Source organism: Mesoplodon densirostris, chromosome 3, assembly GCF_025265405.1.
Source record: "Mesoplodon densirostris isolate mMesDen1 chromosome 3, mMesDen1 primary haplotype, whole genome shotgun sequence".
In the NCBI taxonomy this organism is placed as follows: domain Eukaryota; kingdom Metazoa; phylum Chordata; class Mammalia; order Artiodactyla; family Ziphiidae; genus Mesoplodon; species Mesoplodon densirostris.
In genome coordinates this window covers 836,398-954,016 of record NC_082663.1, presented here as the reverse complement: position 1 = coordinate 954,016, position 117,619 = coordinate 836,398, and the positions used below count along the sequence as shown (strand labels likewise).

At 61.4% G+C, this 117,619-nt stretch overlaps 4 protein-coding genes across 7 annotated transcripts; 2 read left to right on the top strand and 2 right to left on the bottom strand.

Moving 5' to 3' along the window:
* The first annotated feature begins 13,126 nt into the window (after positions 1-13,126).
* On the top strand, positions 13,127-26,064 carry CLPTM1L (CLPTM1 like). 3 transcript variants are annotated; one of them, XM_060092696.1, is made up of 17 exons: positions 13,128-13,451; positions 13,839-13,939; positions 14,938-15,127; positions 16,588-16,736; positions 17,847-17,925; positions 18,212-18,329; positions 18,539-18,633; positions 19,086-19,170; positions 20,086-20,189; positions 21,098-21,163; positions 22,131-22,181; positions 22,975-23,057; positions 23,546-23,580; positions 24,050-24,105; positions 24,208-24,252; positions 24,953-25,068; positions 25,573-26,064. In XM_060092696.1, exons 1-17 carry the CDS (start codon positions 13,290-13,292, stop codon positions 25,655-25,657), a joined length of 1,620 nt encoding a protein of 539 aa, XP_059948679.1. In that variant the 5' UTR covers positions 13,128-13,289; the 3' UTR covers positions 25,658-26,064. The 3 variants fall into 3 exon arrangements, with proteins under 3 accessions (XP_059948681.1, XP_059948679.1, XP_059948680.1); XM_060092697.1 differs by having other exon boundaries at positions 13,129-13,451; positions 16,591-16,736; XM_060092698.1 differs by lacking the exon at positions 23,546-23,580 and having other exon boundaries at positions 13,127-13,451.
* A 9,328-nt stretch (positions 26,065-35,392) lies between these two features.
* On the top strand, positions 35,393-55,651 carry TERT (telomerase reverse transcriptase). Of its 2 annotated transcripts, XM_060091567.1 has the most exons (16): positions 35,393-35,611; positions 35,717-37,079; positions 40,975-41,170; positions 42,591-42,771; positions 43,593-43,772; positions 44,403-44,561; positions 47,135-47,230; positions 47,735-47,820; positions 48,599-48,712; positions 49,128-49,199; positions 50,877-51,065; positions 52,549-52,675; positions 53,327-53,388; positions 53,983-54,107; positions 54,912-55,049; positions 55,548-55,651. In XM_060091567.1, exons 1-16 carry the CDS (start codon positions 35,393-35,395, stop codon positions 55,649-55,651), a joined length of 3,411 nt encoding a protein of 1,136 aa, XP_059947550.1. The 2 variants fall into 2 exon arrangements, with proteins under 2 accessions (XP_059947550.1, XP_059947551.1); XM_060091568.1 differs by lacking the exon at positions 50,877-51,065.
* A 5,105-nt stretch (positions 55,652-60,756) lies between these two features.
* On the bottom strand, positions 60,757-76,248 carry LOC132486018 (inactive sodium-dependent neutral amino acid transporter B(0)AT3-like). The gene is given in 19 exon segments (XM_060092675.1): positions 60,757-60,930; positions 62,004-62,166; positions 63,332-63,494; positions 63,811-63,918; positions 63,921-64,008; positions 64,578-64,629; positions 64,631-64,732; positions 66,362-66,490; positions 67,128-67,240; positions 68,091-68,160; positions 68,162-68,199; positions 70,438-70,619; positions 70,869-70,990; positions 71,213-71,321; positions 71,477-71,623; positions 72,009-72,098; positions 72,101-72,145; positions 76,081-76,158; positions 76,161-76,248. Coding segments are annotated over 19 exon segments (2,061 nt in total).
* Positions 76,249-79,690: 3,442 nt separating this feature from the next.
* SLC6A19 (solute carrier family 6 member 19) lies at positions 79,691-95,654 on the bottom strand. Its single transcript, XM_060091566.1, has 12 exons — positions 95,453-95,654; positions 89,008-89,148; positions 88,506-88,643; positions 87,518-87,699; positions 87,008-87,118; positions 86,612-86,724; positions 84,443-84,571; positions 84,183-84,339; positions 82,089-82,293; positions 81,785-81,944; positions 80,047-80,209; positions 79,691-79,894 (listed from the first exon to the last, which is right to left on the bottom strand). The coding sequence occupies exons 1-12, from the start codon at positions 95,652-95,654 to the stop codon at positions 79,691-79,693; spliced, it is 1,905 nt and encodes a 634-aa protein (XP_059947549.1).
* Between the last annotated feature and the right edge of the window lie 21,965 nt (positions 95,655-117,619).

Genomic DNA, 117,619 nt, shown 5'->3' with positions numbered 1-117,619 from the left:
GGTGCAGCTGCAGGACACGCCGGAATGCCCTGTGTGGTTTTGGTCCCTTTTTATGAGTCCAAAGTCATTTCCAAACCAACAGTTAGAATGTGACCCTAAAGTAAACGACGTTCCTTTGTCCTTGGCATATACCTCACTGACATACAGTGTGAGCGCTGTGCTCGAAGGCGGTTTGGAAAAATCCTTCGATTTGTGTGGTTACGTAACCGCCGCTTTGACCCACGGCTGTGCCCGCGTGGAATGGCGCCTCCCCAAGTTCATGTCCACCCAGACCCAGAACAGGCCCTTATTTGACGTAGGGTCTCCGCAGAAGTGGGTGGCCAGGACGAGGCTGTACCGGGTGGCACGGGCCCAGTCCAGCGCAGGTGTCCCGTAAGAAGAGGGTGGGCACGCAGAGGGGAGCCGTGGGAACAGGAGGGTGGCCCCCGCCCAGGGACCCGGCCCCGAGCTGCCAGAGCGGGGCAGGTTCTCCCCGGGCCTCAGCAGGAACCACCGTCTGGCACCTGCTCCCAGACAAGAGACAATAAACCTCTGTCATTTTAGATCCTGCAGTTTGCGAGCTCGCTGGGCAGCCCCAGGCGCTTGTTCCCGTCGCCTGTTTCTTTTCTCGCACATGCGGGATCTTAGTTCCCTGGCCAGGGATCGAACCGGTGTCCCCTGCAGTCCTGCAGTGGAAGCACGCAGTCCTAACCACTGGACAGCCAGGGAATTCCCAGCGGTTGCCCGTTTCTTTGTTTCTAACGTCATGATATTATTCCATGTGTGGGAACTCCATGCCCTCAAGTGAGAAGACGAAGCCGATTCACCCGAGGTTGGCCGTCCTCAACCCCGACGGCTAGATCAGTGCTTCCATCATTATAGTGTCGTACAGAGCATCCACCGCCCTAGAAGTCCTCTGTGCTCTGTCTGTTCATCCCTCCCCACAACCCCTGGCGACCACTGATTCTTTTACTGCATCTATAGTTTTATCTTTTCCAGAATATCATACATTTGGAATCACACAGTCTGTAGCCTTTTCAGATTGGCTTCCCTCACTTGATAATATGTATTTAAGGTCCCCAGTGTCTCTTCACAGCTTGATAGCTCACTTCTTTTCAGTGTCTGATGTATCACAGTTTATTTATCCCGTAACCTACTAAAGGACACTTTGGTGGTTTCCAAGTTTTGGCAGTTATGAATAAAGCTGCTACAAACATCCATATGCACGTTTTTGTGTGGACGTAAGTTTTCACCTCCTTTGGGTAAATAGCACAAAGTGTGATTGCTGGGTCGTATGGTAAGAGTAGGCTTAAATTTGTAAAAAGCTGCCCAACTGTCTTCCGAAGTGTCTGTACCATGTTGCGCTCCCACCGGCAGTGAATGAGCATTCCTGTTGCTCCACATCCTTGTCAGCACTTGGTGCTGTCAGTGTTCTGGATGTCTGCCATCCTCATAGGTATGTGATGGTGTCTCACTGTTGCTTTAACTTGCACATAGGATGTGAAGCAGCTTTTCATATGTGACTCTGCCATCTGTGTATCCTCTTTGGCAAGGTGTATACTCAGATCTTTTCCAATTTTTTAAATGGGGTTGCTGGTTTCGTCATTACGGAGTGTACGGAGTTCTCTGTATCTGTTGGATAATTAGTCCTTCATCAGATGTGTGTTTGCAAATATTTCCTCCCCATCTGCGACTCTTTTCATTCTCTTAGCTTTCACAGACACTTCATTAGTTTCAATGAATCCCAACTTGTCAATTCTTTCTTTCATAGATCATACTTCTGGTGTTGTGTCTAAAAACTCATCTCCAAACCTGAGGTCATGTAGGTTTCTCCCGTCTTATCCTCTGGGAGTTTCATAGTTTTGCAGTTTCATTTTAGGTCCCTGATCCATTTTGAGTTGATTTTTGTGATGGGTGTGAGGTCTCGATTCATCTTCTGTGTGGACGTCAGTTGTTCCAGTACCCTTTTTTGAAGAGACTGTCTCTGCTCCGTTGCGTTGTCTTTGTCAAAGATCAGTGACCACATTTATAGGGTCTGTTTCTGCGCTCTGTTCTGTCCGTTGATCTATATGTCTATTCTGTCCCCGACACCGCACTGTCTCAGTTTCTGCAGCTTCACAGTAAGTCCTGGAGTCGGGTGACGTCCGTCCTCCAACTCAGTTCTTCTCCTTCAATGTTGCCTTGGCTGTTCTGGGTCTTTTACCTCCTCTCCATGTTAATTTGAGAATCATTTTCTTGATATTCACTTACAATAACTTGCTGGGATTTTGATTGGGTACATCTCATTTTAAATGGTTAAACTTACTGATCTTTTATTTGCTCTTCTGAATTGTAAACTGTAACTAGAAAGGCTTTTCTCCCCTGTGTTTTCCTCTAGAACTTAACATTTCATTTTTTTGTCTTTATATCTCTGGTCCTTCAGGGGTTATTCTGGTGTAGAGTATGAGCTAAGCATTCAGCTTTATCCTTGTCTAATGGCTACCCAGTTGTCCCAAGAATTTTTTTTTTTTTTTTTTTTTTTGTGGTACACGGGCCTCTCACTGTTGTGGCCTCTCCCGTTGCAGAGCACAGGCTCCGGACACGCAGGCTCAGCGGCCATGGCTCACAGGCCCAGCCGCTCCGCGGCATGTGGGATCCTCCCGGACCAGGGCACGAACCCATGTCCCCTGCATCGGCAGGCAGACTCTCAACCACTGCACCACCAGGGAAGCCCTGTCCCAAGAATATTGTTTTCAAAAGTCCATCTTCTCCCACCTTTACCATAGGCCAAATGTCTATGTGCATCTGATTCTATACCTCCTATTCTACTGGTCTGCTGTCCAAAAACTGAAATTTCAAATATTCAGACCAATAGAAGAATTTTCAAGAATGAATGACGAAAACCCTCATCTCCATCCACCTGGGCACAAGAAGGCGCCGAGAATTGCCTCCAGGGCATCCTCGGCTGCTGTCGCCCCTCGGGTGGCACACGTTCTGTGGTCACAATTCCCTCGGCTGTCGTAGAGGATGTTCACTGGCTGTCCGTGAGTCCCAGTCTTGCTGACCTTGGTGCCTGCCTTTTATAACAAACAGTTTCCCGTCCCCTCTTGCTCTGCCGAAATGAAAGTCAGGGTCAGTGTTACCTACTTGTACGTATCATTTCAGAAAAATTAATGTAACAGCCTGTCATAAAGGTGCAGGGGGTGACTAAGTTTGCACGTGCAAACAGGTACTTTGGTACCTAGATGCACAGATGCCTCTCCTGGAAGGCAAGGTATTAGAACCAGTGTCCCCATCGTGGTGCTGTGGGGCTGCAGCCGCGGTGAGGGCAGGTGACACGAGTGCCCTGTTGTCCAGAGTGACGGCCACTACCTGCTTGTTCTCTACAGAGCCAAGCGCCATCCTCCCCGACCACCTTATTGCAAATTCCTAGAAAGATCAGACTTGTTAAAATCACGCAAAAATTATGTGTTTATATGTAAATAATCAGAATCTGGGCTCAAGCTTTCCACCGGGTGTCCAGCAAGACCTTGCAAACCTCTCACACAGGGCCAGGGCCTCCTAACGACCAGGCACAAGGCGACCAGCCAAAGGCCCACAGTGTCCAGAGCAGCCCTTGGGCCTGGTCCCTCCCGGCTGGGGGCACCGGGTCACAGGTGAAGACAGAGGGAGGACAATGACAACGGCAGTGGGGGAATCTACGTAACTGGCTTCCTGGACCCATGGCCACGCGGCACCACCGTCCAGCAGCTGCCTGTGCGCGAGGCCCAGCTGCCTCCTTCAGCCCTCGGCCCCCGTCAGAGGCCGTGGTCGTCACCAACTTGCCCATCCAACACCGGCTTTGACGCTGGACAGAGGCGGAGAGAGCTGGCTGGACGTGTTAATTCCTGCCCGGGGTCTGTCTGACTCAGGCCTCTCCTCACCGAGATGACGACCCGGATGGCTGAGCAAGGCGGGCTTCCACCCTGAAGGGCGATGAACGGACCCTGCCTTCCCCTGGGTAGATAATCCCAGCCCCCACCCTGCCAGCCTCCGACCCTCCCTCCCTGACTCCCCCCCAGTCCCCTGCGGGGTGACGGGGGGTCCTGGCCGCGTTGCACCCCAGGGCAGCGGTCTCCTCGCGGCGCCGAGCGGCTGGCCTTCTCTGCCGACTCCCCGTGTCCTCCTCTTCCCTCTGCTCTCCTCCCTCTGCCTCAGGACCTTCCACATCCAGACGCTTGGTCTCGACCTCCTGTCCCCGGAGCCATCACCTTCCACCCACCTCGCCCCACGTGGCCTCCTCTCTCTGGCTGTCCTTCCAGTCCTCTGGAGTCATTCATCCCATCACTGCCACCCCAGCCATCGGTCGGGCTGGTGTCACGCCCCCTTCCCCCGATGCAGACCCCGCGTTTTGGGCCTGAGCCCCTCCTTCCATGCAGCCAGCCCTCCCTCACCTGACAGCCCAGCCACACTGCACTCAAGGCTCCAAACGCACCCAAACCCAGCAGCAACTGTGCCCCCAACGTCACCCACCTCTCAAACCCGTGAGGAGCTCCCATCCGCCCGCTCCTATTGCCACCTCAGACCGTGGGCCCCCGAGCCCCCGTGCCTGGTGAGAATGGGGTCCTGGAGGGCGCCCTGCCCTCTCCACCTGCTGCGGATGTGCGGTCCCTGCTCTGCGGAGGCCTCGGTGCCCTGTGCTCTGCAGCCCTGCTCGGCGGATCCCCAGAGCTTTGGCCTCTGCATCTCCCTCCAAGGCGGCACCCCGCCACCCCGAAGTGGCACCTGCAGTTGCCCCGCGGGCCGCCCGCCCCTCCTTGTCCGCTCCCCCATTCCCAGGACTCGCCACTGCAGGTGTCCTCCTCCTTCGGGTTTGCATGTCGGGGACTGCGCGGCAGCCTCGGGTGACAACACACCCACCGTCGTCAGGGGCCCGGGAGGATGCAGCCATGGCCAGGGCTGTGCCCCCCTCCGAGGGACTGTGAGGGTCTCCCCAGGGACCCCTGAGGCCATCCCCCCGTCCTTCTCAGCACCTCTCTCTGCAGGTGAACCCTGAGCTGCGGGTTGGCCCCCCGCAGCCACCCTGCCCCTAGGTCATGTGACATCATCCCTGTGCGGGGGAGGGGAGGGAGGGAAGGAGGCAGGAGGCACCATCTTGCTGCAAGTCCCCCCCACCGGCCCCACCCCAGGTCTGCTCTGTGTCCGGGCACCGGTGGTGCCGGGCGATGTTCTGCAGCTGCTGGCTGTGCAGTGCGAGGGTCCCAAGACCACCCTGAGGCTCACTGACTCACTAGGACCCAGCTCAGCAAAACTGACTTATGACTTATGACAGCCAAGCGTCCAGATTACAGCCAGCCAGCGGGGGAGGGGTGTGCAGGAGGGAGACACAAAGGCAGGGACCGGGGGAGCCCAGGCACCCTCCCTCCGAGGAGTCCCGGACGGTGGCAACACACCCAGGATGCCGACGGCCAGGAAGCCTGGCCTGAGCCCTTGAGTCCAGGGTTTTATTTGGTGTGACCACATGGCACGGCTGACCTGAGTCATGTGGCCAGGGAAGCAAGGATGCTCTCATCAGGCCAGACATTCCAGGGCCTTGGAGTCGGGGGGCAAAAGGCCAGACCCTGGGCAGGGCAAACCCTCCGCTGCACAGGCCGGGCCACGGACGTCGGCTGACAGCCTCAGTGTCCGCATCATGCTGGTCCTGGAGAAGCCGCACCGTGGAAATGGTGGTGTGTACGGTCCCGGGCAGATTTTTAGTTAATTCAAGTGGGGACAAGGGACTGGCCAATGGAGCTTCTGCCCTTCTGGAGAAAAGACAGCAAATTCTGAGACACTTAGCTTCACATGAGAAGGAGGGGCCTTGAGTCAGCTTAAAGGGAAGCAAAACTCGAGATCAAATTAACAGAGACGTGAAAACTGGAGGCCACCAGTGAAGAACTGGAAAACCTCAGATCTTAACTCAGGCTGGAAAGAGAGACGTTGAGCAAAGATGTGAAGGAAAAGAAAGCTAACCGTTTAGAACAAGACGACCTGGTGGCCAGAGGAGCATGACCTGGAGCTCCCTGGGGACGTGTCCAGCTGGGAGCAGCTGAAGAGAGTGGCCTCGGAAGCCCATCAGGAGATGTACGGCTGCAGACAGCAAGGACGGCTCCCTAAGTCGCGGTATCCCTCCTCACTCCCGCACCCCGGACAGAACAGGCGATTCTGGAGGCCCAGGGCCCACCTGAAGTCACACGGCTGTGCACCAGCTCGGGTGGATGCGTGACAGGGGTGACTCTCCCGGGGACAGCACCACACAGACACACTCTGTTCAGACAGAAATGTAGTTATTTCACGAGCAGATTGTCTCCTGTCCTCCAAGTCTGGACGCCGTACGGAGGGCTCGCACTTAACGTTTCTGCCCAACCCCCCACCACGGTGAACCGCACGGGGTTTGCCTGAGCAGCTGACGTCATCGGAGACATTTGGGACCCAAAGTCCATGGAGCGAGGGCTGTGCTCACTCTGTGATGAGCTGTGAATGCTGAGCTGACCAGCCCAGCCTGGAAGAAAGCCCTGCTCACAGCTCTAACGAGCTCAGCGTACACAAGGCCCAGCCCGAGACGGGCCAGCGGGAGAGGCCGGGCGGGGACACCGTGCGGGACGCCATCCGCCCCCAGGAGACCGGCCCCGGCCGTCCAGGTCTGAGCACGGGGCCCGGCCTCTCTGTGCCCACCCCACTCCCGCCTGGCCCTCGCCTGCGCTGGGGCGGCCTCTCTGGACTCAGCCCCGGCTCCCCGTGTGCACCCGGTGGTGGGTGTCAGCTGCACCTGCGGCAGGTGTGCAGAGCCTCTGTGCCCTCTCCTGGGAGGGATCCGCACCCTCGCAGCGGGGTCTCCACGTGGAAGATCCAGGGCTGTCGATTTTTCTCTCAGTCCAGGGGGTAGTTACAGCAACAGTCAGGGCCCAGGGCTGGAGCTCAGACAGAGACATCAGAGCACAAGGGAAGCAGGACAGAGGTCCAGACGTGGCCGTGTCAGATTGGCCTCTTCCTGCCATGAAGAGCTATTTCCTGAAGGTTTGTGGCCTTCAGGAGCTGTTTGGCTCCCCACATGCTCCAGAGAAGAGAATCTATTGTTTATTCAAAACCACGTTTCCAGTACTGACACGGAGTCATCTTAGAAGCTCTGCAGGAAGGCTAGCCCAGCTTTTTGTGAGACAATAACAGGGCTGAGTGCTCTAAGGCTGAAACCTGTCATCACATTGATTTTCCTCCTGGAAAGTTGGCCCGTCGATGAGGGTACAGCCGGGGTGGACCACCAGCACCTCACTGCGGGCAGAGGGATCTACGGGTCTACCTCCCGAGCCCCTCAGGACACGACCCACACCAGCCCCCAGCTCAGGCAAGGACAGCGCGTGCTGCCCCTGGGGTGGGGACTGTCCCCTGGGGCCAGGGCCAATCCAGCTGTCAGAGGATCAGAGGGCGTCCAATTCCTGTGAGGCTGAGAGCCGCTTCACCCACTTGTCTGCACCCCTCCCTCCCCGTGCCCCCACACTCCTCCTCGCCGTCTCCTCTAAGCCTCAAAACAGCAGATTTGGGTGACTTCCAGGAGGGTTCGCCATGGAGTTGGAGGACGGGCTGTACGGGATGAACTGTTTCCCTCCAAACTTACATGCTGACGCCCGAACCCCCAGGACCCCAGAATGTCACTGAATTCAGACATAAGGTCTCTAAAGAGGTAATCAAGCTGAAAGGGGTCACCAGGGAGGGCGCTAATCCAATCCGAGCGCTGTCATTGTAAGAAAAAGAGATTAGGACACAGACAGGGACAGATATGAGGGCACAGTGAGGAGATGGCCCTCAAAAAGACCTTGATCTTGGGCCCCCTGCCTCCAGAACTCAGACAAGGGATGTCAGATGCTGAAGCCGCCACGGCAAACCCACACGGGCCCAGAGCCAGACCCTTCTGACCCTCCCTCCAGGCCGGCCAATGCCTCACAGGGCAGCCGTCCAACAAACGATGGTCCGGCGGCCAGGACAACCTAGTAGGACCTGGCTGCTTCTTCGTGCTGGGCTCTGGGCCGCGGGTTTCCAACATCCGCTCTCCTCAACTCTCCGCCAATAGGCGGATTATCCCAATTTCACCAAAGGTAACTCTAGGAGGAGGTACACGTCTCACCTGAAAGCTGAGTCCAGTGTCCAGGACTGACTGGTCACGGCCAGCTTCACTCCGCTAGCTGTGACCACACCTAGGAATACGAGCCAACCCACCCCAGGGGAGAAGGGGCCCAGAGGCCGGCACCCACCCCATTCGGCGCCTCCGAACTGTTCCCGCTGTTTCCACATAGCAGCACCTCACAGTTTCTCTTCACAGGGTTTTATTTTTACTGATAAATAAAGCCTGCAGAGTCACCTCCGACGTGCCAGGATGAATGGGCTCAGGAAACACCCCAAGTTCAGCACAGAATGAGGCTCAGAAGAGCCACAGCTCTGCCCCAACACGGCCAGGTGTCGCTCGTCTTCACAGGGACACCCACGCAAACTCCCGCCATGTCCCAGCACCTCACCTGTCAGACTCTTTGACACTGGACCCCGAAGGCAGAGCGCCAGGAAAGCAGGCACGCTCACACCGGTGGTGAGGATCTGAGCAGTGTGCCGCCGGGGAGGAAACGTGGCTGCACCTGGTGAGGACCCCTGCACCCACCATCTGAATCCACGCCTCCACCTCTCAGAACCTATCTCAGACACACCGTCAAAAGCTATGAGAAATTGTGTATTCAAGGGTATGCATTACAGCCCTAGTCTTCATAACTGAAGGCTGGAAACAACCCAGTTGTCTATCAATATGGAGACCATAAAATAAACTGTGGTACATCCACAAAATAGAGACATGTGTGGCTGTAAAGAGATACAAGGAATACCGTTATTTACTATAGGGCGTTTTCTCCAGATGCAGGAAAAAAAAAAGAATAAAAGACTCAATGGAGGGGCTTCCCTGGTGGCGCAGTGGTTGAGAGTCTGCCTGCCAATGCAGGGGACGTGGGTTCGATCCCTGGTCCAGGAAGATCCCACATGCCACGGAGCAACTAAGCCCATGCACCACAGCTACTGAGCCTGTGCTCCAGAGCTCGCGAGCCACAACTACTGAAGCCCGTGTGTCACAACTACTGAAGCCCACACTCCTAGAGCCCGTGCTCCACAGCAAGAGAAGCCAACACAATGAGAAGCCCACTCACTGCAACTAGAGAAAACCCACGCACAGCAACAAAGACCCAACACAGCCAAAAATAAATAAATAAAACAAATAATTTTTTTAAACTCAGTGGAACTTCTAGAGATGAAAAACATAACATCTAAAATGAAAAATTCACAGGATAAGCTTAATAGCAGTTTGGAAACTGCAAAAATATACCAAGGAGCTTGAATACATAGCTTTAGAAAGTACTCAAACCTAAGCAAGGAGAGGAGATAAAAGCTGAAAAAGTAAACAGCCTCACTGACATTGGGAGAGCAAGCTGTCTAATATACATGTCAACATACATACCCCAAAGAAGAGGCAGACAAAAAGTATTTGAAGAAATCCTGGCTGCAACATTTTAAAGTTTGATGAAGTTCACAAATTGAATAAGTTCAACAGGCCTCACACAGCACAAACAAGGGAAACCGCTACAGCAAACTGCCGAAAACCAGTGACTTTTTATAAAAATTCTAAAAGCAGCCAGAGAAAATAGACAGCCTACATAAAGTGAAACAAAGATAATATAGCTATAACCGCTAACTTCTCATCAGAAACAATGCAGACTGGAAGATAATAAAGCAATATTCTTTAACATGTTGGAAGAAAAAATGCCCATCAACCTAGAATTATACACTTAGTGAAAATCTTTCAAAAAAGTGAAGGCAAATTAAAAAGAGTCTCATACAAGCAATAGTTGAGAGAATTTACCACCAGCAGATTGGCAGAACAAGAAATGCTAACGGAAGTTACTGAGGCTAAAGGAATAAACACCAGCTAGAAGCCAGGGTACGTACACAAGAGCCAAGAGCACAGGTGTATGTACAGAAACAAAATGTATCTTTGCTCATTTTAAATTTACTTAAAATATAGTTGACTGTTTAAAGCAAAAATAACAATGGACTTGATGGCGTACCTGGAAGTGAGGGGGTATGGAGGAGGTTTCTCCCCCCGATGGCAGCCCCCTCCCTTATCCTGGGAACCTGGGTCTGTGGCCTCCATCCAGGGCTGTCCATAGTTATTCATCCTCAGGGGCGTGGTGAGTAGTTCTTGGGCCCAAAAAATAAGATAAAAACTTGGGATCATACCAGGAGTCCGCTCGATTTGGGAATTATCATGAATGAAGTAAAGAAAGGCCTTGGGCAGTGGGGGTGCTCCCTGTGGCCCTGGGCGCAGCAGCAGCTTCCCCTTTCTCCAGGTGACCCCACCCCATGAGGAAACAGCGCAGAACACCCGGCTGTGACGGCCTGTGTGGTGTGTGTGTGAGCACTGGAGTTCTGATCTCACACAGCGCCCGGGGGATGACATTTGAGGGGCCCTGAGAACAAGCCTCACTCTGGAGGAAAGTGATTAGCATTCGAGGGACCCCAACCAAATGCCCACCCTCAACAGTAAGTTCTCCAGATATCACCTACAAACCAGCACCAGGAGGGCCGCTCAGAAACAGGAGCGCTGTTATGAGTAACTTTCCAACACTGAGTATTTTTTGTGAGTGGAAAAGAGAACCCCGTGGGAGCCACATCCTCACCGAGAGGGCTGGGCATCGGACACAGGGCGTGACCTGGAGTCTGGAAGCTGTGTGGGCCCCAAGCTCCCACACACCAAGGCCTTTTCATAGCTCCTGGACGCACAAACAGCGGGACACCCAGCTCTGCAGGACAGCGCTCCTCCCTGCAGGACAGTAACTAGCTGCACCTGGAGCAGAGTTCAAACTGGATCAAAACTCAGTCTGCGAGACTGGGAGAGGGATCTGAAGCTGCACCCCAGAGCCCCTCCCTGAAGCCCGGCTGTGTCCTGGCCTCTGGATGCCGTGAGGTGCCCTGCCCTGGGTACCCCACCCATCCCCTCGTAGGCTCACAAAACCGGAGCTGGCCTTTGTTCCCTGCAGACTAAGAGGCCTAGAGCAGGCCTTCCTCCGCTGCACAGAGTAGAACACCGAGGACAAAGCCGCGGAGCGTGGAGCAGCCCAGCCCTGTGGGTGCTCCCCAAGTGTGGCAGGAGCACAGTGCGTGACAGCTGAGGGCACAGGGCTGGTAAGCCTGCTAAGGAGGATGGATTTTATACTCAGGGTAACAGGAGTCAGCAAAGGGTTTCCAACAGGAGGGCAGGTGTGCCGAACAGGGAGCAGGCTGGAGGGGAAGGTGGAGGTGGGGGTCCAGCTACATGCTATTCCAATGGCTGAAGCCAACATGGCCACAAGATGCTACAGGGGAGGGCGAGTACATGAGGGTGCAAGAGGCAGGGAAAAGTCTCCGATGCCCCTAAGTCTCTGACCCATATACCAGGGGGGTGACCCAGAGCCACCGCTGCACTCCGCCCCGATGCCTTGCTCCTGGAAGGCCTCCATCCCTCCACCGTCTCTGCAGCAGCAAATCGCTCTCCCATCTACTCAGCGAGCCCCCACCCCCTTCTCTGACGCCCCGAGCAATTTATTGGGTCTTTAACAGCAGCTACTGTTTCTATAAATGCTTAGCAATGTTTTTGATTGTGAGACAGAAGGAAAAGAGGAGAGAAGTGGATGTGAACGCGAATGAGGATGGAGCATTCTCCATCACAGAGGGCCGGCCACTGGGCATGGGAGGCTCCAATGAATCAAAGGTCCTGATTCCACGGACTCTTTAATGCAAACAGGAAGAGCACGTGCCCTTCCAGGGGCCAACTGGGCAGCTTTCAACAGGAAAACATGAGCACCATCAAGCCTGGACAAGGGGAATGAGTTCCCTCACTCCCTGGAGCCCCAGCTGAGCTCTCCCTCTAGCGGGCGGGCGGCTGGCCCTAAGGGGAGCTACTGAGGATCCGGTCCAGTCCTCAGCAGCCTCGGCTCCTGAGAGGCACTGGAGGGTGATTTAAAAAAAAAAAACAAAAAACTCCACATATTGAGATATAGGGAAGTCGTTCTGGCTTATATATGAGTTAACTTGAATTTGATGCTAACTAAAATAGCCTGTTTGTGGCCTATCAAACATACATTGTACATCTGCTTTAATTATTAGAAAAAAAGGACACATTGACCAGAAGTAAAGAATGTCCGTGTTAAAAAGAAAAGATTAAATGGCGCTCTTCCTGGGACGCCAGTGCTGGTCCTCCTTTGATGATAAGAAGCCCTTCCTAGGCGCCCAGGCCATACTGATTCGCTGTGTACGTGCTGACCTGTTCTTTTTATTAAAACCTTGAAGAAATGTTATTTCTGATTTAATGTTCTTTGTTCTGACGAAATATAAAACTGTGCTGAAAATCATGCTTATCCGGAGAGTTTCTCACGGAAACCTGGTAAGCGGGCTTCTGGGCTAGTCCTCAGCTTGGCTCAAATAAAACTTTTCTATTATTATTATAGATTGTTTATCAATTACTTTCGTTGACAAGGGCCTCGGCCTTTCGTTTAGAAATGCTGTGTTCTTTTTCAAAGGCGCCCCTCTGGGGGTTCATATTTAAAGACGACGGAAATCAACACGAAAGGGTCGCTGACTTTAGTGAGTCTATTTCTTTTCGCTTCCATTTTTCACGTTGACATAACGCCAGACTCAGAAAGGCTGAGAACAGCGCACACCCCCGCCGCGTCTCCAGCCCGGCTCCTCCGCGTTCACACGCCGCCCCGCCGTTTGGCCCGGGGGCGAGGGTCCCTCCCGCTTCTCCGGTGGGGGCGGCGCTGGGGAGCCCTGCGCCCCGGTCCTCCCGACGCCCCCGCCCCATAGGTGCCCCCGGACCCGCCGAATTCCCAGCGCCCGGATCCCGCGGGGTACGCTGGGAGGACGGCGCAGGCGGGTGACGTCAGCGCCGCGCCACTCACGCAGGCGTGCGCGCGTGCGCGGCGGCGGCGGGACTACGCTTCCCAGGGGGCCGCGCGGCGCACCCACTTCCGGCGGGCGGCGCGGGCCCGGAAGCGGCGCACCGGCGAATCCCGCAGCGACAGGTCGGCGGTGGCGGCGGTGGCGGCGGCGGCGGCGGCGGCGGGCGCGGGAGCATGCGGGGCGGCTGGCGGCCCGCGGCGCACAGCGCGTTCTTTCTCCGGAGGTGGCGGCGGCGCGCGGCGGCTCTCCTGTGAGCGGCGGCGGCCGGAGCGCCCGGCAGGGCGCCGGACGGGCGGGCGGCGGGGCCCGCGGCTGCGAGGCGGACCGGGCCGGGCGGCGGCGGTGGCGCCATGTGGAGCGGCCGCAGCTCCTTCACCAGCCTGGTCGTGGGCGTGTTCGTGGTGTACGTGGTGCACACCTGCTGGGTCATGTATGGCATCGTCTACACCCGCCCGTGCGCCGGCGACGGCAACTGCATCCAGCCCTACCTGGCGCGGAGGCCCAAGCTGCAGGTGAGCGCGGGCCTTCGCACCTGACCTCTGATCTCGGGCTGGGCGGGGCCGGGCGCTTCGCACCTGAACCTGACCGGGTCTGAGCTGAGTCCTCTCCTCCCCGCCCCCGAATCCTAAAGCTCCTGACCCCGCACGCTGGCCCCCGTGCCCCTCTGCACCCCATCACAAGGCGCCCAGAGTCCCTGTACCCCTGCCCCGTTCATCAACCAGCCACACACTTTAACAGGTTGTTCCTTTGCAGCAGGCGCGTCCCGGAACCTCCTGTCACCGGGCGGAGTTGTGTCCCTTGGGGAGTTAAGATGCACCTTTCCCTGTGTGGCTGGTCAGGTCTCTGTGTGCTTTCTGCCAGGGGCCTTGCCCAGCTGACTTTCTTGACGTCTTTTCCAGCTCAGCGTGTACACCGCCACACGGTCCAACCTGGGTGCCGAGAACAACGTGGACCTGGTCTTGAACGTGGAGGATTTTGATGTGGAGTCCAAATTTGAAAGGTATGGTTGTGGACAGGGTGACAGGCAGGCATCATTGACGTTGAGATTGTTGACAGGTCAGCGTTCTGCACGTGAGGGGGGTACCACAGAAAAGCAGCATCACCAGCCGTCTCGGGCACGGTAGAGCGTTTTCATTGCAGGCGTGTGTGATACGCACACAAGCAAACTTTGTTTCACTTGAAAGTAGCAGACGCCGAGTTTGTCCTTTAGGAAGTAGCTTACCCAGCATCTGACAGCTGTGGGATACGTTGCGGCCCTGGGGAGCTTCCAGAGGAGTGGGGATTACGGTGGGGACTATAATCCGTTCAGAGCTTACACACGCAGTTTCCCACAGAAAACAACTTGCGTTTTCCTGGCAGAAGTGGTTCAGTTATGTCGTCTAGAAGGGAAAAGGGAAGGGGACGGAGGGAAGAATTTAGCAGAAAATCATAATTAAGTGAAATGTAACTTTACAACAGAGTAAGCAGTATAAACGTTGACATCTGTAGAGTGACTGTGTGAAGCTGTATTTAAGCTATGGTTCTAGTTTCTTAAATTCCAGCAAGTTTAATTTTAAAGATGATGTGTTTGTCACAAGTTCTCTTCTTCCCTCTTGGTTGTCTGGGAGGCGTCAGAGTGAGCACCGGGGTGCGTGGTGTCTTGCAGGATAGACATTCTCTAGCCGCCCGCCCATCGCCCCTCGGAGAGCTGCTACGGGGGCGGGGCACACACATTTGGTGTTGGCCCCCTTAGCCTGTGACCTCAGCGCCCGGAATGCAGTCCTTTCAGCTTTTGGGCAGCTGCTGTGCTTTCAGGGTGGGTGTGTTCCATAAGTGTGCGCACTCAGGACTTCAGTAACATCCAGGTAGCTGGGCTTCGTTTTTAGTATTTCTCAGCTAAAATTAGTTGGTTTTGGTTTGAAACAACATTTTTTATAGAAATATTTGCATAGTCTCCACTCTGTGTGCACACACAACATAATGTGTACATGGTTGAAATCATCACTTGTTTTGTTGCAGGACGGTCAATGTTTCTGTTCCAAAGAAAACCAGGAACAACGGGACGCTGTATGCCTACGTCTTTGTCCATCACGCCGGCATCCTGCCCTGGCACGACGGGAAGCAGGTGCACCTGGTGAGCCCGCTGACCACCTACATGGTCCCCAAACCGGAAGAGGTCAACCTGCTCACTGGGGAATCTGCCGCGCAGGTGAGTGGTGCCGGCTGAAGGAAACCTGCTGACCCCCTTGTAGTTCACACACACGTGTCTGCACGTACAGTTTGCATCTGGCGCTAGACTGCTGGGAAGTGAAGCGATCAGGTGTTGTTGTCACGTACATTTTCAGCTCAGTAACTTCTCATGCGTTTGCAGATAAATTTATGTCAAATTAGTGACGTGCAGTTTAAGTAGTTCAGTGATTTTTGTTTTTTATTTTTTCTGGCTGTTCCGTGTGGCATGTGGGATCTTAGTTCCCCAACCAGGGGTCGAACCCGTGCCCCTTGTAGTGGAAGCGTGGAGTCTTAACCACTGGATCGCCAGGGAAGCCGTTCAATGACTTTCTTTACCCAGATTCCTTCTCAGGCCACAGGACCTCTCAGCCCCCAGGGAGCGTGTGTGCACCCCAGTGGGTCCAGGGCAACCCCTTCTGCAGAGCTCAGCTGCAGTCAGAACTTAGAGTTGGGAGACACTGCACTGTGTGTAGGACAGGACAACGCTTGAATATTTATTCCAAGGATATAACTCAAAATTATGAAAAAGGTGTGAGTGCAAATTGTATCTTGTCCACCCGTAGAAAGCTGTACGTACAGGGAAAGGCTGGAGATCGCACACGCGGTCGTTACCGCAGTGGAGGGTGGGACGGAGGGCTCCTGGTGTTCGGGTCCGCGTCGAATGCAAGGGGAGTCACCCGTGCCAGGGGCGGCAGCTGTCTCCTGTGTGTCCTTGGAAAGACCCCTCACTTCTGTTTCCCTGGGGACTGCACGACGCTGCCTCATGGGCCTTTCTGGGGTGCCAGGCAGTGGTGTGGAGGGTGGAAGGAGTCTCTGGGAACTTACAGGTGCTGAATCAACGTTCGCTATCGCTACTCCTTGGAAGGCTGTTTTTAGCGTAACTGTTAGTGCTAAATTGTAGCTTTAGGGAGGAGATAAATATTAATAGAATGACACAGTTACAGAGGTTCTCAGATCTGAAATCAAGATTTCCTTGCCGGGCAGAGTTTGTTTCTGAGTTCAGTAGCTTTAGGCTTGTTCCCTAGACATGGACATGCCCCTTTCCAGACAGCAGGGTGGAGCTGGTTTAGAAGCGTCTCCCTTCAGCCTCCTTGCAGAGGGCGGGGCTCTCAGCTCCAGCACCTCCCGCAAATGTGCCGGAGGCTCGTCCTTCTCGGGATCCCTGCTCCGGACAAGGGCCCGAAACAGGAGGCAGTGAGATCCAGGACCCCATGGTGCGGAACAGCACACCCTTTGGCTTCTGTTGCGAGAAGGCAGCGCGGGTTTGAGAGTCGGGGAGCCGGCAGCCGTGCGTCCTCCCACGCTCCGCTGGCCCTGCTCACGGTTGTGCTCGTGGGCTGTGCCCAGATGCAAGTGCCAGCAGCTTGCTGCCTCAGACCCTCCCGGGCCCCTCCCGCCCCAGCCTTGGTCTTTTCCTGCTAAGTCAGTCCTTACGTGTAGCAGCAGATCGAGGCTGAGAAGAGGCCAACAAGTGCCCTGGACGAACCCGTGTCTCACTGGAGACCAAGGCTGACCCTGAACGTGATGGTGGATGACTTCGTCTTTGACGGGGCCTTCCTGCCCGCTGATGTGCATCGGTACATGAAGATGTAAGTGCTGTGGTCTGGCCGCTGAGCTGAGGCCCAGACAGTGGGAAGGCCACTGTAGTTCACGTTCACCTGCCCAGCTTTGCACATCGCTCATTCACTCCCTGAGCGGACAGCAAAGGGGTGACCTGGTGGGTGGGGGGTGGAGGGATCGTGGCCGGCCAGAATCCTAAAGCAGATGGGCCGTACCCACATTCCTGAGCCTTCTCTGTGACGAGGGGCCTGGGGTGCCTCCTGGAGCACCCCAGCCTGTCCCTCCTCCCTGGGGGTCTTGCTCATCACGGCTGCCGCCAGGATATGGAAGGGAAACGATGACGCGACAGGCAGTCATCTTGCCCTTTGCTCTTGGCAAAAGCTGGAAGGGAAAGTGGAGAGCCTTGATGAGACCCTATCCCTCTGCACCCGGCGCAGGAGGTTTTGTCCTGTCTGCGTCCTGTTAGCTCTGACTCGATTACCTTTGCTTAAAAATGGATTGTTAGGTTGTTCTGTTCCCATCACTTGCTATCGTAAGCATGACTGTTAAAATTGACTGACCTAGATGATCCCGTGTCTCTACACTTCAGGGAGCCCCCCTGTGAGATCACAGCCTGTCACTGGGTCGTCACATAGCACCTAGAAATGGCTCTGCTGAGAATTGTTTCCTTCTTCAGTTTCCAATGGGTCCTGTGGTGGTGTCATGAGGTTTTCCCTTCTGTAAAACTAAAATCTAATTTCTGAACGCGTGATCCATTCACACGGTTGAGAGTGTGAAAAGCACAGAAGGGTCATGGGGTGAAAGCCAGACGTGGAGGGTAGTTGGGTACTGGCTTCTCACCGCGCCGCGGGCTGCCCCGTGTCGGCGCACATGCGGCCCCTCGCTTCCCCTCGCGTCCTGAGTGGTGTCCCGCTGCGCACCTGGTCCCCACCTCCTCCTGGTGGCAGCTGTGCAGGGGATGAACGTAGCTCACGGCGCCGCTGCTGCCCTGGGGAGGCATGTCCTGGGGCTCCTGCGACCAGAAGCCACTGAAGACGCGGGGGGGTGAGCCCTGCGAGGTAACCCAGCGTCTTGGGGCCGCCTTCAGTCCTGGGGGCCCGGGAGCTCACTGCGGCCTTGAAACGGCTCCGATCCCCCAGGATCCAGCTGGGGAAGACGGTGCACTACCTGCCCATCCTGTTCATCGATCAGCTCAGCAGCCGGGTCAAGGACCTCACGGTGAGTAGCCAGGGCTCCGTCGGGCCTGTGCGCGGCTCAGCCTCTCGGGTGGGCCCCCAGCTCCTGCCCAGGAGGCGCCAGTGCCCGGGGCTGTGGTCGCGAGAGACACGCAGGGCCCGGGTGGTGGGTGGGAGGTCAGGGTGCCAGGGCTTCCTGGGGGAGGTGCCCTGCCGGGGCCGCGAGGACAGCTGGGGCCCCACAGGAGGAGAGGGCAGGGGAGACGCGGCCTTGGGTCCGGGCAGAGCAGCGCGCGTGGGGCTGGGCTGTCACGGCGCCCTCCCCGCAGGTCATCAACCGCTCCACCACCGAGCTGCCCCTCACCGTGTCCTACGACAAGATCTCACTGGGGCGGCTGCGCTTCTGGATCCACATGCAGGACGCCGTGTTCTCGCTGCAGCAGTTCGGTGAGGCCGCTGGGCGGGCGCCCCGGGTTCAGGGGGTCAGTCCAGCCCGGGAGCCCCGGAGCCCGGCTTCCATTCCGCCTGTGAGATCGTCCCCACTGAAAGGGCACGTTTGGCCCGCGGAGCTCTTCCTGCTGATGAGGTATAGCCCGGCCAGGGCTCTGGTGGGGGGTTGGCGTCGTCCGTTCACGCAGGGTCTCGGTCCTTTGCAGGGTTTTCAGAGAAGGACGCTGACGAAGTGAAAGGGATTTTCGTCGACACCAACTTGTACTTCTTAGCGCTGACCTTCTTCGTGGCCGCGTTCCACGTGAGTGCTCCCGGCCCTCAGCAGGGCCTGCCCCCCGCCCCGCTCAGGAGAGGGTCTGCACCTCGGGCACTGACCAGCTGAAGGACCTGGGGCTTCGTCTGCTGCCTTTGGAAGCTGTTTTGAAAACAAATCCAAAACCAGTGATACCAACGAATGACTTTGCAAAATAAGCGTTTCCTTGTGGGAGGTATGGCGCGGCAGTTCAGAGAGCGACGCATCAGCCCTGCCGGCGGAATCCCTGTTAGACACAGCGGCTGGCGGCTGCCAGGGAAAGCCAGCCCGGGGGCTCGGGGGCAGGGGGCGGGGGCCTGGGAACTGGCCGCCAGTGAAGCCAGATCTCGCCAGAGCTGTGCTGGGAGACACGGGTGTTCGTGAGAGGCCGGCATCTGAGGTCGAGCCCGGGCTCGTCTGCACAGCTTGAGGGGCGCATCACTGTCCTGTTTTCTTTCCAGCTGCTTTTTGATTTCCTGGCGTTTAAAAATGACATCAGTTTCTGGAAGAAAAAGAAGAGCATGATCGGAATGTCCACCAAAGCAGGTAGGCGCTCTCAGAACGTGCCCCCGTCCTCAGACCTCTCCCACCGCTGGCTGATGCAGGCAGGGGATAGAGCTCGTTTTGAAACCTACAGCTTGCGATCACCCATGGCCAACATGGCTCTTGTTCGGGAGGGGCTTTTCGATCCCCTGTGGTAGCACCCCGGGAGGGTGCCGTGTCCGCAGTCGTGGCGAGCGTCACGGAAGCCTGGGACCGCGGAGGGCAGGTGACACGGGTGCTGGTTCAGAGTGCCCGTCTATGACGGCTCACAGTCTTGCTCGGCTCCCAAGCTGGGTCTCCAGCAAGAGACGGTTCTTCTCCTCCTGCGGAAGTGACACCCAAGTGGGTGGTCTGGGATGCTGGGGCGGCCCCCGAGTCCAGAGTCCATGTCTCGGGGTTTTCTGTCGTGACCTCTGGCTTCCTTGGAGGGGCGGGTCCCCCGCTGAGCCCTCCTGCCCCCTCCCCTGGCCTTTTCAGCCTGTGGCATGAGCGGGGCTTGTGGGTCCCGGGGCCTGAGCTCCTGGCGGAGAGCACCCTACAGGGAGTGTTTCCACGGCTGCGGCATCTCCTAAAGCACAACCCGGAAGGACAAAGTGCAGCTTGTAAAGGACAGATGCAGGCTCCACAGGGCCAGTGTGAAAGCAGGAAAGCCTGAGATTAGAGTGCAGGATCCCTGTCAGGAACCAGTTTTCTTAGCACGCCTCGTGTGCCTTTTGTGTCTGTAAGTGTAACTTATGCATGTTCACCTGCTGAGGTTGCCTTCTGTTGGGTCCGTAGCCTTTTGTAATCATTTCGCGTTTCCCGTCGCCGCCTGTGGTCCGCAGGTCCTTTTTAGTGGACAGAGGGGCAGAAGCGGTTAGGGTGCTGGTGCGCGGGGGGGCCGTTCCCCAGGCCTCAGCACAGCCCGTTTCTCCCCAGTGCTCTGGCGCTGCTTCAGCACCGTGGTCATCTTCCTGTTCCTGCTGGACGAGCGGACGAGCCTGCTGGTGCTGGTTCCTGCGGGCATCGGAGCTGCCATCGAGGTGAGCTGCCCGCTGGGGCGCTGGTCGGAGCGCCGTGCCTGTGGTTCCGGGGCCCAGGCGCTCGGCGCGGTCGGTCGGGACCCGCGTCACTGCCGAAGGAGTGGCCACCGGCGCTGCAGCAGGGCGAGAGCGCGGCTTCTCGGGCGGAGCTGCCGACGCCTCCGCGTTTCTCGTGGCCCAGAAGCTTCAGCTTGTCCCCTCCGTCCGTGGGAGGTGTTGACCCGGTGGCTGAAGCCTGTGCAGCTCTCGCTGCGCTAGATGCCGTGCGAAGCAGAACGTGTGACGCAGGGGCAGTGGAGGGGCGGCAGGCCTCTGGCACCACCCTGATCGGGACCCTCAGCTGTGGTCGTATTCCAGGGCCCCCGCCAGCGGGCACTGGCTCACACGGCTGTCGGGCTGGGGGCTGCGTTGGCACCGCCCATCAAGGACGTGCTGGCGACCCCCCCCCACGGGCACCAGGCACCACGCGGAACCGACCTCACGGCCGGGGTGCCGGCCCCACCTTAGGGAGGGTCCTGGAGAGACCCAGCCACAGCAGGGCGTGGGGCTTGGGGTCCCCCGGGGAGCAGAAAGAAGGTGCCAGGGTGAATCTGGGGACCGGCGGGGTGGGGCATCCGTGCAGGTGGGCTGGGCGGGGGGACGGCCCGACCGGCGCCACCTCGGTGGTCCCAGGGAGGTGGTCGGGTCCACGTGGGCGCACAGGCTGGGTGGGTGTGGGCAGGAGACTGGGGGCCGTCCTGGGGTGTCCCCGCCGGCAAGGCGAGGAACAGCGGGGAGCTGAAGGGTCGGGCTGGGCTGGGGCGCGCGGGGCCTGAGCGGCCGGTGCGCTGGTCAGTGGCCGTCCGAGGAGCGGGTCCTGGCTTTTTCCTGGTCCTGGAGCCTGAAGTGTGGACTTTTCAACTTCTCAGCTGTGGAAAGTGAAAAAGGCCTTGAAGATGACCGTCACCTGGAGAGGCCTGAGGCCCGCATTTCAGGTAGGGACCCAACCGCACCCTCCCGGGGATCCGTCACTTCCTCCGGCCTCTCCCAGCCCACCTTCTTCGTGTTTCGGCCGGTCCGCTCGTGCAGGCTGACTGCTGATGTGTTTCCTAGCTGCGTCCCGGAGAGATGCAGGTCACCGTGAGGGCAGGTGATCGTCACGTGGTCACATTGCTGACCTTCCGACCCCAAGAGCAGCTTGTCACCTGCAGACCAGCAGGGAGATGCAGGGGCGTCTCGGGGCGAGTGGGCGGGTCACCGCACCTCTGCAGCTCTCCCCACGAGCCTCCGGGGCTCTGATGCACCCGGGGTCCCCAGCCGTGGACCCAGCACCGAGCACGCTGAGCAGCACCTCCGCCTCCGTGACCAGACAGGATGCTGGTCGGCCAGGCTCAGGGGTGGTACTCCCCACTCCCGCGGGGGTGTGATGCCACCACACGACAGCACAGTTCCTCGCTTCCCAAAGAGCCGCCCTTTGGTGTGGAGTCTCCTGGGCAGATTCGGGCGGGGGCCTGGGCGTCAGTGTGAGCTTTATGGTCGGGCAGCTCACTCTGCTTTCCGGGCCGTGGGGTTTATGACAGTCCAGGTTTCCAGGTCAAGGGCAGGTCACTTGGAGACGGGACGCAGCTTCTCTTGATCTAAGTCAGCCCGGTGAATCCACTTTGACTGAAGAGCAGTGTCTTCACTGCAAAACTCAGTGGAACTGGGAGCAGGAAGCAGCGCGAGGAGGGCCGCACAGGCTCACGGGCTGCTTCCGCCTCGCGTCCCACACACTGTGGCTCGCGGGCTGGGGCCATCGGGTCCGCTGCACCCCCGGCTCTGAAGCGGGGGCGCTGCCACGCCTGGGCTGAGGGTTCCCGCCTCTCAGCCTGCAGCCCTGTCCCTCCTTCCGTGGTAGCCGAGCTGAGCCCAGATGCCTGCCTGGCCCGCGATTTAACGTGGTTGTATTGAATTTCGTTGCAGTTTGGCACTTACAGTGAATCTGAAAGGAAAACGGAGGAGTATGACACTCAGGTGAGCGGTGATCCGGGGCGTGCATGCCTACCTGGAGGTGGTGTCCTGGCTGTGACCGTCCCCATGGAGAAGCTGTGTCCTGGAGCCAAGACCCCCAGGGAGCCTGCCTGCCTGCCTGGGGTTTCTGACCCAGGAGGGAGGCCGGGGGCTCCTGTGTTTCCCAGCCCCTGCGGGCGCCCGTGCTGCGTCCTGTACCACCGGGAGATGTCTTATTCCCGGTGGGCAGCTGTGGGACTGCGAGCTGAGCCTCTGTCCCTGAGACGTGGTGACCCCACAGGCTCTGCGTCCTAGGCCATCGGACTCCCCTTGCCGAGGGGAGCCGTGGTTTTCAGTTTGATTTAATACACGTTTCCCAAGCAGGGATGATTTTATTTTCTGGTTTAATGGGCATCGACTGCATCCCAGTTTTTATTGGGTTTTTGATAAAGTTCAAGTCAGAATTAAGGGTGATAACGCTGCGTTGGTTGGAAGGCAGCCCTGCACCCGGGGTTCTGGGAGCGTTTCTGCAGGGTTCTTTCCGAGACGTTTAGTCATTTCTCTGCCATGCGTCGGTCTGTCAGTTTGGCTGTTTTTCACGGGCCGGTATTGTTGCTGTTCTCTCTGCTGTGCGGTCTTCATGGTGGACGTTCTGTGGGGTTTGCACAAATGCCCACTGATACGCGTCCTCCACACAGACTAGCTTCGCTGCCCTAAACGTCCTGGGTGTTTTCCCCTTTTTGTTTATGGGTTCCATCAAGAAAGTTTCCGCAGGTTTGATGGTGGACTCTCACTGGACGTTTTCTGTTCCCCGTAGGCCATGAAGTACTTGTCGTATCTCCTTTACCCTCTATGCATCGGGGGCGCCGTCTATTCTCTGCTGAATGTCAGATATAAGAGGTAGGACGTCACCTTTGCTACTCTTCAGCTGGAGACCACGGTCACTGACTGGGCCAGCAGCGGGGCTGGCACTGGGACGCCCCTTGGCCGCAGTCCTGGGCCTGCCCGCCGCTGCTGGCTCTGCGCGGCCCTCTCTGGTCCTCGCGGGGTCGGGGACGCTCACGGGAGCAGGCCTCGGGCTGGAACACACTGCCCGGAGCCAGAGGGGCCGAGGCGTCCACAGGCGTCCATGGTTTCCCATCTCCCTGGAAGTCGTGAAGGAAAGTCCGTAGGTGCTGAGTCTCTGTCCTCACCTCGGTGAGGGCTCCGGGGAAGCCGCTCCCCGTGCAGGTCGCCCCCGGCCAGCCCACAGGGTCCTGGGGCTGGAGAGCAGAGCCCAGCCCTGGTGCTGGCGCTGCAGAGTGTGAGGGCGTGTGTGGGGCTTGGCGGTTAGCAGAGACGAGCGCCGGGGCCCACGGCCTCCGCCATCACCCGCCCCTCCCTTCCAGCTGGTACTCCTGGTTGGTCAGCAGCTTCGTCAACGGTGAGTCCTGGTCTCCCGTCTCAGAGACACAGCGTTTACGGCGGGTCACTTTGTCCCGCTGCTGTGGGGCCCGGAGTGGTGAGAGGTCCCCGCCAGGCCCCGCCCTGCCCCGCCCCATGTTCTCCTCGCTGGGCCCTGTGTTGCCTGCTGGGCCTGCGGGACTGGCCATGGGCGGTGTGCTCTCCATGGAATGGCTGGGTGCGGGCAGTGAACCCCTGTCTTAGGGCACGCCGGAGCCCCGGCCCCCAGCCCTGTGTCCTGGGAGCATTGCCCACCCACTAGGCTCGTCCTGACCGCGGGCCGCCGCGTTCCCCGGGTGTGGGCAGGGCGCCGTCTCACAGCCCCGCGGGCGGAAGGGGGGGTTCAGCCCAGGACCGTGCTGTCGGGCGTGGGGGGTCAGGTGGTCCTGAAGCCTGGGGGGCGGCCGCAGGCCCGAGCGCGGCCCGTCCACGCGCGTCCGTCTCCTCAGGTGTCTACGCCTTTGGCTTCCTCTTCATGTTGCCCCAGCTCTTCGTGAACTACAAGGTAAGACGCGTCCCCGCGTCCCTGCGCTGCCCCCCCGCGTCCCTGCACTGCCCCCCCGCGTCCCTGTGCCGCCCCTGACGTGCTCCGTCTCCCTGTCCGCAGATGAAGTCGGTGGCTCACCTGCCCTGGAAGGCCTTCACCTACAAGGTCAGTGCCTCGCCTGCACAGGGCCCTCAGGGACTTGCCGTCAGGCTGGGCCATGCATCCAGGCGGCCCTTCTGTGGAAGAGCGTCGGGGGCTCCTTTAGACATAGGGTGCCCTGCGGCGACTCTGAAAGGCCAGGCTTGTCTGTCACAGCGGCACCAGGTGTTCTCTGAGTTAGAGCCGTGCTGCTGCTTGCCAACGTGAATCAAAGAGCAGGCAGATGCCCTTGACCCGGTGGCCAGGGTCTAGGGTGCTGGGTCCGTGTCCACCCAGATGGCGCGTCCAGTTTCCTGGGGCCGGGCTGGCCGAGGGCTGTCTTGGTGCATCATGGCCTGTCCCACACACACAGGCGGGGACCACGCGGCCCTCTGGTGCTGTTGGCTGTGAACTAGCGCGAGCGGCATTGGGGTGGGGGAATGGTTAGAACATCCTTCTGTCTTCGAAACCGGTTGGCCGTTCTCGGGCAGGCCGGCACCGTGATAGCCAGGCTCCCAGGTGGTGCTCCTGGGTCCCACGTGCGGAGAGCAGGTGGGACGCTGGGCCTTGGGGTCTGTGCAAGGGGGGTACCCTGGGCGTCAGCCCCCCCGCCCCCCCAGCTGGCTCCTGCTTCGTGGGGTGGCCGTGAGGTCACTGGGCGGCGCGAGTGCAGGGACGTGACCGCGTGCCTGGGTGGTCCGGGTCCCACGGCCTCGCCCGCCCGCAGGCCTTCAACACGTTCATCGACGACGTGTTCGCCTTCGTCATCACCATGCCCACCTCCCACCGGCTGGCCTGCTTCAGGGACGACGTGGTGTTCCTTGTGTACCTTTACCAGCGATGGTGAGTGCCGGCCGGAGGCGCTCCTGCCCCAGTGGACTCGCTCGGGCCGCAGACCCGCGCCTGGTCCTGCGGGGAGAGATTGGTGGGTGGCGGGTGGTGCCTGGCGCCTGGGTGCCGGAGCGCTGCTTTCTGTCTGATTTGATCGCCCCTCGAGCACATGGCTCTCCTGCGGCGTGAGGGTCGCTCGCAGCTGCTGTTTAGCGGAGCCTGACGGAGGAGCTGCCTCAGCCCCTGTGCTGCACAGCGGGGGCCCGGGGTCAGGTCCCCTGTGGACGTGTCCCAGCCCTGCCTCTCCTTGGGCATCACTGTCCTCGTCCTCTCATCGGCCTCGAGAGCAGACCTCTGGCCTGACCATCACAAGAACGTCGGGAGGGCACGAGGCAAACCCACACGCACATCTCCCGTGGTGAACCGACCGTCCGGGTCTTGGCCGTCGAGCACCCAGCACACGCGCATGCGTCTGTCCAAACCAGGTGGCGTGACGCACACGTGGTCTCGTTGCAGGCTTTATCCCGTGGATAAGAGCAGAGTGAACGAGTTCGGGGAGTCCTACGAGGGGAATCCCCAGCGGAAACCCCACGCAGAATGAGCCCGACCCTGGCTGCTCACAGCCTCGCGGAGGCTTTGGGGGAACTTCCTGACATCACGCCCCCTGCGTTGCCGGGACCCCGAATGTCCCTCACGTCCCGGGTTCCGTCGCGCTGTGTCCGACGGGAGCTGGCAGCGCTCCCGCTCGCGTGGGCGTCCGTCCGGTCACCGTGGCTGCGGGAGCGTCCGGGGCCGGCGGGGCGCACGGTCACTGCCCTGCCCCCCCCCGGGGGGGTTCGTCTCGGGGTCTGTGGACAGTCCTTGAGGGGATATCAGACATCTCTTTGAATCCATTCCGTGCAGACTCTGGGATCAAATGGCTTTTCTCCTTTTTGTTTAAAATTTGACTATTTTAAGGCTTAATGTATGTCTGTTTCTATTTTAAAATAAATTTCTCTGGCTGAAACACTTTTTTTGATCTGGTATAATATGTAAGGTTTCAGATGCTGGCATTTACCCCATTCCCAGAAATGAACGTGTGATGTGGTTTTTCTCTCTGTTTGTTAAAAGGAGCAAATTTAAAGAATCTCTCGGGCCAGGACTGTTCTTAAAATGCCTGCGTCTGGTATTGAAGCCTAAGTCCTCGCAGTCCTGAGGGGTTAGGTGGATGGGGTTTTGTTAGAGAAACGCCCTGGGTAGCGCAGAGGGAGAAACGGGGCAGGAAGGCGTCTTCGCTGACGGGACAGGGAAGGGCGAGATCTGGAGGGTGACGGGGTCGAGTCACGATCAGTGAGGTTAGCTCCGCGGAGCCAGTCCTCACCGTGTGTGGGCACACGAGCACACACGGGAGGCGTGTACGTACGTCAGCGTCTCGGCCCCTGTGCCTGGCTCTGAATCCAGTCGTCCTCATCGATGGGGTCATTCCTTGGTGATGTCTACACTGGCAGCCTGTGGCCTCCAGAAGTTCATCAAAGGGCCCCTCCCTGGGCAGAACATGGAGCCGAGGCGGCTGGGCACTGGCTGGTGTCTGGAGGCGGCTCTCGGTCAGGGTTGTGTGTCCTTCCCACGAGTCCTCGCAAAGCCAGACTGAGAACTGCATCCAGAGGTCAGCGGCCAGCATGCACCACCCATGTTTTAGAAGAGAACCTGCTGGCTTAGAATTCTTTACCCACTGAAGGTATGTCTCAGGATACATTTTAAAATGGGATTTACAGACATCCAAAAGCTGGAAGAATTCATCACAGCAAATCTCTGTGAGAAGTTACAGGGAGTTCTTCCATCAGGGATGAGGGCAGCAGGTACAAATCTGATCTGCCCAAAGTAGGGGAAACCCCGGAAACAGCAACCACATGGGCAAGTGCAGACTTATTTTCTTATTTAAATGATCTAAAAAATAACAAACCACTTAAAGCTAAAATAATAACAATGTTTTGTGAGGTTCATGTCATGTAGCAGTAAAATGTGTGACAGCACAAAGGCCCGCAGGGAGGTTCTTGCACTGGGTGTGAGGATGTGACGGGACTCCAGGTGGGTGGGGGTGGGTTAGAGGCAAGTGGCCTCTGAAACAAAACAGCCAATAAGGAAAACAGAAACACTCAGCGCAGGAGAAGGCAGGGCAATGTGGAAAGGAGCGAGAACAGTTGGGATGCGTTGAAACCAGTAGCAAAACTACACTTAAACCCAGCTTGTTAATAATCACATTAAATGTAAATGGTTCAGACACCCCAACTAAAAGGCAGAGATTACCAGACCAAATAAAAAAGCAGAACCCAAGAACACAGACAGGTTAAAGTCAAACACTGAGAGAAGATCCACCATGTTAACATCAGGAAAAGTATATTTTAGAGAAATAATATCACCAAGAAATAAAGTCTTTTCATAAAAATAAAGGTATCAGTTCATCAAAAGGACAAAACAATCCTAAGTGTTTATGTACCCAATAACAGAGCTTGAGAATATATTAAGCAAAAATGTTTAGAAATGCAAGGAGAAATAGTGGAGTCCACAGTTATAAGAGATTTCAATGCCATCTCAGTAATTGATAGAACAAGTATTAGGAAATCTCTGTAAGAACAGAGGAGACTTGAACACTTTCACTCTACGTGACCTATTTACAGACACTCCACCCAACATCAGAAGTGTACACATTCTTTTCAAGAGCATACAGAGCATTTACCAAGAAAGAATATTCTGGGCCATAAAACCAGCCTAAACAACATTTAAAATGCTTCAAGTCATACAAATTATGTTCTTTAGCCCCAGTAGAATTAAGTCAGAAATCAATAACAGAAAGATCTGGGAAAATCTCCAAATATTTGGAAATTAAATATCACCACTTTGAAATAAGCCATGAATCAAAGAAGAAACCAAAAGGGAAATAAGAAAGTATTTTGAAGTGAATGAAAATGAAAACACGAAATATCCACATTTGCCGTACTTGATGGGGAGATGGAAGCCCAGCTGAAGCCATGCATAAGAGGGGTTTAGGGCACTAAAAACCTATAGCAGGAAAAGGTTTCCACAACCTCAGCTTCCACCTTAGGAAACTAAGAGCAGATTAAACCCAAAGGAAGTAGGAGAACATAACATGTATCAGAGCAGAAATCAGTGACACAGGAAAAAGACAATACTGGGACTTCCCCGGCGGTCCAGTGGTTAAGACTTCGCCTTCCAATGCAGGGGGTGCGGGCTCGATCCCTGGTCAGGGATCTAAGATCCCACACGCCTCAGGGCCAAACAATCAAAACATAAAACAGAAGCAATATTGTAACAAATCCAATAAAGACTTTTAAAATGGTCCACATCAAAAAAAATCTTTAGGAAAAGACAATACGGAATATTAATGAGCTCGAAATCTTGTTCTTTGAGAAGATCAATAAAATGAATAAACCTCCAGCCAGACTAATTAGGAGGAAAAGAGGGAAAACGCAATCACAGCATCAGTTATGAGGGAGGTCACATCACCAGATTCTACACATGTTTAAAGAATAGTAAAGAACATCGGGGCAGCTTTGTGCCGATACAGCCAAAAACATGGACAAATGGACAAATCCCTGGAGAGACCCAAACCACCCAAGCTCTCACAGGAAGAAACCTGAAGAGCCCTGTCTCTTCTGAAAATTCAATTTGAAGTTAAGCCTTTCCCACAAAGAACCTTAGAAGGAGAAGGCTTCTCGGCGCGTCCACCTGACATTTAGGGAAGAAGTGGTCCCCGAGCTATGGTCTTCCAGAAGTCTGAGCAGGATGGGACGCCCCCCGACGCCCAAGCAGCATCACCGCACATCCAGGCCAGACAGGCCTCGCGGGAAGAACGTTTCAGGACGTTTCACTCTGAGCCCACCTCAGGGCCGCTCCCGCGGGGTCCTGGCCGTTTCTCCCCGAGCCTCGCAAGTGAAGCCTCCTCCCCTCACATGTGCTCCCATTCCCTGGCCCACGTCTCTTAGACCAGACCTTCCTTCCTGCAGCACATCCTTTAGGAATCCGGCTACTGGTAAGACCCTTCCAGGTTTCTTCTGCACACAGGGCTTCACTTCACCCTTATCCTGAAAGGTGCTCCCGGTGGATGGCGGTGCTTCTCCCGCTGCCTGCAGTCTTTGCAGAGCCGCTGTGGCCTCTCCCGTCTGAGTCCGCGATGCTCCACCACGTGTGGCATCCTTGCCGTCTCCCTTTCCACGTGTGATGCACTGATTCCAACAGCGTGCTCGAGTCTACCATCGACAGTGGGAGAGCCTCGGCCACTTTTCCCAGAAGCGCCTCCTCCACACGTTTCTTCTCTGCTGAGATCTGTTCTGTCCACCCTCCTTGCTGTCAGCCCCCTTGCCCCTCTGTGCCGAAGGCAGTGTTGTTTCCAGAGAGATCTGTGTTTCCACGGTGCTAATTTTCTCGACTTTGGTACTTAGTTCATTTACTGAATTGTTCATTATTCAGTCATCTGTATGGTTCCGGACGTTCTATTTGATTTTAATTTTACTTATTAAACCTCCTGGTCTGTCTGAAGGGTCTTCTCCTCTGCCTGCTTTCCCGCCTCTGGGTTTGGATAGAGGTCGGGTCAGCACTGGGGGTGAATGTCCTCCGGTGGCTGCAGAGTCTGCAGGCCTGATCCTGCTGCTTTGCTTTTGTTGGGGTCCATCTGCCCTCACTCACGGTCCTCCTGTGTGTCCAGGGGTTTTTGGTTCTGAGCTCATATTTGGTTAAGACTGATCTGTGGGAATTCTGAGGCCAAATGTATGGGTGATTCCTTCCAGGAAGCATTAGAGCTCGTGTCCCGTCTGCCAGGTCCCGGGCTCTGTGGGCAGAAACACCTTGAGACTCTCCGAGGCCCTGTGAGCCCAGGGTCCAGGGTGACGCGTCTGGGTTTTATTCCAGGAGCCGTGGAAGGCTCTGGTGGCTGTGATACGCTCTCACTCGGGCTTTTCTGAAATCATTCTGGCGCTTCCTGGAGCGTGGCTGGCGGCCTGGAAGGAGCTAGAACCCAGCCACCCCCTGCCTACCCACCTCCCCCCGCGAGCTGCACCACTGACCCCCCCGAGCTGCACCACTGCCCTGCATCCTGACCGGTGGCTCGGTGTGTCTGTGAGGAAGACCCTGCCCACTCCTCTCAGCAAAGCTCGGACCCTGGCCCCTTTTCTCCCACTCCCCCCTCGCTCTTGTGACGGGCGGGGCAGAGTGACCCCATGGCTCACTGCTTCTCAGTGACCCTGGTGAGGACCCCCTCCGCTGCAGGACTTTGTGGGCCGTGCCCACTGGGGAACTGGGACACGGCTGGGCCGGGAGTGATTAAAGGGCTTAATTCTGTAAGTAAATTCCACCATTCAGCATCCAAGTGGGTAATTTTATCTTACCGCTTCCTTAAATTTCATCAAATAACTTTCAAGTGTGCAGAAAGCCAAAGGTGTGTGTATAACAGGAACTGAACTGTGTTTGCCAAAGTGCGAGGACGAAATGCCCCATGTGGAAGGATTTTTAGTGCTAAGCACTTTTTATTGGTTTTCATGAGGTGGTTTAAGGTGTGAGAGAAAGTACACAAAGGCGTGGAAGCGGGTCAGACGGATATGAGGCCAAGCTGCCGCCGGCGGAGATCAAAGGCCTCGTCCACTGAGAAACCGGGGAAAGATGATTGTATTCCCCGGAGTCGCCCTCCGGGCAGGCAGTGAGCCTGTGGGCTGTGTCCCTGGGTCCCCCACCCAACTTGCTGCCTCTTCTCCTGGCTACGCTGTGTCGCCCCAGCGCCAGCTGGCTGTGCGGCGGGACACCGTCCTGGCTTTGCCCCACGGTCTTGGGGGCTCTCAGGAAGCCGCCACGCGGACCTGCAGGGCGGGATGAGGACACATGCCCACCTCCTCCGGGGCCGCTAGGAGCTGCTGTGTGGGAAGTCGCTGTGTAAAGTGCCACGAAAACAAAGACCGTTCTTCATGTTATTTATCTTTACCTCTAAGAATTAAACAACCATTCCAGTAAACTTGAAGCAGGACAAACCTCCACAAAATAGGGGCATAAAAACACCCACTGCATGAGTCGGCTCCCGGAGACCCACCCAGGCGCCTGACCCATGAACCCCATGAGATAATAAAACGGTGGCTCTGAGCCCGCACGTTGGAACAACGGGATCCTTGGATTCAGAGAACCTGGGAGACGGGACAGAGGCCGAGGTCCTGGAGGGCAGCGCTCCACCCAGGGTGGCTCAGGGCAGGACGGCTGCCGCCTCCTGCCCGCATGGTCCCCGCCGCCAGGACCGTCCTCCTCGTCCTCTGTTCCGTCCCCTTCCCAGCAGGCCCCTTGGCTCTCCCTCTGGTGCCCAGAGGAGGTCCGGCCCCCCTGACCCTCTGCTTCTCCAGAAAACACCTCCTAAATGCCGGTCCCTAAAGCTGCCTCGGCGATGTCCCCCCGCCCCCCGGCGCCTTGGTGTCCAGCAGGAAGGACAGTGCCCTGCCCGTCATTTGTCTTCTCTGTTCCCTGAGCCAGACTCACCTCGGCCCACGCGCAGCCCTGCTGTGGCATCAGCGCCCCCTCCCGGGTGTCTCTAGCGCTGCTGGAGTCCAGGCCTCTCAGGACCCGTCTGTCCCTGCGGGAAAAATCAGCGACACCACCAAGTGCAGGCGAGGGACCTCTCATATGGCACCGGTTGGGATGCAAAACAGAAAACTAGACATATACTTAGGACGTGACCCAGCGACCGGACCCCTGGGCGTTTGTCCCCGAGCGAGGAAAAGTCATGTAACTGTGTACATTACGTACAACAAACACCCTGTCTGCAGTCACTCATGGCAGCTGTATTTGTAATGGTTCCAAAGTGGGAAAAACCCAAATGCCCCTCAGCAGGCCGCGTGGTTACATTAGCTGCCCATCCAGGCCCGGAACGCTGCTCCAGGATCAAAGGGGCAGACGACTGCCACACACAGGAATTATGCCGAGTGGAAAAGCCCCCGTGGGGTGACGTGTAATATGGTTCCATTTACGTAAGTGTCTTGAAAGGACACGGCTCAGCACAGAGTAGGCGAGTGGTCACCAGGGGTCACGGCGTCCGTGTGTGCGTGTAGGGGGAACTCGGGGGCCCAGCCCGGAGGTGGCGGGCCACTTCTGTATCCTGATGGCAGTGCTGGGCACGCGAGTCTACACAGGTGACAAAATGACACCGACTTCTACCCACACGCTGCACCAGGGTCAGTGTCCCGGTCCTGGCTTGGTGTCCACTGCGTCACAGGGGATTAGCCACCAGGGGCGCTGGGAGAGGAGCCCAGAGGTAGAGCCTCTGCCCTTGACCAGCTGCACGCTCTGCTGCATCGAGTGTCGCGGGCCGAAGGGTGGCTCAAGGATGCCCCTTCCTAGGGGCTTTGAGGCCGGGACCCAGCCCTGGACTAGCTGGACCCTGAGTCAGTCGCAGGCTCCTTGTCAGGGTCAGGGAGGGGGACGCAGCCACAGAGGCAGAGGTTGGGGTCAGAGAGCTTGGTGGGTCCGCAGGCCACCCCCCTCTCTCTCCCTCTCTCCCCCACCCCCCTCTCTCTCCCTCTCTCCCTCTCTCCCTCTCTCTCTCTCTCTCTCCCCCACCCCCTCCCTCTCCCTCTCTCCCTGCCTCTCTCTCTCCATCTCTCCCCCACCCCCCCTCCCTCTCTCCCTCTCTCTCTCCCTCTCTCTCTCTCTCTCCCCCACCCCCCTCTCTCTCCCTCTCTCTCTCTCTCCCTCTCTCCCTCTCTCTCTCTCCCTCTCTCCCCTACCCCCTCTCCCTCTCTCCCTCCCTCTCCCTCTCTCCCTCCCTCTCTCTCTCCCTCTATCCCCCACCCCCCTCTCTCCCTCTCTCCCTCTCTCTCTCTCTCTCTCTCTCTCCCCTCCCAGAATCTGGTCCTCAGGCCCCAGCACTGGGCTCGGGGCTGCGCTGCTGGCCTGCTTTGTTTTTACCCCGCTGTGTTCAGAAGTCTGCATGTGTCCCTACATTGCACTGCATCTGTTTCAGCCGCCAACCTCCTCAGCTGAGACCCTTTTGGGTCCTGGTGGTGCCGTCCCACGTCTTGGCTGCAGATCCAAGGGTGCCTGGGTCGGGGGACGGGCACGTGCATCAGGTGTGCCAGCCCGTGGGCATCGGGTGGTGCCAGACCCATCACTGTGGCCTGTCCCCCTCCCTGGGCTGCCCTCCAGAGCCGGCCCTCCTGCGCCCGCGGGGCTGCGGTGTCCCGAGGCCAGTGGCAGCGAACACAGGAAGCAACCGCTGCCCCTCGGACAGCCCTGCTCGGGAACCGATGGCTTAATCGTTTATTTCAACACTGGCCAGGGCTCCAGTCACGCCCACTGGTTGGAGTCTCTGGGGCTCTCTTTCCTCCCGTTGCTGGGCTTCTCCCTCTCACGCCTTGCGGTGACTCCTCGCAGACGGGGGGCGATGGTCCACTGCCAGCCCTGCAGGCCCCCCACCAGCTCTCCAGGAGCAGCCCCGCTGTCCAATCACTGCACACGCTGTAGGACACCTCAGTCGGGCTACTGTGTAAGTGGGGGGCAGGGGGCCCTGTTTGCCCCCTTCAGTGACAAACGACACGGCAGTATTTGGCTCCTGGCACGGAATCCACTGTTTAGCAATTTCCGGGTATGAAGTGTGAAACCCATCCATTACCTTCCAGACGTTCTAGAATCGGATTTTGCTGTATTTTGTCATAAGCCAACAATATGAAATTTTTTCTGGGAACATCTTCATGTTTTATGGCGCAGTGACTTAAGACAACCCCTAGATTTCCAGAGACAAATTAACCGCGCGTGTAATAGTGCACAGGGTATTCGGGAGATGAACGATTTCCATTCTCTCTAGGAAAAGTTTCCTCACTTCAACATGGTATTATTCATACTGCTTCTGTTTCTTCTTTTAAAAAAAATTGTTTTCCATGCTGGTTTCTCCAGTTTCTAGTTGTTGGAAAAGAACAAATTCCCCAAAGCCGCCCCAAATCCTCTACTGGCAGAAACAAGCAAGTCTCAGAGACCTTGCGGCGCTCACGCAGTGGACTTCCAGGAGAGCCACCCTTAGTCCCCAGGGTTACGAGCCGGGCAAAGCAGAGCAAGCGGGATGAACGTGAGACGGCGTCGTCGACGGAGGGGTAGCGGAAGCCTGTTTACGCCATGAAGACAAGCAATTTGTGACCACGCTTCTTAACGTTGTGAAAGGTTAACATTTGTTCAGCCGCTTAGTGTTTGCCAAACTCAGGTGCATCATCCCCGCAAGCCTCCCAAGATCCAGAAGCTTCCCATTTCTTACGACTCAACCTTGAACAATCTGCAGCGTCTGGCTTTGGGTGGAAGGTCATTAGGGTGACTGCTCTGAATTGTCTGGCTCACATGACCAGCCTTTGTTGTCAGAACGGTGCCCCAGGCCTGGGAAGGGTCTGCGGCTGGGCTGGAAGGCGGGGCTCCTGCTCTCCCTAGGGCTGCGAGCCTGGGGGCAGGCCCTTGACCTGTCCAGCCTCACCTTCCTCCTGGTGCTTGTGGAGGGAACGGCAACTCTGGGTATGGAGGGAGGCCATGGGCAGGTGCCAGGAGCCTGCAGGTGGTGCCCCAGGGGGCCTACGGCTCCACTTCTCCCCCTCCTTTGCCCAACCCATCAGGTGGGTGATTAGTAGGGAACTGCTTTGAGGATTTTTGGTTTTGGTGGGGATCACAGAAGAACTCAAAAAGAGAAACTACAGCCTGGGGTCAGGGAGACCAAGCCAGTGGGGGAAGTGCCGCTGTTGCCGGCTGACCACTGCCCGCCGCCCGCTGCCGGCTGACCACTGCCCACCGCCGGAGCCGGGAAAGAGCTCCAGGAGCCCCACCGCGTGCCGGTCCAGGTTCAGGGTGTGCCTGCTGCCTTGGTTTCCCCAGGCCCGCCGGGCAGGGGCGGTGGTCCATTCTCTTCTTTGCACATCATTACACGTTCGCTGCCAGGAGCCCCTGCTGGACCCCAAAGCATGCCTCACTGCCCGGTCACGGCCCACGTGAGGAAGTAACACACCAGCAGGACCCGCTCCGCGGGGGCGCAGAATGCACCGGGTCCCCCAGGGACCCCACGTTATGGCCCCCTCCCTCGGTACCATAGAGCCTCTCCTCTGTGCGACCCTCGCAAGACCCCTGCGCCCTGGGAAGGGTCACGGCGTGTGGGTGGGGACACTGCCCGGAGCAGCTGCGCTGTCGGAGCAGGTTCTCGTGGCACCTGGGCGCAAACACCTCTGGGGCCACACCCGCGGCCCGCAGGGTGAACCAAGGGCGGGGCGGCGGGGCTCCCGCGACCCCGCCCCTTCCTCCTCCCGACCCCGCCCCTTCCTCCGCGCGGACCACCCTGGCTCCAACGATGCCGCGCGCGCCCAGGTGCCGGTCGGTGCGCGCCCTGCTGCGGGACCGCTACCGGCAGGTCCTGCCGCTGGCCACCTTCGTGCGGCGCCTGGGGCCCGAGGACCGGCGGCTCGTGCGGCGTGGGGACCCGGTGGCCTTCCGCGCGCTCGTGGCCCAGTGCCTGGTGTGCGTGCCCTGGGATGCGCAGCCGCCCCCTGCCGCCCCGTCCTTCCGCCAGGTGGGCTGCCTCCGGGGACTCCGGTCGGGCCCGCCGCGGTGGTGGTGGAGGGGGTGGGGAAGGACGTACCTGCGTCCCCAGCGACTCAGGAGCCCTCCCCGGCAGGTGTCCTGCCTGAAGGAGCTGGTGGCCAGGGTCGTGCAGAGGCTCTGTGAGCGCGGCGCGAGGAACGTGCTGGCCTTCGGCTTCGCGCTGCTGGACGGGGCCCGCGGCGGGCCGCCCGTGGCCTTCACGACCAGCGTGCGCAGCTACCTGCCCAACACGGTGACGGACACGCTGCGCGGCAGCGGCGCGTGGGGGCTGCTGCTGCGCCGCGTGGGCGATGACGTGCTCACCCACCTGCTGGCGCGCTGCGCACTCTACCTGCTGGTGCCCCCCAGCTGCGCCTACCAGGTGTGCGGGCCGCCGCTCTATGACCTCTGCACCGCCGCCGCGGCGCGGCCCACGCGAATCGCGGGCGGAACCCGGATTGGCCTCGGACTCACGCGCCAGGCCGGGAATGGCGGCGACGGTGAGGCGGGGGGACCCCGGGAGCTGCCGGCCAAGGGCGCGAGGCGGCGTCGGGGCGGCGCGGGGGGCCGTCCGCCTCCAGCCAAGAAGCCCAGGCATGGCCTGGAGCCCGAGCAGGGTACCGAAGGGCAGGCGCCCGGGGCCCACCTGGGCAGGGCGCCTGGGCGGAGCGACAGCGACCCCCGCGTGATGACACCCACCAGAGCCGCTGCGGAAGCCAAGTCTCGGGAGGGCAACGTGCCCAGGACCCGTCGCCCCTTCCCGCTGGGGGGCGGCGAGAGGGGTGTTCGCTCCCCATCCCGGCGGCCGTCACATCCCCAGGGCGAGCCCGGTCCCGGAGCGTGGGCTGAGACCAAGCAGTTCCTCTACTGCTCGGGTAGCAGAGAACGGCTGCGCCGCTCCTTCCTGCTCTGCTGCCTGCCTCCCAGCCTGGCGGGGGCCCAGAGACTCGTGGAGGCCATCTTTCTGGGCTCTAAGCCCCGGCCACCAGGGGTTCCCCGCAGGATGCACCGCCTGCCCGCGCGCTACTGGCGGATGAGGCCCCTGTTTCGGGAGCTGCTTGAGAACCACGCGCGGTGCCCCTACGGCGCACTCCTCAGGGCGCACTGCCCACTGCCGGCCTCCGCCACCCCGGCGGGGCCAGGCGATCAGGAGAGCCCTGGAGTGGGCGCCCGCCCCGGGGGGAGGCCGGCCGCTACCCCCGAGGGGGACGAGGGCTCGCGCCGCCTGGTCCAGCTGCTGCGCCAGCACAGCAGCCCCTGGCAGGTGTACGGCCTCCTGCGGGCCTGCCTTCGCCGGCTGGTGCCCGCCGGCCTCTGGGGCTCCCGGCACAACCAGCGCCGCTTCTTGAGGAACGTGAAGAAGCTCCTCTCTCTGGGGAAGCACGGCAAGCTCTCGCCGCAGGAGCTGACCTGGAAGATGAAGGTGCAGGACTGCGCCTGGCTGCGCGGGAGCCCAGGTGAGGAACCCGACCTCAGGACCTCGAGTGCGGCAGGGCCTTCTCCGTACCTCGCTCGGGGGGGGGGGGGGGCAGGGGGCTCCTTGGTGGCTGTCGGGTGGCTCCCTCTGAGTTCTCTGCCTCTGTCCCCCTCTCCCATCCGGTTTGCATAAATCTCCCGACGTGTTCATGGGCTCAGGCAGGTTCTGGGCGCCGGGGAGGGGCGGTGAGCAGGCAGGACACGTGGTCTAGGGCTGCACCAACAGACCGGGGTCAACAGGAGGTCCTGTGAGCGTGTCTGCGGGTCATTCATAACCCTTTTTGATGTCAAGGTTTATCGCCTTGGCGTGGTGCCCCGCTGATAGAAATGGGGGCTGGGCCCAGAACCCCATTTATGGGGTTGGGAGGTGAGGCACCTGGGTCCCCCGCTGGATCTGGTCAGCCCACACGCGGATCCGGATGTGAGTTCTAATTGTGCCTCCGCTAGGCTGGGGCCAGGCAGGCGGGAGAGTGAAAAGACCGTGTCCTTGAACAAGGCCCCAGCGTCACCAGGGGTCAAAGGGGAGCATCAGGACGCCGTCCGCTGTCTCCGGGCAGTGGGCAGCCGCGGTGGGTGCTGGCAGGATGTTTTCTGTGAAGCTGAGCCTGCGGTGTCCCTCCCACTGTGGTGTTCTGGGTTTGATATTGGGCTTCCTCCGGCCCAGCCACTGTCAGCCCCGCCTCGGTCAGCACCCTCCGTGGCAGGGCGGAGCCAGGAGTGAAAGGCCCAGCACCCTCCCTGCTCTCCCTGTGTTTGACCACCCCACACTCCTGAGATGGTCAGGACTTCTAGAAGGAAGTCGTCTGTGAGAGCCAGGTTTGCCCCCCGCCTCTCCCGTGCGTGTGACAGTCCCCGGGGCTGGGGTCCCCGAAGATCGCGACTGTGGTGGCCTCAGGTGCAGCCGGGGCACGCCCTTTCTGGCTCCCCAAGAGACCCAGGGGCAGGTGACGCGGACAGTCAGGGTGACCTTCAGCAACTTGGTTTAAAAAAATTTTTTTTAATTGTGGGGACGTAACATGAGACCTACCCTCTTAAACAACGCTGAAGTGGACAGCGCGGTATTGCGCAGTGTACGCTCGGTGTCCTACAGCAGATCTCCAGAAACTTTGCATCTGGCGTGACGTTTACACCCCCTGACCAGCAGCTCCCTGCACGTGGGACGCCGTGGATGAGTCTCCAGGAGGCGGGCTCAGGAGACCAGGCCCTCACCTGACGCCTCTGTGCTCGTGGGGCCCCAGCCCACTTTGTGGAAGGAGGATCTGAGTTCTGTGCTCTGGCCCCGATTTCAGATGGGCCCCCGTGCCCCTCGAGCTGCAGGCACTGAGGAGGTGGTGTTTTCCCAGGCGACTGGGCCCCAGTCCCTGGACCTCCCGGAACCTTGCTCACCTGAGCTGTGCCCCTGGCCATTTGCTCCTTTCCATTGCCTCGGCCACACCTTCTGCCCGCTGGCTGAATGAATGCTGCTCTGAGCCGCGGCTGTCCGTCTCTCCGAGGTCACCTCTTCCACCCTCTCCTGCCGGAATGCTGCCCCTTCCTCCGTGCCGGCCAGGCACTCCGTCCACAGCACAGGCCATTGTCCTGCCTGCCATGCTGCCCACTGATCCCTGTCAGCTCCCTGATCCCCAGCCCCGGAGGCCAGACAACTGGTCTGTCCACATCTGGAGCCACGTGTCACTAGAGACATCACCAGAAGGATTCCTGCTCGCTGCCTTAGCCTCTGGTTGGCCCGTCCTGTCCGCCTACATCCGACCACGGTTGCTTTTCCTGAGCTGCGGGTGGGAGCGCTCCCCGCTCCCGCCCCTGAGCCCCATGGACCTGAGGCGTGGCTCTGACGTCTCAGCGGCGCGTCGGCCTCTCTTCACTTCCCCACCTCTCTCCTCCTCAGTCAGCTGCCGCCCCTCCGACTCCCTCCCGGGCTGTGCGGTTCCCCAGCCCCGCAGTAGCTGCCCCGTGTTTATATCAGCCGCTTTTCGGTGTTCTCTGTTTCTACTGCGATTTCTCCATTGATCTTGGAGTTATTTTGGACGATTACTTTTTATTTTCCGAATGTGTGGCAGTTTTAAATTGCCTTTTACTGTTGATTTCTGACTCAGCCATGTGCGGGTCCGTAGGACCGCGGTGGCCTGGAGCCCGTGGAGAATGGCTTGGTCTCGTGTGTGGCGTTTGCACTAATGGTTCCTGTGTGTTTGCAGGCCGGGCTTGGTGCTGTGGTCACCATGTCAGGTGCCATGCAAAACATGTGTCCTTCCAGATGCTGTGATGCTGAGGGTACACGGCCCCAGGGGGTGGGTGTGTCCTTTCCTTCTTGCCCCGATGATCTGAACGATGGGTGTGTTAGCTGCAGGCACGTTTTAGACTTAATCTTCCTCATGAATGTTTAGTGGCTCTTTTTACCATAAAGTGTGTTTACCTGCTTTCCCGTTGGTTAGTACTTCCCGCTTGTGTCGTTTTTCATTATTTTTTATCTTCAACCTGTTCATATCCTATGAGGATACGGGGTTTAAGTGTCTTAACGACAGCACTGAGCTGATGTGTTTTGTTTTGTTTTGTTTTGTTTGCGGTAAGTGGGCCTCTCACTGTTGTGGCCTCTCCCGCTGTGGAGCACAGGCTCCGGACGTGCAGGCTCAGCGGCCATGGCTCACGGGCCCAGCTGCTCCGCGGCACGTGGGATCTTACCGGACCGGGGCACGAACCCGTGTCCCCTGCATCGGCAGGCGGACTCTCAACCGCTGCGCCACCAGGGAAGCCCTGAGCTGACGTTTTACGTTTATTTTCAATCCATTCTGACAGTCTTTACCACTTACCTGGAGTAATTTTTTTTCATTTTCTGTGATGATAGGCGAGTGTGGATGCATTTTTTCACCTTGCAATTTGTCTCCCTCTTCCGTGTTGTTATTCCTTGTTTCCTGATGTGCATATTCTCACGTGCATGTGCGTGCGTTGGTTTTGCTTCCAGCGTTAGCTTTGTATTCTCCACTTACTCTCTCTGGGTGGTTGGTTACCTTGGGAACCGTGTAAAGGACTTGCGTGTTGGAACCGGATCACACTTGAGCTGTTCCCTCCACTAACCCAGTTGTGTCCCAAGTTAGATGCTGCTGGTACTGTTTCTACAGTCGATGTTTATGTAGCTTCATCCCCCCTTCTCTTCTCCTTGCTCACCGTTCATTGTCCTGCCCCAGACCTGCCTCTGGGGCCCCTTTTTTCTCCTCTGTGTTTCTTTCATGCCAGTTACGGGTGGTAAAGCCCTGGCTCTGTCTGCACTGAGGCCCCCCTGGCAGCCTGGTGATGGCTCTCTAGATGCACCTCTGCTGGAGATGTGTCCGAGTGCACAGAATAAAATGCAGAGGACCGCAGGGGAGAGCGCTCACCTTGGCCCGTGGCTGGGTCCAGAGCCCCGCGGCATGTGGCCGCGTCTGCTCGCCCGCGGCGTTCAGCCTGGAAAACTCCAGGCGTTTCTGGCTCTTGCCACCCAGGCGCGAGGCCTGAGACTGCACACCAGCCTCAACCACCCGTCCCCCGTGTGGAGAGCAGTGTCTGCTTCCTCCAGCCTGTGTGTAAAGGGGACAGATGTTCCACGTCATCACTGCCCAGTAGAAACATAACGTGAGCTACGTACAACATTTCAGGTTTTCCGTAGCCCCAATAAGAAAGTAAAGAAGGAAAGGTGAAACTAACTTAAAGACATTTTTTATCAAAGCCCAGTGATCCAACATCATCACTTTAACGTGCAATGGGGGAAGCGTCGTTGCTGAGGTACCCGCGTTCTCCTCTGCCCGAGGCTCCGAGTCACGGCACGTGGGCCGCATGTGCAGCCGTCCAGGCCCGAGGGGCCACTCAGGCAGCACGTGGGGTGAGCACCGGCCTCTCTCCTCCCAGGGGCTCGCTGCATCCCGGCCGCCGAGCACCGTCTGCGCGAGGCCGTCCTGGCCAGGTTCCTGTGCTGGCTGATGGGTGCGTACGTGGTCGAGCTGCTCAAGGCATTCTTCTATGTCACGGAGACCACGTTCCAGAAGAACCGGCTCTTCTTCTTCCGGAAGCGCGTCTGGAGCCAGCTACAGAGCGTCGGCATCAGGTACGGCCATCGGGAGCCACGGCCTCTCCCTGCCCCGGGCTCCTCCCCCAGCTCCCCCAGGGACCCCGCCCTCGTCACGGACTCCTGCAAGCCCCTTCTTAGCTGAAAGCCGGGGGCTTGGGCTAGATGGTCTGTGGGGTCTAGGAGTCTGTCTGGACTGAAACAGTACGGGCGGGCTGCTTACTTCCCCCTGGCACGTGGGCCTGGTGCTGTTTAATCCGCACGGAACAGATAGGATGACACGAGATGACAAACCCGCCTATTTGACGCCATGCAGTGGGGTGCGTCTGGGGCAGAGGCGTTGCCGTGAAGCAGGCCTCCTCGGGGCTGAATGGCCGTGGGGTGGCCATGAGATTTGTCTCAGTTGCTCACTGACTGTCATGTCTTTTTTTTTTTTTTTTTTTTTTTTTTCCGGTACACGGGCCTCTCACTGTTGTGGCCTCTCCCATTGCGGAGCACAGGCTCCGGACGCGCAGGCTTAGTGGCCATGGCTCACGGGCCCAGCCGCTCCGCGGCATGTGGGATCTTCCCGGACCGGGGCACGAACCCGTGTCCCCTGCATTGGCAGGTGGACTCTTAACCACTGCACCACCAGGGAAGCCCTGTCTTATGTCCATTTTGAAAGACTGGGCAGGTGTCAGCTGGATTGGGATCCAGCCAGGATGGATGGGGTGACAGCCCGACAGACACGGGCTGGGCCTGGCCGAGGCACCCAGTGTGAGGGCTCAGCTGTGCATTTGCGCCAGAGCCGTGCCCTGCGTTACGTCTGTGGAGGGAGCCGGGCCGGGGTCCCTGAGTGCACGTGCTGGGGCCCATGTCCTCCTGTGTCTGGTGCGGGAGGCTCTGGACGCCTTTATCGTGGTCTTGAGTGAAGGCGCCCCATTTAAGTATTTCACGCTATGTGATCCAAAGCGGCTGTTTAGGCTCTCCTTGTGGGGCCCATGGGGCCCAACCCCTGCCTGGTGGGTGTTTGAATCCCATGATGGGCTGTGCTTGGAACCACGCTTCACTCCTGGGGCCACCAGCCCAGGGAGCATCCTCACCCCAGCGGTCAGGAGGCAGGGGCCACCTGGGCCCTTCCCTGTGGGTGGTTTTGGGGTAAAGGCTGAAGGTCATAGGTAACAGGGAGCTGGCAGGCCCATAGGGAGACAATTCTGTTCTTCGGGGGGCTACGCCGAGCACTCCCTGCCCATTCTGTGTAGAGGAGGGTGGGCTCTCTGGCCCACGGGTCCTGGCCTGCACCAGCCAGGGCTCTGTCCACCGGGAACCGGGTGTCCTGGCCCTGCCAAGGAGGGGCCTCCAGCAGATGCCCGGCCGCCCCGCAAGTCTGGGGTGCTGGGCATGGGTTCTGCCGACTTCATGGGCGCCGGTGGCTGCCATGCTTGCCCGCCCCGGCTTCCCACGGGCACCTCTGTTTCAGACAACACTTAGAGCGCGTGCAGCTCCGAGAACTATCCGAGGCAGAGGTCAGGCGACGCCAGGAGGCCAAGCCGGCTCTGCCGACGTCCAGGCTCCGCTTCGTCCCCAAGCCCAGCGGGCTGCGGCCCATCGTGAACATGGGCGACGCCGTGGGAGCCGGGAAGCCGCACAGAGACAGGAAGGTCACCGCTTGTGCCGCTTTTAGGCAAAGTGCATTTGAACCCCAGGCCTGGTGGGTGTAGTCAGAGTCTCGGGGGGCCGGCAGCCCCAGTGAGGCCGTGGAATGGTGGGGTGCCGTGGATGGGGGTTCCCGGGCCCAGAGAAGGAGCTCCTGGGAAGGCCAGTCCTGTGAGGTGCTGGATGGGCTCCAGGAACCCCCTGCGCCCCTGGCCCCTGGAATCCTCCGGGGCAGAGGGGCCACGCGATAGCTGTCACCAGCCTGCCAGGGTCCCGAGGACCCCCGGAGGACGTCACCCCCGTGGTTAGCGCCCCCGTGACTGCTCTCCCCGCCACAGCACCCTGCCTCACCAGCAGCTCTGACCCCTTCCATGCGCCTCCCTGTAGGACTTGGGGGTGATTCGGGGTGATTCCACCGTTAGTGAGAAAGAGAAGCTGTCGCGCTGCTGATGTGGGTTTGGTCCATGAGCGAAGACAAAGTGCTCTCCCAGTGGGCTGGGGTCCCCCGGGAGGTGGTGCCCCTCTTCGCTGGGTGGGGGGACCGGGTAAGTGGAGGGGACCAAGGGTGTAGCTAGTTGCATTTTTCCACACGTGGTGTCCGTGATCCCAGGACGGGTCCCTGGGGAGACCCTGGGGTCTGGGGTGGGCGTCGGGGGGGCAGCCATCTGGCCCTTCTGCGGTCGGAGGGAGGCGGGGTAGGCGGGGATGGCGGCGGCGGCGGCACAGAGCGGGGGCCTGGCTCTCGTCCCTGGGGGCCGTCTGACCCCACATCCCCTTGGTCTGGGGCCCCTCTGGTGACACTGGCCGTCCTGGGCTGGGCCTGCAGGTCCAGCATCTTACCTCCCAGGTCAAGACCCTGTTTGCTGTGCTGAACTATGAGCGGCTGAGGCGCCCCGGCCTCCTGGGGGCCTCCGTGCTGGGCATGGACGACATTTACAGGGCCTGGCAGGCCTTTGTGCTGCCCCTGCGGGCCCGGGGCCCGGTGCCCCCACTCTACTTCGTCAAGGTGGGCGCCCGATTCCCACCCCCCGGCCCTGCAGGTGACCCCTCGCATCAGGTCCCCGCCGGTGTGGGGAGTGGCCAGCCTTTTGCAGTCCCGTGTTTGCCGGAACGAGTCACCCCTTGGTGGAGCCGCGTCCATGTCCCACAGATTCTCCTGTGAGCGGGAGGGCAGGGGACCCCGTCTCCATTTGGGGGTGTCTGGCTCCCAGGGGCAGAGGCTTTGTGCCTTCCCCTCTGGAGTGGACTCCGTGACTGCACCCCAACTCCACGGGAGCTCCTGCCCTCGGGATCCCCTTCAGGGAAGGAAACACCTGCTCAGACCCCAGCGCCGGGTGCCCTGGTACCCTGGTCATCCGCCAGGGGCCTCCTGGTCACCAGCTTGCAGCTCAGAGAGAGGGGCGAAGACCCGCCCTGAGGGTGCTTAGAGTCCGGGGGAAGTGGGTATCTCAGCGAGAGGCCCGTCGGGGGCGGGCGTGGGGGACGGGGACGGGACAGTGTGAGGGGGGTGCAGGGTCTCCCCAGTCCCCTGGTGTACGATTCACCCCAGGGTTTGCTGACCGCAGGTCAGAACCAGCAGGACCGGGAACTCGGGGCCCAGGTGAGCGCATCCTCAGGCACTTCGGTTCCCACGTAGGTGGACGTGGCGGGGGCGTATGACGCGCTCCCCCAGGACAGGCTGGCGGAGGTGATAGCCAACGTGATCCGGCCCCATGAGAACTCGTACTGCGTGCGCCAGTATGCCGTGGTCCAGAGGACTGCCCGCGGACACGTGCGGAAGTCCTTCAAGAGACACGTAAGCCCCACCGGGGGTGTGTTCGGTGCTGGGGAGCGCGCTCTGCGGGAGGCGTGCGTTGGGTGGAGGGGGCGTGGTCTGCTGGGGGAGCGGTCTATGGGAGGCGCATGCGCCGTGGTGGTGGTGGTGGTGGTGGTGATGGTGATGGTGATGGTGGGCGTGCGCGGCGGGCCCTCCTTCCCCACCCCCGCGCGCGTGCGCACGCGTGGTCGTCGTGCTCACTCCTGGTGTTCCCGTCGGGTCCTGTCCTCCCGCTGCCCCTTCACAGCCGCACGGCCCCGACTGCACACCGGGCTGAGCAGAGGGGAGGGACCCTGGTGGCAGCAGAGCCACGCGTGTTTCCGTGGTGTCCCAGCGGCCACGCAGCAGGGCCGCGTGTGCTCCATGGGAGGGGAGGTGCCACCGGGCGCCTAGCCCGGGACTCCTGGGCCGCGCTGCTGTCCGTGTGTGTGCAGTGGGGCGAGGGTGGAAGGGCAGCCCCTCGCCGCAGCCTCCGGCACAGGCAGGGCTGGGAGGGGACAAGGGCATTCGGTTGACCCCGGGCTGGGAGGGGACAAGGGCATTCGGTTGACCCCAAGGCCATCAGGGTGGGGGGTTTCCTAGCGCTTGTCGGGAAGGCTTTTGGACCACCTCCCCACCCCACCCCGGCTGAAACAGCGTGTGTACTGGAGGCGGGGGGGGGGTGAGTTACCCCAGAAGTTCTTGGAAAAGGCACGTGTGAAGACCTCAGCACAAGGCGCTGGTGAGCATGGTTTGCGAGTCCTGAGTGTGCAACGCAGGGATCTTGGGTTTGTGGACAGGGATGGAGTCTCCTCCGCTTCACAGTCCAGAACAGCAGCGCCCGTGGGACTCCCTCCCACCCCCGGGAGCCCACCTCTCCTACCCCGAGCACGGCGACGTGCTCGCCTGTCTCTAACTCTGTAATGTGAAATCAGGGAAACTCTGCCCTCCTGTCCGGTTTCCGCCGCGTCTGGGGTCCAGCCGCCCAGAGCAGCCTCTCCGTGTTCCGTCCGAACAAAGCCCTCGTTGCCGTGGGCGGATTCCAGGCTTGTGTAGTTTTAGGAGACATTGCCCCAGAGGTTCCAGCGTGGCTGCAGGCGCTGCAGGGGGCCCTGGCGGCGGTATGGGTGGTACCGAGAGACCAGGGCTGCAGCTTGCAGCCTGGCCGCCCGGTGGGGCAGCGCAGTCCTGTCTGTGGGACTCGGTCTGGGGAGATCCGGTTCTGGGCACCTTGTGTACCGGTCACGTGGTTGTGTCCTCTCATGGGGCGCCCATCCCATCTCCCTGGTGCTGCCAGGCTGTCTCCTTGGCCGTCCATCTTAGGGGATCTTCCCACGTTCTGGGGACAAGTCCTTGGGCCGCTGTGGGCTCCCAGGCGCCTTCTCGGCCTGTCTCGCCTTTTCTTTTGCGAGTGGAGTCTCCACAGACAGATGCTTTTGTTTTGATGGATCCAGCTTATCCGCAGTTTGGGGCTGAAGCCGTGTTGTGCTTGAGCAGCCTAACTGCCCGGCTCCCTGACCTTAATGCTCCTTTAGAATGTTTCTCGTTAGAGCTGCGGCGTTCAGTCCAGGGTCTGTTGTGAGTTCATTTTTGCGCTGCTGCTTTAACGTGTTCCGTCTGCTCGAATCTGGGCATTTATAGACCCGTCTTCTGGTTCACTCGCCTACTCTTTTCTGTCCCTGATTTTACACCCATTTATGAAATTCTTAATTTTAGCCAGCCTATTTTTCAGTTTTAGAAATCCACGTGAATTTTCTCACAGATTCTAGGACTCTGGTTACATCCTCCATCTTTATTTTGTTAACAGTGTTATCTTGAGTGATTTTAAAATTCCAGAAACTCCATATCAGCTCGCCTGCAGGCAGGTTTCTGTCGTGTCTGTTTCTGCTGATTTGTGGGTGGTTTCGGTCACACAGGCCTGTTCTATAGCTTTTGGAATTTTTTCCCGTGTGCCAGACTTTGTAAATAGGGATTTTAACGTAAGGGTTTTGCGAGCTTTCCTCCAGAGTGGATGGTATTTTCCTGGCAGTGGTGGAACCGTGATCTTAGTCCTGCTGGGGTCCATTCTAGACAGTGTGGTGCCTGGTCTCCCTCACTTGGCCCTTCCCCAGTGTGGTCCCCTCGGAGGGGCTGGGCTCCCTCAGACCCACTCGGCATGGCTCTGGGGGCACCTGCTGCTGAGGGTGCTTTCTCTGCAGCCCCTCCCCAGGGAACTGCCCCTCAGTCCCAGCTGCTTCGTGCCTCTGAACCCCAACATCTTCAGCCTCAGAGCCCCCACTTTCTGCTCGAGCTCCACCTCCCACGGTGGATACAGGCCTTGGGGAGAAGTCGGGGTGAAGGTGGGATGCACCCCGAGGGCTGAGACCCCAGCCCACCTGCGTCCCGCCTCCCCAGTGTCCCCAGGTGGCCGTGCTCTGCATCTCAACCCTGGTCGTAGCGGCCATGGCGGGAGCACCACAGAAGCTGTAGGGCGGGGCCTCTCAGGCTCTGTTCCCCGTTCTGAGTGTGCCCTTGCTATCGGGACTTGGGGAGGGGGGCGTCCACCCGCGTCACCCCGTCTTCTCGGCCAGCAGGTGTCCACCTTCACGGACCTCCAGCCTTACATGAGACAGTTCGTGGAGCACCTGCAGGCAACGGGCTCGCTGAGGGACGCCGTGGTCATCGAGCAGGTCAGTGTGGGCGCTTGCTCACTGCTGGGTCCGGGGCAGCTGTGGACACCCTCTGTGGCTGGCAGAGACTTGCACCGCCTTAGGCCATGTTTTCCCTCTTTCTGGGCCTCACGCACCCTCTGCCGCCTGCCCGCGGCTCTGCTGAGATTTGCTGTACATCTTCGCTCTCAGTTTCGGTCTCGAGGTCACACGAAGGCAAGTCCCCTTCCTCTAGGAGGACAGAGGGGGTTTGCCCCGTAGACCCGCCTCGAGCTAGCCCATCAAGTGACCTGTTTTCTTGTGTGAGCAGAGTGTCCCCAAGCCAGGTTTGCCAGCAATGGGTCGGCCCTCGCGGTTCCCGTGCTTTGTGCACAATAGTCTCGGAGCGACCCTGCCACGATGTGAGGCTCCCAGACACCAGACGCCTTCCTTTGGGTCCGGGGCCCCCACTGCGAGCCGTCCGGCTGGCCCGCTGGCTCGCCCAGGGCGGCATCCACGCTGGTGAACGCCTGCCTGTCTTCACAGAGCTGCTCCCTGAACGAGGCCGGCGACAGTCTCTTCAAGCTCTTCCTACGCCTGGTCCACAACCACGTGGTCAGGATCGGGGGCAGGTGAGTCCGGGCCCCCCAGCTCCCCCTCACCAGCCCCCGGACAGGCACTGCGGCCGTGCGGCCGGGTGACGGAGCAAGACCCCCACGGCTGTGGGAAGTGCTGGCATTCAGAAGCCGGCAGATAATTCTCTTAATGTGTGTGGAGCCAAACCGGCCTGGGCGAGTGCCTGAGCGAGACCCCGTGTGTGACCGAGTAGTGCAGTGGCCCTGGGGCTTCGGGCTCACGGCCGCAGCCGTCGCAGGTCGGCCTGGACCGTGGGGCCTCCTCGGAGGCCCTTAACCGTGGGCCACGCTCAGGAAACCTTCTAGTTAAATGTGTTTTCATTGTTGTTATATTCTCAGTAATTACAGCGCTTACTGAAAGATACTCACGTTAAAATATTAAAAAAACACGTACATCCTGGGGAGGTACACGTGCCAACTGCACAACAGGGCGAAGTTTGACAAAGGGGACACGTCTGCACGTGCATGTCAGTGGCACCAGGTGGGAAGAGGACTTTCTCCACGGGAAAGGCCACGCCTCTGGCCCCTGTCTCCTCCCCAGGGGCACCACCACCCGCTGTGACCTTCGTGGAGAGGGGTCGTGCCACGTGCGACCGAGGCATGGCAGGGCCTCGCAGGGGAGCGTGACAAATCTTGATTCATGTTCCCCCAGGCGGGTGTGGCGTGGGCACACGTGTCCATGTATGTCTGTGCTCCACGTCTGTGCATGTGTTTACGACATGAGCGTGAGGCCCACCATGGCTGGCCCACCTTCTAACCACATCCTGCCCCCCAGGTCGTACGTCCAGTGTCAGGGGGTCCCCCAGGGCTCCATTCTGTCCACCCTGCTCTGCAGCTTCTGCTACGGAGACATGGAGAACGAGCTCTTCCCCGGCATCCAGCGGGATGGGTATGGACCCCTCTGCGTTGGCGGATGTTGCCTTGCTTGGGGCCTGTTTGTATTTTTGGTCCTGGATGTAGACGGGTCCTCACCCTTTCTTCTCGTAATGGCGCACAGGAGGTGGTCAGCAGGCCTCCGGCGGGGAGTAAACGTGGCTTTCTGCGTGGCTGGGGCTTCGGACCAGCGCCGAGCTCGTGTGCTTCCGGCCCAATCGTGGGGCCCCTGCTCGGCATCCCCAGCTGGAGCCGAATCCCACAGAAACCAAAGTCTTTGGTTAGATTCTTTGGAGAAGGTCACTTTATCCGTGTCCACGTGAACGCAGACGTTAAATTTTTCAGCGTTGGCTCCCGTGGGAGGACGTTGCCTGTGGGTGTAAAGCAGTATGTTCAGGGTCTCCCCTCATCTCGGGTCAATCCGTGTCCAGGGTGCTCCTGCGCTTCGTCGACGACTTCCTGCTGGTCACCCCTCACCTGACACAAGCCAGAGCCTTTCTCAGGTAAGGGCCCCCACGTGTGTGTCTCTGCAGGTGCATTTTGGCCCACGTACGACGGTGGGACCTGTGTGCGAACGCCCGTGCCCCCCCGCCACATCTCCGCGTCCCTGGAGAGTGTCATGCGGCGCGGCCCCGCAGCTCTGAGAGCCCAGAGCGCCGTCGCTTCCTCCTGTCGCTGGCGTGGCCGTCAGGACGCAGGTGCCGCCACAGGAGCTCAGGCAGCAGGGCCGGGTCCGCAGAGGCTCCTTGGAGGTTCCGCACCCGTGATGCGCTGGTGGCGGACGGGGCAGAGGCTGTGCGCTGCGCACCACGGGGGACGGAAGAGAAAAAGCCCTGCACGGCTCACCTGCGGCTTCCCCGCGGAGAACGTTTGTGAGAGCGGGGAATTCAGACGTGTCAAGAAGGAGGGGTTACCAGGCGTGGGGATCGCACGGGTTTGGTGCCCAAAGCAAACCCGGCACCTGGGACCCTTTGGGCTGCAGCTGCGGTGCCCCATCCATCCCGGGAGTCTGAGGGCTTGTTTCAAAGCGTGGTTTTCCAAGGGAGAAGACATTTCAAAACTGAGCCCTCAAGGCGTCCCCGCCTGACACTTTGGTCACTTTGGTCGCTGGGCTGCCTTTGGAGAAACCCACCTGGACAGCACCCGCGTATCCTGTGTCTGCCTGCGGGATAGCCCAGGCTTGAAGCCTGGAGTCAGCCCGCTGTGATGCTCTAGGGCGCCCTGTGGCTGCCCCAGCACAGGGCACTGCCAATGTAAACCTGTCACTTAAATCCAGTGGTGCCTGCGGGTCCGCGTGGGCACCGGCCACAGGTGGAGAGCTCAGTGGCCACACGTGTCCAGCGGCCACCGGAGGGGACAGCGCAGAGGTCGTCGCCTCCGTCACGGGAAGTTCTGGGAGCGGTGCTGCTCTGTGGTCCTTGGGCTGCGCCGGGAGGTAGCTCTGAGCGTGTCCGTCGGGTCCCACCAGGGGGCGCAGCAGACAGGCAGACGTCCAGGAGACTTGCCGCAAGGAGCTGGCTCGCGTGATGGTGGGGCTGGCCGGGCAGGTGCTGGGGCTGCAGTCTGTGGGCGACCCCCACAGTCAGGACACCCCCTTTTGGCGCTCAGGGCCCTTCCCCGATGGGTGAGCCCACCCCACTCCGCGAAGTGGCCTCCTTTAAAGCCGGCTGGTTGCAGGTGTCAGCCCCACCTACAGACCCCCTGGTCTTACGCAGACTCGAGTGTGCACACCTGGGGACCGCAGCCTTGCCAGGTGGACACATCGGCTGGCCGTCACAGAGAGGACCCGTCCCTTGGACTCTGCCTGCCCTGCGAGCCCCGTGTCTCCCAGGTCCCAGCTGCCTCGTCAGCTCAGTCGCCCACCTGTCTTACCTGGAGGGCCATCCCGGCGGGCCCTCGTCCTTCAGGACCGGCCCCTGGGGCTTCTGTGCTCCCCTCCCCCGCTGCCTGCCTCTGCCCTTGCTGGCCTGTCCACCTTGGCCTCTAATCGCTGGCACTTGTTTGCCCAGAAGCCTGGAGGCCAGAGCAGGGCTGTGTCCGGCCTTCCTCGCGGGCCCGTGGTCCCAGCCCTCCAGTCCCCGCCCGCCTCGCTGGGCTGTTAGGTGACGTTGATCCATGCCTCCGAGACCTGCGGGTGGCATCCCCTCTGCCCGGTGGCTGACGTGGCCCCCCTGATGCAGGACCCTGGTCCACGGCGTGCCCGAGTATGGCTGCCTGGCGAACCTGCAGAAGACGGTGGTGAACTTCCCCGTGGAGGACGGTGGCCTGGGCGGCACGGCCCCCCTGCAGCTGCCGGCGCACTGCCTGTTCCCCTGGTGCGGCTTGCTGCTGGACACCCGCACCCTGGAGGTGCGCTGCGACCACTCCAGGTGAGCACCGCCGCTGCGCAGCTCCATGCATCCTCCCGCATGGCAGGGCCCGAAGCCCCAGGGGGTCAGAGGCCAGCGGTGGGCACTAGGGGATGGACCCTTTGGGGGAGCCGTTTTCTGGGCGCTTTTTGGTTTTTTGGTTTTTTTGGCTGCGTCGGGTCTTGGTTGCGGCACGCGGGATCTTCGTTGAGGCACGTGGGATCTTTTGTTGCGGCGTGCACGCTTCTCTAGTTGTGGCGTACGGGCTTCAGGGCACGTGGGCTCCGTACTTTGCAGCACGCGGGCTCTCTCATCGAGGCGCGCGAGCTCAGTAGTTGTGGCACATGGGCTTAGTTGCCCCGCAGCATGTGGGATCTTACTTCCCCAACCAGGGATCGAACCCGCGTCCCCTGCATTGGAAGGCAGATTCTTTACCACTGGACCACCAGGGAAGTCCCTTCTGGGCATATTTGATAAAAGGAAATCGCATGGCAGACGCGGGGGCACCACGTGTTCCTCCGGGAAGCGTGTGGATCTGAACCAGAGCTTCCAGGACCTGCCCGACAAGGGTCCCGGTGGTCCCACTGGGCGCCAGGATTCGTGGTCACCTCTGGCCCGTCGGGGAGCAGGGCTGCCGTGCGTGTGGCCTGCTCTGTTCACGGTGTCGTGGGTCCCTGCCTCGGTCGGCTCAGGCTGCCGCAAGAAACACCACGGACATTTCCGTTCTCTTGGTCCTGGAGGCTGGAAGCTGAGGTGCAGGGGTCACAGGCCGTTCTCTCCCGGGGCCTCTCCTGTGTGTGCGTGTGGGCGCGTCTGCTCCCTGAGGCCTCACACGGTCACCCTCTGTGTTCAGCACCTCAGTGTCTCTTCTTGGGACACCAGTCCCATGGGATTAGGGCCCCACCTTTATGATTCCATTTTGCCTTAATCACCGTCTTAAAGGCCTTATCCCCAGACGGTCTCGGGGGTCAGGGCTTCAACCTGTGAGTTTGGGGGATGCAGTTCGACCCCTGAGAGCCCGTCCCCCCACCTCCCCCACACTGAGCCTGAGAGCACGCAGCCCAACCTCAGGCTCTGTGCAGACAGAGGGCCTCGCGATGCACGTGGACGCAGGAACCTGTGCTCTTTCATGAATGAAAAGCGCAGGTGTCAAGACGGTGGCGGATGGGCGTGCCCGTCCTGCGCTGGTACTCGGTTCCGCTGGGGCCCTCAGGGCTGCACTGGGTCCTCCTTCTGGGGTCTCCCGGGAAGACACAGGTGCAGGCACTTTCCAGGCGCAGGTCCACGCGTCCGTCTGCTGCTCCCCCCGCCCCCTCTCACGGCCGGGCACCGACCACACCGGTCAGTCGTGAACTGTCCACCAGGTTGTCTGGCTCCCCGTGAAGCCGTGACCATTTGGGGGGCAGGCGCCCGTTCCGGCCCAGCGCAGCGGATGGGCTGGACGTGTGTGGTCGGAGTGTGAAGTGGACACACGTGTTTCCTGGAACCCCACGCTGTCTCACAGTTACGCCGGGACCTCGATCAGAGCGAGTCTCACCTTCAACCAGGGCTTCCAGGCTGGGAGGAACATGCGGCGCAAACTCCTGGCGGTCTTGCGGCTGAAGTGCCATGGGCTTTTCCTGGACCTGCAGGTGTGCGGGCTGCCCATGGGCGGCTGGGGCTGCAGAGCGCAGAGGGCAGCTGGCATCACCGAGGGCTTGTGCGCGCTTTGTAGATCCTGGGGGGTTGTGTGTGTTTGTACTTGTGTGCGGGCACGTGCACGTGTGTGGAAGTGCTTCAGGCATCACATACGTGTGCACCCTCATGTGTACGTGTGTGTGAACGAGTGTGTGCCTGCGAGTACGTGCAGGTGGGTAGCGTGTGTGGGTATGCGTGCCTGTGCATGTGCCTGTGTGTGCAGGTGTGCACTGTGTGGGTGAGTGGGCGTGTGTGTGTCCAGGGCCCCCAGCCCTCACCCTGCCGTGTGGCTGCCCCGCCATCTTCACCCGGGCCCCTCCTCACAGGCTGTAGGGCCCAGGACCGCTGTGGCCTCAGCGCTGGAGCCGCGGGGCCCAGGCCATTGTCCAGCCAGGCTGGGCTCTCCCCCTTGTCCTCCCCGCAGGCCTGACTCCACCGCAGCTGCTGAGGGGCCCCAGTGAGGACCTGGCGGGTTTCACGGGAGAGACTGATGGATTCTTACCGAGATGGTCCTTTTTCTATTTCTGTTTGATGGGGCAATAAAGCAAAAGACAAACTCAAACACCAGAGGTATCGCCAACGTTTCTTTTTCCTTATGACTCCAGGTGAACAGTCTTGAGACAGTTTTCACAAATGTTTACAAGATATTCCTGCTGCAGGCCTACAGGTGGGTCCACGGGTGGCCGCCCCACGAGGGAGGTGACGGCCTCGCCCTGGGGAGCGCGCTGCCCCCGGGTCCGTGAGGAAGCAGCGTCTGCGTCTCAGCGGCAGACACCGCCTCTCCGCAGAGCCCTCGTCAGCTCTGGAGGTGCTGCTCCCGGGCACCAGGTGGTGCTGGGAGGCCAGAGCGGCCCGGGGTGGCCCGAGTCCCTGCGGCGGGAGGGGCTGGCGGGAGGAGGGTAGCCGCGGGGCGGGGCGGATAGGAGAGCAGAGGGCCGGTCAGTGCACAGGAGCGTCTGTGGTCCCGAACCCTCAGGTGCACCCAGAAGGGACGGCGGGATGCAGCTCCCGGTCAGTCCAGCCACTCTTCCGGAACGTTCCCTGCCCTTGGGTGGCTCTGCGGCCCCCCTCCGAGAACCAGGGCCGGGCAGGTGACCGTGGAGTCCGGTGCTTGTCCATCCTGGGGAGGTGGACCCCATCCTTCATTAACCGCGCCGGCTGGCCTCGGGGACCCAGAGCCAGGCTCGCCGCCCGTGGTCTCCAGGGAGCCCTGCCCCGGCAGCCTGGGGAGGCTGGGCCCTGACAGAGCTGACATCCCCAGGTTCCACGCGTGCGTGCTGCAGCTCCCGTTTAACCAGCCAGTCGGGAGGAACCCCTCGTTTTTCCTCCGGGTCATCTCTGACACCTCGTCCCGCTGCCACGCCCTCCTGAGAGCCAGGAACGCAGGTGTGCGCAGGCGACCAGGGCAGGGCTGGCGGGCCGAGGGGTCGCCCGGGGCGCTGGGCATCGGGGTCACCCCCATGCACTCCGTCCTGTGCCCGTCCCGGGTCCCTTGTGCCCCGCAGTCACTGTAGCATCTGCCCCTCCAGCAGCCACAGCGGAGACGGGGCGTCGGGGCACCTTTAACTTGCCAGCAGCCCGCCGCCCTCCGCCCCGTGACTGCAGAGTGACGTGGCGCTTGGGGGCCGGCTGGTGGCCCTCCTCCCCTGGGGCTCTGGGCGCTTGTGTCAGGCCAGGCCAGGGTCCGCAGGAGGCCCTGGGACACCCCTGCCCACCTCAGGGAGGAGCCAGTGAGGGGCACCCACGCCAGCCGCGCGCCCGCCCGCTTTGGGTTCACTGCCCCTTGGCTTGGTCCCCTCCGGGGCGTCCCCACCTGAACGCTCCCGCTGGAGTCCCTGTGTCTGCACCTCTGGCCTTGTCCTGGGCGTTTCTGATCTGTCTGAGGCTCAGGCCGTGCGTGTCTCTGAGGTCCTGCGTGTAACAGACTTGGCTCTTCGTCACGCCTGTTTGTGGAGGTTTCTTGGAGAAGTTGAAGAAAACGTCTCAGTTTTCAGAATTTCTTGGTGCTCATGTCGGGGTGGCCCCTGAAATGAAGTGGCCGGTCTCCCCCCGACCGCCCCCAAGACCCCACTCATGCCATCAGCCTGGAGGGACCTCCGGCAGGAGGGCAACGTCTGGGGCCCCTGGTATCCCCGGGAGGAACACTGGGGCGGGGCCAGCGGGGCCTCAGCCTCTCCTCGTGTCCCCCAGGGATGTCACTGGGGGCCAAGGGTGCCTCCGGCCTGTTTCCTTCCGAGGCCGCGCAGTGGCTCTGCCTGCACGCCTTTCTGCTCAAGCTGGCTCGTCACCGTGTCACCTACAGCTGTCTTTTGGGGGCACTGCGGACAGGTAGGCGCGGGTGGAGTGCCAGGTGCCCCTTTGTGAGGTGCAGGCCCTGCCCTCCGGTGTTGGGGCCCCTCCGTGTCTGAGGGGCAGATGGGCAGGTCTCGGAGCCCCCAGGTGAGGGGTGCGGGTGCCCCGGGGGTTGCAGGCCCCCTCCCTCATCCAGGGGCCTGGCGTGACCACCCGGGTCTCACCACCTCTCCAACGCCCCCAGGTCCTCGTCCTCCGTGTCCCCTGCAGCCCCCCACCTGCGTGTCCTTCCTCGCACCCCCGACCCAGGTCCCCCTCGGGCCTCTGCCTGACGGTCCCCGTGCTCCCGGCAGGGGTGGGGTGCTTGACCCCTCCTGAGGTGCCCACCCCAAGCCTGCCTGCACACAGGGTGCTTGGTGGTGTAAGTGCCTGCTGCTCTCAGCAGTGCCCCGGGCCCTGGGGAAGGGCGGTCTCTGGTTTCTCGGGGGCGTGGGTGGGGGGTTTGGTGGTCTGACTTCAGTCACTGCCTTGCAGCCAGAGCCCGACTGGGCCGGCGGCTCCCGAGGGCCACTCTGGACGCCCTGGAAGCAGCAGCCGACCCGGCCCTGACCGCAGACTTTAAGACCATCTTGGACTGACAGCCAGCCCTGCTCACAGCCTGGGCTGGGCTCTGGGGCCCTGTGGGAGGGGGCCAGCTCCCCGGCGAGGCCTGCACCCTCCCCCGAGACCCCGGGAGGGGTCAGCCCCCAAGGCCTCAGGGAAGCAGGGCCCAGGCGCTGTGGCCTTCCCGTGACGGGGTCCGTTCTCCAGCTGCTGACCACGGGGAAGAGGCAGGTGGGGGAGCCGGGCATCGGGCGTCAGGCGTCTGGACGGGGCGGGGGGCCCTTTGTCACTCCCTTCCCCTCGCTGCAGGGGCTGCCCCGGTCTGGAGTGATGGCACATGTGTCCCCGAGGGCGCGGGGCAGCACGTGGGGCTGACCTGTGCAGTCAGTGCCCAGCTCAGCCGTTCACACCCACCTCGGGAGCAGTGCCTGCCCCGGGCGCCTCTGCCGGCTGCGTCCACGGTTCACACCCCGTGGCGCTTTCCGCAGAAGCGAAGGGCCCAATCAGCTGTTTGAGGCCCGGTTCCACCCGGCCCCGCCCCTGCTTCTGACCCCGCCTGTCCTTAAGCTCTGCACCCGCCCGCACCCCCATCTCTGGACCCTCCCCGCTGGTCCCCTCTCAGCACATGGCCCGGGTCGTCCTGATTGCACTCCTGCACCGCCTCCTACCCCCTGCCCTGTCACCCCAGTGAAAGGAGCCTTTGCTGATTGTTTTCACAGCTTACAGCTGTTCTCTCAGGGTTTGTATTAAAACGCGTACTAGCGAGCGCTGCGTTCTGTAATTATAAACACGTGCGCCTGTTGGGGTGCGAGATCCACGTGGGTCCTCGGCCTGGCGGGGGTCGGACGGGGGTTCCTGGGGTGGGGATGTGGAGGGAGGGGCGGGTGGCTCAGAGAGGGCGCTCCCACGGGACCCGGCCCAGCACCCCCCACTGCCTGCAGCCAGCTCTGGCCGAGCTCCGTGGACACGTGGGAGAGGACGGGCAGGAAGGTTCTGAGGTCCAGGACGTCAGGATTCCTCCTGAGCACGTTTCTCCTCTGCCCGTTGCCTTCTCAGGGGACCGTGGGATTCTCCTCTTCCCAGAGGGCTCTGTGGCGTGGGCAGCGAGGGCCACGCACACGGGGCTCCGAGCCCGGCCCCATCCCTCCCCTAGAGTGCTTGTCTGCTCACCTGTCCCCGTGTGCGGGACCTGGGCAGGTGGACGTGCTCAGGCAGGCGGCCCCTGGCTGTCACCTGGGTGACGTGCGTGCTGCCCGCTGGGGGCTCCTTTGGTCACATGTTGTCACATCCACTTAGCTGGACTCGGGCAGAGCGCCTGGGGAGGAGAGGACAGGCCTGGGAACAGGGCCTCCCGGAAATGGGGGGCTCTTCAGAGGGGAGCTGCTTGGGTCCCCGAGGATAAGATCTCTACGGGGGTCTTCCTCATGCACGGGGGCCTCGCTGCACTGCCGGGGCATATGGGGCTCTGCTCAGGGTCAAGGATCGTGCTTCGGGGGGCCGTGTGGAGGACCCGGGGAGAATGGTGGTCAGCCCCTGAGCGGGCCGTGGCCAAGTGTCCCAGAGCTTGTCCAGGGAGCCTGGGGGCTTGGAGGCACGGGGCAGATTTCAACCTGGGCTCGCTGGTGGGGGGTTGAACCACACAGATGCCGCCCCTGGTCCGCTGGGGGGGTGGACCACAGAGATGCCACGCCGGTCCCCTGGGGGGTGGACCATACAGATGCCACCCACACACACAGACACGTTTCCGGCCCAGCAGGTCTGGGAATGTGAATCAAACTATTTCCAGGTGGTGGTGGTGCTGGGGGGCAGGGAAGTTGGAGGCTGGTCTTGGGGCTGTCTTCCACGCAGTGACCCCCCGGGATGGAGCTGACAGAGGCTGGCTGGGTCCAGCGTCAGGGTCAGGGCTCAGGAGGTGGGTACGGGCGAGGTTGCGGGGACACAGCTCAGCCGACACCAAGAGGGACTGAGGTGCCGGGGGGCGTTGTGAGAGCAGGCCCCCCTCGCAGCAGCCCGTCAGAGTCCCTCTGTGTCCCTGGTCGGGTCCCCGCCTCCGGTCCCTGTGAGGCGCCTCCACCCGGAGAAGCCATCGCCCGGGCCCGCGCTGCTTCGTCTGCGCTGAGGCTGTGCCCTTCAGAGCCCTGCAGGGCACACAGAGCAGGAGGGGCAGCTCAGGGGGTGACCTGGGGGTCGGCTGTCTGCCCTGTGCCCGGGGACGACACGGAGGCTGGAAAGCAGCATTTTGATGACCTTGAGCAGTTCCCAAGGCTTCCTTCCAGGAGGTCCCTGATGGGTCCACGTGATGTGGCAGGTGCCGTCCAGTGTACCTTGGACGGCGTCGGTGCTGACGCAGCCCAGATCAGCTGAGCGTGAGTGCAGGGCGCCTGCCGGGGTTTATGGCTGTTGCCTGTTTACTGCCACTGCTGCAGCGTCCGAGTGACCGAGCATTTATGACGGACCCAAGTCCGCCAGCGCATCATAAATGAGCAGTGCGGGACTGACCCCGCCCACCTGCTGCCGGCCGGGCGGTGCCCCTGCTGGGAAGGACTGACCTGCTGCCCAAAGCGGAGAGTGCTCCATGCAGGGGGAGGTGACCTGGACCCCACAGCTGCACCCCACTGACCCGCCACCGGCCACCACAGGCTCCCAGCGCCCCTGGACCTGTTTCTGGCATTTCCAGAAACAGGTCAGTCATTGCTCAGTTTCCTGACCTCTACATGCCTCTGGAACCTTGTTTGTCTACTAAATGCAATTTGTCTCAATTTTACTCAAAGTCACTTGTATTTTTTTTTCTTTTTTTTTTTTTTTTTTGTGGTACGTGGGCCTCTCACTGTTGTGGCCTCTCCCGTTGCGGAGCACAGGCTCCAGACACGCAGGCTCAGTGGCCATGGCTCATGGGCCCAGCCGCTCCGCGGCACGTGGGATCCTCCCGGACTGGGGCACGAACCCGTGTCCCCTGCATCGGCAGGCGGACTCTCAACCACTGAGCCACCAGGGAAGCCCAGTCACTTGTATTTTTACTAAAGTGTAAAACTCTTGGAAAGGACATATGCTCTGGTCAGGCTCAAGTGAGTAAGACCTCACTCTGATTTATCTATTTTTTAAAATCACCATGCAGACTACCAAGTCTCCTCAGGGTGAAACATGAAAATAATAAAATTCTGAGAAGCAAAGAAAAAACATCTAGTTTCTTGGGCTTCCCTAGGTCTGAACTGCAGGTGAAGGAGCCTCTGACTCACGTGCCCCCAGGTGTGTGCACAGCCAGAGAAGCCAAGGTGAGCAAGGCACGAGGGGCAGGAGTGAAAGCAGGGCACAGACGAGGCCTGGGGTCCCTCGGCCCCATGGCTCCGCTCCCCCCACCGCCACAGCCCTGGTGTGCGCTGGCACCCAGCCGTGGGACACTCACCTGTGAACAGAGCGCTTCCCACACCTGGCAGCTCAGAGTCCCCCAGGCGCCGGTGGGAGAATAATGACCCCCAAAGACGCCACATCCTAACCCCAGGATCCACATCACCGGACGTGGCAAAGGGGCATTACAGGTGCAGGTGGAGTTTGTAACTAATCAGCTAACCTGAAGGCGGGACGTGATCCCGGATCCCCTGGGCAGACCCACTGGAAGCCCAGGGCCCCTGAACGTGGAGGAGGGAGGCTAAAGAAGACTCACGGCTGTGTTGGCTTTTTGATGGGGGAAGGGGCCACGAGTCATAGAGTGTGGCACGGAGTGGGCAACATGCGGGCCCCGGGCTCCCTGTGCGGCTTAGGACTCACTTTGGGGGCACTCTTGGGTTAACCCCGCTTTAATACTCAGCTCCTCTTAGGTGGGCGGTAGCGCACGTGCTTCTGTTTCCTGGGGTCTGGGCTGCCGAGGGCCCCCTCACGCATGCCTGGCCTCACCTGGTCCTTGTCAGCTGGGGTTGGTTCAGCACCATGGACAGCGTTTGCCCAGCCTGGGACTGGAGCTTAGCGGGAAGTGTTCCCAGCACGACACCAAGGACACACGTGGTCTCCTTGAGTGAGGCCGTGGGGCTGGGGGTGGAAGCAAGCCCGTGTATCCAGTGCCCAGCGCCTTAGAGCTGACCTCTGGCTGTCGGAGGAGGGCCAGAGCAGAGGAGGGCGGGTGGAGGTGAGTGGGCTCAAGAATGGGTGGGTCTTGGCTGAAGGAAGGGCTGGGCGTGAGGGAGGAGGGCCTTCCCCTGGAGACAGTCGAAACCCGCGTGATAATCGGCCTTTTTGCTCATTCCTGACACATTTGACTGAAAAAGTCTCAGAAGAATAAAAGGCAGTGCTTCTGAGCCAAGCCTGGGAAGAGCCGGCCTCCCCGCTGGCTTTCTCGCCGCAGCTCCCTGGCCTTTGAGAGCAGGATGGGCCATGCTTCTGTGACGATTCTCTGCATTGGGCAGCCCGAGCATCGGTCGAGACGGACCCACACCCCCGAGATTCCCCATCACGTGCAGCCACACCAGACCCTCCCCATGACCCCAGGGCTCTAGGTAAAGAAAGGGGCTTCTGGGCTTCCCTGGTGGCGCAGTGGTTGAGAGTCTGCCTGCCGACGCAGGGAACACAGGTTCGTGCCCCGGTCCGGGAAGATCCCACATGCCGCGGAGCGGCTAGGCCCGTGAGCCATGGCCGCCGAGCCTGCGTGTCCGGGGCCTGTGCTCCGCAACGGGAGAGGCCACAACAGGGAGAGGCCCGTGTACCGCAAAAAAAAAAAAAAAAAGAAAGGGGCTTCTATGGGGCGGGGCCTCGTGGCAGAGAACGCAGTCTGCTTTTCCCTGGAGACCGGCCCTGCCTGCAGGTTCCCAGACTCGCGTGGCACGAGACCCCTCGGCTGTGGGGTGTGGCTGGGCCTTCCCAGATGCCCCCCTACCGCTGGCCTGGCTGTCGGCACCCCCGTTGTTTGCCCATGGAATCGCTGGGCACAGTGCCTGGCCACCTGCCGCAGGGCCCAGGAGGCAGACAGTGGGCTGCCCCCCATCTGGGGAAGTGCGTGGACTGCGATGTCGGAGCTGGGCTGTGCCGTGAGCTGGTCTGGAGGGCGCGACGGTGTCGGGAAAGACGACCATGGGCCTCGAGTCAGGCGAGTGTGTGCTGGCGTGGTCGCACTCTGGCACAGACAGGGCCCTCCCTGCCCCCCGCCCTGCCCTCAGCCGGCCCCTCCGCCCTGCAGCTTCGGACGCCTGTCCTGCTGCTTCTGTCTGCACCGGGTGAGCAGCGGGGCCAGCGCGACCACCAGGACCCTCAGTTCAGACCGGAAGGACAGGAGCACGCAGGTGGCCCGCACCCAGCCTGGGCGGGGCTTCTCCTGCCCCGAGGGGAACTGAGCTGCAGGACACAAGGCCCCGAGGTGGGCACTGGGCAGGGGACAGGTCCCCCCCACCTCCACTCCCGGACGGAGCAAGGCGGACACTCAACCACAGGGGCCATGAGTTGTGTGGGGCAGCTTCACCCCATCTCTTCCCGAGACGAAGCACCCAGGGTGGGTGGATGGAAAAGGCACATGGCCAGGGGCCGCTCCCTGGGCCAGTGGGGACTCAGGCAGCTGAAGCTCCAGGGTTTGGCTGAACCTCTCGTAGGGTTTTGGCTCTGAGAGACAGGCCTGGGATCTGGGGCGTCGGGTTCTGGAGAGAGCCACTCCGCACACCCCTAGGGGCCGCGGGGCCTCGGGGCTGCCTTGGCCTGATCCGCTGGGCATCGTCAGACCCTATGCTCCCTCCATAAGGTGAGCAGCACCGCCCACGAGCTGAGGCTCTGTGGCAAATCTAACAGGACCACAGTCACGAGAAGCTCTTTGAGAAAGATGGCACCATTCCTCCTGTGCCTGCCTGGTCCTCTGGGGCAGCTCCTTTCTGGGGAGAATTTGGAAGCAGCTGCTTCAACACTCCAGGTAAGGGGCAGCTCTGAGCCACCAAACGGCCGGCAGTTTGGCGGGACCCATGCGGCTCAGAGCACAGCCTGGGGCCAAGAGCTGGCTCGAGTCGGGGCCACGCGCCCACGCTCGGACTGGCTCGGTGGCGGTTTCTAGTCTGGGACCCGGCTGGGCGTTTGCAGAGCCCGTCCCCACGGCACTGGGGAAGTGTGGCTTGAAGCCACGTCCCTGTGGGAGGGGCTTCAGGGACCCGTGAAGTCGCCAGAGTCTGGAAACTGCTCCCGTCCTTCCGCCACTGACTGAGGCCCTTGCCCAAGGTCACCGGGGCTGCTGGAATCGGCACCGTTGCCCCAGGGGACATCGGGGATCTGGGGATCTGGGGTCTCAGAGCAAAAGCAGCCCACGTGGCCCTTAGGGCACGAATGTCCACTGTGAGGTCCCCTGGGCCCCGAAAGGCACCAGGGAAGGGCCAGGCCAGGTCTGAGGTGACCCTAGTACTCCCGGCCCCCCACCCAAAGACCTACGTGTTGGGGGTTCCAGGCCTTGTAGCCCGGGGGTGAGCTGGCCAGGAGGGCAACGTAGGCCACAAAGCTGGTCAACAGCAGCAGGGGGCTGACAGCCTTCCAGGTCACCTGCCAGTAGAGGCCGGGCCGCCACCCGGTCATCCACGCTATGTCGTCACAGAACCTGCCACAGAGACACTCAGGTCTGCCACGGGCTCAGATCCCCCAGCCGCTCGACCAGTAGCCTTTGTCCTGCCACAAAGATGTAGCCCACGGGGCTGCCCCACCTCCACTCTGACCTTTGCCCCGCATCTTCCTGAGTGGCCCCCGGACCAGGCAAACTTCTGGGGTCCTGATGAGGACTCAACCCCCAGGTCAATGTGTGGGGAAGGCCAGAGGGGCAGGTCAGCCTGGCCCAGGGAACAGCAGGACCTGTGGATTCGGCTTTGGGGGCAGGGAACTCCGGCTCTCTGAGGGGTAGGGAACCCTCCGCTGGCCCGCTGTGGGAGGGAAGGTGGCACCTGACCCGGGCCCCCAGAATGGAGACAGAGGCCGGGGATGTGCAGCTGCCACTGCAGACCCAGGAGAAGGTATCAGCCACCCAGGAGCCGACCCTCCTGGGGCCCCTCCCCTTCCTGTTCCCCACCCCCCAGGCCACTCCTCCCGGCTCCTGAGGGTCCCCTTCTGAGACCCACAACCCGTTGAGTCCAGGGGCTCACTGTTCCCCCCTCATCACCACGGACCACTGCCTCTTACTCCGGTCTCTCGAGGCGGATAGCATCCCTCCGGGGACAAGCCCACTGTCCCAGTGCCCACAGAGCAACATGGAGGCCCTGGCATTTGGGGCCTCTCGGGATCTCCTAGTATACCAGGTCAGGGGGCACAACCTCCGGGGTCATCTGGGCAGGGCTACGGTCAGGGTGACAGGTGTGAGTCCAGGCGTGAGTGACCATGAGAGTGACAGATATGAGTGCAGGTGTGAGTGACAGGTGGGCCGCAGGCCCGGGCCAGGTGTGGATGGGCAGGACCAGTGTGGGGCCTCCTCAGAGGCCTCCAGGACGGTGGGGCTTGGAACCCTGGGCAGGGCCTCCCGGTGCCCTAGTGTCCACCTGTCCTTGGACTTTAGGAGTCCCCCCGCGTGGCTGGGGACTGGTCGTTTTGTCACTAGCGTCCCCACAGCCCGGCGTGTGGGTCCCAGGGGTGTATCTGTGGACGGGTTTGTTTGGGGAGGGAACTCAGATGGTCCGTGTCATCCTGTAGCCGTCCAGGAGACCGGCTGCCCGATGCCCACACGTGTGTACTTGGGGACGCTTGGAGCGGAGGGGCGGGACCCCTGGACGCTGACTCACCGTTTCATCCCATAAACATAAATGACACCAACCACCTCGGAGAACGCAAAGAGGATCAGGCCCGGGGAAGCGACGTAGCGGTCAACACTCTCGAGCCAGTAGTTTCCCGACCGCAGCGTGGAGCAGGTGGCCGAGAGGACGCCGAGCAGGCCGGCCAGCCCCGGACCCAACCCCGTGCTCAGGCGTCTCCCCTTGTCCACTGCCCCCATCATGTCCCCCTGCACCTACGGAGCTGGAGGGCGTGCTCGGCTGGGGTGGCCGCCGTGGGCCGTGGGGGGCGGTGTCCCCTGCCCCCATCCTCCCTGACCCTCGGCTCCCCTGTGATGATCCTTGAGGCGCTGAGTCAGAGCTGCGGGGTCAGGGCCCTCCAGCCCTCGTGGAGGCGGGGTGTCTGGACGTCGGGCAGCGTGGACAGAGGGTAGGGGCAGCAAGGCAGTGGGGACAGGCCCTGCAGGGAGGCCTGGCTGGCCATTCACCGGTCAGGGCCTCCTTGGGGACCCATCTGGGCATGACCCTCAAGTCCAGGAGTGGTGTGATGACGCTTTCCGTGTTCCTGAATGTGGATGTCAAGCCCAGGCTGAACAGCATCCGAAGAAGAGCGCGGCCCATACGGGGGCCCCCGGCACGTGGAGGGCGGCCTCCGTGAAGACGAAGGCCAGGCCTGTGCCCGAGGCGCTCTGCAATGCAGCGCACGGTGGGCCCTCACATCCACACCGGGGCACGCATGTGCACCAACACGCCCACACAGGAACACGCGTGTGCACCAACACTCTGCTGAGTCAGGCTGCGGCAGCCCTGTCCGGGCTGTGTTATAACAAACTACAGGTGCACCTCCAAAGGGAGGGGACTTGTACCCCTAAATCCCCTGCATCAGGTGCCCTGGGGCCTGGGGGCCTTGGGCTCAGGAGCCCATCCGACCGCTGTCCCGAGGACCTGCCCCCTGACTGCCCCCAGCCTGCTGTCCCCGTCCCCGCATCAGCTGGCCCCGTGCGTGGCTCCAGACACAGCCTGGCTCCGTGGCTATGCTCAGGCCCCTCTCCCTGGGCTCTGGGCACCCACAGCTCCCACTCGGGTCAGCCTGGATCTCCGCCTGCTGGGCAGGGCCCGTTGGACCTTCGGCGTTGAGGCCGTGGGGTTTTCTAGGAGCTCAGAGAAGCGGGGCACAGGGTCAGCCCCGAGCCCTTCACTGCTGACCCCGGCTCAACGCCTGCAGCCACCTGCAGCCTAGCCACAGCCCCTGGGGTACCTTATCCAGGAAATCCTCCAGGCAGCAGGCCTCCAGGGGGAGCCCGCCACCACTCGGGCTGGGTGGAGTCAGGGTGCGCGAGGGCAGCCGCGTAGTCCTCCCTGGAGCTGCTCTCGTCGGGGAGATGGAAGGCGTTGACGTGGCAGAGGATGTCTCTGCAGGGTGGCAGGTGGGGTGAGCAGATGCTCTGGGGGCAGGCACTGGGGGCCCGGCCTCGTGCACACACGGGGGACAGGCTGCAGCTTCGGCGCCCGGGTACAAATGGGCCTGCGGCTCCCTGCCTCCCCGACTCGAGGGCCCGATGGCCCTGGGGGTGGCGCTCCTAAAGCTGCCGCGGTGGGGCTGCGGGGGGCAGCTCTCCTTTGCTTCCACGTCTATCTCAGGGCTTGAGGGTCAGACTCCGCGGGGCTTCCACGTTTGCAAATTCTCCTGCTCGCTAGAAGGAACTTGTCACCTTGCATCCAGTCCCCACACCATCCCGAGGGCATTTGCGGACGTGTCCAGGGTGGCTGACGCGCCCGTTCCCGCCAGACCCCAGGGACGCTCTGCCCTCTCATCCGCGGAGCTGTAGACAAGCCTCTCCCAGGCTGGCTGCGGCCGCGGTTTTTGCAGTTTTGTGCTTTTTCTCGGTGATTTTGCTGTTTAAGTGCTGTCCAGTTTCCCAGATGCAGCAAAAAGACGGGGATGCCGCCTGAGGTACGGCCGTGGGCAGGAGCCCAGTGGTGATGGGTCAACAATTTTGTTCGCTGCGCGTCTCGGTGGAGCGGCTGGAAGAGCTGCTGTCCCGCGGGGGCGACACTGCTCGCCGCTCGGCCGTGGCCACTGCAACCTCTCCGGAACGTTCCAAGAGGCGCGTTTGCTCAGCAGTGCCTGGAGCGCCTGGCGGCTGCCCTTAGGCATCCCCCCACACTCTGCTGACACGGCCATCGTTCCGCTGGCCGTCCGGGGCCGTGGGGACGTTTAGCGGCGCCCAGAGGGCAGGCTTGTGCAGCTCTGATGGGCTCTCACCCGTAAACCATGTCTGGAGGCCACCAGGCCATCCGTCTAACGTGGTAACTTTCAAGGGTGGGGGCATCCTAACAGCATCAGCTCCCGGGGCTGTTGTGACAAATGACCTCAGCCTGGGGGGTCTTAAAATAACAGGGATTCGGGCTTCCCTGGTGGCGCAGTGGTTGGGAGTCCACCTGCCGATGCAGGGGACGCGGGTTCGTGCCCCGGTCCGGGAAGATCCCACAGGCCTCGGAGCGGCTGAGCCTGCGCATCCGGAGCCTGTGCTCTGCTGTGGGAGAGGCCACAACAGTGAGAGGCCCGCGTACCGCAAAAAAAATATAATAAAAAATAACAGGGATTATCCTTTCCCAGCTCTGCAGCCAGCCGTCCAAGATCAAGGTGTGGGCAGGACCGCGCTCCCTCCGGAGGCTACAGGAGAGGGTCCTTCCTGCCTCTTCTAGCCCCTGGGGCCCAGGTGTCCCCGGGCTTGTGGCCACGTCCCACCAGCCTCTGCCTCTGTGGTCACCCGGCCTGCTCCTCCGTGTCTGTGTGTCCCCCTTCTGTCTCTTATCAGGACACCAACCATTGGATTAGGGGCCCACCCTGTCCAGGACAACGTCACCTTAACCAGTCATCCCTGCAAGCACCCTGCTTCCGGGTCAGGTCCCATCCCAGGTTCTGGGTGGACCCTCCACCCCACTGCTCTGGGGAAACAGAAGGTCATCTTGGGGATCCCCACGTGGGGGCCGAGCTCGGGGCCGCCTCACCCGAGAGCCCAAGGGCACCGTTCTCACCCGTCCAGTCAGTGCCCGTGGTCACTGGCCGCCTTGACCCCCAGGACAGAGAAGACAGTGATGGATGCACAGAGGGAGGTCATGCCGTTGACCAGGGCGATGGTCACCGCGTCCCTCTTACAGTTGTTCCTGGGTGGACACACATGTCATCAGGGCCCCCGGGGACCTGCCTGTGCTTCACCTGGAACACGGTTCGCTGCTGTGCTCTGAGGACATCTCAGACACCTCCCCGCCGACACCCTCCCGGGGGTCCGGCTCCCACTCACCCAGTGGTCCCCACCCCCTCTCCTGCACCCCACCCCCGCCTGTCCCCACGGACAACCACCTGGAGGTAAGTTTAAGGGCATCACTGCTGGCACCGTGTGGCTTATGACCTGCGGTCGTGCCTGGTGCCACGGCCAGTCCGTCCCATAAAGAGGCGTGGGCCTGGCATCTATTTTAAGTAACAAGGAGGTGGACACAGGCGGTATTTCTGCTTTTATGGCCCCATGCGTCACACACAGGCAGCCCCCGGTTATGGCCTTGTTCCAGGGTTTGATGACCGAGGTTCTCTTCCTACAGCCGCTCCGGAACTTGCTGGAAGCTGCCCCAGAGGGCCCCAACCTCCCAGCCCTTGGGGGATGACTCAGTAATTGCCAGACCTTGACAGCCTGTCCTTAGCAGAAGCTCAGACCACATCACCCTCCGTCCCCGCAGGAGGTCACGGCAAAGGAGCGCTTGGTGTGTCTCTCTGAAGCCTGGCTCCCTGCCCCCAGCCCGACCCTACCTGGGCGGGTAGTAACCTGCAAAAGCGATGTGTCCTACGAAGGCCAGGGACAGAGAAAAGAGTATCTGTGTGGTTGCATCCAGCCACACCCGGGGGCGCTGCAGGACCTGCAGCTGCAAGCAGATCGGGGTCTGAGATGAGCAGACAAGCTGCCCTGGCCCAGTGCCTCCTGTTCTGGAATGTTCCCAGCATCCCTGGACGAATCCCACGAGCAGTGCCGCCTGCTCAGGCCCCAAGAAAAGTTGGGGACCGCACGCGAGGAGCAGTTGACATGGCCGACTCCAGCTGCCTGCTGGTGACGTGTAATGGCGCCCCGGGTCCCATCCACACAAGACGTGTGGCCCTGAGCGCTGGGGGCACAGCCCTCTCGGGGCTGGGAGTCGAGGCTGAGCAGCTCGGACTCAGGGTGTTTGTTCTGCTCCCCCTCAGGCCCGGGGTTCGGAGGACTTGAGGGCCAGGTGGGGCCCCGTGCACACAGTGCCTGATGCTGCTGCTGCTAGACCGGGCAAACCTCCGCCTGCTTGCATCCCAGGGGCCTGTCCCTCCCCTGGGGAAGGGCTCTGCCTGGGAGGCTGCGGGGTGAGCTGTGCAGCCCCTGGGGTCCCGGGGATGCTGGGGCCCCGGAGACTGTGGAATGGCCCAGTGGTCCTCGCCTGGTGGAGCTGCACTGCTGGATGAGGGCCTCAGAGGTGGGGGGCCTGGGACCCCAGGGGTGGGACGTGCGGGTCCCCAGCCGGCCTCCCCCCTGAACCCCCATTTCATCGGGGTCTCCACGTTCCACACCGAGTCCTCCTGTGCTCCTCCCCACTGAACCTGACCCCTGGGACCCCAGGCTGCCCGTCCTTGTGACCACGTCTCTGCTCCCACAGCCAGGGGTTGGGACGAGCTGGGCTGGGCAGGGGCCCCAGCTCGCGTGCTTCCAGAGGCTGCATCCCGGGGGGCTTGGATTCGGGACCCACTTACGTCGGGCATGAATAGGTAGGTCCGTCCTTCGGTCGCCCCAGGCAGGGTGAGTCCTCTGATGAGGAAAACAGAGAAGCAGGTAGGGGAACAAGGCCATGAAATAAATTGCCTGAGAAAGGCCGGCTGTTAGTCTTTGCAGTGTGTCTGTTCCGCGTGCACCCCTGAGAGGGGTGGGTGTACCGAGATGCTTGGGTCCACCGCCACGTCACCTGTGGGACCCGGGAGGGGATGGTGGGGTGTGAGCGCCAGTCAAGCTTGCAGCGTTTGGGGCTCCCCGGAAACCCATACGTGGACTCCGCTGAGGAGGGCGACGGGCTCCCCAGGGCGGGCAGACTCCCCCTCGTCCACAGTCAGGCCCCTCTTCCTTCCACCCTGAGGCCCCCAACTGGCCGCTTCTCAGGGTCCATGGGGCCACACACCTGCTCACACCTCCCACAGGAGGACCAGCCCCCAGTTCTTTCAGGGTTGGGGAGGGGTCTGCACACACGGCAACTGCGAAAAATAAATCTGCAAGTGAAAGCCCTTCCCTCCTAACCCCCAGCCCCCAGTGTAGACACCGGGGAACTACCCAGTGCATCTTCAGGGACTTTCATGGCAGGATTATTCGGGGCTTCTGGCTGGCTTGTTGTGACTGATGTGGCTGCTTCCAAAATTCCAGTCCCCCAAGCTTGGAGCCCCTCACGCGAGGGTAATCACCACCCTCACACGGTAACCGAGAAAAAGCACAGGCACACGTCCACACTCGGACCTACAGACCTCCATAACCACGGATCGGGAGACCTGGTAGAAAAAGCACAAGCACACATGCACCCTCGGACCTGCAGACCTCCATAACCACGGATGGGAGACCTGGTAGAAAAAGCGCAGGCACACGTGCACACTCGGACCTGCAGACCTCCATAACCACGGATCGGGAGACCTGGTAGAAATGCATGGGATTTCGTCACAGTCATTTAAAGGACAGACATATAAAACTGGACTTATCCAAGCCCAGAAGGAAGAGAGGGTGGGAAGCCCTGTGCTAGGTGCAATTTGAAAGGCAGGCTTTGGGGCTTAGGCTCAGGCTCCCCTGGTCCTTATTGCATGGAGACCAGGTAACTATCAATATGTTTTTTCTCATTGTCTAAGTCTCTTTAAAAGATAATCCACTGTTTGAAACAAAAATGCTGAGAATGCAGGAGTTTCCTGGCAGTCTAGTGGTTAGACTTGGCACTTTGGTCAGGGAACTAAGATCCCACAAGCCGTGGAGTGCAGCCAAAAAAAAAAAAAAATGCTGAGAATGCACTTGGTGTTTATAACACATTGCAAGTCAAATGTATGACAACAGCGTGGACACTGTGGGGAGGGAGGGTGACGCTGAGAGCTTCCTGTGTACAGCGCTGCAGCATTGCTTGGAGACAGACCATGATGCTACCACCCCTAATTCAACCACCAAGGTGCTACTAATAAGCAAAGCACATAGAGTGGGATCAAGAAATACTCAGCAAAAGAGTGAAACAGGAACAAAGAACAGAGGGGACGAGCAGAAAAGAAGTACAAGATGACGAGCTAAACCAAACCAGATCAATAAGCACATTATATGTAAATGGTCTAAACGCCCCAGATAAAAAAGGCAGGGGGGCTTCCCTGGTGGCGCAGTGGTTGAGAGTCCGCCTGCCAATGCAGGGGACACGGGTTTGAGCCCTGGTCCGGGAAGATCCCACATGCCGCGGAGCAACTAAGCCCGTGCGCCACAGTGACTGAGCCTGCGCTCTAGAGCCCGCGAGCCACAACTACTGAAGCCCGTGCGCCACAACGACTGAGCCTGTGTGCCGCAACTACTCAAGCCCGCGCACCTAGAGCCTGTGCTCCGCAACAAGAGAAGCCACCGCAATGAGAGGCCCACGCGCCGCAAGGAAGAGTAGCCCCCGCTCGCCACAACTAGAGAAAGCCCACGCGCAGCAATGAAGAACCAATGCAGCCAATAAAATAAAATAAAAAAAGGCAGGGATTGTCGGACTGGATAAAAAAACAAGACCAACTCTATGCTGTCTACAAGAATCACACCTCAAACAAAACGGCCCAAAGAGGTGAAAAGAAAACAATTGGAAAAAGCGCACTGTATTAGTTTAGTCAGCGAAGGCTGGAGCATCTCCTCTAACATCCCAGTGCACTCGGAGCAGACTATTGCCCGGCTGCAGAGCTTCACCTCATGGTGACAAAGGCATCAGTTCTCCGGGGACACGTGACAGTGCTGATGCTGCGCCCCTCCTCGCCGAGCCTCTGAACCCCGGAGGCCGGCAATGATGGAAATGGGGAGGGCTCCTCTGGGGCTGGTGGGAGCGGCGTCTGGCCTGTGGGCTCTCACCTTCCCGGGGGTCTCAATGCCTCTGATGACACACAGGTACACCGTGGCCCAGGAGGCCATTAAGCAGACCGGCAGCCACCACTGGACAGAGCCACCGTCATTGATGTCGGCCGTGATGTTCAGTGTCTGCCGGTACCGGGGGTGGCTCACAGCGCTGCCGTCCCGGCATTCCTGCACAAAGCCTGGAACCAGCCCGTGCAGTCATGGGCTGGCCATAGACGGCAGGTGACCTGGGCACACAGGGCAGGACCACGGCAACCCTGAGTGAGGGACAGGGAGGCTGACTGCCAGTGGCCTCTGTGGCCGACATGGAGGGCCTCCCAGCCCTGACCCTTGGTCTGAGCCCCCAGGGCCAGCCTTGTCCAGCGCGTGCCAAGCACAAGTTTCTGTCAGCCAGAGGCAGGAAGGGAAAGAGGTCAACCCAGCTGTACGAGCGAACTTGAAAACCATGACTGTTTCCCGCATCTGGGAGGTGTCCCCAGATGACGCCCTTGGCTGGCGTCTCCACCTAAAGCCTGAGTTCAGGGAGCGCAGCAGCCTGTCCCTCACCCTCCTGTCACCGGGCACACGAGCGGCTGCGAGGGCCTGGGCACTCCTCAGTGAAGGAGCAAGGCTTCCGGAGCCCTGGGGCCCGCAGTGGACAGGCGACAGCAGGGGTGACACGCCCCAGTGTCCAGCTGCCGGCCGAGGCTGGGCTTCCTGCCCGAGAGCAGTGCCCGTGAGGTTGAGGTCCAGCCATTGGATTAGGGACCCACCCTGTCCAGGACAACCTCACCTTAACCAGTCATCGGGTTGGGAGGAGCTGGGGAGGTGCCACAGCACCCAGACCAGGACCGGGTCGCAGTGCCTGCTGACCGGGACAGATGTGATGAAGCCGCCGAGCCCTGTGGGCACCAGCCACGGTCAGCGTCCCCCTCCTGGCTGCCCCGTTGCAGACCGTCCTCAAGCACATCCCATACTTCTGCTCCCTACATCGCCCCAAAGGGCTCCCACTGTCTGCCCACTGGCCTGCATCTGGCTGCGTCCGCCCGCAGGCAACCCGCCATCTTCCCGGCCACGTGGTGCTCTCTGGGCTGGGCCACGTTTGGCTCTCCACCAGCCTCAGGCTGCTTCCAGGTGGGGCTTTCCGATGGCCTGCAGCCTCCAGGTATGTCACAGGCCTGGACGGTGTTGCTCGGGTCCCGTACTGCAGCACCCACCTCAAGGGCACACGGGGAGCTGGGTCTGCCCTCTGCCTGGTCTCCCCTGGTGCGTGAGCTCCTGGGATAAGCAGGCTCGGCGCTCTGCATGCATGAGCTGGGTGACACAGGACAGCCTGCTGCTGCGCCGAGGCTGGCCCGCCGCCTCTGCCACCGCACCCAGCATCCAAGTCCTCCCACAGGGATGCCGCTGCCCAGGCCCCTGCATCTTTACATCAGGGCACCTCCCGTGTCTGCAGGTTCAGAACCACTGGATATGCACTGGAGTGATGATCAAACACCCATGAAACACGTATGGCACACGTAAATGCCGCCCGCCCCCACCCCGCTGCCCCCAGCAGCTGCGGGCAGGGATCAGAGAGAGGTGCGTACCCTCTCCCCCCAGGTAGGGCGAGATGGCCATCCACACCCCAATGCTGCCCCTGTGCAGGCGCTGGCCAATGGCGAGCTCGATGTGGAAGCGGGCTGCCCTTGAAGGCCGTCAGTGAGGTAGGGGATGAGGAAGGCACCTGAAAAGACGCTGCGGTCAGCCAGCGGCGCCGTCTGCCTGGCCAGGCCTCGGGCCGGAGGACGACACAGGGGTGAGGGACAAGTGCTCGTGGCCGCCCAAGGGGAGGATAGGGGACCCCCGTGTCAGCGGGTTGCCATTGTTTTAAATGACTTGGTGTTACCCCACCATCTGGTGCTTTATTGGTGGTTTTCATCCATGGACAGGCTGCGTTGTTCTCCCTGAGGCCCTGTGACCCCTGGTTCCGGGGCTCCTGAGTCGGGGAGCTGGTCGGCTCACGTGGAGCCTCGGGTAGGAGACACCCCAGACGGTCTCCCAAGCTTCGCCCTGAGTTGGAGCAGGAACCTGTCTCTCCGACCCTTCACCCCAGTCCAGATGCTGGGAGGTGGACCCAGCGGCGGCGGGAGAGGGCGCCGAGGCCCCCAGGACGGAGCACGTACTGACCGACGCCAGAGCCCGAGGGAAGGACAGGCAGAGATGGCGGCGGCCCTTCTGCGCCGCGAGCCCCCGTGGACAAAGTGGGTGCCGCTAGGTGGCAGGGCCCGGCCTCCCCGAACCCACAGACTTGCCAGGCCTGCTGGGGAGACCCCGATTCCCCGCTGGACGCTCCCACGCTGTCGGGAGGGCCCCTAACTCCCCAGCACTGAGTTGGCGATGTCGGCGTCTCACCTGAGGGCCCTTCCCTCTGGGTCCCCGCCAGCCGCGTGCTTTGGACCAGCATGTGTGGGCACCTCGATGCTCCAGGACCGCCGGCAGCTGCCCCCACCCCCGCACAGGTCCAGGTGACCCCGCGGGGCAGCTCAGCGTTGGCTCCTGGCCGACGAGGTCGGTCGGCGGCGTCCCCCCCACACTGTCTGCAGGAAGCTTGGATTCAGCTTCCCAGAACCACTTGCACGCACCACAGGCCCCTGTGCTCTTCACCAGCACAGCCTCCGTCTGGCTTTTCGTGTCACAATCCAGGGTTTGGAGGCTGAGTTGGGGCCCTGGAGGGCACAGGCGGCCACGGAGCCCTCAGCCCACGTGGGCCTCTGACAGGACTCCAGGGCCAGCACTTGGGGCAAACAGTGCTTATTGGTGCCTTCTACGTAGCAGCCAAAAGGCAAAGCCGCATTAAAGGAGAGAGTTAAATTCTGGAGGCACTCAGCCTCGGTGGAGGTGCTGGATGCCCCAGGGATGGGAGGGCATCTGTGGGCTGGGACTCGGAGCTAGAGGGGTGTGGACAAAACCAGGGTCACCCAGGGAGCCCCTGGGGGGAGGGGCCGGCCACAGGGCCGGGGCCCAGGGCACAGACGGAGGGGCCCTCTTCCCTGCCCGCCCCGTCTCCATCCTGCACTGTGGGGTCTCCTGCAGGCGGGCCTCCCAGCCACCCTCAGGCCTCGGGACGCACAGCTGCAGCGTGGCGAGGACCGACATGGAATGGCCACACGGGCAGGGATTGAGTCCTAGGTATGTGATCCACTGTCTAGGAAGGGCTGTAGCCTCCAGGCTAACCAGACCTTGGCCCCCTTCCCCCTCCCCCCTGCTCTGAGGGGAAAACCCCGGTCAGACGGGCCCAGGTGGGGGCCTTAGGGGCAGCTGAGGTCAGCATGACTGGGTCCACCCAAAGGAAATATCCAGGGAGGGCAAGGGTTCTCCTGTGGCTGAGTCGCCATGCTGGGGGAGAAGAGAACCAGAGGCATTTCTGTGACCACGTGGTGGGCAGCGTCCACCCTGTGCGTCAGGTGCATTTCAACCCCAACGGGACTGCCGTGGGGACAGGAACTCAGGTCACAAACCAGGCTGGGGCGCTGGGGGCAGGGCTCAGAGGGCTCCACGTCCAGCGTGGGCACCTGCCTCCCTCAAGTCACACAGTAAGTTCATTTCTGCTGGATCTGAAGGAGGGAGGAGAGTTGGTCCACCATCGGGTGGACCTCAGCACAGGGTTCACACGATCCGTGATGCTGGGATGAAGCAAGACCAGCACATTTGGTCCTCATCCCGAAAAGAAATGCATTTCGGAGCTCAGAGCTCCGAAGACCCTCAGCCTTTCGCGGGTGATGGGAGAGAGAAGCAGCATCTGCCGTCCGTGATAAGCCCTTAAATCTTACCTGGGCTCATGCCAATGAGGTCTAACTCCTGGAGGATGGAGCTGGTGGCCAGAGGCCCTGACCACGCCCACCAGGGAGACCGAGTTAATCACCAGTCAGTGGCCAGTGGTTCCATCAAAAACCCTGCCTGGCGGGGCTTCTGGGTGGGTGACACTCGAGGCACAGGAGGGTTGCCCCTGGGGAGGGCGGGGTCTCCGTGCCCCTCCCTGTGCCTCGCCCGTCCCGTCTCTTCCATATGGCGGTTCTATAATAAACCTGTAAACCTAAGTGTTTTCCTGAGTCCTGGGAGCCATTCTAGCAAATTATTGAGCCTTAGGAGGGGTCGTGGGACCCCTTGAATTCGTCGCCAAGTTGGACAGAAGCTGTGGGTGACTTGGGGACCTGCTACTCCAGATTGGCATCTGAAGGGGGCATCTTGTGGGTGAGCCCTTGGCCTGTGGGGTCAGGCGGTGTCAGGGTGGGGTTAGGTCGTGGGGCACCCAGTCGGTGTCCACTGAGAACTGGAGACCCGGTCGGTGTGGGGAAAACCTCACACATTTGGTGCCACAGCCCTGAGAGCAGGAGGGGCACCAAAGAGCAGGTGACACGGAGCACGCAGCCCCGTCGGGGGACCCGCTGTGCACGGCTGGGGGGACCAAAGAGCTGGCGACACGGAGCACGCAGCCCCGTCGGGGGGCCCGCTGTGCACAGCAGCCCACTGGCGGATCTCGGAGAGCCCCACCCTCACCCTGCGCTCCACCAGACCTCGCAGGAAAAGGGTTCCCAGGCCCCCGACTCTGGCAGCTCTGAACAGTGAGTAAGGTTGTGGGCAGTGAAACGTTTGCAAACGTCAGATCCCCAGCGTACGGAGCGTCGCCGAGGCCCTGACCTGACGCCAAGGGCGCCGAGAGGCCCCCGAGAGCCCCGGGTCGGGTCTGCCGCCTGTGCTTCTGCACTTCCCGAGGGGCCCTCGTCAGAGAGGCGCTGGCCAGGAGACCCGGGGCCCAGGCGCCCGCCCGACCCCAAACCGCGGGGGCTCCGGCGCCTCCGGGGCAGCTGTTGCAGGGGCGCCTGCACTTTCAAACTTCCCCACATGCCCTGTATCTGCTCACAATCAGGAAACAAAGACCTTATAAATAGGCAGCGTCCTTCTGGCCAGGAAGCTCGGCAGGCGGCGCTCACGTGGGGTCTGCTTGCCCACCGTCCACTGCCCCCTACCTCGCGCGGAGGGCTGGCTGTCCACCCTTGAAAGGACAAGGATGCCTCCCCGACCAGAAGGCGTGGCGTGAGTTGTCACCAGCTCAGCCTTTCCCGTCTCCTGGGCCCTGAAAGAGACACTCCCCAAATTTCCCACCAGAGACCAACTCAGGCGGGCAGGTCTGCAGGTGCCGGGGAGCCGCCGGTCTCGCACGGGCAGAGGAGCCTCAGTTCAGAACCCACGAGAGGACGAGCCGGCCTGAGAAACCCCCGCCCTGCGCCTGGGGACAAAACGGGCCACGTCCGCCCCCGAAGGCAGTGGTCCGGCCAGCCTGCGGCCTCATGTCCCCAAGAGCAAGCGTGACACAGGAGAAGGCCATCGAGCGAGAAGCACCCCAGGCTGAGCCGCTCCGGCTCCAGCCCACGGGCTTCGGTGCTGGGAGCCTGAGCAAACCCCTGGGCTCGCGGTCTGGGGTGCTGCCAGCAAGGCTGCAGCACCTGCAGAGGGGGCCTGGGCGCCCTGACCGCCGCAAAGCCCAGACGGGCAGCCTAGTGAGCAGCACCGCCAACCTGAGGCCACTGGGCCTCAGAGGGACATATCCCCCGGGGGCAGCAGGTCCCTAACACCGTGGAGGCCGCAGGTGGGGACAGATGTGGAGGGTGCGCGGCTCACCCCCCCCCCCCCCCCCGTAGGTCTGGCACAGGTACGGGGACCTCCAGAGGTTGCCCAGGCCCACGGCAAACCCGACGAGCTCAGGAGGCACTGGAGCTCGTTGCCCCACTTGGGCCACTCATCTCCACCAGCATCCACAGGTGGGTCCGGCTCCAGGGTGCCCGCCATGCCCACCACCAGCTCCTGGCCGCAGCCCGGGACCTCCACTGGGGATGGGAAGCCGCAAGCCGTCTCCCCTTCAGGTGTGATTTTTCATGATTTAAATGAAAACCAGTGGAGCCGGTTAATTGGTAACAACCCCCCGCCCGCCACAGCTGCGTGCCCCTGCCCCCCGCTGGCTCCCGCCTGATGCCAACAGCCTGCAGCTGCTGCTACCATCAACACGAGAACCTCAAGGATTCCAAGGCTGGGGCACATTTAGTTGTTTCTATAAAATTTTACTTTTAATTAACTTCATGAGATAATTGCAGACTTACACGTTGTCGTGAGGAATAGAACCAAGTGGCCACGCCCCCAGGCCCCCAGTGGAGACATCCTGAAACATCTCGCCAACGTCACAGCAGACATGTCCATCCCCGAGGGTCCCTCTGTCCCCCGTGTGGCTGCACCCCTGGCGGCCTGCATCTGCTCTGCGTCGCTATAGATTTGTCATCTCGAGCACATTGTATAAACCGTGTGACCCTGGGGCTGGCCTCAGTCTCTGGAGACCTACCAGGCGGGGTGTAGTACAGCCATGGGGCTCCGTGTCCGCTGCGCACTGACCGGGTGGGGCTGTGAGGAATAGCTGAGATGAACATCTGCACACGGCTTTGTGTGGATGTGGGGCAAATGCCCAGGCAGGACTGCCGGGCCTGGGGCCGTGTTTATTTTTAAGCCACATTTATTTTCCAAAGAGATTTCCAAACTTCTCAAATTGTCTGAATGTGAACTTTCCCTCTGGTTCCCAGTGTTCCTCTTCTGAGGATGCCCAGGTAAGTTCCAGAGGATCAGCCCTCCCCTCTGCATCTGCTGGCACCCCGGTGCCCAGGAATCCATGCCGGGTGTGAGCCCACCATTAGCCACAGGGGTCGTGGAGGGAGTGGGGGCCTGGATCCTCAGGGGGCTCCCTTGGGTGGGAGGGTGACACCAGGGCACAGGGGAGAGGGCTTGGCCAGGCTGGGGGGACACGTGAGCCCTCGTCTTACCCCGGAGCACCTCCTGCCTGCGGGCTGGAGACGTAGTGAGCTGTCACGGTGGATTCAGCCTAAGCCTCCCACCGGGGGCTCCCTGGACACGTTCCCGCCTGACCCAGCAGACACTTCCACTAGGACAGGCCAGGGCCCTACATCCATAATCTCATGTTTCCTGGACGCTAGTCTTGCAGCCGGGCAGCAGGATGCCAAACCTGGGGGTCCCGGCAATGCAGGCCCCAGGGGACACATTGTTTAGAGATCCCTTTTTGGGTGAGAGGAAAAAGTGAGAAAAGGGAGAATCAGAGAAGATGGAAAGCAGTGGGGGGAGGGGGAGGGGAGGCTGGAGATGGGAAAGGGGAGGGCAGGCCCAGCCTCGAGTTACCCACACAGGCCTTCCCCTCCGTGCTTCCTGCTCCCTTTTTTCCCTGTCCCCCCACAGTGACCTGGCCAGCAGCTCCCATATCCTGAGGTCAAGGCGCACCCGCCCCTGCTCTCCACCGGGCGTCTTGGGTAACGGGGGCTCCGTGGGCGCAGCAGAGCCGCAGTCCGGCCCCGTCCCTTCGAGGTTGGGACTCCGCTGCTTGCGCGTCCTCTGCATTTAGACAACATTTAGGCCAAGAGTGTGAAAGGGAGTGATTTATTCAGACAGATACACGCGATGCCCACAAAGCCCGAATTTCTAACAATTTGAGAAACGTGAAGTCTGAAAGAAGCCCTCACCAAGCCACAGAGAGACGGACGGGCCAGCCCCGCCCAGGTCACGCCTGGGAGCGTGTCCCCCTCCATGCCCCGGGGCGGGAGGTAGGGGCGTGTGTCCACGGAGTCCACAGCAGAGCTGTCCCAGAGGAGGGTCGGGACGCTCTGGGGAGCAGGGAGGTGGGGTCCTGCAGAAGCTGGTGGGGCGTCTCCAAATGGGAGGGACATGGCGCCGGGACCCACTCCCACTAGGGTCTCCCATCCTGCACAGAGAATCCTCAGAAGGTCCAGTTTAACTTAAACTTCCAGATTTTTCATGGAAAGTGGAGGTGACCAGTTCTTGGAAACAAACACCCAAGTGCCACGTGACCTGGGCTGAGAATGGGTGTCGCATCCCGTCCCTGACTGGGAGAGAGGTGCTGACGCCTTCTCTGAGCGACACCCGGTGGACGGCCCTCCGGGCCCTCGTGGCTCCTGCCGTTGCTCGGGACGTGTGGACCGTCCTCCACCTCGGTGGCCAAGGCTGAGTTAGTTACCCTGTAACTCGTCTTTTCCAACACCTGGCTAAATATTCATGCAGTTACTGTCCTCTCAAGAAAACACGAAGTGGGGTTTTCTGCCCTAAATCGCCCAAGCTGAGTTTTATTAACTATTCGTCTGTTCATGGCGGCCAGATGTAGTGATTAAGTGGGTCAGCCTTCACGACGCTGGAATGTGGCCAAGACTCGGGGGCTCTTCACAGCCGGCAGGTGGGCGGGGCCCCACAGGACTCTGCCAGGTTCTCGCAAGCTCACTGGCCTCTTCTGGACAGGCCTTGAGAAGGGCACTCCTAGCCACGAGGTAAAAGCCCCGACCTCACCGCGGGAGTCCCGAGCTTAGGAGGTGACAGCGAGGGGAATGGGCGGGGGGCAACGAGATTATGTTCCTAGGGGCCGAGATGAGCAGGACACGCCCAGCAGGCGCACCCCCGCTGCAGCTCTGACTCTCCCTGGGAGTGCGGGCAGGGCGGGGGGACCACCAGTCTGCTCCTGGGCCGCTGGCCTCACCTGGCAAGCATGTGTGTTGCAGGGCAGCATGCATGTGTACACACATAGCCATAGGCGTGCATGTGTACACACAGACACACAGCTGTGCATACACATACATATGCACATATGCATGAATACACGTGTGCATGGTGCATAGACGCACGCACGTGCACACACACATGTGTGAGTACATTCATGCGCCGACTCACGTATACACCTGCTCACACATACGTGTACAAGCACACATACACACGCATGGGCATACACACTCACACGTATGTATACCCGCACCGGGAGGGTCCCTCCTGTCCCCTTTTGTGCACACATGCTTACATATACCCACACACGCACACATACACTTGCACATGTATATACACTCACCCCTACACACATACCTATGTAGGCACACACCCACACACTGTGTACACACTTTTATACTTGTACACTCGCAATGTACACATACACACTCACACGTACACACTCACACAGCATCCACGCATATGCAAACACTCTTGTGCACGTACGTATATACACTCACACACATGCACACATGTGTACATAGGCACACACTCGTGCCCATGTACACACGCTCCCCTGCAGGCACACTCACAGAACACACACACACACTCGTGCACACACCCACGCTCACACATGCACACACGTGCAGCCCACCCTCTCCTCTGACACCACCCCCCGTGCCGGGGGCTGGGCCACTCAGGACTTCAGGTCCCCGTTCACCGAGACCGTGGACAGCGCGCCAACCAGCCCCTGCTGGTCCCCTGCCCTCTGGAAGCGGCTCCTGATGAACCTGTAGATGGCGAGGCCAGGGATGGCAAGGCAGGGCACCCCAGCCACGACGACCACCACGCCGTACACCCAGTTCGGGTACTTGGATTTCTGGGATTTGGGAAATTCCTCCTGGGGAGAGAGCGACCTCAGGGTGAGCAGACAAGGCAGCGGGGTCTCCCTCGGGGCGAAGTGCCCTCTACCCCCCGTGACTCCCTCCTGGCCTCCAGGCCGAAGGGAGGGAGGGCCCGGCCCCCAGCCCCACCCCGAGGCCCAGGGCTCACGTAGGCCGGGTTCCAGACGCTGTAGATCAGCTCCTCATTGACACTGATCACGAAGAAGAACAGGAAGATGGTCAGCATGAGCAGGGGGCTCACCACTCTCCACGTGACCTGCCAGAAGATGTTGGGCTTGTGGCCGATCATAAACTCGATGTCCCTGTTGAACCTGGAAGCAGAGGCCGAGGGGGCTGTCACCGGCGCACACTGAGAGGCCTTTAATCCCAAGAAGGCAGAGGGCGGGCAGCCTCTCCACTCCCAGACAGACGGTCCCAGTCCTGCGATGCCGCACCCTGACCCGTCACATCCTCCTGGGCGAAGGTGCGCCTCCCCTAGGAAGACCGCCACGGGCACCGCAGAAGCCGATCTGGAGCCTCTGAGAACCGCCGCTGGCCCGCGGTGCCGCTGCCCAGCTGGACTCGTGGACTCTTGCCGGAGGTGTCATCCTGCCCAGGCCCCGGGCAGGCGCTGATGCGAAGGGGGGGTCACAACTTCTGGGGACGGCGGAGGGAAGCCGTCGAAGCTCCTGCCTCAGCCTCCTTGGCATGGCAACAGCCCTGACCCTGGGGAGCCTCACCATCCCCCAGCCTGTGCCCAATGCCCTTCTGCACACATGCGTTTGTCGTCTGCAGAAATCAGGACAAAGTGGGCAGAACGTAAACGTGAGCCGCCCGGGGCCCGGCGAACCCAGAGGATGCTGCTGGAGAAGCGCAGGGGCCCAGGCCTTGTCCCCTGTGGGGCTCAGGAGCCCCGTGACCGGACTCTTCCGCTCGGCCCATCCTCCCCGAGGCAAGCGATACAGGGTAGCTGCCCGGAGCCAGTGTCTGGCTTCACCGGTCTTCCAGCTGTTCACAGAGGGATGTGCTCTTTCACACAGTCTCACACCTGCTGCAAGGCCGGCATCACACGTGCGGTGACATCCGTACCTTTCCATCCCCACGTTCCTCCCTGACACCTGCGGGTGCTACACACAGCAGGTCTCCCAAGCGCACCTCAGTCTCCCCACGGCGCCACCAGGCTGGTCCAAGTTGTGTTGCTGAGTGAGTCCCTGCACGTGTGTCCTTACACACGTGTGCTCTTGGTGGTGCAGGGAAGGGGTCCCAAGGTGGCCCCCTTTATGGGCTCGTGCAATTTAATGTTAATTGATTCCAGCAGATTATTTCTGGAGCTGTGGTGAGTCCAGCTCCTACTAAGAGCACAGGGACCATCTTCTGGGTCCCCACCGATCCCCGATGCCCTGAACGACTGGCCAAGGGATGGCTGACCGGGCCACACTTGTCTGCCTTTCTTTGCCTGAGAAGCCCTCCCCAGACCCCTGGGAGCAGCCCTGGCTGTGCAGCCCGAGCTGGAATAAAACACCCAGCTCCCTCCCCACAGGTGGGGTCCTGGGGAAGCCCCTCTACCCGCAGCAAACGGCCTGCCTGTGCCCCCGCCCTGGCTTCTCTCACCCGCCCCGAGACTGGGCTATCTCCTTCCGCTGCTGCCAGTGCTTATCCTGGGGCCTGGGAGCATCTGGAAGCTGGAGGGGCTACGGTTTGCATCCATGCGGGACCCCTCTTCTCTCCCTGTCGCCCTCCCAGGGCCAGGCCCCTGCCTACACCATGCCGGGCCGGAAGGGAGATGCAGGCCTGGTCCCGTGTCTTCGCGGGCCGGCCGCCCCTTGTCCCGCCCCGAACGCATCCCCTCGTCCCATGATGGGAACCTCCCCTGTCCACTAGAGGTGGTCCTTCACTTTCCCTCCTACCTGTCCACACCGTACACGTAGACGACGGAGAACATCTCGAAGAAGGCAACGATGAGCAGGGGGATGGAGCCCGCGTACCTGTCCAGCAGAGACAGCCAGTACTGGCCGGAGTTCAGCGTGAAGATGAAGGCGAGGAGATACGTCCCCAGGCAGATGAGGCCTGTGGGGCACGGAGCAAGGCCATCGTCACCGGGGCAGGGCGGGCCGCTGGGGACACAGGCTCCACGTCCGCACCACGGCCAAGACCCCCCGGAGCCGATCCTCCCAGCTCTGCCCGCACGGCCCCGGCCCCAGTCCAGCCTACCTGTGAGCAGCTCCTTGGGCCAGTTTTTGGGGATGACCTTGAGGTCCTGCAGGGGCACCACCACACCCTCCATGTTCCCGAACATGGACGACAGGCCCAGACAGAAGAGCATGATGAAGAAGAGCACGGACCAGAGCGGGGCCACCGGCATCTTGGTGATGGCCTCGGTGAAGACGATGAAGGCCAGCCCGGTGCCCTCCACGCCCTGCAGGGTGGGGCAGGCGTGTCACCCAGGGCCTGCCTCTGAGGCACCCACAGGCCAGTCTGACCCCGTCACCGGATGGCTCTCCACCTGCCAAGCCAGCACCACGCACATATGGCTGATGTGAGCCATTCTGTGAAATGACCAGATCTTGTCTTTTAGCCCTGACCGTATTTTCAAAAGCTGAACTCGTTTCACGACCGGGAAGTGGATCACACGGTCCAGTGGTGGTCAGGGCCCCGTGCGGCCGGACAGACACGCTCGGCAGACGCACACGGACTGCCACCTGCTCACTGATGGGCACCCCCCACCTACGTCTGGGGCCAGGGCACTAAGCGACTTCAGTGGGCCTGAGCGCGAGTCCCCAGAGCAGACGCCCTGGACGTGCGCCCGCCAGCAGTCAGAGCAGCCCGCGGGGCAGGCAGTGCCAAGGACGGGCCCGTGGGTGCGTAGTGGCCACGCTCTGCCCGGGGTGGGTGGTCCTGTGCGGCCACATGTGGCCCACACAGGTCAGCGAGGCCTCAGGCACCAGCTCCCCCTCTTGGGGGCCAGGGTTCCCCGGGGGTAGAACCTCCGCAGAGAAACCTGAGCTCGGAGGGACTGAACGGGGAGCCGGCAGCCCCCGCAGGACTCACACGGGGCCGGGATCGCATCAGAAGCGGGGGCCCAAGGCAGCGTAGCAGCATTTACACGAGGGCCCAGGACACAAGGACTCGGCTCCACGCAGAAGAGTGGGAGGCTGAGGGGCGTCGTCACTAGCGGCCTGGTGCCCACACCGCAGAGGAGCGTGTCCGGGGGTCTAAGAGCCCAGACCCCGTGGAAAAGACAAAAGCACATCTGCGCTGCCCAGGGCGTGGGGAGGGGGGCAGGAGCACTGCTGACGGAGGACTTCCAGGGTGTGGGACTGCGTGAACTTACGGCCTGAACTTGCTAAAATCCTGCAAACTGCGCTGGACACGGGAGAGCTTCCAGGTGAGAACTGACACCTCGATAAGGTTGCTTTTTAAAAAGAAAGGAAATTCAGTCTCTTGGCGGGGGAGGGGGTCACTGTGACTCCCTCCCTCTCACCTGGGGCTCCCAGGGGAGAGCCAGGCAGGGAGGACCCTCTGCTCTGTGTCCGCTCCTGGCGAGATTGTGCTGTTGCTGGAGAAACAGTGCCAGGCCCTCAAAATGCTCCACGTGCCCCAAAATGTGGGGTGGCTCCAAATAAGAAAATTGCAAAAATAAAATTAGTAAATGTTGGCCCATGAGCAACACAGAACGAAACGTCACTAATCATTGGAGTTGATGTTCAAAGCATTTTGCGTCAGGCAAGGGTTTCCCAGCACCGTGACAGCCACCAGCTGTCGAGTGATTTCAAAAGTACAGTTATGGGCTTCCCTGGTGGCGCAGTGGTTGAGAGTCCGCCTGCTGATGCAGGGGACACGGGTTCATGCCCTGGTCCGGGAAGATCCCACATGCCGCGGAGCGGCTGGGCCCGTGAGCCATGGCCACTGAGCCTGCGTGTCCGGAGCCTGTGCTCCGCAGCGGGAGAGGCCACAACAGTGAGAGGCCCACGTACCGCAAAAAAAAAAAAAAAAAAAAAAGTACAGTTATAATGACTCTGACCTTTTTGTAGAAGAGATTAAAGTAAAAATGGACCACTGGGTGTTTGACCTGAGGCCACGGAGAGGTCAGGCCCATGGAGGCCCTTGAATCCCTGCCTCTGCATCACGGGGCCTCACACTTGGGGTTCGTGGCCCAGCAGACGCTGGTGCCCTAGACTCGGCGCCCAAGGGCAGGGTGGGCCGGCACGTGGCAGGGGGACGGGTCTGTCAGAACTGAGCTCCCGGGGGAAGCTCGGTGTCCACCCAAGGTGCCCGCTGCCCTGCCTTGCGGCCCAAGGTGCCTACCTCCGAGAGGAAGGTGTTCATGTCGCACGTCTGGAACTTGAGCTCTGCGTAGGCCACGGGGTTGGAGACGTTGCACCACTGCTGCATCTCCGCGAAGTTCTCCTGTGTCACGTTGCCTTCGGGCAGGTCGAACCCATTGATGAGCGTCAGGATGTTCCTGGAAAGAGAGTGAGGCTGACTCCAGCCCTGGGCGGGCTCCCTGGAGGCGGAGGCGAGGGGTGGGGACGCAGCGGCCACCAGGGCGCCAGCCAGCCACTCACGTGCTGAAGCAGTCATCGAAGCGCTCGGTGGCACGGAAGCCGATGATGGAGTAGACCACGGTGGCCGCGTACACGGACGTGAAGCCGTTGATCACAGACACAATGACCGAATCCATCTCGCAATTGTTGCTGCGGACGGAAGCGGCTTCGGTGACCACAGGCCCGGGACGCCGTGTGTGCCCGGCCAGCCCGCGCCGGCACAAGTGGAACAGTCAGAGCCATCGGGCCGGCCAGAGAGGCTGAGCCGTCCCTGGGCGTGGATGGGGGAGGGGGCTCTCCCACAACCCGCCCGAAAGCCAGGTGACGGTCCCCAAGCCCTCCTGCGACCTGGTGGCCCCTCGGTGCCCCCACAAGCCCTGGGGACCCCCAGAGCTGGAGCTGGAGATCCCTGTGTTCAAGTCTCGGCTGGGCCAGGGTCTGCTCTGGGCTCAGGAGGTGACTCGTCAGCCCCACGGGGGCAAGACAGCCTGGATCTTACAGCCCACCAGCCACAGAGGCTTCAAAGAAGCAGCCTGGGCCAGGTCTCCCCCACCCCCTGGCCTGGACCCCTCCCCTCCCCCTTCCCTCCCCACCGCCCCTGCCAAGGACCCCTCCTGCCGGCCGCAGGCCCTCACGGCTGAGGACCCCCCCCTCCACCTGGACACCCAAAGCCTCCCTCAGCTCAGCACATGACCACTGACCTCCCCACCCTCCCCCCTGCTGACGACACCATCCTTCCAGACGCTTCCATCAGGAGCCCCCAGGGAAATGCAAATCAACCCACAGTGAGATGCCACGGCACACCCACCAAGGCGGCCGGAACCAAAACACTTGAGAGTGGCAGGTGTGGGTGAGGGTGTCGGGGAACCAAGACTTCACGCGCGGCCCTGGAGGGGGCTGTGAGGTGGGGCGGCCGTGGTGGAGAGCTGCTCCGCAAATGGTTGGACCTCGAGCCACCCTGCGGCCCAGCAACTCTGCCCCTTGGCGTACACCCGCGGGGAGCCAGAACAGGTGCACACGGAGCTTGAACGCAAACATTCGCGGCAGCCAGAAAGTGGACACAGCCAGACGCCCAGCGGCCGAGGGGTGATAAATGGAGCCCGGCGTGGCCCATCCACGGCCTCGGGACGACTCAGCCACGAAAGGAAGGAGCGTGACACACGTGACTACGTGGACGGACCCCGGGGGCCTCCAGCTCAGTGGGAGGAGCCAGACCCAGGGGGCGGAGCCTGGAGGAGGCCTCGTCTGTGAGATGTCAGAAGGGACTGACCCCCGGGGAGGAAGCAGCTGAGCGTTCCCGGGGCCGGGGAGGGCGTGGGGCTGACTGCTGAGCGGCGCGGGCTTTCTCTCGGGGGTTGGGAATATTCTGGGGTTAGCGGCAATCGTTGCGTGACTCTGTGAACACACTAAAAGCCACGGGACTGTGCACTTTAAAGGGGGTGGGTGTGTGCGGCTGGAAGCAGCTGAATCTTCACCCTCAACTACCCCCCCCGCCCCCGCCAATCCGCTGGACCTCACGGCACCCTCGGCCTGGGCGACCACGCTCAGCACCCACCCACCGTCGGAGTCTTTGTTCACGTGGCTTCTGGAGCCCCAGCCCGCTCTGACGCCAAGCCAGCCCAGCCCCAGGCTCCAGACCCCTCGCCCTGCTCGGTTCTTCCTTTTCTCCGAGTCTCTCATTGCCTGCGACCTGACAGAAACTCACTGTGCTGGTTTGCCTCTGCCAGACGCATGAACGCAGGACCCAGGAGCACGGGTCCTGGCGCATGGGAGGCGGGGGCGGGCACACAGCGGGTGCTCCATAAGTGCTTATGAGATGAGCGGACACCACTGTGTTCCTCTGGAGGCCCTGGGGGGTTCTGGCACTTTCCGTGTGGGTGTCGGTCTGGGGTGGACTGTGAAGGACCCACATCCCGGGTGCTGGATGCCGAGGGGTGGGGGATGGAGGGGGGAGCACCAGCGCTCGCTGCCGCCAGGGCCAAGGCACAAAGGAGAGGCCAACGGGTAAACAGGTCCCGCCTGCCTGCTCACAGCCCTGCCGACCACAGTCCAGAAGACCCGGACCGGCGCCTCTGGGGAGTGCATCGTTCTCACGGCAGGTCCGATGGGGAGACCGAGGCTCCGAGCACCGGAACCCCTGGTGGAGTGACAGCCCTGTGGCCCACGGGACCCTGTGTGCCTCGTACTCACTGGACAGAGTTGTAGCTGGAGAAGGAGATGAGGCCCCCAAAGGCCAGCGAGAAGGAATAGAAGACCTGGGCCCCCGCGTCCAGCCAGGTGACCGGGTTGGCCAACTCCGTGACCTGCGGCCCAACAGAGACCGTCAGCCACGCGCCGCAGGATGGGGTGTGCGGGAGACACAGCAGGGGCGCCCGAGGGGGACAGCAGCCTGGAGGCTAGGTGACAGCCGAGGCCACCAGTTGGCGGTCAGAGGGAACACGGCCCCGAGGCGACAGCTGACGACTCTCCACCCAGAGCCGCAGTTGAGCCGGCCCACGACCCTCACAGGCCCGGCCCACATCCAGGGACCCTGGGACCGGGCAGGCGCTGCAGTGCCCAGCCAGCGGGTGGACGGCGGAGACTCACGTTGGGCGTGAAGAGGAAGACGATGCCACTGGAAGCCCCCTTCAGCGTCAGGCCCCGGATCAGGAAGATGGTCAGGACCACGTAGGGCAGAGTGGACGTGATGTACACAGCCTGGGGACACAGCAGGTGTGGGACAAAGGAGGCCGGAGCGGGGGTGGGGGCCGGCGGCCTCGAAGAGGAGGGCTGGCCACGTGGCACCTGCGCTGCCCCCGCCCCCGTGCGCCCCAGGCCCCAGCCTCCCTCTCTGGTTTCTATGTTCTGTTGGGAACATGGCTGCTGTTTAGCTCCACCCATCAGATGGGCATCACTGTCACTCCCACACTCGGCTTCTTAAACATGTGCCTGAGAGCCGTCTGGTCCAGCACCGGGTCTGCGGCGCTGGCCTGGGCGACCAGCAAAGCCCTCCCAGCAGAGGGCACGCCGGGGCTGGACCCTCGGAGCCGGCTGAAGGGGCAGCGGCCTGGGCGTCCCCCCCGCCCGACGCCCCTGGAGCGCCCGCCGTCCCCGCACCTTCCCGGTGGTCTCGATCCCGCGGATGGTGCACACATAGAGCACGCTCCAGGCGCACGTCAGGCACAGCAGGACCCACCACTGCACGGAGCCCGAGTCGTCGATGGAGGTGGAGATGTTGAGGGTTTCCCGGTACCAGTAGTAGTCCACGGGGGAGCTGCGGGCACACTCCTCCACGTAGCCTGGCACGGCACCCGCGTCAGTGTGGGTCACAGGGCGCACGGACCCCCAGGGAAGAGACTCGGTCCCAGGTCCCAGGGCACTGATGCCAGGGGTGCAGTGTGCCTGTGCCCAGGCATACACGTGTGTGTGCACACCCACACAGACACACGCAGCAGACAATATGCACACAACGTACTAACAGGTGTGTGCACACACGAGCACACTTGCATGCAATCGTGTGCATGTGGGCTACTTGTGTACGTGATTAGCATTCACACACCAAACAAACAGACTTGCATGCAAACTCACGTGCAAACCCGGGTACATGCACACACATGCACACACACATGCACACACTCTTGCACACGTGTGGCGTGCACACAGGGCCTCGACTGCCTGCCTTCTCCCCCCACCCCTGCCCCATGGCACTCAGCCATTCAGGGGGTCACCAGTCTCCAGGGGTCCCAGGCCGGAGCCCACACCGGGCAGCTCTGTTCAACCTCACACACTCTCACCACTCTGACCCCCGGGGTCCCAGGGTCCTGATTGCCCCCCAGGCTCACAGAACCACAGAGAGACCGTGCCAAGGGGGGCATGGTCTAATCCTGGCAGACCTCCCCTCACCCTCACCCTGCCCCCATCCCCAGAGACGGGGAAGTTGCCCTGAATGGTCCCAGTGCGACCAGGGAGGCCACGGGGGCAGGGCCCACCCCTTTCTGTGCTCTGGTTTTTGCCAAACTTGGGCTACAACCACGCAAACTTTGGAGAATCAGAGGGCGGCTGCTCGTGGGCCGGCACGCCCCCTCCCAGGCCCACCAGGGCTCACCTGTCTGGTTAGCATTGAGTGGGCACTGGCTCCACGGCAGGGGGTCCTGGAAGGAGTTAAAGAAGTACCACATGACCCAGGCGATGATGGTGTTGTAGTAGAGGCCCACCATGAAGGACACGAACATGGACGCGATGCCTGAGGGGTGTGCGGAGGTCACCGCTGGGGGGAGCCTCCTGGCCCACCGCGTGCGAGTGGACGGAGGCCCCCGACAGCAGGGGCAGCCCCGGTGGTCAGCGTCCCTCCCGGCCCCTGCTCTGGGCCTGCACACCTGGGGACTCGGGACGTCCTCTGCTGCCCAGCTAGCCCCTGGTGGCCTGAACCCTGCAGCCACAGCCCAGGAGGTTCTAAGGAAGGGTTTGCAAAGGCCTCAGGGTGGGGGCCGTGGAGCCCTGGGACCTTCCCCTCCCTGAAACGTAAAGGGAAGGAAGGAGGATGGGGTGGAGCTTGCTGCCAACGTGGGACCCCAGGCAGGCGCCCGAGTCTGGGTGCAGACACGCACCTACGCCCTTGAGGGCCGGGTGGATGGTGGTCCAGACGCCCACGCTCCCCTTCCGCAGCCGCTGCCCGATGGCAAACTCCAGGTGCAGCAGGGGGATCCCCTCCAGGACCAGCAGGATGAGGAACGGGATCATGAACGCCCCTGGAGTGGGAGGGGCGGCGTGTAATCAGGGGGCGGCTCGCTGGACTGCAGAGGCCACCTTCACAGGCGTTTGTCACAAACACAAAGGATATCACCGTCGACAATGCCTGTGGTGATGGCCAGCGGCGTTGCTGTGGGCGGGGCTCACGCCACCTCCTAACGGGGACCACCTCGTCCTTGTCTGCCATCCTGCAGGACGCTGTCTGCCCCGCAGCCCCTGGAGGACAAGGGATGGTGTCCACGTGTAGGTGGAGCCCGGGGAGGGGCACGTGCCAGGGTGAGCCCCTCGGGGGGTGTGGACACACGTGGCGCCCTCACGCCAAGGTAGGGAAGGGCAGAGGGGAGAGGCCAGGGGTCCAGAGGCTGACCCGGACATCTGGCAGGAGGGCCTCTCACTCTGGGGCTCAGGGACCCTGCCCGGGGGACGTACAGGAGCCAGACGCAGCGCCTGCCAGCTCTGTTCCCTGACGGGCACCAGGGTCCAGCCTGGCACCGACCAGGAGCCCCGTGAACACCCGCCGAGCGTAAATGAGGGACGGGGACGTGGTGACACCTGCCTTCACGGTGCTTGCGGTCCCACTGGGCTCTGCTACCCGGCCCACAGTGACAACCCTTCCCACTGCTCCGTTCTCAGCACCACCATCCCCCAAGCCATGGTTGTACCAGCCGCCCTGGCCTGATCCAGGTCGGGCCCCCCAGCTGCTCCCAACCCCCTGAACCGGGCTCTGGGGGAAACGGGGGGCTGTCCAGGTGCACACGGCCTGGCACCGTGCCGAGCGCAACGCAGCCGAGATTAGCACAATCGTGGTTACCAAAGGTCGTTAGCATTAGTCAGGCCGAAGCTCAGAAGCCGAAACTGGGCGATAAGACTTGGAAACACACGACTGCTTGAGGACTGAAGAGCGGACCCAGGTCCAGCCTGATGGGGTCTCGCGGTTGGGTTCCCGGGACACCGGGGCTGCCAGCACCGCCCTGGGATGCTCGCTCTGTGGCACTACTTCTCCGCCCCAAGTGGCCGGGTGTCCAGCTGTGAACCTACCAAGTGAGGGGGTGCCCCGCGTCTGCCCCTCACCCTGGGTGTGACACCCCACCTGGAGCGTCTGTACGGCCCCCGCCTCCCTTTTCCGGCACGCTCGTGCTCTGTTCTCCCCCAGATATCTCAAACCCTTCACTTCTGCCCCGTTTCCTCCCAGAGCCCAGGCAGGCCACCACCTCCCCACACCGGACTCCCAGGGGTCAGCGTGCGTGTCAGACCCTGAGCTAGAGGTCCTCACCGGCATGGCGCTGTGTGTGCCAGTGTGTGCGTGCATGTGTGCATTCACACATGTCTGAGTGTGTGTGTGCCCACGGGTATGTGAACGAGTGTGTATGTGTGAGCATGTGGGCCTGTCCGTATGTCTGTGGACACTCGGTGTAAGCGTGCACATGGATGTGTGTCCTTGTGCATGTATGGGAGCACGGCAGTGTGTGCGTGTGCAGGTGTGTTTGAGAGTGTGTCTGTGTGCACACACATGCTGAGCGTGTGTGTGTGTGTGTGTGTGTGTGTGTGTCGAGAGGGACTTGGAGGGGCGGGGGGCCCACAGCCTCTGCCAGCCCGGCTCTCCCTTTAGCTCCTGGGTTAGTCCCTCGGCCTTTTTTCTTTTTCCATCCTCCGTCTGCCTCCACGGAGCCCTCACGTTGTGGGGGGACAGGCCCCAGAGCCCAGCGGCACCTCTTCCCCCACCGTGGGCCTTCCTCGGTCTCCACGCCAGGATGCTGAGGGGCCATGGGCCGTAGGCCTCTCTCCCAACCTAGGGCTCCAGGGACAGGCTTCTTCCGGTCCCAGGGCTGCCAGGGGGCTGAGGGCCAGGAAGCAAGGGGTGTGGGCTGTGACCATGAAGAAAGACCCCAGGAAAGGAAGGCCCACCAGACGGACCCCCTGCGGGAGGGGAGGGGACCTGCCCCAGGTCTGGAGACACGGCCGGAGACAGAGGCTCAGGGCAGGGACTCCTGCGATCCCTCTGCCGTGAGGGTAAAGTTGAAATAAGATTTGTCTGTCTGACGTTTTCTCGGGAGCTTGATTTGAAAATCTTCCGGGCAGAACTACCAAGAAGAAAACAGCCCCATGATTGCAAATCCCGTCCCCTCCGCTCGTGATACCACTTTACTCACCCCCCACCCCCAGTCTCCCTCCCTCCATCAGGAAACTCCTATTCATCCTTGAAAGCCGCACTCGGATAGCACCTCCTCCAGGAAGCCCCCCCTGCTGCCTGTGGTCCTGGCACCCCTCCCTCCCACAAGCTCCTCGGGGACCAGAGGCTCAGCTTCAAGAGGATGGGAGGGTGGGACCGGCACATGCCCACTGCTCCCCCCGAGGTGGGCTGGGCCAGGGAGCCCCCCGTGCGCCCGTGCTGTGCAGTCCGCCTGCCCGGCTCCCCCAGCCCTGGCGGCACCAGCAGGAGGCGGGCACTCAGCACCTTGTTCTTTCCAGGGATGTGTGGTTCTTGAAACTCGGGCTCCAGGGCATGTGCATCTTCCCCGTTTGAACGGGCTCCCCTCTGTGGGGGCAGGTGTGCAGGCGGCGGAGGGACAGAGGCGGGCGGGCGGTGGGCCTCAGTGAGGGAGGAAAGCCACGTACGTGCCCGGGGCCGGCATGGCTCCAAAGAGGCGGAGACGGCCCCCACGGAGGGCGTAGACACCACCCCCCACCCCTGCACCGGGAGAATGACACCGAGTTTCTCTCCGAAAATCAGGAAGCCAGAGTCTGGGGGAGGAGGGAGCTGCCGGAAGAGGGCCTGGCGGTGGCCCATGGGGCGCAGGTTCAGGTGCGGGGTACCTGGCTTTGGAGTCTCCCAGGGGCGCCTCACTTTTGTTTAACCAGGAAGGATGATCGCAGACCCTCCGTCGGCTTCCAGGAGGAAAGCAAAGCGGACACTCAGGGTGCTGCCCCTCCCGCGTCGAAGATTTGCGGGGGGCCTTGGGGTGGTCCCGTGCCTGGGCTTGTGTTGGGGCTGGGCAGCAGGTGCCTCAGCTGAGGGCCAGCCTCCCCCGGGCACTCCCCGCTTCCCCAGGAGGGGCCGTGGGTCCCCCCCGCCATTTCCCCAAGTGAAACCACCGCCCGCCCTCACCCAGGGCCTGCCCTGCGTCCCTTCCAGCCCCGTGATCTGGACTTAGTGCCCGGGAGAAATTGCTAGGCCGCCGCGGAGCCGGCCCCCGGGAGGGGCCCAAGTCGCGTGGGCGGGTCCTGCCCTCCCCGGGCCTGGTCCACCCTGCTGGTCTGTGGGGTCCCAGTCAGCATGTGGCAGAGCGGCCCCCTGAAAGGCACCCAGGTCCCCCAGGCCCGGGGACACCAGAGCCCCGTGGCACCGCCCCGCGGGCACAGCAGCTGCCTGGAGGGCCTGGGGGCGGAGAGGAGTCACGACCCCAGAAGTGGGACCACCCCGGACCCCACACTCCCGCGGTCCCTCCTCGCCTGGGCCCTGTCCCCTACGGGAGCACCCAGCCCGTGTGTGCCCCGGATATGCTGCACGGGCAGAGGTGGCCATCGCAGAGGGCGTGGACAGTGCCGGGGTGTGGAGGCTGGCGATGCAGGCACCCCGGGGGGGACCCACCTCCTGGAAGCCCAGATGGCACAGGGGAGGGCGGGGTGCAGCATGGGGACCAGGGGGCTGAAGGCAAGCGTGGCCCGCGGATGCCGGACTCCTGGTCAGAGCAGAGGACAGGCAGCAGGCACACTGCCCGTCTGCCAGCTGGATTTATAACCATGCGTGCGGACCCCACGGGACGCTCGCCCGGGGACTTGGGAAGGAGGAGATTCCTGAAGTGGGGCCACCCTGAGGCGTCGAGGGAGGGGCGGTGCGGACGGCGGGGGAGGGGGGCGGGGAGAGATGCCAGCTTCCCCACCCCCCAAGCCCAGAAAAGAGGCAGGTTCTTCCCAAACCCCAGGGAGCTGAAACAGCCGGGGCTCCCACGCCCGCCCGCCCAGGGGGCTGCTCTGGGCCAGCAAGCCCCTCCTCTGTGGCTGGGGCCACGAGCCTGCCTGCAGGGGGACAGCTCCTTCAGCGTCACAGACCCCTGCTATCTGCTGACAGCAAACACTCACCCCAGAGCAGAGGCAAGCAGAGGCCGGGCCAGCCCGCGGGAGGGTGGAGGCGAGGGCTGCACACCCGCACCCCCTGCTCGCGGAGATGCCGGGGACCCATCGGAGACCCAGAACCAGAGGCCCGTGACAGCACGGTCCCCCAGGGTCGTGCAACAGCCGGCTCGGCGTGCACGTGGCCACACACGCAACAACTACCGGGAAAACGTTACCGATGCTCAGGCCTAAATCGGGGGCCTGGGGGTCTTTATTGTGGCTTCCTCTACTTTTCTGTATTTACTTTTTTTCATAATATAAAGTTTAAAGTAAAGTAAAAGCTCGTTTACTTCTTGAATTACCCAGAACTCCTGGAAATAATTGGAGACAAAGTAAGTTTTCACCAAACCAGAACGGATGGTCAGGGTGGGAGGAGGGCAAATACCTTCAAAGGTGGCATTTTCCCTGCAAGCTGCACAGCCGCTCCCCCCCTCCCAGCTGGCTCTGCGGGGGCGGGAACGTCACCCTGATGGGTCCCCGGCCACCCGCTGCCTTGTCCTCAGGGAGCGTCTCCAGGGTGTGGAGGACAGGACACCCAGCTCCTGACCCGTGAGCTGGCCCCGAGGACTGTGGTCAGGCCCTCTGGTGGGGGGGTGGCGCGGGTGGACCAGAGTCCCGACCTGTCCGGGGCGGGGCGGCAGCCTCGCCCAGGGTGTCAGGGGCTGGACCTGCACCTCGCCCAAGCGGAGGAGGGGCGGGGCCGCTTGAGGGCTGCAGCCGGGTCTGCAGGCCGTTCTCGCGCTGCCCCTCGGGCTCCTGGCCAGTGTGCAGCTGCGCCCGGAAGCCCCACTTCCCATGGGGGGCTGCTCCCAGTCGAGGGCCTAGGCTCTCTGGGAGCCTGAGGTATGGGTTTCTGCCCTGTCCCTCTCACTGAAGACCCTGAAGCTGCTGCCCGCGTGTTCCTCCTGGGGGCCCCTCCCCGGCTCTGGGGTCCCAGCCCCCTCTTCTCACAGACAAGCACCTGGCCTCCACCCACAAAGTGGGTCCATCCTGAGCCGCCCGGGGCCCACCTGCAGAGGGAGCATCCAGCCCCTCCTCCCTGCCCACCTCCTGTCCCTGTGCTGGACTCGAGGCTGGGACCCTCCCCCAGGACGGCCCCTCAGGGGCCGTGACCAGCAACTTCCAGCGGGGGGACACCAGCCTCACTGAAGCAGCTGAGAGCCCGGTAAGAATAGGCCGGACTCAGGCTGGGGGTCCCGACCTCGCAGGCTCCCTGGGGCCCCAGGCACAGAGGGAAGTGCAGGCTGGACCAGAGGCTTAGAGGACACAACCTCGCAGACGTTCAGGAGCTCGAGTCCTTGGGGGCATCACTGCGGGGACCCCGGGAGGCCACCTCCACGTCTGCTCTTCTGGAGGACACTCTATCACAGAGCCTGGGAGAGCCTGCAGCTTCTTCAGAGCTAGAACTGACCCACATCACTGGAGGGTGCTCAAGAGCCCACAGAAGCAGGAGCATCCCCAGAGCATCCGACCGGCCAGCTCTCGGGGACGTCTGTCCCGCGAGTGCTGCACCTGCCCCAGACCTCCTCCCGGGTCCAGTTCCCCTGCCCCAGGCCGGCATGGGGGCCGGAGGGGACCACAGTGTGACCTGTATCCCTGCAGCCTGTGGACACCGTGGTGGGGAGGGACGTGGCCACGGGGACCCAGATCCAGAACCTGGGGGGAGGGGGTGCCTCAGCCCTGGGGAAGGAGACCCCTGGGCTCCAGGCAAGGCCCCCAGAAGACTCTGGCAGCAGCGGGATGAGGGGAGAGGGCCCCTGCCTCTGGCCTGTGTGCACATGGGTTTGTCCATGGTTTCCTGCTCCTGGCCCGGCCCCTCCTCGGTCCATCAGGAAGCGAGGTGCCCAGTGAGGTTGGGATGAAGGTGACACACAGGGAGGGCTCAGCCCGGTGCCTACATGGTAGACTCACCAAGGGCTGGTGTTACTGCCTGCCGGGCCAGCACCTTCCACACTCAGAGGAGGGGGCTCCCCCTGAGGATCGGCTGGCTCCTCCCTGACCCCCACCCCCGGGTCAGACCAGGTCTGGGAACAGGGCAGGGCTCCGGGGTACTGGAGCATGGGGGTCTCCCCGACGTGCAGGCCCTGGATGTGCCAGCCCAGCACTCCCGGAGCCGAGGGGCATGCCGGCCCCCAGGCCACAGTGGGGCCTGGGGCGGAGGCATGGGTGTCGCCCGCCCCGCCCACCTACCTCCTCCGTGGCTCTGGCACAGGTAGGGGAAGCGCCACACGTTGCCCAGGCCAACGCAGAAGCCCACGCAGGTGAGCATGTACTGTGCCTTGTTGTCCCACTTGGGCCGGGAGCCGCTCTCCTGCTTCTCGAGGCTCTCCAGCTCATCCAGCGTGGGGATCCGGGCCTCCAGGCCAGGGTTGGGCAGCACCAGCCTGACCATGGTGGGTGCAGGTGGGTCCCTCAGGCGCGGCCAGAGCGGAGGGTGAGTGGCCACGGGCCGGAGCCCCAGCACTTTATAGGGAACCTTTGGCACCTCACCCCGAGCACCTGGGCCGAAAGGAAGTGTCAGCAGATCTGGAGGGCGAGTCCGCCAGACTGTTAATGCCTTATCTGCAGAGGCGCCGAGGACCCTCCAGGCTGTTCCCTGGGTGCTGCCGGCCCCTCCCCCTGTGCAAACGCCAAGGCAGCGGCTCAGGTGAGCCTCGCTCCCCCCACCCCCACCGCGCACACCAGACTCTCCGGGAAGAGGGACCTGATGGTAGGACAGCCACCCGGCTCTGCAGGACTCGGGTTCTCCCCAACCTCGGAGCCCCGCCCACCGGCCACAGCCCCACCTGCGGAGGAGGGGAGGGGGCCCTCTTCCCCCAGCGCTCGCTGCCAGCGGGGTGACGCGGGGCATCCTGACCGCCTTCCAGCTGGAGCCCTGGGTCCTGGGAGCAGCCCGCAGCCCTGTCCACACTGAGCTCGGTGCTGCCTGGCCCCTCCAGCCCGAGCTCTGGGCTCTAAATAGGTCCTCAGAGAGCGGGGCCACCAGCGCTCGGTGCCCAGAGCTGCTTCAGGTGGGACCTCCAGGCTGGGTCCTCATCCCCACGGGCTCTCCTGGGGGCTCAGAGCCATCGCTCTGCCGCCTCCCGCCCCGCCCCCACCCCCCAGCTGGAACCCTCTACCAGCTCCTGTGTCTCTAAGGGCAAAGGCCTCCCGAGCCTGCAGGCCCTGCCTGCCCTGTGTGACCTCTCACCTCGCCCCCCACTCCGGCCAAGGCCCCTACGGCTCCTCCGGCCCTGCCGTCCTCCCGGTGTCCAGGGGGCCGTCCTCCCCCTTCGAGCGGGACACAGACTGCAGGTGGCCCTACTCTGCCATCCACAGCTCCCTCCTCCACAGCATCCTCTCCTGTGACAGGACGTGCGGCTTATTTAGTTCTCTGGCTGATTGCCTGGTCCCCCGTTCCCGGCTGTACTCTCCTCTCCCCATCTCTTCACTCACATTTGCCCTAGCAGCTTTTATTACGAAACAAATACATGCTTATAGTCAGGAAAATTGGAGAGTTTCTCACTGTTCTATACAGTTTTATAAACGTGTATGACACCCACTCACCCACTACTTGACATGTCAGTGTCTGTGCATGATTTTTTTTTTTTTTTGCAGTACGCGGGCCTCTCACTGCTGTGGCCTCTCCCGTTGCGGAGCACAGGCTCCGGATGCGCAGGCTCAGCGGCCATGGCTCACGGGCCCAGCCGCTCCGCGGCATGTGGGATCTTCCCGGACCGGGACACAAAACCGTGTCCCCTGCATCGACAGGCGGACACTCAGCCACTGCGCCACCAGGGAAGCCCCTGTGCATGGTTTTTACTTACCATTATATCTTGAGAATGTTCCGTTCATTAAATTAAAACTTTTAACCTAAATTTAGATTTCTCTTTATTTTATTTTATTAACTCTTTGTTAAATTTTTCTTTCAAACATCATTTTTGATGCGGAACACCAAACATGCTCTGGGTGTTGGGCCTACTGTAATTTATTATAGAACTTTCCCTGACGTGGCACATCTCTGCTGCTTTCAATTTTTCCCTGTTATAAAGATTGCTGTGATAAATGTATGTGAACACATGTCTTTTTGTTACTGGTTGACAGGTTGGTGAATTTTCGTACAGTGAGCACAACCATGTAACAAGCACGCAGATCAAGAGACAGAACATCCCAGAACCCAGAGGCCCTGCCCACCGCCCAGGCACTGTCTGTCCGTCCCACCTGCAGCTCTAACAGCACAGCTGGGTTTGCTGCTCCGGGGGCACCTCCCGCCCCTGGCTTCCCAGGCCACGCGAGGTCCCTGGCTTCTTCGTGCCTTCGCCCCGCTGTCTCCTCGCGGGGAGTGCCCGGTCCGTCCAATCTGTCCTCAAGCTGCGGGACAGTGTCTGGTTGGTGCCGCTTCCACAGGTGCCGCTCTGAAGCCCGTCCTCGCCTCCTGGTGCGCTCGGGACGGTACCGGGCGGATGACGCCCCCGGGGTGTGCACTGGCCCAGCCTGAGAAGACGCTGCGAAGCCGCTTCCGAGAGGACTGAGCCAGCTACCTGCAGGCCAGCCGCCGGGGATGGTCCACACCGTCACCAGTCACCGGCCCCTGAACCTTGTGGCCACAGGGACCCCGCTAAAGGCCGTGCATGGTGGCCTTAATCGGCATTCCCCCCAGGCCTGTGACACCGCAGTCCTCCCGTGAAACCCATTCAATTGTCCTTTGCTGCTGGGATGCTGGCCCCGTCCCGCTAACCTCGAGGACCTGGTCACGCGCTCTGGGACCCAGAGCTTCACAAGCCTCTTCCCGCTTAGCCTCTGGCCTCCTGTCCTCTCAGGGTGCCTTTGACGAGAAGAAGCTCCCATTACAATGCTGTTGGACCAGCTCACCTTTAAAAGACCTTGTCCACCTCAAGGTCATGAAGACACCCTCTCACGTTTCATCCAGAAGCTTTAATGTTTTCCTTATGTGTTTAAGTCAATGATCCTCTTGTCACGTGTTGTGTGAGGGCAGCTGTTGGCCAAGAGTCCTTCTTGGAGGTGGGGGGGCGGAGGGACATGTCCAAACAACCTGGCACCTTTTACCCAAACTGTCACCCTTTCTCACTTCCTGCAGAGCTGCCCTTGCCATAAATGTTCATACCTGTGGTCTGTTTCTTCACTTTCCATCGTGTTCCTTTGGTCTTTTTGTCCCCTCTCTTCTCCAGGGCACACAGCCTTCATTCCTGAAGATGTATGATAGGTCTTACGTCTTCCAACTGTGTTCTTCAAAGATGCATACTTTGTGGGATAAGCTTGCCAATTTCTACAGAAAACCTGCAGGGATTTTGATTCAAGCGCATTCAATCTATAGATCAATTTAAACGGGACCTTAACAATACTGAGTTTTTCAAACCGTAAGGGTAGTACACCTCTCCATTAATGTAGGTCTTCTTTTTCTCAATAATGTTTTACAGTTTTGGGTTTTTTTTGGCCACTCCACATTGCTTGTGGGATCTTAGTTCCCCGAACAGGGCTTGAACCTGCACCCTCAGTAGTGAAAGTGCAGAGTCCTAACCACTGCACCGCCAGGGAATTCGTTTTATAGTTTTTTCGTGTGGCCGTCTTGGAGATCTTTCATTACATTTATTCTTGCATTTGACATTTTTGAACACTCTTGTGAATGATATTTGTTCTTAATGTTTATCTTTTCGTTGTGTATTGCTGATACACATAACAACACAATTTTCGTATCAAACTCTTTCTCTGACATTTTTTTTAACGTGCTGTTGGATTCTGTTTGTTAGTATTTTTTTTCACACACACTGTATTTTATTTTTACAAGAGATAAATCAACTGACACCAAGCATTGTAAACAGATGACCACAACAAAAGCAACAATGATTGCAATTACCAAACACAAAACATACGCATGCTGTTTCTCTGACATGTTTAACCATTGCTTTTAAAAGATATTCTCAAAAAAAAAATATTTTTTAAAATTTATTTATTTGGCTGTGTCAGGTCTTAGTTGCAACACGCGAACTCTCAGCTGCGGCGTGTGGGATCTAGTTCCCTGACCAGGGATGGAACCCAGGCCCCTTGCATTGGGAGCACAGAATCTCAGCCACAGAACCACCAGGGAAGTCCCAACAATACAAAATTATGCCAACTGAAAATGACAGTTTTAATTCATCTTTTCCCACCCTTTCACCTTTTCCTCTTTTACTTTTCTCACCTCAGTACGTCGTATCCAGCACTGCACACAGCTGGTAACAGGAGCAGCCGGCTTCGTTTCCCATCTTGGGAGAAGCTTTCAGTATTTCCCCACTCGGACCATTGAGTACGGTGGAGGTTTTTGTACAGACTCTCGTCCGGTTAAGGACTCTGCCTTCTACTCCGCGCGTGCTCAGAGGCCCTTGCATTTTGCTGTAACAGCTTTACTGAGGCGGAATTCTCACAAAGGACAATTCACTCCCTTTAGTATATTCACAGCGCCGTGCAACTGTCATGACAGCTGAGGTCAGAGCGTTCTGTCACCCCCAGAGGAAACCCGGCCTTCAGCTACTCCCCTCGTCACGCTTGAGGGGCCTTTTTTGTTTTAATGGTTGGCTATAAACTCCCTTTCCTTTGTTTTCTTAATGTGGTGAATATACAGCTTGATTTTTAACTTTGAAACAACCTTGCCTTCCTGGGATGATCCCAGGTTTTCCAGGAATTATTTGTACCCCTGGGTGCAGTTTGCCGCAGGTTAGCCCAGAGGTTTTACGGCTACGATCCTTTCCAGAGGAGTCAGCCCAGAATCCCAGTTGCTCACGGGCTCTGGTTTCTCCACCCCCAGGGCAGACGCGGTCACAAACCGCCGCATCCTCCTGCCAAGAGGAGGAAGAGCCGCCTGCTCTCTGCACCGTCACTAATGATGGGGATCAGTGTCCTTAATCTTTGCCAATTTCATAAGTTTTTAAAAATGTGGTCGAAACGGACCAGATGGTTTGTTGACGTCTTTATAAAGTGGGTCCCACCCTGATCAATTTCGCATCTTTTCTATCAGGTTCTATCTCAACGGGGCTGGAGGCCAGCTTCCTATTTCTCTTCCAGTTGTGTTAAAAGGACGCCCACCCTTCAAATCCTCGGGAAAATGAGCCGAGCTGTGCCGTCTCCCTGGGCCAGGCAGGATGGCGCCCGTAAACCCCTGACAGCAGGGTCTCGGACAGAATTGACTATGCTTGAGTCCTGTCCTCCCGGCCGCCCCCGGGCTAAGGGCAACAGACGGGGGGCCGTGTGGTCCCCTGATCCCCGCAGCAGTCACCTTTGCCTCTCAGGAGCTGTGTCCTCACGGAGGAGCTGATTACAAGGCCCGAGTTACTGAGTCGAGGCACCTTGGATGCTTCACTTCTCCGTCCCATCTCCACCTCCCCCAGCCCCGGGCTGGATTCACTGCCTTCCGGGCCCAGAGTTGAGCCCACAGCTTGGCGCCAGCCACCCCCCGCCGGAGAGCCTCCTGGTCTCTATCTGTGTTTGCTCTGCGTTTGTATTCTTAAGGGGAAGAGGGAGCAGGGCACTGTCTCTGCAGGAGAGAGAGAGACAGAGACGGAGACAGAGACAGAGACAGAGAGGGGGAGCCGGTGCCGGCCGTCCAGCCTCTGCACCTGCCGCACTCGCCCAGTGCTTTCTGGAAGCGCCGCCCCACGGCCCGCTGTCCAGCAGCAGGACTCCCCAGGGCGCCTGCCTGAGTGCAGCTGGTACCCAGGGGTGCGGGCTTTGGACCCTTGCTCACCATGGCCGGCAGAGGCCAGAGTCCCCTGGAGTCCCTTTCCCACCTGTTTGTTTACTGCTGGGTTATCTAGAGAACTGATTGTTACCAACCTGGGTCTCTGAGGAAATAACCCCAGATAAGCAGGGATGAGATGCAGTGTGATTCTGCCTTTGTTATGATAACAGCTGCCCTCAGAGCTCAGCCAGAGAAGTGGGAGGGGCAGGGAAGGTGCCTGCAGTGGTTGTCCAGGAGGCCTGGGGAGGGGGTGGTCCGCGTGGGAGCCCCGGGTCCACTGCACAGAGCCCTCCGACTTGTTTTGTGTGGGTGGAAAAAGCAGATGAGGCATTAGCTACAGGGTCTAAAGAAGTTTTGTCAGGTCAGTAGTAATATGTGCACATTTATATTTTTATAACTTGTGATTATAAAAGTAACACATTTTTGTAATGGAAGTGTGCAGTGTAATTTGGAAAATGCAGGACAAATACAAGACATGGGTAAAAAGCATTCATGATTTCACCATCCATAGACAGTTGTAAAAAGCTAATTTAGCATTTTTCTTCTGATATGTATGTATGTATATATATATGTGCATACACACGTATGACACGTATATCCTAATACATATTCATAATCGGTATCATTTTGCATTTTCCAGTTAACATATTGTGTTTTCCCACACTATAAAACTCATACTGCCCACTAGCCCCCGTGTAGGGACATATTAGAATTTTTATGACCCATTTTTACCAGTAAAACAGGTTTACTCAGGAGCAGCAAAGAATTGCAGTCCTGGCCATGCAAGCATGGGGAGCCCGGGCCAGTCCGGAGGACACAGGAGAGGACCTTCTTTTACAGGAAGCAGGGCAGTTGGCAGGGGCTTTACACCCAGAGAGCCCATCGGAGGAAACTGGGGCTGTTCATTGGCTGAGCCGTTGCCGGGCGGGGTGAGGATCTTTCCTCCTCCTGCTGGTGACCCTGACGGGGCACCATTTCCTGCGGGAATGCAAGGCAGTGGCCTCCTGCTGGCCTCTGTACCCACCGGCTTCCCTCCTCCCTGCTGGCTCAGGCTCCCTCTGCTGGCTCCCCACCTGCTTGTCCCCCGACCTGGGACAAGGCCTTCACCGGCCTCTCTTAGGGACTGCGTCACCTTCCACCTGCAGCTGAGGATGTCCGAGCCCTACCCTCTGCAGCCCAGAGAACTGGGCAGACGGTGGGCTCAGGGGTGCCGGGGTCCCTTGTGAGAATGTGTATGGGGGTCCTCACGTCCATCCACTTGCCCCCGGGCTTTGGGGGCAGAGGGGTGGCCCGCCTGCCCTCCCCAGCGAGGCGTGAGCTCCCACAGTCACTGCCCCTCCTCCGCTACCGCTAGCTCCCCGCTGCTCAGGTCAAGTTGTTTTTACGCCTGGGCGTTCGATTAACCATCAACCTGAGGCAATGACTTCTCAGGAGCCTCCCAGGCCAGTACTTTTCCAAGAGGCCCTGCACTCCCAGCGCCCTGCTGCACCCAGTGTCCCTGGGGAAAAACCCTGGGGGTGGGGCAGTCCAGGGACCCCGCCTCTGCACCTGTTCCCCACAGGACCCCCACATGGCACCCCAACTCCCCCAGTCCAGGTCCCTTCTCCCCAAACCTTCTGGCCCAGCAGCTCTCTTCCAGCGCCCTCCCCAGCTCACCTCAGACCAGTCCAGAGCCTTCGGGCCCCTGCGTCGGCCCCTCCCCCCAAAAGTCAGCGCCCTGTCCTGCATCCCAGCTCCCCGGGACGCTCAGAGCCCTTCCTCGGGCCCCACCGGATGAGCTCCGCAGACCCAGCGCTGGGGCTGCCCACGCCACTCGCCCCTCCTTACAGGGGCCCTGAGTCCCCTGCGAGTGGGGGGGCAGGGCTCCTCCCTTAGCACCTGGGGAGACCTGAGGTGCACAGAGGTCGCCCGGAGCAGGTCCGGGGGGTCTTCTATGGAGGGGCGCCCTCTGGGCCGGAGCGTGGGTGCTGGCGGCCTGGGCAGCCGCACGTGAGCAAGAACCGTCATTCGGGGGCACTTGGCTGGAGGAGCATTGCTGAGCTTCGACAGGCAGGTGAGGCCCTGGTGCAGCTGCACCTCCAAACAGAGGTGCTCGGGAGGGGATGTAGTTTAGGGGGAACATTTTTATCATGAGAACAAAGTTCGAGGTTCACCCAAAAGAACCATTTTGGAACCGTTTCTGCGTGATCCCACAGCTCCCTGGGCGCCAGGGCCCGAGAGACAGTCTTCACTGGAAGCCACGTTGACCTTGGGCCAGAGTGGCCGGTTCGCAGGCTCTCCCAGTGTGGACTCTGCTGGGGTTCCCGTGGCCTCTGTAACAGACGGGCGCAGCCAAACAAAGGGGTGGCACCCGTGGGGCTACGCTCACCAGTAGGTCTTACGATGCCCGCCGAGAGGTCACCGACAGCCTTCAACATGGCGGCCCCGCCTGGGCAGACGGCCCCATCCCGAACACCTACTGCGTGCAGGCAACCCTCGGGACGGGCCACTGTGGGGCTGGGCGGAGTGGAGAGGAGCCAGGCGGGGACACCAGGGTCCCCACATTCAAAGATGACCAGGGGAGTCAGGGTCAGAGCTGGGCCAGAGAGGTTGGCCGAGGTCAGGCCCGCAGGGCAGGCTAACCACCCGAGGGCAAGAGTCATCAAGCCGGGCACGTTGGGGGGCCCCTCGGAGCTGCAGCCCCTCGGAGCTGAGTGGAGGGGGGGGCCCTGCCAGGGGGGTGGCCTGGATGCGTAGGCCTGGGAGACACTGGGAGGGACACAGGAGGGGGGCTGCGAAGATGCCACCCCCGAGTGCCAGCACCTCCTGAGGTGGGGGAGATGACCCACCGCCCTTCCACTGCCGCCACTGGAGGGCAGACCTGGGGGCTCCTGGGTGCGGACGGGCCGATCTCAGGGATGCCCATGGTTGGAAGCCAAGAGCAGCTCTGAAGAGGTAACTGAAAAGAGTTAGACAGAGGAGGATGTTCTGAGCAGATCACATTCCCACTTACATGGTGTGCAGTTTGCAAGAATTCCTGTACAGGAAAGTTAATTCCTTCAGGAGAGCTGCCAGGGAGGGAAGGAGGCGTGGAGATAAGCCCAGGCGTAGTCAGCTCACCAGGGGAGGGGCTGGCGGGGGAGCGGAGGTGGGCTCAGGGCCAGGCGGTCAGGCTGGACGCCAGGGTTGCGGACACCACTGAAAGCCTGAGGTGGGGGAAGGGAAGCAAACCAAGCTCTGGGGAACCTCCTGAGCGTCAGAGGGCCCCCCGGGCATGGGGCCCCCCAGAGCAGACTCGGGAAATTTGGAGGGGGTGCTGGGGAGAAGGTTCTAGAGCAGGAGGACCAGTGAGGGCTGGGCGAGGTTGAGGGTCGTGCTGAGTACAGCCGGCTGGTGGGTGCCGCGGCCGGAGAGCCCAGGGTGTCAGGAGCTGCCTGCGCTCCCAGGGCTGCAGTGTTGGCCGGGCCAGGCTGGGGTCGGATGTGACACAGGTCCGGGTGTGGTCTTGGCTGGCAGCCGGGGTTCGGAGGGCAAGGTCACGGGGCGGCAATGCCTGAGTCAGCTCTGAACACGTGACAGGCTGGCAAAAGTGTCAAGGAGCGGAGCAGCCTGACCAGAGTCTTCAGAGGAGGGACAGGTCGGAGGTCAGAGGTCGGAGGAGGGAGGAGGGACCGCACGGGCTGGGGTTTGGGAAAGGCAGGGTCAGCGGTGGCTGGGGAGCAGGGTCGACCCTCCGCCCTGAAGTCCACGGGGCCGGGAGAGGGACAGCCTCCCCGGAATGCCCTTCCCCAGCTGAGCCCTCACCTGAGCCAAGAGGGCCCACCTCACTCCGGGGTCGGGACGCCAGCCTCACTACCCGCCCCCCGCCCCGTCTAGGCCCCACTTGCAGTGGGGAAGCCAGACCCCTCCTCCCTGCCCCTCCCCGCCCTCCCCTCCATGACCCAGTGGCAGGTGTGGCCTGCCCCCACCCCCCGGCCCTGGGACTCTGCCTGGGCGACAGCCACGCCCCGTCCCTTTGCTTCACCTTGACCCAGGGCAAGGCCCAGGCCCACCACGGACCCTTGGGCACCGTGGCTCAGACCCCATCTCGCCCGCCGCGCCCCGCTCAGAGCGCTGGGCCTCTGCCGGCCCAAAGGGCCAGACTGGGCCGTCCAGGAGGGCTGTCCCGGGATCCACCTGACCCTGGCCCAGCGCTCCTGTCTGAAGTGCTGACAGGACTAGCTGGTCCCCTTTACAGGGATGGTCCCCTCCCCGCCCCGGCCCTCAGCATGCAGGGGAAGGTGTGCAGGGGAAGGTGTGCAGGGGAAGGTGTGCAGGGAAGGTGTGCAGGGGGAGGTGTGCAGGGGGAGGTGTGCAGGGGGAAGGTGTGCAGGGAAGGTGTGCAGGGGGAGGTGTGCAGGGAAGGTGTGCAGGGGGAGGTGTGCAGGGGGAGGTGTGCAGGGGGAAGGTGTGCAGGGAAGGTGTGCAGGGGGAGGTGTGCAGGGAAGGTGTGCAGGGGGAAGGTGTGCAGGGAAGGTGTGCAGGGAAGGTGTGCAGGGGGAGGTGTGCAGGGGGAAGGTGTGCAGGGGGAGGTGTGCAGGGAAGGTGTGCAGGGGGAAGGTGTGCAGGGAAGGTGTGCAGGGGAAGGTGTGCAGGGAAGGTGTGCAGGGGGATGGTGTGCAGGGAAGGTGTGCAGGGGGAGGTGTGCAGGGAAGGTGTGCAGGGGGAAGGTGTGCAGGGAAGGTGTGCAGGGGGAGGTGTGCAGGGGAAGGTGTGCAGGGGAAGGTGTGCGGGGGAAGGTGTGCAGGGGGAGGTGTGCAGGGGGAGGTGTGCGGGGGAAGGTGTGCAGGGGAAGGTGTGCGGGGGAAGGTGTGCAGGGGGAGGTGTGCAGGGAAGGTGTGCAGGGGGAAGGTGTGCAGGGAAGGTGTGCAGGGGGAGGTGTGCAGGGGGAGGTGTGCAGGGGAAGGTGTGCGGGGGAAGGTGTGCAGGGGGAGGTGTGCAGGGGGAGGTGTGCAGGGGAAGGTGTGCAGGGGGAAGGTGTGCAGGGGGAGGTGTGCAGGGGGAAGGTGTGCAGGGAAGGTGTGCAGGGGGAGGTGTGCAGGGGAAGGTGTGCAGGGGGAAGGTGTGCAGGGGGAGGTGTGCAGGGGGAAGGTGTGCAGGGGAAGGTGTGCAGGGGAGGTGTGCAGGGGGAGGTGTGCAGGGGGAAGGTGTGCAGGGCAGGTGTGCAGGGGATGGTGTGCAGGGAAGGTGTGCAGGGGAAGGTGTGCGGGGGAAGGGGTGCGGGGGAAGGTGTGCAGGGGGAAGGTGTGCAGGGGGAGGTGTGCGGGGGAAGGGGTGCAGGGGGAGGTGTGCGGGGGAAGGGGTGCGGGGGAAGGGGTGCGGGGGAAGGTGTGCAGGGAAGGTGTGCAGGGGAAGGTGTGCGGGGGAAGGGGTGCAGGGGGAGGTGTGCGGGGGAAGGGGTGCAGGGGGAGGTGTGCGGGGGAAGGGGTGCGGGGGAAGGTGTGCAGGGGAAGGTGTGCAGGGGAAGGTGTGCGGGGGAAGGGGTGCGGGGGAAGGTGTGCAGGGAAGGTGTGCAGGGGGAGGTGTGCAGGGGGAAGGTGTGCGGGGGAAGGTGTGCAGGGTCTTGCTGCCACACCTCTCATGCTTCCAAGAGCCCAGAGGGCCCGGAAACATGGGTCAGCAGAGGCCTCTACTCTGTGGGGGTCTCCTCCCTGCCCTGATGGAGGGCCCTCAGGCCCCCACCTGCCACGGTGGTCCTGCCAGGGGTGCCGAGGCTCCTCCAGACCTCCCCTCGCCCCCTCAAACTCCAGACTCTGGCCGGAGTCAGATCCCAGGACACGCTGACCCGTCGGAGACGCTGAGCCCTGAGCCGTGCTTTCCCAGGATGCGAGCGCGGCAGGTGCGAGCGTCCAGCTCCGACACGGCTGACGGTCTGCCGGCGGCCGGCCGGGCCCTGCGCTGAGACCCCTCGCCGGAGGGTGGAGACAATCCCCCTGGAGGTGAGCCTGGCGGCCTTCTCGGTGTTTGGGACGTGGTGAGACGGCTCCGGCGGAACCGCAGAAACGCAGCACCGCGGCCGCTCCTGGCACCTCTGGCCTACGGTGAGGAAGCAGCCCCCGCCTCGGTGCCTGCCCGGCACCTCGCACCCAGCAGGTGCCTCGTCTGTAGCTGCAAGTCAGCCTGCTTACCGAGGGGCCACAGGGCTGCCTGCTCTCTGCATGGCCAGCCCACCAGCCGGGGTGCTGACCACGGGGGTGCTGCGGGGAGGGGAGGGCCTTCAGGACGCAGAGCTCAGCCTTCCCACCTGCTGGCCGTTCTCTTGCATGCAAGGAGCAGTGGCCAGAGGGACCGTCTACACCAGCCCCTGGGCAACCGCTGCTGGTTTGGCTGACAGCCGGCCTGGAGGGCAGGTGGCCAGGAAATTGGCAGCCAGATGGCCTGGGAGGTGCTTTGCTGACGGACCCACCCAGATGCACAGGGGCCAGAGGATGTTTGCGCCCGTGTGTGCTCCCCAGAGGGACCCAGAGCCCCGCAGGAAGGTGGATGACACGCCGCTCTCGGTGGGTGGACAGCCTCTTCCCAGCCCCTCTCCTTCCCGGAGGAGTTCAGGTCTGCGAAGGGAGGCAGTGAAGAGGCTCGGCCTCCCCTCGCCGAGGCCCCACTGGCTGCAGGGCGCCGTCCAGCGCCGAGTAACCAGCAGGGCCCCCTATGCGGTCTGGAAGACGGGGGTGACGCGTCCTTGCGGGGCAGGTGCGCCCATCAGCCTTCCCTGGCCCGGAGGCCTTCTCACTCACCCTCCCGTCTGCCTGAAGGTTTATTCAGAAGATTCTCCTCACAGCGTTTCCGACCCCGAAACTTACTTCACAGCAAAGAATGAGGGATGGGCTCACGCTCACAGGGTCCCTGGGACACGTGCTGTCCCCTGGAAGCAGCTGACCCGAGGGGAAGCAGGATTGCACGCTGAAAGCCCAGCTCCGGCGGGGGTGGTGGGGGCACAGCCTGGGGCTGGCGTGCTGTCCATCAGTGCCGACCTAGGGGGCCATGGGGGGGTTGGGGGCTGAGGGTCATGCCCTTGCTGCTGTCCTAGTGCCCCACTTGCAAAATGCTGATCCCAGCCCTGCAGCTGGGAGGGAGCTCCCTGCAGAGATACCAGTGGGGCCGCTGCACTGCCCGGGGCCTCTCTGGCTTCTGGGGCCTCCGAGCCACACGGCAGCTGGCTGGAGTGTGGCTCCTGAGCACCAAGGACCCCAGGGATGGGGGAACCGTCTGCCTGCTCGGCCACTGTGGCGAACACTGCAGGCTGGCGGCCGAAAGAGCAGACATCTAAAACAGCAGACGTCTATCCTCTCAGTTCTGGAGGCTAGATGTCCGAGCGCAAGGTGCCAGCCCAGCCGGCTCCTGGTGAGGCCTCTCCCTGGCTGCAGACGCCCTTGTCCCCTGTGTCCTCGCAGGGCAGAGACAGGGCTCCCGGGCCTCCTCTTACAAGGACACTAGTACTGTGGGATCGGGGCCCCTCCCCATGACCTCATTTAACCGTAACTACCTCCTTAGAGGCCCCATCTCCAAAGACGGCCACACTGGGGGTCAGCCCCTAGTGTATGAATTTAGGGAGGGACACAATTCAGTCCATGGCAAGGCGTGTGTCTGGAGGCGTTCTCCGAGGTGCCTCCTTGCTTCCCTGGGGAAGTTAGGGGAAAGTTTCAGCACCCGTGCAGGGGGGACCCCAAAGGGTGAGCTGCTCAGGAATGAGAGGTGTCACCGTGTGGGTCGGGGCAGCGCAGCCGAGCTGGGGCAGCAGGGGCGGGAGGACCGGCGTGGGGCAAGGACGGAGCGAAGCCCCATGGGCGGCCGGAGCTCCGCTACTCTGGCTCTGGCTCTCGCATTGTCCTGACCGAAGGGGTGTTTCTAATCCTCAAGCCAAGGCGGGTGCTGAGGCCGGGGCGGGGGGGAGGGGGGCACGCGGGACTTTGGACATCCTCCCGGGAGGGGAGGGCGCCCCGTGTGCACGGTGGGGGGAGGCGGGGAATGGTGTTGGTGAAAGTATCAGCTTGGGGGGCTAAATTTGGGGAAAGAGAGTTTACAGAGGCCCAAGCAATGAGCAGGCAGGGTGGCCTGGCGGGGAGGCATTTCCCTCTTCTGAGCACTTTCCTGGGGACTAGGGGCCTCGCTCCCAGACAACTGCCACCGGGCCTGGGCCGCATCCACAGTGAGAGGCGGTCACTGAGCCTGGGGGCAGAGAGGGGCTGCTGCCTTCCCCCTGGTGGGGCCAAGTGGAGTGGGGTCCCTGGGGGACCGGGTGGAGGGACACAGCAGAGAAGACCCTGCCCGTGGGGGACTCCCCCAGTGCAGCCAGCTATACCCAGAGGGAGGAGCCTGCGGCCCACGTGAGCAGACCCAAGAATGGCGGGTCCTCTGCCACGTGGATGACGCCCTGGCCTCCCCCGCCGCAAGGGATGGGCCGGGCTGGCTTCCACTCCCCTCAGGGCCACCAGAGCCCTCCTCGGTCAGCCGCCCTGGCTGGGGGATCCTTTGGATCTGTGGCTGGAGGGGAAGAGGGTCCCCCAAAGAGGGGGCAGTTCTCAGAGGAAGGGAGCCGGTCCCAGGCCATCTGCTCTGGACCGCAGGCTCCCTCCATCGGGGGCCAAGGCAGCTGGTCCCCAGTTCCTTTCGGAGTGACATTCCCACAGTTCACTGTCAGCGTGGACGTCGATGAAGCAGACAAAACCACACTTCTGTGCGCAGCCTGTCAGGCGCCAAGACCCCCTGCCCTTTAACAGCCCAGGAAGCACCAGGGTTCCGGTTGATTCCAAGCACCACGCCTGATGAATACGGCCTATTCAGGCTGCGCTGTGTCTTCACTGTGATGACCTTCCCCACCCAGGAGGGACCCAGCCTCCCTCAGTCCCAGTCGCCCCTGCCAGGTACCTGGGAGGCTAGCTTAAGGCCCTGGGTGGGGGACAGGGTAGGGGAACGGGGCAGGGGGTGGGTGAGGGTCACTCCCAGACAAGTCCGTCCTGGCTGGACCAGGTCACACACTCAGGACGCACTGCTGACAGTAATGTCTGGATCGGCCAGCAGGGGGCACAAACACTCAGAGAAACGGAGAGACACACACACTGCTGGCACACGCAGAGGGACACAGGCACACACGTGCACACACACACGCACACTAGCAGAGCCTCGAGACTCCCCTGAGATTAAGGCTTGCAAATCAGCTGCTGAAAGCCCTACAGGTGGGAGGTGAAGGTATAATCCACGCGACCGTCCATCCCCAGCCCCCGGCTTTGTGGGACCCCTGGGAGTGAAGCGGTCTGGAAACAGGCACTTACCAGGCTCCATCTACCCCGAGCTCACAGCCTCAAGAACAGCCGCGTGGAGGCTGAGACGGTGGGCAGGGGGACCAGCCCCTCGAGGGTCACTTTGCTGCACGTTCCTTGGCCACCCCGGGGCTTTCACACACCTTCTCAGTGCCGCTCCTCTGGGGAAAGAGAAAAGGCTTAGACCGAAGTTCCAAAGTCTCATTCAAGTTGAAAACATGTCCATTCTTTAGCAAGCAGCACTGGAGATCATCTTGAAATGACATCCAGCTTCTGTCTGTCTGTCCCTCTGTCTCTCAGACCCACTGCCGGGAAGGAACTGGGGGTGCTCCAGGGGCGGGGCAGTTGCCCAGCAGAGGGAAGGGTCAGAGCAGAGGGCCCTGGGAGGCAGGAGGAGGAAGGACACCCCCGAGGGCCGGAGTCAGGAGGCGGCGGGCTTTGCAGCTGCGGGGCGGGTATGGCCAGAGGACCGGCCTGGCCCAACCTCTCAGGCGGGACGGCTCAGACCCATGCGGGGTCGGCACGTGCCAGCCTGGGGGCAGTGGGCCGAAGCCCCTCCCAGGCAGGCTGAGGCCCTGACAGGTCCACGCGTGCCCCGCAGAGAAAGACCCTGTGTCAGGCCTGGAAGCAACGGCCTGACTTTGGATTTTAACAGTTGAGCTGAGTCGGCATTTGTGGCCGTCCCCTCCTGCAGGGCCTTGAGGCCGGTTGAGACCTGCTCCTGTCCTGGCTGCCCCTGAGGCCGGGGCGCGACTCTGCCGGGCATCGGGGTCCACGGTCACAGGGGTCCTCCAGGCAGCCGTTTGGGCTGGTCCTCGGTCTGCGGTCCGTGGCCTCCCCCACAGGCCTGCAGGCTCCTTCCCACGCTGGACGCTCCCTGCTCTCAGGCGCAGGATATCGGGGTCTCTGCCACGCAGGCCCTGCGGGCCGTTTCTGCTCTGGGCTCAGTCTGCCTGGAATTTACCTGTGATCACGGCCGGCGCCCATGGGGGCCCGTGAGGACCCCGGGGGCCGCCTCAGTCGGTGGCTGGGGGGGCCCTGCGGCCCCCGCCCTCATTCTGAGAGGCCCACCTCCTGGGTGGGGCTCCAGGGCAGATCCGCTAGTGCTTCCCTCTCCGTGCCCCACCCCCCAAGGCAAAGGCCCTCCCGCTCTGTGTCCGGGCAGGGCCCAGGCTGCGGGGCAGTTGGAAGGTGCCGGTGGGCCCTGCAGTAGCCCTCAGGACCAGGAGGCCGGGGAGGGTGAGCAGGAGGGGCCCTGGCCCCGGAGGCGGGAGGCGGGGGGAAGGGGCGAGCTGGGCAGGGGCTCTGGGCACAGGCGGGGGAGGGGCTGACAGAGAGGGGACGCTCCCTTCACTCTGAGAGACTTGGGCTGCATGTTGCCATCTCCTTTAGTACATATGTGACACGCTGAATGCAGACAGCGGCCAGACCAGCCGTGAAAGCAGAGCTCGGCCCCGCGGCCTGCGGCTGGAAGCCACCCACCACCTACGATGAGCCCAGCGTCAGGACCAACCACAGGGGGCCAGGCGCTCCCCTCACCAACCTCGTGGGACGCCCCCTTCCAGCCCCACCCCCCGGCCTCCCCGGGCCTCAGCCCCTGTTACGGCACCTGCGCCCCTTCTGTGCTGGGACGCTCTCCCCCACTTGCCCACCTGGGAGTGACGTGGCAGGGCCAGCCCCCTGCCCCGCGAGCTCGGAGGGCAAGCCACCCATCGTCTGCTGGGTGGTCTTCACTTGAGTCCACGGTCGGCCTCGTGCCACTTTGGAAGGTGGCCCTGCTGACGGGGGCTCTGGGCTCACACAGATTGTCACAGCCCTGGGAAGCTCTGTTCCCTCCGCACAGAGGCACGGTCCCCAGGGAAAGGCCGAGGGAAGCTGAGCCGCGGGGAGGGGTTTCCAGGGCCCCCTGCCCTCTGCAGACGCCGTCCTGCCAGGGGTCCAGCTGGGTGGACCTCAAGGAGCGGGCATCCCTCCCAGCCCCGCAGGAGCGCCCCCTCACTCGGCTGGCTCTGCAGCCCTGGAACTGGAGGCACCTCCATCACGCACTTTTGCCACCTGGGTGGCACCCTTGGCATCTGGCCTCAGCCTTCCGAGTCTGCACATCTGCTCCTGTGCCCGTGGCTGGCCTCCAGGTCCATGACGACCGCCAAGCTCACGAAGAGCCCCTCAGCGGTGGGGGACACAAGTGGCCGCCCTGGCCTCCCAGACCCTCAGGCAGGGCCATGTGGGAGACCACAGCCTCTCACCCTCGTGTGCATGGACTTCTGGTCGGTCCTGGCCTCCTGGCCCTCCCTCCTGCAATCCCAGTGCTCACGGTCCACTCAGCGTGATCCTCGCAGCCCAGATCATCCCCCCCGTCCCAAAGAAGGTGAGCCCAGCTCCCGAGAGCCTCTGAAGCTGCTGCGAAGTCTGCTGCTCGCCTGTCATTGAAGGGCAGGTGTCAACTCCTGAGGGACAGACAGACAGACAGTGCCCGCTGACAAGCTGGTGGGTGTGGGGAGCCAGGTGGACAGCCACAGCATGCAGTGGACTATGGGTGCATCGGCAACAAACGTGGGTGACCGTGAGGCCAGGGGGCCATACCAGCCCCAGGTGTCCAGGGAGCAGGGGAGGTGGCCTCAGTGGGTGATGGGCTGGGACCAGACACCAACAGGATATGGGGACAGGAGTGCAGGGGCCCTGGCCATGGTGATGAGATGGCCACCAATGCTGCAGGGACCCCCATGGAGCCCCCAGGGGACAGGACATGCTGGTGCCTGCCCAGCCTTGCCGACCTGCCCTATCAGCCTTGAGAATACAGGGCACAGGGGGCCCTGCCTTCCTTGAGTCTCTCCTGGTCAGCAACCCCTTCCAAGCCCTCTGGCCCTGGCCTCCCGAGCATTCCCCCACCCAGGCACCGCCCAGGCCAACACCCCAGCGAGCTCCAGAGCTGAGTTCTAGCCCAGGGTCTGGCAGGCATCTTGCACTCAGCAGCTCAGCCCTGCACCTCCCCCGGCTTATGAAGGCCCTGGCCCCCTTGGAGGCTTTCCAGAACAAAGCAGGAGCCAGCCCAGGCCACGCGCGAAGACGGCGCTCCTGCCTGCGGGGGCCTTGCCCGTCACACAGCCGTGAGGACCTCCGTCCTCCACCCCACCCCCCGCCCACGTGGAGGGTGTGGGGGGCAGGAGAGGAGTGGGCGAGGGGTCAGCTCCAGGCGGGCTTTCCAACGGGGAGGTGTTTCCTGGTTCTCTGTTTAGGAAGGAACTGCCAGGCACGTGTGAGCAGGCACACAGAGCACCACATGCCGTCCATGTGGGCCCTTGTAGCCAAGCGTGGGGCATGGGGATCGTGGTGCTGCAGCCAGTGACCGAGGGGAGAGGCGAGTTCCTGGGCTCCCCGGTGGCGACCCCGAGGCCGCCTCCGGGCCCAGGGAGGTTGTTCACTAGCTCCTGCCCTGCCAGGTGGGGGTGTTTCCAGGCCCCTCTGTGCCCCGTCCACGCTCGCCCTGATGGGAGTGCCCCACTGGGCAGGGCAGACAGTCCCAGCCGGCTCTGCAGGACCTCTGCCTGGGCGCCCCACTGCTAAACTGTCAGGTCCTCTGGAGACGCTCAGGGAGCTGCCCTCGGGAGGGGGTTTCGGGAGGAGGGCGCTCGTGGGTCTCGTTCACCTCTGCTCGGCCAGCTGAGCTCCAGCCACACTGCTGCTCAAGTAGGTGGGACGGTGGCTCAGACCTGCAGCCACGGGGCTCCCCACCCACAAGCTCACCCCCCTACATGGGCTTCCTCTGTGCCTGTCTCGTCCTGGTGGCCTCTTCAGTATTGGAACAGGTCCCCGCTGGCTTCATTTCACCCGTCTCCTCTTTAAAGGCCCCCGTCTCTCCAAACACATGCTCTGAGGGGCTGGGGGTTAGGACTCCAGCATACGAATTTGGGGGACACAGCTCAATCCATAACAGCTGTGAGATACAGGCTGGATAATTTGCAGCTCCTGGTTATTCTATTCACAGCCCTGTAACCCTACGGGGGTGCCCGGCTGGTGGTGTCTGCCCCCCCTTCCCAAGGCTGAGGGTGGTGACCTCACCCCTGCCCTTGCCGCTCCCCAGGGCCTGCTCAGAGGGGCTGAATTCCACCCAGCACTCTGGAGGAAGAGGCGTGGATTCCGTCCGATGTTGCAGGTTCCTTTGCTGGGGGGCTGGAATTTCTTGTTTGTAACACAAGGATGCGGATCCTTGGGTCCTGCAGGTCTCTAACCTGTGCAGATCCTGGCAGAGCCCAAGCCAGACCTGTCCCGGGGCACAGAGCACGCGTACTTGAGGCCCTAGCCCTGGAGCTCTCTGCTTGGTGAATTCGGGCTGCAGTGCACGTTCCAGGTCCCTGAGTGGCTTTCCACGGACCCTGGGGGCCCAGCGCGGTTCAGGCTGGAGCTCTCAGATCTCCTCTCCTGCAGCTCTGGCATTGGGCGGGGCTGCCTGGCCGCCTGTTGGAGAGTGAGTCCTCCTGAGAACCAGGAGCCACCGTCCAGCAGACCTGCGGCCCCATCTCGCGACCGAGAACCCTGCCCCACAAGACCAAGGGAACCACACCAGCCACCTGGTCTGTGCCAGGTCGGCTGGCCAGGACTCCGGCCAGGACGCAGGGTGGGGTGTCTGGGCTCCACCGGCTGGTGAAGCCACGTGGAGACTGGGGTTTACTTGCAGGCACCTCCTCTGCCCACATAGGCTCTGCTCTCCCGCTGACTGTCCACCGTTCTGTCCCGGAGGCTGTGACTTTCCCTTAAAGCTCCGTGCAGCTGACTCTGTCTTGGGCGTCTCTCCTCTCCGGAGCCTTCTGGAAGGTCAGCTGGCTCTTCTCAAAGGCCCTTTAAAATTGAAACACATTCTACCTTCAACCGTTTAGTCTCTGCTTTTGTCAACATCCCACACAGCTCAGCAAAGATTTCAAAGAAAGAAGATTTCAAAGAACACTTCTGCTCAGGTGGCTTCCAAAGAGTTACCCGCCAGGGCCCCCGAGCTCATAGAAACGTCCCAGGGGGCCAGCGGAGGTCTCCATCCGTGGCCAAGTGGGAGCGTCTACAGCTGCCATGTCACGTCCACAGGGATGGCCTGGGACACTTGAAATGGCCGGTGGCTTTTATAGCCCTCTCTGTTCCCACATGGATTCGAGGTGACAAACAGATACACACGAGATACAGTTTAAAGATTGGGGCAGAAGATGACAGAGGCCAACTGTGTTGAACACAGTTTGATTTTGGTCTTTATTTCTGTTTCAAATGTGACCTAATTCCCTTAAGTTTAAAAAAATCAGCGAACGTAAAGCCACATTCACAAAAGTATCATTTATCTACCAATGATGTCACCAAAAAATGCACCCATGGTGAATTAATGACCAGCAGGCCTCAGAGAGGCTCCGAAATGGCCTGTGCCCCCTAGGGTGGTCTTTCAGGCGCACTGCCTGGCCCCCTCCTGCCTGGCTGCACCCCGCGGTGGCAGGCTCTGGCTGATCTCAGCGGTCACAGTGCCGGGACGCTTGATGGGATGACAAGCGTTGTTCTTTAACCTGACAACCACCCGGCACTCTAGAATTTTGAGGAAGCTGGGCACCCGCTGCCTCTGGCCAGTGCGGATTTAACCCCAGGAGGCCTGGCTCTGGAGCGCCTGCCGCCGGCGCTGCATGCTGGAATGGCTGGTTGAAGAGTGGACGGAGGGATGGGTGTGAGGAGCAGGCTGAGCGCGCAGGCTGTGTGCTATCTCAGACCTTCTCCAGGAGCAGGCTGGCTGCGGCGTGGGGACACTCTGGGGCTCAGACTGTCCATCTGCGGGCAGCGCCCAGGGCACCCAGTGTGGGAGGCGGAGCCACCGGCGTCTGAAGTCCCTTGAGGCTTGAGGATCACAGGCTCCAAAGCACCACGTGACCCCCAGGCTATGGGAGGCGCCCTGGGGAGGCTCAGGGCCAGGGTCACCCCGGGTCCCCCTCGCTCCAGCGGGCTGAGAGGCCAACCCAGGAAACCCGACCTCCCAAGGGACCGAGGGGCTGGAGGAGCCCAAGGGATCCAATCACCGTGCTGGGCCAGGCGGTGGGTCAGGTGGCCCAAGTTTCCGTGTTTGCACATCCAAAGTGGGGCAGGTCCTGTTGCAGGGAGGGGCCCACAGCTGAGGGCCGACCCGGAGACCTGGGAGCAGCATGGCCAGGGTGGACTGCAGTTTCCGGAGGGGGAGGCCAAACAGGTCCACCGGGGGGTTCTGAGCACCCTGACCCTGGGATCCCCTGAGACTGATTCTAGAGCTAAGACAGGCCCAGCTGAGGCTGACCAGACCCTGCGGCTGAATGAACCCAGGTAGGGAGCAGGGCCATCTCCCATTGTACTGGTCGCAGAGTAGCAAGCAGATGGACCCCACATCCAGGCACGGGGTCCCCCACACCCCTAACCCACAGCTCGCTGGCCAGACCCTCATCACCTAAACCAGCAAAAGCAAGGGGGCGGGGCTGTAGAGATGGGCTCAGAGCCCCGGCACCTGTTGGAGTCCTTCCAGAGAGGCAGGTACCTGGGCAAAGCCGGGCTTCCCCAGCAGGGCAGAGTGACGGGAGGGGACGGCCATGGAGACGGAGGGCAAAGAGGCCGCCCCCACTGCCACAACGTGCCCCTCCTCTGTGGTCTCCCCACCCCTGGATTTGGCCCCCATCAAGCCCCGCTCAGTGACAACGCCAGCAGCCTCAGGGCCAGCCCAGCATCCCTTGGACCAGCCCTGGCATCTCCCCCAACACACCTGGGCCACAGTCCTCCTCTGTGCGCCCGGCTCCCTTCCTTTCTCTCCCTCCCTGTTCTCATCTAAACTCCTCAAGGGCGGTTACACTACCCTCCCTCAGTACACGATTCAAGGCAGAGATGTGGAACTTAAGCCAAACAGCCATGAGGGTCAACAGAGCAAACAACAGCCATTTTGACACTTTCCACAAGAAAAGAAGAACGAAAATTAACATTTACTGAGTGCCAATTGCACTACAAGGGGGAGTTCCAGGCATTTATTCTTGCATCCGTCATCCCTCCACCTACCATCCATCTACCATCTATCCCTCCATCCATCCACCATCCATCATCCATCCATCCATCCATCCACCATCCACTCATCCATCATCCATCATCCATCCATCCATCCATTATCCATCACCCATCCATCCATCATCCATCATCCACCATCCATCATCCACCATCCATCATCCATCATCCACCATCCATCATCCATCATCCATCCATCCATCATTATCCATCATCCATCCATCCATCATCCATCATCCATCATCCATCCATAATCCATCATCCATCATCCATCATCCATCATCCACCCATCCACCATCTATCATCCATCATCCATCATCCATCCATCCACCATCCATC

Excerpts from the sequence above, each read along its gene's own strand:
- CLPTM1L (XM_060092696.1), top strand. The coding sequence starts at position 13,290 with ATGTGGAGCGGCCGCAGCTCCTTCACCAGCCTGGTCGTGGGCGTGTTC. Across the intron at positions 13,940-14,937 it reads GTGGAGTCCAAATTTGAAAG|GACGGTCAATGTTTCTGTTC; the intron begins GTATGGTTGTGG and ends GTTTTGTTGCAG. Across the intron at positions 23,058-23,545 it reads CTGAATGTCAGATATAAGAG|CTGGTACTCCTGGTTGGTCA; the intron begins GTAGGACGTCAC and ends CCTCCCTTCCAG.
- TERT (XM_060091567.1), top strand. The coding sequence starts at position 35,393 with ATGCCGCGCGCGCCCAGGTGCCGGTCGGTGCGCGCCCTGCTGCGGGAC. Across the intron at positions 48,713-49,127 it reads CCCGGCATCCAGCGGGATGG|GGTGCTCCTGCGCTTCGTCG; the intron begins GTATGGACCCCT and ends ATCCGTGTCCAG. Across the intron at positions 49,200-50,876 it reads CAAGCCAGAGCCTTTCTCAG|GACCCTGGTCCACGGCGTGC; the intron begins GTAAGGGCCCCC and ends CCCCTGATGCAG.
- SLC6A19 (XM_060091566.1), bottom strand. The coding sequence starts at position 95,654 with ATGGTCAGGCTGGTGCTGCCCAACCCTGGCCTGGAGGCCCGGATCCCC. Across the intron at positions 89,149-95,452 it reads GTGCCAGAGCCACGGAGGAG|GGGCGTTCATGATCCCGTTC; the intron begins GTAGGTGGGCGG and ends CTCCCACTCCAG. Across the intron at positions 87,700-88,505 it reads ACTCAATGCTAACCAGACAG|GCTACGTGGAGGAGTGTGCC; the intron begins GTGAGCCCTGGT and ends GTGCCGTGCCAG.